The sequence below is a fragment of the Xiphophorus hellerii genome, chromosome 5 (assembly GCF_003331165.1).
Source record: "Xiphophorus hellerii strain 12219 chromosome 5, Xiphophorus_hellerii-4.1, whole genome shotgun sequence".
Lineage (NCBI taxonomy): Eukaryota > Metazoa > Chordata > Actinopteri > Cyprinodontiformes > Poeciliidae > Xiphophorus > Xiphophorus hellerii.
In genome coordinates, this window is record NC_045676.1 from 16,302,365 (window position 1) to 16,446,543 (window position 144,179).

A 144,179-nucleotide genomic window follows, 5' to 3' on the forward strand; every position below is an offset into this window, starting at 1 on the left:
TTAAGTTGAAATATACAAATAAGTGGAAAATCCCACAATGACAAAATGCTTAATGTTTTGCAACACAATTTATGGGCAGATCCTCATTCATTCCATAGTTACAGCATTTGTATTGTAGACATTTTGATAATAGTTTAAAAATAAAAGATGCATTTTTTTAAAGGACATTGAAGAATGCTTTGGGTGGTTGCATGGCTTTTGTGTTATTTTTACCTCGGCCCGTCGAGCAACCATCGTAAGTTTGGTCATGATGTCACAATGACGGCAAAAAGAAAAGCTCATTTTATGCAAGTTTTCACTTCCCTTTTGCTGCCCCAACCTCCAACAGAAAACACAGCAGCAAACTAAGCTGATTAAGAATTATACCAACTCCAGGAAATGGAAAGAGCTCTGGTTCTGCATGCATCTGTCTGCAGATACCACAGTGTGAAATTTAGATCCGGTGCCTCATCGACTAATGACATTTAAGATAAAAATGCTACTGTAAATGAGAGCGTGATGTGCCTCTGGCCTCTGCTGCATTCCCGAAGAGCAAAAAATCAGCATGTTGTTACCAGCAAATGTTCATTAAAAACAAAGACAATATGCTTTTTTCATTTTGACTTGCTTGTTCAGTTGCATCGAACAAATTTGTTTGCATTGTAAAATTTACATTTTCCGATTACAATCTCTCTTGGTGTCTATTGAAGCCCTGCTTTGGCTTTGTATTTTAAAACCTGCAAAGCGACATGTTCTCTATGTCCTGAAATGTCATAAAAAAACTGGTTGAAGTCCCATAATGAAAATCAGCTTCTTTACCTTTGTACAAAAATCAAGGTTAACTGCTGCTACACTTGTTCTATAAGCTTGACAGCTCAGTGTATCTGAAGAGCAACGAAGAGAAATTTTACCACAGTGTTTTTTGATTTTTTTTTTTTTAGCAAACTCCTGAAATAATTTTTAACTAAGGAGGTTTGAAAGTAAAATACTCATTACATGTAATATACTTTTAGCCCCTCAGATCATAAGATCAAACTCTATTTCATCCTTTTCATCTCATGAGGTTTTCAATAAAATTGGTGTCTACTGCTAGAATCCACATAAGACTTCAATGGTTTCACTTGGATAAATTCTCTGTCCACTTACATCAGCAGTACAAGTACAAAAGCAACAAACAACTTGTACATAATGCACATGACATATATTTTTCTAAGGAATGAGATTATGCTGCTGCTGTTAAAAAAAAGGGAATTAATTTTAAAGGATTGCACATCTTTAATGGGGTTGTCATTCATGGTGGGCCGCACTACAGTTTTGCACTTGCAGGCAGGAATACTTTTCATGAAGAAAAGCCCAAGATTCTGTTAGTATCTGCTGGATATGACTCCTGACAGTTAAACCTGGCATCCAGATCCGTCTCATAAACCGCTCAGTGACCACCTGTCCCTGATTAAGACACTTAAAGGCAGTGGATCCGTTTGCCTCTATGAAGCATGTTGGCAGTATGTTAACATAAGCTCTACCAATCAGCTGTCCCTGAGCAAAGATACAGCTGTCAAACAGTGCTGCACGCAAACGGATACCGCACGGTGTTGAAAAAGTTATTCCTCTCGTGTTTACAGAAGGATCAGACTTCTAGCCTGAGTGCAAACATTTATCTTTATGCTTTAAGCTGCAGGTCTTCACCTAAAATATCCCAAAACAAACATGACTGTCAGTGTTTCATAGATACAGATGACAATACATCAAAACTCAAATTTCGATTGCTTGGTTGCAGACATTGCTTTTTGGTTGCAAAAGTGACTCAGTGATACAAGCAACATTTTAATCTCTAATGTGTTTTTTTTTTTCATCTTTTCATAGTTGCTCTTTGGAATATTAGTGAAAGTTTTCTTCTCACTGATAGTGACTCTAGTTGTCTTGCTAGTTTTTTTTCTGCTGGTCCTCTCTTTGACAGTCTCTTTAAAAGTGACAGGCCCCACCCTTCTTCAGAGTGCTCAGAACACACACACACCCACGCAGCCACAGGCCAAACAGAGGCCCGTGACAAGTCCTGGCAAGCTAGATGAATGTAACTGGGACCCCAACTCCTGTAAGTGCATATTATCAAGTGTTATTGTCACGCTGCTGAGTGAGACGTCCAAAACATCACATGAGACGACTTTATTTGATTTTGTCATTGCGCAGCCTTGACTACAGCTAAAAAAAGAACACAACACAAACAGAATGCCTTACGTGTAGTTTGCCTGCAAGTTAAAGATGAGATGACTTACCGTCATCAGAGACACCTGGAGTTTGCTTGACAAGTGTAAAAAAGTGCACACATTTTCATGTGTTTTAGATAGTCTCATTTACAAAATCTGCAGAAGTATCCTTACTCCCTATTATATTACTTTACAACCACAAATTTCAATTTGTCTTACTGGGATTTCAACTGATAGACCAACAGAAAGTAGTGTGTACTTGTGAAGTAGAAAGAAAATAATGACTGATTGCTTTTGGTTTTTGTTGTTGACAAATAACAATCTGAAAAGTGCAGAGTGCATTTGTATTCAAACCCTCTTTACTCTGATAACCAAAATAAAATCGAGTTCAACAAGGGGCCTTCAGAATCTAATTAAGCAGCCCAGGCATGTGCAGTGTAGCCCCCAGTGAAATTACAGATGCTATGTGAAGGCTTCAGGTGGTTTTAGGAAAACATTAATATTTTGGAGAACCTTAATGCAGATTTCAAGGTCAAGAAATGCAAATACTTTTGAAGAGTAAATTAGTTTCAGTGAGATGGTAAGCCTCCCATTTTTAGGTTATTTGGATAGCGTTTTAATACAGTATGTGAATGCTGAGTATAACTGGAAAAAAAGCATGTGAAAAAAGAGAGAAAAAACTCCCAAACTATAAGGGGTCATATTCCAAATGTTTTCCTTTTCCAAATATTTTTTTTAATGAATTACTAGAGTTTCTAAAAAAACAAAAAAAAAGATGAGATTCTGCTTTAGAAACACTTTTTTGTGAGGTTGCAACTGCTGACAAAACATTTTTAATGAGGCCAGGACTAATATAAGAAGATCCTAATAGACTAGAGAGGAACAGAGAAGAACATACAGGACAAGATGGATGGAGATGAGTAAATTGGGTGACCAGCAACAATTCTGGAAGAAAGCCAGGCCGAGGCAAGATTAATATTTAACACAAAGAAAGCTGAAGTAGTTTGCAAAGAAACTGTAAACTAAAGAGAAAAAGACTAACATCGATCTAAGACAAATAAATCCAAATGCAGAATCTGTGTTCTGTGTTAATTCAGAACACAGAATTAAATCAAGAAGCTAAAAAAAGGAATTAACAAATGGCAAAACTATAACAGCAACAACCAACAACTGAATATGTCAAGACCTCTTCTAACAATAGCAAACCCAGATGTAATCATGGAGGAATACGAAAAAAACATAACACAAACATCTGTGGATTGCGACAGTGTCACTACTGACACCAATAACCCTGTTAAAAGTCCTTCACAGGAAGAAAAAACTCTTTCTGCACGCCTGCAATGGCTTTTTAAAATTTGCTGACAGAGGTTGACTAATTCAGTTCCTGGTGCTGCTGCTGCATTTTCCAGCCAGTCCGCTAGATAAAATAATTCCCTTCACCCTCTTTTTGTCTTGCATTTGATGATTAAAGCAACTTTTTTGGTTTAAAAGTTGTTGATTTTAGCATGCACTTTTTACAAACAGCTTTTGAGGCTAGCATTTTCTGTGCCACAGCTGTTTCAACCCCTGCGAGAAATAACGGTCTTGTAAACTCTGCAAAGTCTGTTGCTCTGTAACTGATCCTGCAGCTTGCTTAATGAATTTGTTGCCTGCCTTTGTGCTCATTTTGCTCCATTTTTGTGCACATTTGTTGTTGCAGTTCTTTAAATTCTTAGCTGTCCTGAGTTAACCACTCCCCTAGTTTCTATTTTCTTTCTGTTTTTTTCCCCCTCTTGGAGTCCTGAGACACAGTGACCTACTTCCAGTTCCTTCCTCTCTCTGAAGAAGTGTGTGTAAATGGTAAAGTTAACGGTTTCTGTTTTTTGCAGGGTTTTTTTTTTTGCTCCAGATCATATTCCAAGATCTTATAAAACATGCTTTTCCCTATCAGTGAGTTCAAGGTCTGCATCAACCGGCAAATACTTGTCCTGTTTGAGGTCTGTAGATAGGGAACTTTGCCATGACTCATTTTCAGGGGACCCCTGGCACGACGAAGCCCTCCTCTGCATGCAAGGAATGCAAGCTAGATGCACCCCAGAAACTCCATGAAAAGCCACACTCATTCAGATGCACACAACAGAACTTTTTAATTGTTTGACCGACAGCAGGGTGTAGACAGAAAAAAGGCAAAAGCAAGGATTTTTCCATCAGAAGAAGCCAAAAGCCGATTTTCACCCTTCTAACTGTGCACAGCTGCATGTTGGAGCTAAAGAAACATTCACACGGGTTTAATCTTTCATGCCATTCTGCGACTTATGCTAAATATGACTTGCACAAACTGTTATAAACAAACCAACACAGAATTGTCCTTCTTCATGTGTTTCCTCCCCCCCCCCGCCTTTTTTTTTTCACCAATTTCGACTCCAGCCACTCCTCTCCACCAACTTGTTTTTCTCTCTCTCTACCTTCCCCCATGGCTGAGTCTGGCAGGGCCATGGGTTCAAAGACATGCACGCACCAGAATGTAGGTCAGCCATCGGTGCTGAGTTACCGATTAGAAACAGCTGTATGTTTGTGGGCCATTCTCTCTCTGTCTGTTTCTCTCTCTCTCTCTTTCTCTATTTGTCTGGTGCAGCTAGCAACCACTGCACAACCATACAGAGAAGCATATTCTCCCTGTTGCCCCAGGCTCTCAAGACTTTGCCTTTAGTTCCACTTTATTCCCATAAAACAAATGATAACTAAGGGAATCACAAGAACACACAGTTCTATCGCATAAATATGTAAACAGGCCATACTCATCAATGCTACATTACTGATCTCTGCAGAAACATCATGTGGGAGCATGGTTTGTGTTTTTCTCCTCTTTGTTGTTTGTGCTCTGATGAAAATTTCTACGTGAGTTTCTTTTTGGTCTGTTTCTCAGGGCAGTCTGGAATATCTGTGGTTTTGCCTATTGTTCTTGGATGAAACATTACTCAGCTGTTTCTCTTCTGTTTACACTCTAAAGGTTTTCACATTTTGTCACGGTAAACCACAAACTTCAGTGTATTTAATTGGGATTTCACATGACAGACCAAAACAAAGTAATGGATGATCTTGAAGTGGAAAGAATGTGCTTTTTTTTTAAATATATTTTGAGTATGTAAAAATTTAGATATTTTGTAGAATCACTTATTGCTGCAACTGCAGCTGCAGCTCTTTTGGGGTATGTCTCAACCAGCTTTGATATCTGAAGATCAAATTTATCTAGATATTGAGAATTTCTCAATTTCTCAATTGAGAAATTGAGAAACTTCTCAATTGGGCAAGAATGGGCAAAGAATCTTGCCCATTCTTTGTTGCCAAAAAGCTGAAGACTGTATAAAAATTATCTGTGTGAATACATTTAAAAGTCTTACCACAGACTTGGATTTAGGTCTTGACTTTGACTGGGCCATCCTAACACATGCATATTTTTTGACGTGAAATGTTTCTTTCCACGGTCGATCACATCCATGTTTTTTTAAGTTGCTAACAAAAACTGATCTGGAACAATGAAAAGCAAAACTACAACAACGTTGTTTGAACAAATAGAATTGAAGACATATAATTGTGGCATGAAGTTGGAGGAGTCCAACTATGCGCAGCATGACATGTTTTTCTGCCATTGCTATCATTTAAAATTAGGCTGAATCCTCTTCCTTCCACTTCTTTGTGACACATTGCTGTGGGCTTGAGTAGGCTATTGCATAAAATACCAAATGGAATACAGAGCACTATAACTGATATTTAGCTTAAAAAGTTGGATTGTTGGGCTATTTTAACACTAACAGTGATTGTTTTGTGAGGCATTCATTCCACTGTCGCAGAGAAAAGAAGACAGAAGGAGAATGAAATGTTTATGTCCATATGAAACTCTTGTAAAGATGTTTCAGTTGAATTTTCTTTCCAACTCTTTGACTGGGCCGGCACCTCAGCATCGCATAATACAAAATCAGTACCTTAGAGCTGATCTTGCAGGAGTGCCTGAAGGGCAGAACAATACACAGACAGCCAACAAACACACACACACACACACGCAGCCCCACAGACAGCCTATATATATTACAAACTACGTCTGTGCAGACATGAACAGGACAATAGCTGACACACCGTGAGTCACACAGACAGGTAGTGGTGCGTGTGAGCAGGACCTTGATGAATGGTGGTAATTACAGTGGTGTTTTGTCTCTGACATTTGTGCCCTCCACACCCTTTGACCACTTGAGAGTGAGATGATGAAAAGCTTAACCTTGGCATTTAAACATTGTTGGTATTTACTCACACAAACATACGCACGGCTGATTAGGGGAGTCACACGTGTATCTTTTACAGGGATGAAAGAAAGCTAAAAGACTGCAAGGCAGAGTTTGTTTTGATTGTTTGTTGGACAATTTGTCAATTTTTAATGTTTTGCTTAACATACACTAACCAGAGACATACATTTTATTTTTGTTTTTGACTTTTTCAACGTGGAATGCTTATACAACCAAAAATAGCAATGGGTTGTGTGCAAATGTTAGAATATATTTTGTTTTGTCTTTGCTCATGCGATCAATAGTGTACATATAGTCTCAAAATGGGCACCCTAAGCAGATCGTCACTATGGAAGTGGCACCATCATGCTGTGGAGATTTTTCAGTTTTATTCAGTTTAATTACAGTTTATGAAAGTGTACAAAGGTTTTATGGGAACTGCGGTAATTGGAGCATTTTAAGGTGAACTTATAGTTCTCTCTTGCAGCAGGTATCTATTTGATCTGCTGGTCATGTGTCCCATATTATCATTGCATGAAATTAACAATTTACAATGAATGTCAAACAAATGTTTTGAGTGAAGGTCCCACCAGCCTCCAAACACAGGAGGCCACTCCAATATCATGACGTGCTTCATTTTTGGCATCTGGAAAAACTAGACATTTGAAGCAACCTTTTCGACTTAAAGAAGGTGATCCTCAAGAATGTATCTTGGGTGAAGGGCCCCTGCAAACTCAATACAAGGAAATGCACCGTCCCAAGTTACCACAACTCCAAAGATCAGAGGCTGGGGCACAACAGGGATTTGTAAACTCAGACATCCTGACAGGGATTCTCAGCAGGATGTCGGACAAATCCAGACCCACAAAACGCAGACTTCACTATGTTCTTTTGCTACTGTGATGGATATCCATACACCCCAATAGCAGAACCACATCCATTAGTGGATGGTCTGTCACCATCCAACCAAATGGCTGGTTTGCATATTTAAAGGGCAGGATGTTTGTTGTTGGAGACCCGCTGTTTGAGTGTATGAATTAGCTTGAGTTCACCAGTTGCCATGGTCACGGATATGGTTGTTTTATTTGAACCCATTCAAACTCACATTCACACCAACCCAGCTGCCCCACCCCACCATTTCAGCCAGGGGGGGATTTGTTTTTCTCGATATTTAGCTACAAACAAAACAAAACCAAACAGTGCAGAAAACATAGTTTTCACTTACACATTTCCTGAGACACAAGCAGATTTGTGTGCAGAGGCCTGAACCACTCATGCTTCAGCACTCCATGAGACATATGCAGCAGCAACATGATTCTCACAGTCATGCGGCTCTGAGCTTCTGAGGTGAGGGAGCATGTGACAGTTGTTCTGTCAGATGGCAACATGCAGGGAAAGGCCAGGAAACCAGGGGGGTTTCAAGTGCAGAAAATAGTTCAGGTTTTGATGCACAAATATACAAAGCTGAAAGACTCAAGGACACTTGAATAGCTTAAGCAGCCATGAGCTCAATGTGAAGGTCCAGGCTGATGGATATGGACATATGAGAGGGGCAGGAAGAAAGAGTGAGATTGGTTATATCTTTTAGCACCACTGCTAGCAAAGACCACAAATCCAACAAAACGCAGAAGAACATGACCCTTAAAATTTTCCAAAAATGTAGTCTCAGAGCATATGAAATTTGTATCTTGAAACATATAAACATATCATCCCAAACTGCCTAAAACATGTAATGTAGAATTTTTGGTAACACTTAATTTGAAGGGGTGTGCATAAGTCTGACATGACAGTGTCATAAACATGACATAACACCTGTTATGAGCATGAAGGAGTCTTCATGAATGACTGTTGTCGTAAAGTGTCATTCGGTAAATAATGACACTTTTAGTGCAAAGTTGACACTTTTAATTGACTTTGTATGCAAATTTTCATAGAACTTTGCATTAAAAGGGCCGTTATTGACAGAATAATGCAAAGTTAACACTATTAATGGACTTTCTATTCAACTTTTAGTGCAACTTCACATTAAAAGTGTCATTATTTACCGAATGACACTTCATGACAACAGTGTAAGCATTCATAAGGACTCATTCATGTTTATGACACTGTCATGTCAGTCATATGTACACCCCTTCAAATAAAGTGTTGCCAAAAAATTTTTGACAACTTTTATAATTAGCTCTGTGAGTCACTGAAACCTCCCAAACCAATAACACATCATATGTGTGAACATAAATCTTACTTAATTTGATTTCTCTTCAAATTAATTAGAAAATGATTTTCTAATCCCAAAAGCAAATTAAACAACCATATTTGAGTTAGAAAGACATTAACTACTTTATGAGGTGAACTTCAGTTTCAGTTTCACCCCTTGCCTTGTTGTTAGCTCTTACGCTAAAGTTATAAGGGATAGAAATGGGCTACGTTCATTTACTGTAAATGGATTTTGAATGGTTGGAACATTACAGCCTTTGAAAGACTTCAAGCAGAGACTTTTGAGGGGTGCAGTGGAAAACAAAGTAGGAGAAGCTGCACTGGCAGTTTCAGTCACAAACGTAAAATAAACAAATACTGTAATGGAAAAAACTGAACATGTTTATGTCTGTTTTTAACTGTTTAAAAATATTTTTGTTTTACTGCTAGCTATTCTTAGTAAGAAAAGAAAAGGAGAAAAACCATTACATCAGAAATAAAATGCTACTTTAAAATATACTGATATAGTTTCATTTAAAATAGAGGAAAATAGCAAAAACATAGTCAAAAAAATTTACAAAAGAGAAAAATAAAGTTTTGCTATAAAATGTGTATTCTTCTCAAACAGCAGTTGGAAATTTCACACTCTACCTGAATTAAGTGGTAAGCTTTAGGGAGAGACATCAATACAGGATTAAATAAATGTCTGGGTAACTTTAAGGAGAGTCAACTATGTCCTGTTTCTCCATTGTTCACAGTTTTCTCACATCTCTGACATCATTTTCTTGCAAAAGAATTCACATACATGAAAACTTTTACAAAGCTGAGGTTGTGAAGGATAGAAATGAACCATGTTCATTTATTGTAAGTGGAGTTTATAATAAACTCCACTTATTATTGTAATGTAACTACAATAAATAGAAAGACTGTAAATATTTTTGCAAGATTCTGTGTGTGTAGAGTATTCGTTTCTCTTGATTTGTTTGCATTTTGTTAAGTTACAAACACAAACTTCATCGTGTGTTTGTAACTTAACACGACAGGGATTAGAGGAAAATCACTGTTAAAAGTTTGTTGTTGTAATGTGATTGCCTCTGGTGTTTATGTTCTTGTTTATTTTGTGGTTTTTTCCTGATATTTCTGGCTTTTTATAGTCAATAAAGATTTTGCCTTGTTAATTTCTTTCTGCTGTTCATTATTGTTGTTATGCTTTCACCATGTACGATTATTCCCCTTGTGTTTATCTCATCACGTCTTTCCTTTTACACCTTTCTTTTGTTCTTCCATATGTTCATTTTGGTTTGTTCTATTATCAGTCTTTTGCCCTTTATTTTCTTTCTTTCCCTCAGTGTTCCCGCTCACTCCTTTTCCACAGCTCTTCAACATTCCCCTGGTTAGACTCACCTGCTTCCAATTTCACAACATGCCCTCCATATTTAAGCTCCCTGCTTTCCTTTGTTCACTACTCACTTCTTTAATTTCCTGTTCCTGATGTATTCAAGAATTTATCCTTAACAATATATCCCATTTTTGAAAAGACTCAACAAAAAAGCTAAACAAGTATAGCATTAAGTTAATGTCTGCTTGAGTTATGATACAGTTGGATCTTGGACTTGTGTGGACACACTTAGTCTTACAGTTTCAAGCCAGATCCTTGGTACTTCTCTGGTACGTCACTAATTCTGACTCACAGGACTCTTCCCTGGGAGGGATCATGGAACATGTCACATGATTTAAGCGACTGAGACTTGTTGATGTGGCAATGTGGCATATTGCATTAAGCTAATTTTAGATTCCACTCATCCATTACTTTTATAGGTACAACTTGTTAGTCCCTTCAGAACTGTCTTAATTCTTTGTGGTGTAGATTCAATAAGGCTTCAGAAACATTTCGCAGAGATTTTGGTTCACGCTGAAACGACGGCATCGTACACTTGGTGCAGATTTGCTGACTGCACATCCATGATATGAAGCTCCAGTTTTTTTCTCAAAAGTGATATATTGGATTGAGATCTGATGAATGGGTAGACCACTGCAGTACAGAAACCAGCTTCAGATTATTTGAGTTTTACGATAGGATGCACTATTCTGGGAGATGTTGCCATTAGAAAATAGAAACAATGTGATCATAAAGTGATATGATCCATGCTTTCTTGATGATTTCCCAAATTCTGTTCCAACCATCTGAATGTCACAGTTCAGTTTGAACTCATACAACCAGATGACATTTTTCCAGTCTCGTTGGTGAGCCTGTGCGAACTGTAGTTTCAGTTTCCTGCTCTTAGCTGACACGAGTGACACCTGATGGGATTTCGCCTCTATGTTTGAAAGTACAGGTGTGGTATGTTATTCCACATACTATGGAGTACTGTTACTTTTTAATAATTTTTAAGCATTCAGCGCATTCTCCTCTGCATTCTGAAATCAACAAAAAGAATTTCTCCACACAACTGTCACACATTTTTTGACCATTCTCTGAAAACCTGGTAGTTGTTTGTGAAAATGCCAATAGATAACCGGTTCTGAAGCTCTTATACCAGCCACCTGTAGAAACAATCATGTTAAAAATAATCCAAATCCCCTTTTACGATGGCTGTTTGAACTTAAGTCATATTTACCACCTTTAGACGTCCAAATGCACTGAGTTTTCGCCTTGTGATGTGCTGATTTTCTGTTTATGTTGGCAACAAAACAAGCAGTTATATTTAATAAAGTAGCAGATGACTGGACTGTCTGAACTGTACTTATGGCCATATAAGAAGAATCATGCAGATCTGTTTATTGCTGTCAAAACTGTTTGCCACTCATCAGCTCAAACACATATGAGATCTTGCTTTCAGTTTTCGCATTCATCATCTTATCTCATCATATCTTTTGTTTGGATCACACACACTTGGAGCGTAAACGTTTTAATTTCTGATCTTTTTATTGCAATCAGTTTGTAGACGTTTCATCTTCTTGCCTCAGTTTAGTTGGGTCGTGACATATAAACTGTAAATAAGAAAAGTATTTTTCTAATCTTGATTCTGTAGACAGAAAATATAAAAGCTGTTTATGGACTTTTGACCCATGTGTGGAGTTACACGGGAAGTAACTGGATAAATCTTGATAACACGTGGAACAAAAACATTGGAGAGACTGCAGCAAGGAACTTTGACCCAAAAGGCATCTGGAACATGGTGTTGGGTGCTTTTTGACAGTGAGCTTGTCAGTGATCAATCAGTGTCAACAAGAAAAACACCTTCTCGAGGCTGCAGTTCAAGTAATAGCTTAAGCGGCAACAACTAGTGTCATTCTTCACCAATAAATTCCAATAAAGTATCAACCTTCATTTGGTTTTTTTGCTCCTTTAACCCAAATGTAGATGCAACTATTTATGTCTCTACAAGCTTCGCCTATTCTTCTTTGCTAAATAACTCAAGCTCAGTCAGATTGATGGAGAGCCTCTACATAGAATAATTTGTAGGTCCTGCCACAAATTCAGAGATGCATTTATGCCTGAACTTTGGTTAATTTTAACAAATGAACATGCCTTGATCTAAAACATTAGACCATAGCTCTGGCTGTATGCTTAGGGTTATTGTCCTGCTGGAAGGTGTGCCTCAATCACAGCATCAAATCTTTGGCAGGATCTTATAGGTCTTCTTCCAAGGTTGTCCTACATTTTCCTCACATCAATTCCCCAAACTATGATACTGCCACCACCACGTTTCACAATGTCAGTTGCATCTTCAGGGAGTTTTGCAGAGGTAATTTTCATAGAAAAAACAGTTTGCATATAGTCTAAACCTATCCAGTTTCTCAGCTGACCAGGTCACCATTGTCCCCAAGGTTACTGTGTCCCCTACATGGTGGTGGCAAACTGCAAACAGGATTTCTTATTACTTCAGTAATAGTTTTTTTGTCTCGTGACACTCCATGTGGCCAGATTTGCATAGTGCCCAATAGCAGTAGAGAGATTGTTCTACCTGATAGGTGGATCCCTGCAGCTCCTTCAAAGTTGCTATAAGCGTCTTGGTGGTTCAAACCAAACAAAAAAAAGACATTGTAACATGACAAAACGTGAAACAGTTTAATAAGTATGAATACTCTTATAATGCACTGTAAGATTAAAAAGGAGAAACAACTCAGGATAGAGCACTTTCAACAAGTAGGTCTGTTTTATCTTGGACAACCTCTGGCGAAGACACTCATTGAATCACAAACCACTCTGCTAAGTGACTACATTTACAGAAATGTTGGACGATTAAAAGTAAAGAATAACCAACCATTTTGGCATCTTTCCTCTCCTTGAACCACCACTGCCAACTTATAGCTGTTGAAACCTCTTTATGAACCATTTGTTAAACCACCACCAAAGTGACAGAGAAGCAACACACTGGAAGGCTTTGCTTCATTTCCTGAGAGAACTTGACATTTTGAAATGAACTCCATAGAAGTGCAGTTAATGAAAGTGAAGAAAACATATGTTGCTGATATCGTTTGCTTGTTGTTTTGCGCCACACCCCCATCTTCATTGGGCCACATCAGGTCTTTATGAGCTCCACTAAACTTTTCAGTTCTATGCTCCTACGGTAATTACAGTAGAAGGTTTACAGCAATCAAACTTCATTGTAGTTTGATGACGTTTGATGAAATTTGATTTGTATTATGAAGTTTGATTTTGAATTGAGTGGAAACAACAAATGTTTTTATTTTCACTGTTGACTTTTTGAGTTATTTTTACCACACTTTATATTACTACAAGAAAGCTTTTATGTAAATCAAACATAAAATATATCTAAAAATATAAACTGCTTATTTATCGGTTTCTAAAAAATGTGATTGCATTTGATTTAATAGCCTTAATAGCTTCTCTTTCGCTATAATCTTTTTTTTTTTTTTTAAATGGATGTAATACTCTTATCATTCTAACAGATTTGGCCATGGCTGATCTGTGACATGAACGTCATTTGTCAAAAGAAAAATGCTGCCAGTGTGTCAAGATGTTTGGCCAAGATGGACGTTGGACAAAGGAAAAGGAAGAGACAGCGAGGAGAGAGTAGTCATTTGGCTGCACAGGCCTGGGGCATTTGTGTAGTACAAGGCCTGAGCCACTGTGATCACAGAGCATGCAGATGATAAGTCTATAAATAGAAAGAATGGAAGCAGGAGGGACAAAAGCTATTTCCTTTGTAAAGCAATGCAAAAGAATAGCTAGTACTGGAATGGATAAGTAAGAACCACTTGAACGAGTTGTGACTGTAACGAAATAAAACACCCTGCATTTCAAAAGTATTCACTCATCTTTTAAACCTTTTTTTCATTTTATCAGGCCTTTTTGTGAAACACTACTGTAAATTCCCAGCTGGATTTAGGTTTGAACTTTAACTGGACCATTCTGATACATGAATATCCTTTGATTTACGCCATTGCTTTGTAGCTCAATGTTTTGAGTTGCTGTCCTGTTGGAAGGTGAACCCTACCACCCCCCCTCGACTCTCCCAACCCCTCATGATTGCCAGGGTTGACAAGAGCTCACTCCAGTCCCATCAACTCTGAACAGCTTCTCTGTCCCTGCTGAAAATTGCATCCCCACGGCATCAGACTGCCACGTCATGCTTCGCAGTGAGGATGATGTGTTCAGGATGATGTTTTCTGCCAGATAAAGAGTTTTGCATGTAGGTCAACAAATTTAATTGTAGATTCCTCTGAGTCTTCTACATGGGTGCTGCATGTCTTACTCAGCCTGTGTCAAACTTTCAATATGTTTAATATGTTTTTCTTTTATCTGCATGACAATCTCTCAAGTCTTCCAAAGAAGTCAGACATGTGGAGTTGACAGGTAATACCCATCCTGCTGACAGACTCTCCCAACTGAGCTGTAGGTCTTTGCAGCTCCTCCAAAGCTGGTCACTTGGTCACTTGGTTGCTTCTCTGAGTAACACTTTCTGTTGCCTAATTCTTCTCTGCAGCTGTTTCCCTGGCCTGTCTGCTATATTCATTGGTCTCCATGGTGCTGTTTGCTCTAAAAAGTACTAAAGTACTAAAAACCCCTGGGGATTTCATAGAACAACTTCATTTATACCAACACTGAAGTACACACTCTACTTAGTACTTAGTTTACCGTGAAGGCAACTGGTTTGAGGTGGATTTTATATAGGGGTAGTGGAGTAAAGCAGGGTGGATAAACCGCACGCCATATTTTGAAATTTTTTATTTGTAAATTATACTCAGTTATGAAGATGAAACTCCTGCAATAAAATTGGCTTACAATCTTTTGATCAGTCCAGGGAAAACAATGCAAAAGTAACATGCAAATGCCATCATGAAAGTAAAATCTAGGTCATGGATCCAAAATTTGGATAATCATGCAACTGCCATTTATCACAAGGTTTTTGCTGATTCTTACATCTTTGTTGCTTTTCAAGTATGGTGTCACTGAACAATTACTGTAAACACAGCAGTAGAAAGCCACATATTTCTTCTGAAATTCACATCAGTGACTAGTCAGAGGAAACAGAACTTCCAAAACAGAAGTGACTATGCGCTCATTATGATAAATGCTCGCTTGCAGAAAAGATCCTCTCCAGGTTCAGGTTAACGCACATGCACGTATATGCATAGAGATGGCAATGGGTTCTTACAAGGTCAAACAAGTGTTACACTGGTTAAGTGCATGCTTCATGTGCCTCAGTGAACTTGTGGCTTCCTTCTATCAGACTGTAGTTGTAAAGAGTGTCCTTGCGCATGTGAGCACATGATAAGAGCGGTTCTACTGTCACGACTTTCTCATATTTTACCCTTAAGGACAGTTGTGATATACAGGCAAAAACGCAGCATGAGGTTCAACAGAAGAAAATTCATTAGTTCATTTGTTGTGAAGCAAGTGAGTTTTACACCATGTCTGATTTAATTCTTAATATGATTCCTCAATTATGGAGAGTCATTTCAGCCAAAATTAAATTTGGCTGAAATGGCTCTCCATATTCGACATGATGCAAATAGAGCTAGAGAGACAGAAACTTAAATATAGCTTGATCAGCAGTTGAATGTGGTTTCTGCATGGCCTGAGCTTGGTGAACCAAATACTAGTTTAGTTTTGATAAAGGCCAAGCAACTCAAAACACCTGCATCCTGGACATCACTGCAGAAAGGGTGAATTTCAGAAATTCTCTAAACAAAAAAATGTGAAACATTCTCCACAAATTAAAACATTATCTTCTACTCAGAAATTAACTGTTAGATAACCCAATGCAAAAGTACTAATAGCTCTTGAACATTTTAACTGCGCAAATTTTGAATTGTACTTAATTTTTTTTTCTTGTGCTAGATTAGCACAGATTAAGACATTATAAAATAAAGAGTACTATACATTTTTACACTTAAAGATCTGAAAAGTGTGCATTTGTATTCAGAGGCCTCCTGATTCAATGTTCTATCTACCCATTCACTAAAATTACAGGTAATCTTTTGTAGTTTGTCACTACCTGCTTTGCATGTCGAGAAACTGAAATGTGTGCCAGTTCTTGTTTGCAAAATGGATGAATAGTTTCTGTGAACATCATTTTTAAGTTCTGCCATAGATTTCTAAATTAATTTAGGTCCAGGTAATTTTCAAACAGGACATTTAGCTAAGCCTTTTCGTTGTAGCTCTGTTTGTTTGTCCTGCAGGAAGTCAAAACTCTGCCAACATCTCAAATCTTTCACACCCTTGGCATGTTTCTATTCTGTTTTAGAGGTTAATCCATCTTCAGCACAGTTCTCCCCTGTCCCTTCTGAAGAAAAGTTTGTTCGCTAATGTTCTCTAACAAACCTCTGAGGCCTCCAGAGAACAGCTGTTATAAAATTATACACAGGCGGATTAGATTAGCAATTGGTTACACCTGATTTTAATGAGGGGTAAAAGGGTAAAAGAGGGCTAAATACAAACTCATATCACACTTTTCAGAGTCCCAGCAGTAAAAACATCTTATTATCATGCATCATTTCCTTCCAATTTGTAATTCCACTTTCTGCTGGACTATTAAAAATAAATAAATAAATAAATATAAATCTATTGATCTTTGTGCTAGCAGAGTAGAGAAAAAAGAGCTCTTCATGAGATCATTTATGCAAATGAAAGTGTTGCAAACTTATCATCTAGACATACAGTATCATCTGTCTTGGTGTGGCAGATAACAGCTGTGAACAGCTTCACATATTTTAGGTGGTTCTTCAGTTTGCACATCACTCTTGTTAAACTTGCTGACATCAGCAGAACTCCAAAGCCACACACTAACTTACAACATAACTCCATATTCTATCTTGCTGTATGGGCCCCATGAGGATCTCATGTGTCGCACAACACCAAGAGCATACAACATAAACAGTGTTTGTGGTCCTTGGGGACTTCATAATTCAAGCTGAGAGTCACTTCCTCATTCTGATGTGTTAGTGTTTTCTTCAGAATGCAGTCCAACACATATCTCACTTCTAGGATTAGAAACTGCCTGCCATGCGCATAAAAAAACTGACATTTGCAAACCTCTTGAAATTTATAACTCCTCTATTTCTGCAAAACCTCTGACACTTTTCTCTCATGCTTAGCTGGTGATGGATGGGGTAGAATTTTCGACTATCAAATTCAATTTCAAGAGCTGATCTCTGCCACATGATCTCGATTGACACATGGGTCATGAATCATGACTGCAGACCTAAGACCTAAAAAAAAAAGTAGCTAGGGTAGTAGTAAAAATTTGACTGTTATGAAAGGTTTTTTTTTGTTGTTATTTTTTTGTTTCGTTTTTTTACAGTTTTGTGTACAATTAAAAAGAACATGTGACTAAAGCATCAAATTATGATGAAATTTGAATATAGTCATAGACTGTTTGCCTTCAGTAGCAAAGAGAAATGGCTGTCATGTCATTTTCCCCCTTTGGGAATATGAACAGGCATCATGATCTATTTTAAATTAATGTCAAGTGGCTTCTGACTATGTATCTGTGAGTTTTCAATTGGATAATGTTAAAAAATATATATGGCTACATCAACACCCTGTGAAATGTTTTAGAAGATAGTCCTGCTCTGTTGGCAAAGAGGTCCTAAAAAATATGACAAGGTGGTTAGCAATACTGTTACTCCCCCCCATGACCCAATTTTTAAAAAAATGCTTAAATGAAGGTTGAGTCTTAATTTTTCAGGGTACAATTTGCTGTTGTAATAAAAAAAAAAACGTATTTATATTGAGGCTTTTTAAATACCTGAATTTGTGCATAAAAAAAAGTTCTTATAGTGCATTCATGCTATCGCATTTATTAAAAGACGAGGCATGAACAAACATATTTAAAAAGAACTGTGTGTTGCAATGGTGCTTTATCTTCAACTTGGTGTAACGGGCCCAGCTGAAGACTTTCAGGATGACTTGTACAGGAAATAAAGACAAAACATCATCCGTGTGACTGATATCGTGCGTCATGCCACACGATATATGACTGAAGTATAATTGAGCCTTGCTGACTGAACAAATGCCGTTTATTCCTCGGCCAAAACGCAGAAACCGTACTTCGAGAAGTTGTCTCACTTTGGAAAACCAAAACAACATCCAAGTTCAACTATCTGAAAAACACCCTCTTTCTCATTAGCCAATCAGACGCTTCCACACAGAGTAGAAAGCCAATGAGCAGCGAAAAAGGCGGGCACTAGCGGCTGTTGCTAGGGCATATCGCCAATGACTTCACTCAGTTAAGCCAATGACATCTCACAGAGGACTTTCATTGGCGTAGACGCGCCTCAGGGAGGTTTTCTGATTGGATGGCGGTGTAATCAGTTGGTTTCCTGAGTTTAGGTGCTGCTGTTACTGTAGTTTGGAGTCGTCAGGACTCAGAAGTGAACGTAGCAGCGTTTGGGCTCCGCTGAAGAACAGCTTTTATTTTTAAACCTCATTCCATTATTTTATGAATTGTACATTTGTGTAGATAGATATATTTTTTTTTCTATTTTTTTAAAGAACACCAAGACCCGGAGAAGATGGAACTGAATTCTCTTTTAATTTTGCTGGAGGCTGCAGAATATTTGGAGAGACGAGACAGAGGTATTTAAAGCTGAAGTGACAGGCATTTATTTAAAGGAGTTGTTTTGTGACATGTTAAATTAGGTTCGATGCTTCTGGGTTTTAACACATACCCTGCCTTCAGTGCAGGTATGATGTCACTTGTTTCTCAATGGGACACAGACAAGGCGATGGGTACAAAGTGGACCCAGAAACATGATGTGCTACAGAAAGAATGATGTAATCTAATTTTATAGATACGACTTGTTTATGTCTTGTTTAAATATATGAAAACGGGGTTTAAAGCAGTTATATTAAAAATATGGGTTATTGTGCACTCTACCTTGATATAAAAATGTTTGTACTAATGGATTATTTCTTGAAAGGATTTAGCCGTAATATCAATTTCACGTTTTCCTGTATTGACTGGCTAACAGTAAACTAACATTTCATTATTTATTGTTTTATGTGTGTCCACAGAGGCAGAACATGGTTATGCGTCTGTTTTACCCTACAGTGACTTTTCCCGAAAGAAATCGAAAGCCACACCAATTTCCAGAAAAGCTCAGAACAATAGGTAAATATGTACCAATATGTCTTGCCTTCACGTGCCATGCCATTGTCAACTCTAGCGGTGCATAAGCAGCCCTTCTGGTATCTAGGTGTGGGTTGGGATCGGTGTGTTTTGGTCTCTCCAATCAACAGTGCCACGCGTACACTGTCAACTCTGCTGCCTCTGTCTGTTTCTGTGTTGCCCTCCCCATGCTGAGAGAACCGGAGAGAGAGAAAAACACACGCACACCCGACACGCATTTAACCTTTCGTTTCTGCAGCATGTCTCACACAGCTTGTCCTGCTTTCACCTGGGTTAAAATGTTATGTTTTTCATGCGGCTAGGGTGTTTTGTGTGGTGTGTCTGGTTGCAAAATGAAAGTCCTGCAAAAGAAAAACAGAGAGAGTGACAGAGGGTCGCATTTCAGGAACTGCAGTCCTGCACTTTCTTCCCACACTCACCCAGAACACAAGAAGGTTGTTGTTGTCCTCATGTTTTTTGATTGAACCGTCAGTATTTAAATGTTTTTTTTTTTGGTCAGTTCTCCGCTGAATGACCTCTCCTGCTTAGAAAACACATCCTCAACATGTTCTACTGAACTCAACACAAAGAAAATTGCAGGTTTCAGTTTTGATTCAATTTTACTTTATGATTTCTAACTTGTTAGATAAATGACTGAAGGTTAATACCTAACCTTTCTCAGAATAGCTCTGCGTTCCCCACTTTGTGCCAACTTTGCATTGTAGTTTCATGCCTTCCTATTTATTCCCATGTGGGTTTGCATATCACTTTATTTATCTTAGTACTTTTTATAGGCTTATTCTAATTATATATTAAATTATATTTTTTATTATATCATTAAAAATATCATATTGTTAATGCTATAATTAAAAATATTATTTTTTTATTAAAAATAATATTTTTAATTACACATGACAAATTACAATTGTCATGTGTAATTCTGACCCCTAGAGACCCCAAGATAATTCTGAGTGACTTCCTGCCAGAGGTGTGACCAAGTCACTGTGTTGCAAGTCTCAAGTAAGTCTCAAGTCTCTGTCCTCAAGTCCGAGTCAAGTCTCAAGTAAAGAAGGCAAAAGTCGAGTCAAGTCTCAAGTCAGGAACCTTTAATTTCAAGTCATTTCGAGTCGTTTTTTTTTTTCTAATAATTTGCAATTATACATAAAATTCAAATATTAGACCATTTGTTCTTTTTAAAATATGTATTTGAGGTTCATTTGTGATCCTCTTATTCATCTGGTATTCTTCAAATCTGTCAGAAATAAACAGATGTCAGAAAATAAATTACAGCCATTCATGAATTACATTTGACTTCAGTTTACTCCTTCTATTCATAAATAAACATCAACACTACAACAATCATAGTTTTCATAAAATGAAATAAGTATAAATGAAGTTATCACAAGTAAACTCAGGAAGGTCTTTGCATTTATTTTTCTGCTTTTATTTCTAAGTATGTTAGTTTCAGTCCTCCGTAAATATGGGACAGATATTCTAAACACAAAATTTATTTGGGACAGTCACTGTATTTGGTCTTTTTTTTTTTTTTTCCCAGCAAAGCTATACTACTTGGAAATGGGTTCTGTGCGACATGTGACAGTCACGCCGGTCAGTGCATTAAGTCAAAAACAGTTGACTTAATGCACTGACTGCAGTAAACAATATATTGTCAATATAATTTCCCAACGTAGATGTCTTCAAATACACCAACCATCCTTAGATGATACTAGACCCGGCTCATCATCATGATGGGACAGAGAGACTCTGTTCCCTGTGTTCAGGTCCAGAATCTGCTTTCTGTTCCGGAGCCCCGCTCACTATCCACCGGCTTCCTGAGCTAACACGGTGCACATTATTTGTGGAGGCATTTGAAGGACCGGATTTATGGTAAATCATCACCAATTTAACCCGGAGTACACATGCTAACACGAAGTTAGCTAAAGTCAACTATCTTACAGCAAAAGAAAAGTGCCACCTACCGATCTTTGTGAAGCTTCAAATGCCGGACAAAGTTGGACGTCGTGGCATCTCCATCCGATATTCTCTTCTTGCATGTTTTACAAGTTGCAGTTCGTTTTTTAGTCGAAAGTTCATAACCTACGTAGCCAAAAGAAATTACTCGCGGAAGCATATTGAGCGGTTATTTCGTATTTCGTTCCCTGAGCTCTGTAGCTTTGCCGCGTTTTTTTAAACGTCCAAATCCTGTTAATTTGATTGGTTGTGCTGCAGCTACGTACACATACATACATAAGGAGAGAGGAAAAACATAGTGACGGTCTGCGCATATTGATACGGAATGAGTGAAATTAATTAATGACGCCACTTTATAAATAATGTGTTTTAAATTTTAAGACTTTGAGCAAAAAATATCAAGTCTTTTCAAGTAAACAGCTTCAAGTCGAGTCAAGTCCCAAGTCAATGGCATGAAAGTCAAAGTCAAGTCCGAGTCTTTGAGCATTTTTTCAAGTCAAGTCTCAAGTCGTGATTTTAACGACTCGAGTCTGACTCGAGTCCAAGTCATGTGACTCGAGTCCCCACCTCTGCTTCCTGCTAGTAAATATTACCCTGTTGGAGTCATACAGCCACATTTCCTTATAGCGGAGCATGAGTAGATTATAGAAGATTATTTTAAACCGATGTTTGTCAGTGTGCACAAATCTCCCAGTAGTAATTCATAGTCGGTACAAAATGTCCTGCTGAGATCAGCACTATTTAGTGCATAAAAAAGTTGTGTATCAAGTGACCTAACCTACAGAGATACGAAAGGGCAAAATCATGAGCACTCACCCAAAATAACCCTGTTTTATTTGGAATATTTCCTGATGGTAGCAGAATTTAGAAACCTACTTTAAATCATTGGTCATCAGAGTGGGTACTCATTATTTCCAAGGAGGAAACGAATTGGATCGTGATTGGCAAAAAAGATCCCGTGGACGTTAATTCCACTTATTAGAAAATATTTAAATCTGCAAAGTTTTTGAAATGGTGATGGTGTAATGTGACAATCAACCCCTGAGGTCTGAGTCAGTTTACCTTTGCCAATTCTTTCCCAATAATTTGTACCATTTCATTCCCACATACTCCCATTTATACCTATCAACAACCATTACAAACCCAAATATTTACCAGTTAGATGAATGTATTTCTCTTGGTAGTATTACTGATTGTCGTTCTGATCACCGCATGGATTACTCGACTCTTATGAAATGTAAGAGATTCCGTCCTCTGATCAAACTTGCGTTTTGCAACTCTGAGTGACGTCCAGATGACTTCAAGTAAACTAGTGTTTTTAAATGATCGGTGTGGGTACAAAACATCCCTGATATGGGTTCGAATTGACACAAGACTGCAAAAGTACAACATGGTATCGGTGCAAATTAATCTGAATCCACCTTAAATTATAGGTCATGTACAGTTGCAGGTGCCTGCAACCATAACATCTTTAAAATCTTTGTTTAGCTTGACACTGGAAACATACTTATGACTAATTATAAGCAGGTAATATTTTACCAGCAGGATATAACACTCTGAACATTTCACTAAACTTTAAACCATCACCACATTTGTATTAGATAGCTATTTACAGAGAAGCTTATAACCATTTACACAGGAAATGAAGGACGGAGGCAGTGTGCTACTGATGGTCATCCAGTGTGAAACTCATACTGATAGCAGAACATGTTAAACTTTTTTGGTCAAAGTAAAGAAAAAATGAGGCAGTGTAGTTTTTTTTTTAATAGTTTTTTTTTTTACCAATTTTTTTATTTCCCAACTTTGTTGTAACTGGGTTGGAAATTCTTTACATGTCGGAGTGTCATTAGTGGTGCGCAATCTCCCATCTCCATTTTTAGATATAAATAATTTGTTTCTCACTAAACAATCATCCAGTGAAAATGTAAGAATGACTTAAAGGTTTGTAAAATAGTGCTTGCATCAACGTTTGACATTTTTGACATACAATTTGTCGAAAAGCCTCCTGGCCCCACTAGGTTTGGTTCTCGGGTTAATCAAATCTGGATTAATAATTTTAAAAAAAAGTTTATTACTGCTGGATAAATGCTGGATAAAGTTTTACATGCTGACAAACGAATCTTTACATGTGACAAACCACAGCCTACTTGAAATGAAACTTGAGTCATTGATCGGGTAATAAATCCTGTAAGCTCATGTTGCTAAAAACATAGTTGTCACAACAGATTGGGCTTCCCTTCATTTATGTCTGCAAAATGTATTGCATCATGTGGATACACACCCTCAGTAGGAGACTAATCTGGATTTTCTTTGTAACTATATGCATTTTTCGAAACTTATTTGAACCTGGTGTGTAATAGTGTATTTATTTGGTCATTAACTATACCTTTTAGTCTGGATAAGTTGTCACTATCTAAGGGAATTTGTATAATTAATATTTTTGTTTGTACAATTAAATGCTGATTAAGATTTTTTTTTAAAGTTGATATGTTAAATAGTTGGTAAGTAATTTCACAGTAGCAAACTACGCAGCGGGTGATTGGTTGAGGTTAAGAGTTAATATTTGGTTTTAAGTTTTGTAAAATTAAAATGATACTTCAAGTTCACCCAGTTCCTACCACATTCTGTTGATCTTACTAGGAAATGCATCCTTTCAATAAACGGGTGAATGATGAAAAGGGAGTGCGGATGTGTGTGCTGGGTGTGGTGGCCCACACACATACCTGTGGAACAAACCCACGCCCACTGAGTTTGAGGACTAATTTTCACTCCATCTTAATGTGACTGCTCTTAATTAAAACTCTCCTCCATTGTTTTTATGCATGGGCAGGACCTTCAAGTTAGAGTGTGGACCTGAAGAAAATGTAACATTAATCAGGTTTAAAAGAATTTAAAAAGATGGTCGTTTTGGCAGAAGTACGGGTGACATGTCTCTAAGTCTGTTCTCGGAGAATAAGCAAAATAATATTTCACATGTACATATAGCAAGAGGCAGTCCCCACTGAGTGTCTTTTAAATTAACGCTGTGTTTTGGCTTTTACTAGTTTCTGTTTCACTGAGACTCCTCTGTATTACACTGACATATAAATAGTCACATAAAAAAAGAGCTTTATTTTCAGCCTTGAATTCCTTCCTGTGAGTAGGGAAATGTTCAGGGGATGGCCATTGCTGTGTTACTTCCTTCTAAAAACTGACATAGGACATCATTGGTTTTGCATGCCAGACACCGTGCTTTTACATAACATGTAAAAATGTGTGGTTTAACCTGTGGGTGGGAGCATTCCCTTTCTCCTCGCGATTTCCTGCTTGGGCCTCATGCTTTGACTGGGACATTTTCCTCCAATTTGTACATCTTTCAATAACACAACTTCCTCCGTGCTGGGAGCGAAGCTCTTTGTCTGCTTTCTTAGATCTGCAGCAGTGTGACATCCTGTGCTCCTTCTGGGATGATATTGTGCAGACTGGTCAGCCGTAACCCTTTCAACACGTCTTGTTGTTGCGGTACAGCTGTGGGAACCACTGCTTTCGTGAGCTTGGCAGGGGGTGGGGGGGAGCTCTAGGGTGGTGGAAAGTCTGAAAAGGGCTTGTTGTCAGTCTGGCCCCTTTTGTTGTTGCTGTTTTTGTTTTTGTTGCCTTGGTATCCATGACGCCCTCATGAACGGAGGGCCTGTTTCGGTTGCCCTCCCGGCTGCCTGCGTGTCATAACGGGGGGAGTCTCTCCTCGGAATAGCCCATACGCTGAGGAATTCTGCACCGTCTGAAGCCTCCAGACGTCTGAGAGGGTTTTTTATTCCGTGTCCTTCGGCGCTGATCGGCCATCATGCAGAAACTGCAGCAGTGCGTGCAGCAGTGCATGCGGTGTCACAGATCCCTCGCTCTGTGAGGAACAGCTCAGCTGAGCTCTCCCTGCATTTTATCTTTGCAGCTATTCTCCATAATTGAAAAACACATTTTAAATTTGAAGCTCTGCTTTTAGAATTATACTTAAAAGTTTAGAACTTTACATATTTCTGTCATGAAGCTTTGTAGAAAGCTCTCCAGCTACACTAAATTGTTCCAGCTTCGTAAAGCGGTAGCAGTAAAAAATTGGTGAGAATTTGCAGTCAGCAGGGGTGTGACCCTCTGCTGCAGCTGGACGTCTCTCCTTGTAAGTGTCGATCAGTTTTCCACTTCAGCTGCAAGGCAAACAGAACAGCTTTGATTGTAGTGTGAGCTGTTTACTGCATGTCCTTAAAACATTTTACTTACTTCATTACTTACTTAGCAACAATTCCCTCATCCGATTTAAGATTTGTTGTCAAAAACCATGTCGTTTGCTTAGGCTCATGTTCCTCTTATATGACCCACTTTCTGTTGATATTCTGCTCAGGGCCAGATGTGCTGCCTTTTTCCTGCCCAGTTTGTTCTCATCGTTTGATGTAGCAAATCAGAGCCACAGCATCACATTTTGGCTGCTACGTTGTAATTTAGAGCCTTTCTGATGATGGAACGTGTTTATGACTCCAGATCAATTTGCAGCTTTGCCAATTCGTACCCATATTTCATAAATTCACGTGTTTTCCATTTGTTGTCTCTATACAAAATATGTCATATCCATTTTTCTAACCATCACATATCAGTTTATTTTTCTGGATAACATGATAACGATAAACAGCCATAAAATGCATAAATCTAAATCCTAATCTCACAGTATATTTACCCACTCGATTTTATTTTACACCTTAATTGTATTGACAATGGTTGTGATGTCAGCTTAAGTTAGTGTACTCTTATGATATCAGATAGCTAATCACAACTCTCCCCCCCCCCCCCCCCCCCCAAAAAAAAAAAAAACTAGGAGATATTATTTAATGGACTCATAACCATTTTTCCTTACAGTCGACTATGGGAAAATTCTAGAATGTTTTAAAATTATTGGCTGTAAAATCTTGTACAAAATCTTCCCAAGGCAAATACAAGTTGGCTCATGGTTTGTCAGGAAATTTCCTATGGCAAGCAGCTCCTTTCTTTGCTGGAAAACATAGATTTTCAAATGAATAATAATTCATTGCACTATAGCTGCCTTGTGAAAAATTTTGTGTGAATGTTTCTATTTGTTCTAGATTAGTACAGGTCATTTTGCCCCTTCCATTTCATACCTAGTTCTACATAGGGGGATACGTATGCTATGGACAAGAACATATTCATATATTTTGTTTCATTTACATTTGCAGTGTTTGAGCCTAAGAAAAACTGTATTTTAGTTCTTCATTTTTAATAAGTACAGCTACTGAAACAGTGCGAAATAATTAATTCCAGTCTTGTTTTGATGCGCTTATGAAACATCAAACAAGTATTTTTAATGTTATTGTGTTATTGTTTTCATCATAATTTGACAAATTCTTATTAGATTATATATTTTTAACAATACACTATAACGTAATTGTCAACTTAATTCTATTTTGTACAGATTTAAGTAATAATTGCATATTAGTTAATTGGTAGTTTCATATTTTGATGAAATATGGGCTTAGATAATCGTATAAAATCCAAATCTCATATCATTTAATACAGACATATGGTTATATTCAAAACTATTTCTATTGATTTTGGTTTTGTTTCCAGTTTGGACCAGGAGATGGTAGCTTATGGGACTAATATAGCCACATTTAATTTAATTCAGTTGAAAATTTTAATTGAATTCAGTTGAAAAATGAGCAGATTAGTGAAAATGACTTTAAATCAATGGTTTTCAAAGAGAATATGAAACATGTTCAAGGCAGGACATTTGGCAGTACACATTGTCCAGTTGGATAAGGCTATTTTTCATTCCTGAAAACTGTTGGTACAAAATGACCAAAATAGCAAAAGCATGATATGGTAAAGGTTTAAAAAAAATTATGGAGACAAATATTTTTCTGAAGTGCTCAGATTTCTCTTGTATTTAAATTGAATTGTGACTTTTAAAAAAAAAATTAAATGACACCCTATTTCTATTGATTGCGGTTCTAATATTCATTACAAAAGACAAAAGCAGAGTAACTGTGAGTGATTTAATGAGTGCATGTAATAGTCACTTGAGTCACATATTTCCGTAGGTGTAGAAATCACTATGAAAAGCCGTTTGTCCCCTTGAAAATGTTTTTTCAGTAGAAATTGACACGTACAAAGCAAAAAACATCAAGACAACATTGTATTGTATTTTTCAAAGCACAAAATGAAACCAGAAAGTTTTGTTTTTCTTTTTTTGTTTCTTAAATAAAGACAGACATATTTTCAAAGCGCTCTGTGTAGTGTTCCCCTAATAGCGGATTTGGTATTATTAACATTAGCCACTGTGAAAGAGGCCTTAAGATGCTTAGAGGCAAGCATGAGTTCCTTTGTGAGGATCCTGAGCGTAACAGCTTATTACACACCTTTCTCCAGGGGTTATCTTTGTTGGCTGACCCCTCCCCGGCAGGTTAACAATGGTCTTGAATTTCCACCATCTGTACAGAATGTTCCTCACCGAGGATTTGTGTAATACAAACTCCTCATTAACCTTTAACCTTTCCGCCCTGATGATCATCAACAGCGCTGGAAAGCTCAGGCTTAGATCGACATGTGCTCTTGGAATAATATCTGGTTGACTCTTTACTACCTGCCTCAGCTGAATAAAATATACATTTTTCTCATCATCTTATTAAATATTAATACTAAATGAAAATCTGATGATGCTGTAGGGTCATGCAGAAAGGCTGCCGATGGTTAAAAAGAACCTGTTGCCATGCCTGAGCATGTTTCTGCTCCTTATTTGTCAAATCTCTTACAATATACTACAGATTTGTTCACTTTAGAGCCTTTTTTGTTGCATCACGTCACGATGCAATGTAACCTCTCTGATCTTTTTGCATGCGTTTATTTGACTCGTCGCTCCCACATTTAGATCAAAAAACATTTAGTCTTTTATTATTACACAGAATCTCATGCTATGTGATGATCTTGGGGTGTTATGATCCTGGTCCTGATACTCGTCTTTTCCTCTTTCAGATCATCACACAATGAGCTTGAAAAACACAGGTAAGTTGATATCTGACACTCTGCAACACTATGCATTTTCTTTAAGTCTGTTTGATTGGCGATTGTGTTTCCGAGCTGCAGGTAGAAATCAGATTTATTCCTCTTAGTGAAAATCAACCTGTAATGCCAGTCAGATGTAGAGACTTCCTCCAAGAGTCCATTGTGTCTGAAATTAGATAATGAGATGATTTCAAAGTGAAGCTCGACGTGCATTAGATCTTTCTCCATTTCACAGCTGAAATCCGCAGGCAGACGGGGGGGAATCCTGTCAGAAATGAGATAATCCTGCGTAAAATAATGCTGTGAATGGAGGCGGGGAGAATCTGGACCCTTTTTTGTCATTTCTCCAGACTCAGAAGTCCACAGATGGCACGCACACTCTCTGATCTGGCATTTTCCCAGCATGCAACACTCTCAAGCACAAAATTGTTTTTCTTCAGCTTATTTTTGGGAACGACTCTCACGATTCATGGTGTGGGCACGAGAGACACAGATGACTGTTTTTGCTCTGTTTAGACTTCCATCTTGCTAGGAAGCAAACTCCTTCGTGTTAGAAAAACAAAATAGTGTTTTCCCAGAATTATAGACTTCCTTGCAAAAATGTTCACACATACACATTAAAAATTTTATTTTTCATTTTACAACTACAAACTTGAAAGTATTTTGGTGGGATTTAATTTGATAGACTAACAATGAGAACTGTATAATTATTAAGCTCAAGGGAAAGGATAAATGGTTGTCAATATTTTTAAGCAATAAAAACTGGTTTTGTGGCATCCATTTTTATTCAACTTCCCTGAATAAATACTTAGATCTTCACACGAGCTTTGCACATTATTTTTCTGCAAAATAGCTCAAACTCAGTCAGATTGGGTGGAGAGAATCTTTGAACATCAGTTTTGTCCAAGTCTTGCCAGTGATTATTCATAGAATATAGTTCTTGACTTCGACTGGCCCATTCTAGCACCTGCTCCACAGCAGCTCCGACTATATACTGTATGTCTGGAGTTGTTTTTTCTGCTGCAAGGGGAATCTCTGCCCCAGTCTCAAGTCTTTTGAAGCCCCCAGCAGTTTTTTTTCTGATATCACTCTGTATTTAGTTCCATCCACCTTCCAATCAACTCTGACCAACTCTGACCCCACTGGAGAAAAAAAAAAATTCCCACATCATGATGCAGCCACCACCAAGTTTGACCATGACAAGTGTGTGTTTAGGATGATGTGTTGTGTTATTTTTCAGACACAAATAGATCTTTGCATGTAGGTCAAAAAGTTAAATGTTGGTCTCCCCAGGCCTCCTTCCACATTTTTGCTGTGTCACAAGTCTCTTGGCAAACTTTAAATTTGACTATTTGTGCTTTTAATTCCAACAATGGCTTTCTTCTTCCACTCGTCTATAAAGGCCCCATTTGTGAACTCATAGTTGCCCTATCAGCAGACGTTCAGCAGGTATGAATACTTTTGCAAGGCATGATAAGAAGATGTAAATTCTTTGGGCCCTTTGATTTCCTGTAAATGCAGCTGGCCTTCTCCTGTGGCTTTCAAGAAACAGCTGATGTGACTGACAGCGTGTGAGCAGTGGCTGAAATAGGCGTGTTTAAGTGCTGACACACACTGTCAGGGCTTGGGGTTTGCCAGTCACATGTCTGGCAGTGAGTAATAGTGTATGTGTGTTGCATGAAGTGAAACAAGTAAGGACATATTCTTCCGTGACCTGCGAGACATAGACGTAGGACCTGGATGATTACGCTGCAGGGGTTGAGACACAGAAGTTTCCTCATGTCCAATGATGGGTGTGGTTGGTTGTTACCAACAAAGTGATGACCAGCCAAATTGACAAATGCACATACCAGCAAAGACTTCTACAATCAGCTTACACACTTCCCTTATCATAAGCTTGTTTTTCCCTCTACAAAAGGTAGATAGCCGTAACTATATTTAGTAAACACCTGAGTTCTCTTGCAGTTTATCAACATCATGACCTTTATTGGGTACAATATTCTCCAGTTCTATAACACTGACAAATTACCCCGTCAATATGTCATCATGTGTTTGGTTTTTGCTAGACTTGTGACTGTTTACATGGAAATTTCCAGTCTCTGTTTGTAATAATAGAGCCCCATACACTCATCGATGTAATTTTCATTAATTGCAAAGCTATGAGGCGAATCTATGTCTGAACATGTGCCCTCAAATTACAAGGTCCGTTGCACACGTCAGGACCTTGTGACGGTGCAGGTCCTGCACAACATACTTTACCTGTCACATCTGGGTATACGTGGAAATAATGGTAACTATTGATGTAATTTGTTTCTTTCCCGGCAAATCTTTACGGCACACAAGCTAGATCCTTGTGAAAGCAGCCAGTTGAATATTTACCAGGTTTTCATTCTATATTTTTACCTTAAAATCAAAAGACTAAATTAACACTTTTGGTTACATTATATTTTAATTCATATTGCTTACTATTTATATTATTTAATATATAAAAATGATTTGTCAGTGGTAGGAATAATTATTTTTAATTTTAATTAATGATTCATTATTTTAATCGCGTTATAGATTTTTTTTTTGTTGTTGTTATTTTTTGTTTAAAATATTAATATGATTCATGATGGCTTGAAAGTGCACAACTGTGCAACTCTCATGCCAGCCCATGACGACATCCACATGTATTGTATTAAAATCCACAACAATAATATATTAGCTAGGGTAACTATTTAAAACCCTTCAAACTAAATGTAAAGCAGGAATAATTGATAGCATTTGCACACATGAGCTGGCAGACTCCTCCTCTTGTTTTTTATCTGCGGTGAACAAAAACGTCATGCCTCTAGTGATACTGCTTTATCAGTGGGGGACTAGTGGTGGATATGTGACAAGCAGTGTATATATATAATCTCACACTTTGCTGTGCCTGAAAATGTCTGCAAATACAGTGAATAATTTAAGTCTGCTATAATTTGTTCTCTCAGTTAGAGTGCCCTTGCTAGCAACATCAATCTATTTTTGAGAGGGTTATTATTTGGTCCACTGGTTTAGTAAAGGAACCTACCATTTAACCTCTGTTTATATGTTGTTGTGGCTCTGAACGTGACTTGAACCCTTACCTAGTATGCACAAATCAACTTATTTATACTGCTAAACTCCCAATAGCAGAAATATTAGCTACAGTAGCTGAAGTTGGACATTTCTATTTCAGTTCAGCTGGTCTGCATTTACAAGTTATGACTTAATATTTAAAATATCACACCCAACGCTAGCATAAATATTCAACAATGTTTGTGTTATAACAAGTATGGCAAATGTCTATGGATAATTAACCCTCTAGAATATGGCTAAAACTGATAAACACTAAAGCATATTTTTTCTTTTTAGTTTAGGGTTTCAGTGTCAATACATGATATGGGTTTGTTCTAGTAGTCAGACTGTTGTGTTAAAATAAGAGCAAGTTTCTAGTCAGTGGTTGCCTTGGTCCTTTCCTGTTTTATTCTCACTTCCAACAACTTAAATGAAGATATTGAAAAATTCTTGGTCTGCTGATTAATTTTGAAACCAAAACTCTTCTGATTGTCTTGTTCAACCAGTTTGAAACATCTTTTTAGATATGCAGACATGTTAAATCCCCAGCAATCCCAGTGTCATAGTCATCACCTTTCTCTTCCATCGCGCCATCAGACGCCTCTGTAGGGAGGGGCTGTTGTTTGAGCCCTGACTCAGTGTTGTTTTGTGGTCAAAGGTTGGGATGTTTTGGTTCACCCTAAAAAGAACATAGAGCCATCCTTTAACGTTCACAAGGGAGTCTAATGGGCAAATAAATGTCCAGCTTAGATGCCGCAAAGCATATTTTATAGGTGTGGTCTAGTTAGACATGCTACTGGAATTTATTATACCTGATTGGAAGGAAAAAAATGTACTACAGTTTTGTTTCCATGAAAGTATTTATGCAAAATCCACAATGCATGCCAAGTTTAACACTGTCCTTCAGAGAAATTCTCCTGGTAGATTTAAATGTATTATGTTTTCAACCAAGAAGTTGGCTTTTGAAATGAGACACAAAGCTCTAAGAATCAAACAATGTAAAAGGCGTTTCACTGTAGAAAAGCTTAGTTTATCTGGTTTTAATGCCTCCTTGCCATCACCCTAATTGTTAGCTTCCTGCACAGGTTCAAGTCAGACCACTCCAAAATGTTAACATTATTTCCAGTTAAAAGATAAATGTTGGTAAAATTAAGAGTCTTTAGATCTAAATCTTACAGAGGTATGAACAACTTAACTTAAGTGAATTATTCAGATTTATTTAATACAAAAGAATTTATTAAAGTGTATTAAATCTTAATCAGTCCTAATTGTGCAGTTAACATAATTGTGAGTGATGGCTAACATAAGGTACAGTGGCAATTTATCATTTATATCATAAATGAAAGAATTTCTTCCCAAAAATAGACAAGCTTATAGCCATACTACCAATAGATGTGAAAAGAAGTCATGTTGCAGATTTGTTGCAATAGTTTACAAACTAAATAAATGTGCTCAGTTCTACATTTCGCTCCGGCATCGGTTTCTCTCACTGCTATGCTTTGATCTTCTGCTTTTGGGTGCCTGTCGCTGCTGCCTTGGCAGGCATTCAGGAGGCACCCTGCATATATTTGTGTCTCGTTATCAGACGGAGTCGTCTGCTGGGCGGGGGCTGAGGTCCCACTGGGTCATCTGTCCCCGACGTAGCCTGCTTATCTGCAGCAGCCCGACTTTAGCCACGGCAGCTCCATTTAGATGGCCTCTGTTGTGGTTCTGCTTATTCTTATGCTTTCTGCCCCTACCAGAGCTGCAGAACTTCAGCTTGAGTTTATAGAGAAACCAATTGGTCCTGTGTGGTTGGTATCCTCTGGCATTGCTTCCTTCCCCTTTCTTTCTTCAACTGCTCTCGATGATGTCTGTGACAGGCTTATCATGCCACATGTTTCCCTTTCAAGCAACGCTGAGAAGTTACTCAACCTTCCCTTTCTCACATGCCACCTGTTCACAGGAACTCTAAACTCAGTAAAATATTGCTGAGCCTTTGAGCTTCCACTTCTCTTAAACAAGGGAGGGATTTTCTCTCCTATTTTTACCACCACTGCTCCCTTTTTTTTTATCAGGTGCTCTGGATTTTGACATAATTGAGGTCACCAGATTTATTTTTCCCTAAATAGTGTTTTCTTACTTCTCCGTGCTACAGTGCAGACAATGTGCCGGAGTGCCGATTGAATCCTGTTTTAAATTCACACACGCTTCAGGAGCAAGCAGGCCATTTGTCAGCCTAATCTTCTCGCTAATTAAATTTACTCCTCCACTGTCCCCCCTAGCTGAGATGAATGACTTTTTCCCCTCGAAAAACTCCTCTGTGTGCCTATAGGGCAGTCAGCTCCCCGCTGAGCCATTTGAATTATACCCATGTTTGAACGAAAAGGCATCCCATGCAATCCCCTCTTGTTTCTTCACCCCTTTGCTTTCTCCTTCTTTACCCCAGAGACCACATCTGGTTTTTCTGTTATCTTGACTTCCCTTCCCCTCTCCACCTCCTTGGTCTGGCTCTCCGTTTCTGCTTGCTGAAAGTGTTTGAGTCAGCAGAACCCGAGGCAGGGCAAAGTTGTAGGACGACCTGCCTTTCACAGACCACTTTGATCAGTCTCTATTCTGACTTCTTTTGTTTTATTTTAGACCATAAGGTGCAAAACCACTTTAAAAACTGTCTTCTGCTTTGTTGATTAGCAGTTTCAACAGCGAGGAAAGTTTCTTTCCTCCCTCCAGGTTTGTTCAAATGTGATGTGTGCACACTCACGTGATTGCATGTGTAATTTACTTCCCCCTCTGCCACAGTGTCAGTTAAATTCGTCCTGTGCGTGGTGGTCTAGAGTCCTAGATCTTACACAAGCAGCCAATATAACGAATGATGATCATGGACACAGTCACATTCATTACAGTCACAGTGCTCAAAGCTTGAGAAGCAATAACAAGACTGAATGCTGCTGTTATACTGCACTGCATCAAGGCTGTCACACATAAAAACAGAAATATGACCAGATCAATTGCATAAAGACAAATTCTGTTTAGAACAAAAGACGTGTGTTTATCTGTATCAGTATGTAAAAGATACTCTATATGCAATTTCTAATCTCAAAATTAAAAACAAATTATTCATTTTAGACTGGAGGATCTCACCGTACATACAATTCTTAATAATGCATAACTTTTGATAATGTTTATTGATGTCTCCATAAGACATCAATAAACTGTTACACAGTGCTCAGATAGAAAGTATTTTATTTTCTATGGGTATGAAATGAAAGTAAATTAGGACAAATTGGTAACATGTAGAAACAAACAGGTGAATTTGAGCCACATAATTGATCCAGAGTGCTACAAATCTTTAGATGTTTTTGAAATTTATCACACATTTTTTTGTTTATGCAGACACTCGCATAGAAACACCTAGAATAGGAGAATACGAGTGCTTCAGACCTACATTTAGTGAAGAATGTTCCTTCTTTGCTTTTCATCTGGTGCTGCAGGGTGTCCGCTAGCAAAACCTGTAATCATTAGCACAACATCTGATGCTTACAAGAGAAACCATGCTGGACGCAGTCTTAATGTCTGTACAGTGAGGTGCACTGGTGCTTGGGTCTATGTTGGAGTCTAAACATACTCCAAGGAGGAAGCTTACAAATTTTAATGAAGCAGCTTTAACTTGGTTTCCCTAATTAAGTGCTATGTTTAGATTTTTCTTAAACAAAGCAAGATTTTGTTTGGTTGGTTTAAAAAGGGTAAGATGAGAAAGGTTTGCTGCTCCAACCTTTCATATTTTGATCCAAACCGCATGCACCTGAAAAGGAAACTGTTCATCGAGACGTTCTCGAGTACGGCAGAAGGAGTGGAATGAGAAGCACACACACACACACGCACACACCCCGGCTGGCTGCTACAGTATGTGTGTGTCAACCAGGCAGCCTGAAATTCAGGTCAGCGGAGCATGCAACGCATATGCTGGAATGTGGAGTTAAGTAACAGAGGCTGAATTTATGGGGGAGACTCGACGGATGGCTTGGGGAGCTCAAAACTCCACAGTGTTTTGCAGCTGCATTCACTGCAGCCCGTTTCAATTCTTCTGGCAGAAAAGCAGTCTCACGTGACTACACACTACACTACCTACATGGAGGGTTATTTTACTATTATTTTACAAATAGTTTCTGCTAAGTTTTAGTGAGTCAATGTGAGACTTTTTAAAAACACCTTTAAATGAGCCTCATGATTTAAACTTAAAAGCTACATAAAACAATATCCATAGCTAGTTAAATTGATAACCTAACTAATTAATATCTAAAATGTAGCATTAGGGAATGTAACAAGAATATTTGTATAGAAATCTGTTAAGCAAACCTAAAGTACGTAGAGCAGGATCAGGAGGTGAAGGCCTGTGCTTTGTAATTTTGCCAGAGCGTAAAATAGCATCCAATCTCCTCAGCCAGAACTACAACAAATATGTTCATTTTCCAATAACATAAATAAATTAATAAAAGAGATTACTTACAAATCCATAAGAAGATAAATAAATGAAAAAAAAAAAAACTAATTGTAATACAGCCTAAATCTGGACTTGTTTACGTCTTCTAAAGGCCTGAAAGTGAGATTTTTAATTTAAATGCTTTGATGACTTTTTAAGTTCGTGCAGTAATCGTGTTTCAAAGTTTCAGTTCTGCATAAACCATAATGAGCTAAAGCATTCAAACTTTATAGAAAAAAAAAAATGTACTCGTGAAGCACTAAATTGGCCCGACTCTGGTTAACTATCTAACTTTCCCAGACAACAAGGAGTCAGAAATCTAATGTCATGCCACTGCTATCTTGTTTGTTAAATATTGACTGAGATCACTATAAAAGCTCGCTATAATAAGGGTTTGATGTGTTTATTGCACATCAAACCGGGAACTTGTCTCTGCTGGTCCATGCAAACTGTGCAGATGTGCTTTTCGGCACACGCAGCAGAAGACGGGTAACGTTCAGGTCTGTCGTTTGGCGTCGCCCTGAAAGGGCTGCGAGACGCACAAGGGGTAAACCGCGCCTCCACGTTCGCTCTCTCACGCGCTCACCTCTTTAAAATCCAGTTCACATGTGTTTTTCTGTTAACACCACTATAAGCTGGCTGCTCTGTGGAAGGGATTTTGCAATGATCCGTACACACACAAGGGGATCGTTTCAGTACACTACAACAATCAAATGAATCCAATTACTCGGCATTCCCGAGCACGCCCTGTGGAAATTCCTGTTTGTTGCGTGGTAGTTTTACTACGATGTGTCAGCCACACACAAATACTACTATTTCCTGAACTTTAATCGCACTTAAAGCATGCTGAAGCCTTTCTGAAGAGTTTTGCTATAAAAACAGAGACCATGTTCAGGTTTCTGTTCACTGAATATGTGTGAGAGTTGGGTCATGTGAGGGTGAGTGAGAGCCATGTTCCGGCAGATACGATCTGGGTTGAGGGGGAACCTGGAGCTGTCTGCCTCACCTTGGTAGCTGTCACTGCTCTCAATGGGCGTGGCGTCTTCGATGACAGAAAACAAACACGGCTCGTCCCAGACGACTGACATTTCATATCGTGGTGATAAAAGCCTCTCGTGTCTCGAGGTGTGTGCGCCTTCCGTATCGCTGACGTGGGCAGCGTGGTGAACCAACCCTCCGGTTTCATATGAACTGCCGCAGTAACTTCTGTTAGGTCTCGCCTCCCCGAGACGGCGCTCCGGCTTTGTGTTGATTGTAAACATGTCTTTGGCGGGCCCGGAGGGTGACAGGCAGACTAATGAAGGGCTGCTGAAGGATTGCGTGTCATTTTCTCGGCAGGACCCCTGGGCAGGGTCCCTCGCCGACCCTCCAACCTTCTCTCCCATCTGCCTCGTTCTCCTCAGGAACCTGCCAGCCAGATGTAGAGGCGCTCTGCTGGCAGCTTTACATTCCAGGGTGTCTCACTATGGCGCTCCAAACTCACGCAACGTCTCTCGCTGGGGAGACACGCTGTAAAAGGAACAGGCACAAAATGTTTACAGAGGGTTGTTTCTCTTTACTTTTAATTTTGCTCTTTTGGTTGCATTAAAGTGAGTAAAACTACTGTTTTAGAAAGCAGAAAACTCTCTCCTAAAATTATAACATAACTCCCAGGTTCAGCTAAGTAATGTCATTAGGAGCTCAGAGAGGGAACATTTAATTTTCTACCTGTGAGACAAAGATAAACAGTGTTTTGTTGTGACCTTTAAAAATAGGACTTGAATGCTTATTTTAAAATTGAAATGTCAGATGCAAGCATACACTGCTTACAGGTACTATGTTTTCAAAACTAAATTTTTCATCTAATTGCTCCTAAATGTCACAGAGAACCTAAGTAGAATCTAAATAATCTACAAGCAGTTAGAAAAAGTTACATCATGTTGTGCTTTTTGTTTAAATGCTGATCATTTTACGGGAAGTTTCACTGTGAGAATCTCATACCGACTCTTCCTTCCCACTACACTGCAATTGAAGTTTTGTTGTTGGGTCCTTTTGAGACCCAGTCAAGGCATCATCTCGTATGCTGATGTCTTACAGGCTTTGGCAAAAACAACCCCTGAGCTGGACGTTCTAATGTATCATCCTCTTTAACTTTAGTGGAGATCATAGCGTGCCAGCTCTAGCAGTTGCAAGAAAAACCGCAGCGGAGATTCTGACGACATCTGACCTCCGTTCTGCAGACTTGGCTCTGTGCCAGATGTGCCACTCTGTCGTGCATGCATGGGAAAAGGAATGCATGGCTTTAAGTTCATTAAACAGCTCAGTGAGTGACGGGTGAAGACTTGTTGTTTGCACTAGGTTGCCTTCTAAGGCCCTATAGCTCTTTGTGGGGGGACACAAAGGCATCCTGGGACACTCTACATCCAGGAGGGGGTGTGTTGGGGTGTGTGTGTGTGTGTGCGTGTGTGTGTGTGTGTGAGCAGCAGCTACTTCTTTTCTAACTAGCTCTATAAGTGCATCTATATAAATTGGCAAGTTGCTGCAAGTTCTCTTTAGCAACAAAACAAGTTGTTTGTGCGAGCAGTCTTAGATAAAAAAAACAAAAAAAAACAAGATCTGAACTCAGCAAAACTGAAGTGTGCATCAGCAGTTTAAATAACTTTTTTCACTTTAAGCAGTGTGTCATTTTTGAGTTCCTTTTTTCCTCCCTAAAGTCTTGGCTTTGTTTTGGCACCCAGTCCCCTGATGGAGAGGGGGAGTGAAGGCCAGAGGTTAAACACAAATCCTCCCGTGGTACTCAGCTCGTGAAAACAGTCAGGTGGTGATTTCTCTGCAAGCGCCCTAACTTCTCACTGTTACCATGCTGCTGTTACACTTCTTTTCTGTTAACCCTTTGGGACCCCGACAGTCTGTGCTCCATTTGGGTCCCTTAGACATAAACAAATACTCATTTAAACATTGTCGTAGAAACATGCAGCGGCATGTTTCTTCCAAATATCTTTTTATTAGTGTGATTATTCACTTCTGTTCTCACCATGCATGACATCATATAAAAATCAATATATTTTTTAACAGTTGTGTGCTAAATGTGGTGATTAAATTCCACATGTAGTAGTTTTTTTCTTATTTGCCTATATTTGCCAATTGATCAAGCCAGAAAATTCTACTCAGTTTGTTGTATTTATTTTTGTGCTGTAAAAGTTGCTCAAGCCCATACATGCAATTAGTAAGTCCACGATACGTGAAAAAAATATCACTCTGTAGGACAGAATAAATTGTTAAATTTTAACTTCGCAATTTCCATGAAATCGTGTTCAGAATAATCGTTATTTTCCAAGTTTGTGCACATAATCAAGGGATTTGACTTCAATTTCACTTTGTGAATTACACCTTATATAAACCAGGGTATAACATTATGAAATAAGTCTACTGTATTTTCTAAACAAAGGAGTTGTACTTGTGAAAATAGGACTATTTGGTTGTTTAATGATTGTATTGACACCCAGCAAATAAGTAAACATGGAAATCAAATTCGAATGATTCAGTCAACAACTCAAATAATGCCAGAAAGATGCAGGTTGCTCGATTTAGTTTAACGGACATTTGAACAACTTGAAGAAAATGTAATTCCCTTTGCATCGGCACAGCTTTAGGTATGCTCAAACACAATAAACGCAACATTTCCCAGGAGGGTCAGATTGAAAACGGGGTGAGTTTTGTGTATTGTCTCTGTCACACAATAAAACTCTTTGAGTTTTAACTTCTCTGAACCCTAACTAACTGCCGCAAACTGCCTCATGCTGTGTTTTTATCAAAGAGCATCCTGATCTGAACCCAAATTGGAAAATTTGTTGTGACTCAAAACGACACAGGTCAAACGGTGAAAACTCTCAGGGACACGGCGATCAGATGCTACTCCTGGCACGGCTGTTTCTGATGATCTGATAAACATTGCGTGACTTCGGCTCAGGAATAACAAACAACGAGTGAGTGAGGGTCCCGGTCCCCACCGCAAATCAGTGCTGCGCTCTTGAGGAAAAACACGGCGCGTCTCGTGACAGGGGAGCGCATGTTGCTGCGAAGGGAGCTGACAGAGACACAATGCTGGGTTGAACGAGATCCTGTCCTGTTGATATGCATCAGGAACACAACGCTCTCCTTAAACAAAGATGTTCCCAACACTGACTGGAGTGCGTTTGTCAGCGTGCAACGCTGGAAACATTGGGGAAAACTGTAGCTGTTTTCTATCATTCCCAACCTCAAAGATTACAGCAATCTTCTCAACTCATTGGGTTTAAAGGAATTATAACAGATACCTAATTTGCTGTATTATAATAATTTGGGGAATTTATCTCAAACCAGAGATTAAAGAATTCCCTTTTTTTTTTTTGCTTATCGCATGCAGACATATAAAAAGTCTTCTTCAATGTAGCACATGCCAGTCCCTAGTTACTTTACATCTTCCTTAAATTTAGCTTTTAATAAGCCTGTAAGGTAATAAATCAGAGAATACAAGTGGGTTAGGATGCAAACTATGAGCAGATTATGTAGAGGGTTTAAAAGAGAGGATTACACATGTTATAACAGTGATACAGACCTTTGCAGAAATACTTTTACTTCCCTAACATTTCCACTAGGGGTGCACCAATTGCAGATTTTGAGTTTGGCCACCAATTATTTTGTTATTAACTACCACTGTCAGGAATTATAAGGTCACACTACACCTTCAGTGTCCCAGTCTTTCAGACTCATGGAAGCACTCACTGCTCGCTGTAACTGCAGTACGATTGCTGCTTTTACGTGTTGTCGCCAAAGTCTTCAAATAACAGAGAAAGTTACTGTATTTTCAGCAATAGTCGCTTTTTTCCCCAGGGGTTTGAAAAATCACTAAAAATATTGACAAATTTACTAATTTAGCAAGAGTGGTGTGATTATTGTTAACTGTGTACGTGCAGACGTGACCTGGTGGGCGGGTCTGTTGGTCATCTGGGAGGAGGAAGCTGGTCATGCTGAGAACATTTAGATTTAGTCAGCCTTACACCTCAACTTCTGTATGTCTGTGCTTGTTCCCAACACTTGATTGTAGGGATAGTAGAAAAACATGAACATGATCGGCTTCTATGTTTTGTGATATTTAGCATTAGGTTGTCTCTAGTGAACGTCATATCAAATGTGCATATCAGACAAAATCAAGAAAGATCAGATTTGAATATTTATGTGAAACAGCTTTGGAATGAACATCCTGTTGCGAAAAAAAAAAAATCTGATCACAGAATATTGCAGTTAAAAAGGCAGAGAAAAGCATAATTGCTTTAACAAGGTGATTGTTTCCCAAAAAGGAATTACCTGAATAATTATCATGTCTCATCATGGTGTTCAGTGAAAAACAGAAATATGTGTCTGATTTATGATACCTTAGCTCTTAAGAGTACTGTTCTGTTACAAAATAGCATAAAAGCACATAAATGAGTTAGGATGGCCTAACCAAAGCCCAGTTCTCAGTCCTGTGCTACAAATTGCTGCCTATCAAATTGAGTGGAGCGTTAGTTATTTTTGGGGATAAATTCCAGTCTGCAGATGTGTAAAGCTGGTAGAGACGAACCCCCAAAGGTGGATTGTGGGGAGAAGCCCCACAAGGAAAAAACTTACATGCTAATTCAATACAGAAAGTCTCCAGGCCAGGACCTTCCAGCTGCAGCACACCACGCTTTTCAGATTTTTATTTGTGAAAACTTTTGAGAAGGTATGATTTTCCTTTCACTTCACAATTCTGCACTACGTTTCTCGGTCACAATTAAATCCACTAAAGTTTGTTGTGATGTGACGAAATCTGAAAATATTTGCGAGGTTTTGAGGCTTTTTCAAGTATGGAAAGCAAATCGTTGGAGCAGGAATGAAAAGCAAAGTTTTCTACACGGGGAGTTGGATCGCCAGGCGCACTATTTGGGGGGAAACGCCTTGTTTTTGTTATTTTATCACAAGAGAAGCTGAGACTGAGGTGGGGGTCCATGACGGTTGGCTCAAATTACCCTTTGGAGGATGCTTGGTGCAGCTGAGCACACTGCGCTGAAAGAGCCCTTCTTTTCAACCCCAGAAAAAGTCGTCCACCAACTCAGACCCCGCTCCTGTTCCCAAAAAAAAAAAAAAAACACCCTTCTGCTGCAGACCCCCTGCTCCTTCCTGCCTGCTTCCCCTGGCTGCAGACCAAGCGCTTCATGTGGCTGGACTGGAGCGGGATGGCCCCCCGCCCCTAACCTCAGAGGACACTTGTTTTCCAGTGGGATTAAGGGCGTGTTGGTATTGGCAGGGTGGAGCAGGGAGTTGAAGGGGTTCGGTCCGAGTTTTTTTTTTTTTTCTTTTTCCCAAGAGCGAGGGTTTGTGGGGATTAAAAGAGCTGGAGCACTTTCACATGCCCTCTTTCGTGGAACACCTCCATACACCTGCAGAGAGAAAGGATTCGTTCATATTTCCGACACATTAAAGCTCTAACCAGATCCCTCAGAAATAAACACGTCCCTCTCATTCAGGAAGTTTATTATGTTGCGGGTCCTGTGGAAAATGCAGGTGACGCCCTTCCTGAAAGGAAGAGAAGACGTTCTGCAGCGGCAACGCGGCTGTAATTGCTGAAGCTTCGTGCTTCAACTCGCCCCAGCGAGCTTTGTTGCTCTGATTAGGTTTATTGTGATGGTCAGAGCAGATCTCACATTGTTAGGAGTTTGTTTACCGTTCAGTTTGAGTTAGCCAAAGGAGTTGGAGAGAAAGAAGGGGACGGAGAGCCCAGAACAAAGAAACTGTTCACGGACCTGCTTGACTAACGGAGGGTTGAAAGGCTTTAATGAACAAATCTGAATGAACCCAGAACAGAGAAAGGGGGCACGCCAGCTCAGTCGACGTTGTGAATCATATACAGTGTCAAGAGAAAAAGAGCTCCTCTTGCACACACAGATTAACTCTGATTTGTCCTCGCTATCACCTAAATAAACATCCCGATGGTGCAGCCAGAGAGCCGTTTACCCAGGGGTATGGGGTTGTTGGCCTGCAGGACTTTGGGCTGGATGCTGAGTTTTCTAGGGTCACAATCTGCATCTTGGATCAGCATTAAACTCACTAGAACAGATGTTCATCATATCATTGACGCCATTTTGGTCAACAGTTTTTTTTCCCACATTTTCCCTGCGACTTTGCTAGCTGTTATTCGAGCACATTTGACATTTCGGTGTGTTTTGAAGATGGGTGAGACCACCGTGAGGAAAACCGAAAGACTCGGTAATAAGTTGAATGAAACAGAAAATAAAAGCCCTCATACTGAGGCTGTGTGGGTGTTGACGAGAATCTTGCATCCTGATCCACCTGTTCCTCGTTGATACTATCAGCCACAAGAAACAATAAATTCATTTTATCTGTCAGTTTTGTCATACTCGCATTGTTATTTAAATGTTAACCGATCGTTTTTCTGAGAGTAGGTGGGTGGGGTGAGTGCTGCTCATAGTTTTGACTGTAGGTGGTTTTGTGGTTTTGCTGGTTTGTCTGTTTATGAGACATTTAAGGATCGCTAGCATACATTAGTCGCATTCCTCCATCACTGCTAGGCCACCTCTTCTGTCTGTAGGCGGCCTAGCAGGGACTCTGCCCTCAGTGGTTATGTTTAACTAACAGACTGGAAGATTTACCCTTATTTAGAGAAAAAGGGAGCAGGAATTAATTGCTGTCTGTTTTAGGAAAACAAAGTAAATACAAATGTTTTCTTTCTTTCTAAAAAAAAGGTACCTCGATAGTTTACATGAAAAAAGCTAAAGAAAATCATGCAAGTAGTTGTACGATATTCTTATGATGTGGGAACCTTGACTAAAAATATCAGTATGACTAAAGGTTGTTTGTAACCTTGATTTTCTCTATCATTATTGGCAAAAATATCAAATAAACATGTGGTACATTTAACTCCTTTGATGTGTTCAGCAATAGCACAGTTGCAATATTATTGTTCAATATCAGATTTCAATGCTAATCACGACTGAACCCACATCTTTATCCGTCTTCACTGCTTCCATGTCATCACAGTGTCCACACCTTTCTGTTAGCATTAGCATCTACGTTTTCCATCAGGAGTGAGCATCAAGTGCAGCCATAGTCCCATCGGACTGACTGGATCAGTTTTGCTGTGCGGAGCTTCATCAGTCACGTATAACGGCCCATCACATATTGTGTCCAAGCAGTGTTTTGTGTTTGCGATATAGCACACATTAATATTGCAGTGACAATTGCTATTCAATATATTTATCGAGTCATTTATTTCAGGATAAGTTAATTCTGGAAACCATCTCAAGCTAAAATGCAAGACACTGAAAATAAAAAGAAATAGTTATTATGTAAATATAGAATATTTTCCAACTGGACACAAATCCAAATCTGCTTATTGCTGTTCTTAAGAAAAACTCCAATCCACCTGAGGCATTGAAAAGATCTCGCCTTCCAACTCAAAGCGTTCTCCATCGCTGCTCGCGTTTTCCAGCACAAGATCAGGCCGTGACGGTCAGAGCACACATGGAGCAACGTTTGCTTCTGCAGTTTTAAGGACGATCCTCTCCACCTGCGTGTGTCTGCGTGGGTTTGTGTTTGCTCGTTTGTGTGTGGGTGCGCTCATGGTTCTTGACAGGTGCTGACTCATTTTGTTCTTGTGTGCTTGCAGACGTGCCAAGCTACGACTCTATTTGGAGCAGTTGAAGAAGCTGGTGCCTTTGGGTCCAGACAGCACGAGACACACCACCCTGAGCCTGCTGAAAAGGGCCAAAATGCACATTAAGGTACTTAAAGAGCACACCACCACAAAGAAAAGAAAAAATATATATATATAAAATGTCTGTGGTTGAAGGCTGGTTGCTACTGTTCCGAACCACAGCTTATGCAGTTTATTTTTATCTCACAAAACTGCCAAATGTGCTTTTTTGGACAGGTATATTGATAAAATCAGCCCTTGTGGGTTTTACCAGTTAAATGTTGCACCTTGTCCTGGCTTTTTATATGATTGACCATCAAAGAAGCAGAACTTAATTGTGTGGTAGGAAAATAAAATGCTTTATGCTTTAAAGAAATACATTTAAAAATGAAAAACATTGATGGGTATTCAGCTCCATTTATATTCTGATAACCCCAAATGAAATCCAGCTAAACAACAAACTGTTCTTGTGTTTATTAACTCTGCTCAGGATGCAGTTAGTTTCTGAATGAACACTTTATTTTTAGATACTTGTTTCTTAAAATCATGTAAAAACCATGTGTCTATTTAATTTCAGCTCACAATTAATGCCCTGTTTTGTGCTGATCCATTACGTAAAATCCCAAGTTTGGGGTTTAACAGTATACGCGACATACTTTTGCAAGACACTGTTGGCTATCACAAAATGGCGTGTGCATTTTGTACAAGCACATTTGATTTAAACAAATATGCCCTTCAAAAATCAAGAAAATCCTTGTTCTGCTTGTCTGTTTGCTTGTTTGTTTGCTTTTTTTTTGCCATTGTTTTTGCAATCTTCCAATCAGAATCAGAAAAAAAAACTGAATTCAACAGTGAAAGGAAGATAAACAAGTTCAACAAATGAGTCAACAAAGTGGACTTTACAAAGAATTGGGTGGCTGATCTGTAGATAAGAAGATGATATAATTTTTGGAAGCCGCTCCTCTATGGTTCTTGGCGAGATTAGCTCACCGATACGAGGAGCCGCTAGATGCACGAGCAGAAATACAGAAATGATTAAGAAGTGTTGCTGGTGCATGGACTGTGAGGCTGCAGAAGGCGACCTGTGGGTACAGTTTAGGTCATGCTGCACTGATCATGCTGTTTACAGGCAGCAACACTGTGGTTGGGTGGAAAATTCAAACGTCAAGAGTTTTAACCCCTTATTTCCTGTTTTTCGAGCTCAGACGATGCACGCTGATTCTCGTCACTGTGTTGAGTCTTCTCATCTCATAGGAGGCCTCGGGACTCATGGTGGCTTTGATTCACCACCGAAAACTTTCAGATGCAAACGAGTGCAAAATATAACCTCACACAGAGTCTGAATATGACTGTGAAGCTCATGTTTATTTTTTGCCTTTTTGACCTGGAAATCTTTCTGCTTTAGTAGCTACACTCATTAAAGTTGCTCGTGTGGAGCTTTAGTAGTTTGATCGAGGTATGGATGTTTGCAGATACGAAGCAAAACCTGCTTTTCAAAAGCCTTCTGCAGCTACAATGATGACTAAATGATTGCAGCCACCTCACTTGATGGTAACTTTGGCAAAGATGTGTTAAAAGTAGTAAAAGAAAATCATCTTCTGTTGCAGAGGAATAGTTCCTGTCTAAAAATGTTAAAATCCAACCTTTAGTGTGAAATTAATATATATTTTTGCAGTCGGATAATATATATTTTTGCAAAATCATTGATTCCATTCATGACTTCCTGTTTTGTCCTTTGGCATACATATGAAGCAGAGGCAGATTTCTCTTAGCTGCTCTCCAAAAACTATTTATATGAAGGTTTTTGTTCACAATTTCGCAGCGGCACTAATAATTTTGAGACACAATAAAAAACAAAAAGCATAAAAAGAAACTTCCATATCCACAGCAGGACCATGCACTAATTTCATGTACCTCTTCTATACTAATTTGCATTTTCGCTTCCTTCAATTCACTTTCACAACATAATTTTATTGATGATCATGCATCCAGTTGAAAGAAGATCTGACGGGGAGGGGGTGTTTAGGCCAAGATGAAATTCTCCGCTCACTCTTTGTCGTTTTTTCATGTTTTGTCTGCAGAAGCTGGAGGAACAGGACAGGAAGGCTTTAAATGTGAAGGAGCAGCTTCAGAGAGAGCACCGCTACCTCAAACGCCGCCTCGAGCAGCTCTCCGTGTCGGGGTCCGTGGAACGCATTCGCACTGACAGCATGGGCTCCACCATCTCCACCGACTCAGAACAAGGTACGCTGACACTTCAGAGGAAATCAGAGAAACTAAAGCAAAGTTCGAGCATTTAAACAGCAGATTCTGCAAGACAGAGGACATTTCATTTTATCTGTGCCACTATGAACCTCTATCTATTTCATTTGGATTTTAGGTGATAGACTAACACAAAGTAGTTTTTAGTTTGTAAATATGTGCTAAGAAAACATGGGATTTATTCATTTTAAATGAATATATTTTTTTGAGTAAATGACTATAATAGCAGATCTGCAGATCTAACTAGACATTACATCTAAACTGACCTCCTGAACTACGGAAGCTAGGTTAATCATTTCTAATCAAATCTCCAAACTTTTATAAACATTGCAGAGGTGATGTGATAATATTCATCTATTAATGTTACTTTTCATGAAAATTATTTAGAAACCACCAGAAGTCCCATTTTTAGGTTGTTGAATGTTCATGTAAAACTCGACACATGGAAGAAAACTAACAGTGCACATCGACCTGAATTCACCATCAGCATCACTATGAAACGTGGTGATAGCAGCACCATGCTGCGGGGCTGCTAAGACACTCCTGAAGAAAAGAAAATTAATTTGCAAGTTTATCTGTGGAAAAGTTTAAACACCATGTATTATATCCCCTTTTTGTTGGTTAATCACATATAATCTGTATAAAACAAACTGAGGTTTGTGGCTGTAACATGACAAAATGCAAAACAATTCAGAGGGGATGAATACTTTTGTCCTCCACATGTGATGAAGTGAAGCGGCCTCATAGCTACTACACCCAGTCGCGCTCTAAAATGTCCAGCCTGATCAGGCAATTATCCCCAACCCTGTCAGCAGGTTAGTCCCCCAGGGGTTAAAGGTTAACACCTCAGATTACAGATAAAGAGGCATTTTAGCTACTGCGTCATGTGGCCCGCTGCGTGTTGGAGCAAGTTGTGGTGTCCGCTGCAGAAATAACAAACAGTCTGAGGTCAGACTGGTTTTATATGTGAAAACCATTTCAAATCTCAAGAGAAGTCAGAAGAACCAGTTGCATCGGTGGACTGGTGTTCAGAGATAAGAAGGTTGTCAGTGTTGGATCTTCACGCCGCTTTATAGCTTCAGTCCAGAATGGGAAGCTATAGGATGTCTGCTAATAAGAGTCTGGTGTCACAGAGTTTCCTGAAAGTCTTGGCTTTGGGCGGTTTTAGTATGTTTACTAATCCTGTGTTAAGATAAACACGTTTGCAGTTGTTTATCCATGCATGGGGGATTACCTGCTGGAACACAAAGATCTCCTTGTTTGCTCCGAATTAAAGGCAGCCCAAATCCAGGTTTAATCAGCAGGCGCAGCCCGCTCCCTCACAGGTGTGCCATATGTCACAGTCGGGTGGAAATCAACATTTTTGCTTGTTGTCTCCTTTTGTTTGTACAAACAGAGGTGGACATTGAGGGCATGGAGTTCACCCCGGGCGAGGTGGACAGCGTAGACAGCATCAGCGACGGCGAGGAGGAGGATGAGGAGGAAGAGGAGGACCACTACGGCGTCCAGAGCAGCTCCAGCGATACCAGCTACACAGCCGCACATTCCCACAGACTGCAACCGCACCACTGTTAGGCACCTTCCGTCGCTCAACCAACCAGTTCCTCCCAGCCTTTTGCTTTTCCTTCCTGATTCCCTCCCGCCCTCGACGCCGCCTGTTACCTGCGTCAGACCGGTCCACGACGGCGGTACGGCTTCCACCTGTTCCAGGCCACGCCTCTGCAGGCTGACATGCTAGCCGAGCCCTTCCTGGCACCCATCGACCCCCAACGCATCCTGCCCCCCACAACCCCTTCTAACCTAGTGTTGCTGCAGGCTCAGACAGCGCAGAGGAGAATTTGTGGCTTTTCTTTCTGATAATTAGAAAGATAATTACTTAGTCAGGCAGTAAAGAAGAACAGCTTTGACCTGTTAATCCCTTAATGCAAAAGCAAGTTTCATTTATTTTCCTGAGGCAAAAGTATTCAAACAAGGCTTTGCACTAAAAAAAAAAAGAAAAGCACTTCTGTTTGTCAACCATTACATAGAGAAATGACTGTTGCTAGAGATTTATAGCCATCTTGAAGCTTTCTGCTGACAAATGCTACGAAATTTCCAACAAACTACATTGAAGATTATAAATGTAACGTGAAAAATGTGAAAAACTTCATGGGGTGTGAATACTTTTCCGAGGCCCTTAAAAGGTCACATTAAGAGCACGATCACAGTCCAAATGCATCGACCCTTTATTGTTCATCTTCATCACATCCTGAATGCACAGCCAGTTTGCCGTAAGAATGCAACACACAATGTGACTTTTTTTAATTTTTTTTTATCCACAACCTTTTTTTATGGTCAGTTCATCTTTCAGTGAAGACGACAGGAGAAACATCAGAGCTGCAGGAGCAGAAACAGTGTAAATAGATAATCCAGTTACTGTCCACGTCTCCCTCTGGTTGGGTCGCCTAACCACTAACTCCACACTACTGACCACTACACTATACCACCAGATGGTGTGGATGGACTACTAATTCAGAAAGAAAAACAGGAAGGAATGAGTTGCCCTACAACTATAAAAACCCAAACATTGTGTTTTGTTTTGTTTTTTCCTTCTCAGTAGCTAATTGATGTAGCATATAAGAGGCTTCCTCTTAAGTTTTGAAGTGATCCTGGCGGACCACGAGCTATTGTTATTGGGAGATGTTTATGTTGTGTTTTGTTTCTTTAACCTGTAGATGGTAAGCTGACCTTTGCGTCAGATTCACTAACTGACCTCTGCCCGTCTGCACACCGCCACCTAACGATAAGAATTGGAAATTTCTCCGCAGCTCTGTCGCTTCGCCTGAATTTACAGCGTCCGATTAACAGGTCAAAGCTGACAACTCAGTGGGAAACTGTTCTTGTTCTGTTAAGAGATAGAGAACTTAGCAAACTAATCCTTCAGTTTTTCCAGCAGAAGTAATACTCTTCTCTTTGCTTTCTCCTACCTTTTTTATTGTTATTATTATTATTGCTCCTCTCGGCTTTTCTGGGTGAATTTCCCCCAGGCTTTGACTGTAACTGATGCACAATAGTGGTTATGGACAGACGAGGCGCTCCTGTTGCTCTCTGACGGTGTTAGTAATCAATAAGTCCCTCCGACCTCCACCTCACTCAACCCCACCCAGCCACCCACCCACCCCCCGGTCTTTTTGCAGTCTGTAGAGCTTGGCACTTTAAAAAGAACAAAAACAAAACAGCAGCTCGTCCACTACGGCGGGTGGGTCTGACCAAAAAAATACAAAACTGCTAAAAATAGAAGAAGAAAAAAAAAACCTGGAAAGAAAAGAAGCTACTCATCACTTAAAGTGAAACCAGCTAGTGTAGTCTATATTTCTTGTACTGAGTTTTGTATTATATTTTCCTAAATGTTCTTTAAAGCTGAAAAAAAAGTCAAAAAAAGAGTGAGTATATCTATCTATATCTATAAATATATATCTATATAAAAGAGACAGACAGACAGGAGGCCAGGCTTGTTGAAGGGAGAGTGGGGGCAGGGGAGCTCATACACTGGCCCCCCCTCTCTTGGGTGACTCTCCTGCTGTCATTCTGTGCCTTGGTGAGCCTTCCTCCTCCTCCTCCTCCTCTTCCTCCTCGTTACCTCCCCAACTCAGGTCACACTCCCCCCCTCCTCCTCCTTGTTTTCTCTACACTTCCACAAGCAGAGGGGTATTGTGACGAACATCAGTGTCCCCCCCCCCGCCGCCCCTTGGCTTCTGCTTGGAGCCACCGCCGCACCCTGTCCAGGAGCCCCCGCTGCCCCAGCCACCTCTGTCATGGAAATAAACAAAAAACAAAAAAACACACACACTGGTGAACTCCCATGGCAGCTTCTATTCGCTCCACAGCCCCACCGAACGGACACCAGCGGGGGGGCTCTAAACGTCTGGGCTTGAAGCTTCTTCATCTTCTTTAATATTTTTTTTTTTTTTTTTTTTACAATTATTGTATTTTGACTAAATGTTTGTTCTGCGGGAGCCGCCTGGGAGAGGAGTGATAAAAGAATAATCCAATCAATGGCAGCTTAAGGTGTTATCCTCCGAGCTCCCAGGTGGTCCGACCCAAACTGAAAAAGAAAGAAAAAAAACTAGTGTTACCCATCGATCAGGAGGACTTCTTGACTAACAGCAATATGACCATCTTGTGCTTTCAGACAAGGGAGGGTGGGCAGGGCAGGGATTTTTAAAGACAAGCAGGTGGTTTATTTTGCTCTTACTCTGTGGTGCATTTATGGTGACCAACACTTTTTTTTTTTTTTTTTTTTTTTACCTCCTATCTGCACTCTCTCCATACACTGCAGGAGGGCACAAAAAAAGAAGAAACCCAACCCCAGGTTAAAAATTTATTTTTTTTTTTGGTCATAAACAGTTTACATTCATGTCAGAGCATTTGTACATGACTGTTTGTTGCAAAAACTAAACAAACAAATGAAAAAAAAAAAGGCATCCATGTTGGTCAAAATGAACAACTGAGTATACTATTATTGAAGGCATGGGATGATTCTCTTGCACAGAACCTCCTGTATGAGACGTAACAGGGATTGGGGCGAGTTGAGAGTCGGATGTGAGATTATGATGTTTCAGTTCCGTCATTGGGAAAAAAAAAAAAATAGCACACACAGTCATGCTGAGTGGTTGCTGAGCAGCCGACCGGACGTTAGTCAACATTCTGGTTAAGGTTTAAAAGGGGGAAGGCGTGTATGGAGGTTCCTGTAAAGATGTGCCTTTTCTAAGCAGAGATTGTATGAGTTGAATAAATATAAATATATATGTATAAATGTACATATATAAACACACATGCAAGCAAAGATGAGTTTTGATGTCGGCTTCTGCGTAGGCATGGGCCAGTTGCTGGTATTGAGGCTTTAAAAGGTTCAGATTTCAAAACCACAAAAAACTGAAAGTAGGATTAAAGTAGAAATGCACCAATTAGGCTTTTTCTGACCAGGTATCAGGAATCGCCTCCCAATTTAATAAAAATAAAAGAATACATTTTAGGACTGCAACATAAAGGACAAAAATCTGTGAGTGGTGGAGGTTGTAGTTCTGTATCCAAAAGAACATTAGGAAATGTTATCCTAATGCTATCCTGAATGGGTAGTTCCGAGGCTCTGGATGATTGATTTTTAAAAGTCCTTTTAACAATATTGATATTGGGTGGAAATTGGTCGATTCCAATGTCTTAATGATTTATCAGTGCATCTGTAATTGAAAGGCACTTTAAATGAAATGCCAAAATAAGGCTCTGGAGTGACCAGAGTTTTTTCTTCAGCTAGATGGAGCCACAGTAACACGATGCTAGCTGCCCCACCTGCTAGTCAGGTGGTTGGAAACAGACTTTCTGTGCTACTTTTCTCATGAGATGGGCAGCTCTGGTTGCTTTGAGACAAACACAATTAGATGTTTTATATTTTTCTGTTATCACCATGGTAATTTTTTTTTTTTTTTGCTCAACATTTTATCGTGAGAATATCTTTACTGGCCCATGCCTACTTTGGCGTTACTGTTGCTCAGAGATTAGCGTTGGTATAGTGCACTTTCTGCAAAGCATGTAGGTTTGGAACCATCAACAGGCTCGGAGAAAATAACATCAGCACACCTTGAACGGAGATCAGAATCTTTTGCTGCTTTTAAAATCCACACAATGACTTCCATTAGAAATATTATTCCTGCCAAATGGTCACTTTTATTCCTTCCATGATTAATTAAGAATTTGTGTCTTGTAATACAACGTGGATAGCTTTAAGTACCCTTTAGGCTTTAGGTCAGCTTTCCGCCCTTTTTCAGCCTTCATCACATCTTCACACGTAGAGGTAGAACCCTCCAGAGCCGCATCAGCAGGAGGATCTCTGGCTGGGGGTTTAGTACAGAGGATTATGGAGAAACAGTTGGGGACCAGCGTGCTGAGCAGGGGAGGGAGAGTTCTGTGCCAGAGACCTGTGAAATATGTTCCTTTATAGAGGATGTGTAATTGCATACAGAAGATGTTATTAAGTTCCTTTTTTTTTTGGTTTTGTTTTTGTTTTGTGCGTATGAGCGCGTCTACACGAGTACCTGGTGCTGGCTACATTTTAGCAAACACTTGAAGGTATTGTGTGTTGTCTCATTGTAATATAATTAAAATGTTTTATACATAAACACGTTGCTGTGACTTATTCATGCACGCAGCTGAGCAAAGCAGCAGGAAAAGGCAGATAAAAGAGCTGAAATGTTAGGGGGCTTCCTGTTTGGTTTGTGCAGCTGTGAAGCTGAAGTCTGGAATATTAACTTTTAAAGGTCAAAGTGGAGCTTCTTGCTGCAGCAGCAGAAAGACATTAGCTGATCCCATAAACAATAAGCATCTGTCAATCATGTAACCTTTTTTTTTTTAAGTTCTATTGAAGCTCGTTTAACAAAAGAGCTTTCTAAAATTGGATGTGCTGAAGATTTTTCTATTTTATAAAGATCTTGTCTGTTTAAAATGACCAGAAAAAAAATAAAATCAGGAATACATCTGTCATATTGTATCTTTTATCCAAGGCTTAGACAACAAATAAAAATCCAGTCAAATTCAAACTTGAAAGGAATGCAGTCGCTGAAATCAGAATGATCTTAAGAACAAGCTTTAAAATAAAAGTCGATTCAGTTTCATTATTGCACCTCAGAAGCAGTCATTCAGTTACAGCCTGATCACGTTACAGTAAATCAGTGAAAATGTTGCTCATTCTGATAGAGCCAGTCTGTTGTGATCGTCAGTGTCAGCATAGGCATTTTATGCTTTCTAATGATCATGTCACAAATTACTGATGCATATATTAGCTCTATATATTAGCTCTAAAAAGTAAAAATAAAATCAACATCGTCTCTACTGGGAGAACTTAAAATGTGAAGTTATCTGGACTCAGTATTAACACCTGGCTGACTGACATTTTCTAGCACTGAAAGGCAGACGGCTTTCATACAAACACCTGAGATTTAACAGAACTGAGACAGAAAAAAAAAAAAACACACATGATGAAAAGAACCAAGTCAGTCGCAGTTAGCCCTCATCTTAGGCCCTGAGCCTCCCGCTCCCGGCCGTCAGACGTACTGCTGGGATTTCTGAGGAGCGGTGGCAGCTGAAGCCAGAGTCTTGGCCGCCTCCTTGGCCTTCTCTGACGGGGGTCTCACTGAGTCCCGGAGTAGCCGTTGCGGCGCCTCTCCTACCAGAACCAGAGCGGGATCAGACAGAAAGAAGATCAACTTTCCTTAAATCAATAACCAAGGCATGAATATTCAACATCTGCATGACTCGTTGCAAAAGTATTCATACATCTTGATCTTTTTTTCCATTTTGCCTTGTTGCAACTACAAACCTGAATACAGTATAATTAATTGGGATTTTAAGTCGTAGACCAACAGTAGTGTGTAAATGTGAAGTCTTTAGGATTCTGCTTTGAACATTATTCTTTGAAAAATAGTTCAAGCTCAACCACAAAGATTAAGCTTGAACATCAATTTTCAAATCTTGGCAAAGATGGTCTGTTCAGAACAGACAATCAGCAGAACACGCTTTATCTACAGACTGTTTGACCACGCTGCTGGAAGCCTGAAATCTTTGTCCGATATTTAGCGGCACTAACCTTCCCATCAAATGACCGGCTTCCCTTTCCCTGCATCCCTGAAAAACATCCCCACAGCATGATGCTGCCACGTTCTGCATGTAGGCCAGAAGGTTCAGTTTGGTCTCATCTGACCAGATCGCCTTCTCCCACATGTCCACTGTAACACGAAGGCAGGATTTTCCTCAGTAATGGCTTTCTTACCCAGTCTGTCCGTTCAGGTGGGCAGCTGTGTAGGTTTGATTTGTGCAACACATTTATCTCTGATCTGTCTGCTGTGTTTCATGACTAATGACCATGAGAATAGAAAGAACTTTATGTGTCCTAAGGCATTTCACACAACCACCCAACAACCCTTTGTTGTGGTTGTCACATAAAAAAAAATGTGAACATGTTAAAGGGACAGAATTACTTTTGCAAGGCGGGGTTTCAGGTGACTTTCTTGTAATATTTTTGTGTTTTTAAGAAAATCTGAGGAGGCATCAAAGGCACCGTTGTCTAAGCATGTCGACAGATTTACCGATGCTGCAGGCATCAAGTTAGGAGTGCAAGGCTCAACTGCAATTACTACCATGGCTTTAACTCTCACTTATTGGCTTACCTGAGATCATTTCCAAAGAAATAAGAGTTTAAAACGAGAATGAGTCTCTGTATCCTTACTCTAAACAGGCAATATCTCAAAGGCTTTAATTTAATCTGAGTTCATTTGAGAGCTGTCTGAGTTCCAGACAGCCAGTCATCTGTTTTCCATATTATGGACTCGAGGATGTCAGATGAATAGGTGACATAAAAACAAGCACAGAGGACCTTGGAGATCCTACAAGTAAACAGAACACCCTCATTTTTATGCTGGTTTGAACTGGCTCAGAATGGATTCACTGCCGTGGGCTATGGAGTGCAAGTGCCTGAGTGCGTGTGTGTGTGTCTGTCCTGACGGTGAACCTTCGAACCTCAAGGGAGATCAATAAGCACAATAAAGACAGAATGGACAGCAGGGATGAACCGGTCTCTTCAAACGTTGCAGCGGATTTCAGCAAAGTGAAAAAGCAGGTAGAAAAGTTCTGAGGTCGCCTCAGTGTATCGCAGCTACTGTGAAAAGTTTACTCCAATATTCTTAAAGTACTTATGCTAAGAAGGCTTTGCTTATTTTGTAAAAGAACAAAAAAAAAGGAGATGTACCAATGAGGCTTCTGGAGGCTGACAAAGTTTTGGTTTGCTTTGAGATTTGACTTGCCGATTCAAATCTTTTACCAATTCTGGTTTTTTTCCTTCTTCAAAATTAAAAATTCAAATGTGGTAAACATATAACACAATATCCCAGCTGTCACCTGATTTTTAGTAAGCTCAAAACATCCAAGCACCTGAGAACGTGCAGTTTGATGACTTGCTAAGAGACAGAAAGCAGAGTGGGAGTAGAACAGAATACAAGTTTGGTTTTCTAAGGCGCCTCAGGAAATCGTCATCTTCTTGACCCTTTTCACATTTAGTCACACTACAACCACAGACGACAACGTGTTTTGTAACACACCAACACAAATTTGTGCATACTTATGAGCTGGAAGGAAAATGACATTTTTCTTGTTTTTGCTGTAAAAAAATCTGAAAAGTGTGGTGTGCCTTCAGGATGGGGTTTTAGTTTTGCACCATGCATGCTGAATGCAGGAGAGAGGGTTCAGTTTAGCTTTCAGAGTAAAGCACCTTCTCTCACACGTTTGCCATATTCTCTACAGGAGCTGTGGGACTCTGCAGCTCGTCCAGACCTACAATGATCAAAACCGATGGTTGCTTCTCAGATTAGCGCGCTCACTGTCTAATGTTGCTAAGAGTGCAGTTGTGCAGTGATCTTCCAATTACTGGATGACGTTGAGATATTTGTATAACCTAACTTTGCTTCAACCTTCTTTACAACTTGGAGAAAATGTGAAAAAGTTCAAGGGTTAAAACTTCTGCATATGGAAATAAATTCCTCCAGGCTTCTCGAACAACTGCTGCTGGCAGCAGTGACAGTTTGTCAACAGCAAAACAGAAATGCAACATGCAGCTACATGCTTAAGGCAGAAAATTAAAAGCAGTCTGTTTTTATGTGGAGCTAATGACAGCAGAAAAACAGACCTAGGAAAACCGCATGCCAATTTTTCTGAAATCCTTTGCACACATAACACTTCACCACTTTCCCTCAAATTTGGCTCTGAATCAAAATCCCTACAAACAACCAAATGACTACAATATATAAGAAGGACCATAACTTGGTGTGTTTCTAGGCTATGTGACTTACTGACAGTCTACAGTAACAGAAAAACTACAAAAACAAACCACAAGCCTCAAATCAAAATGTACTAAATAACAAGGACTTTATTTGGGCCTTTTAATCTGAGATATGGAAGCAATGCACATGCTCTGATTATATCATGCATTTTCATCTTATTTTAATATTTAGATGCCACTAGAGTTTTTGCTTGCGACAAACAAAAATGAATTATAAATAATAATGCATGCAGGCAATTTTTCACAAATTGCAACTGCTGGAAGTAATGCTAGGTTATCCATGCTGCATCAAAACAGATATTTTATTGGTGTTTTGAGGACCACATAAAGACATTGTTGCTCTAACTGGTAATATTTTCACAGAAGAATGGGGGTGTCAGTACCTCCACTACTCTATCTATTGCTGCAGGCTCATGTGACAACCATGGGCAGAGGCCAAGAGTGTCAAATTGATGCCACCCCGCCACCCACCCAACATACTCACCCCAACGCTCAGCCTGATGCCCAGTCCTGCAGAGCCATCAACAATGGGGCAATAAAACAGAATCACAACAATGGGAGAACGCCCTTTTAGACAACAGTACGCTGCTGCATCAGCACAACGCAGTTTGGAGCACAGGACTACCAGACCGCGCAAGAAGCTACACTGTGACTAGGCCTGTCGCGATAAACGATAAATCAATTAATCGTTCGATAAATTAAAACTATCGGCGTCATTTTAATTATCGGCTTTAATCGTCTCTTCCGGCCTTTTTCTCTTTCTGTTGATGACACTGAATGAAAAAAGGCTCAACTCCGGTGCTCTCCACTGACCCTCCCTTCCTCATTTCCTTAGTGTAAAGCCCAGCGCACACGACGTCGGCCGATTGTCGGCCCATTTTCAAAACCTGACAGACCACACATTAGCCGACAGAAATCCTAGGTATAAAGGTTCTATCGGGTTCGATCCTGCCGTGTGGTGTCCAACAATGGGCACAAAATAATGGCTACAAGTTCAGTGAACTAATTTTAAAACCAGGCATTAATCAATGCTTTACTACAATCTACCTGCAATGCAAGTGGCTAGTGTCAGCGTAAAGTCCTGACTGAATGAAAATTATTATAACCTATTTATGTCACGTTAAAGAACAGCTGAAAAGTTACCGGGTTTATCAACTGCAGTAGCAGTTTCGCTCCAACTCCTCCCCTTGTCATTTCTATATTCTTTTCATGTTGAATAAACATTAATGTTGTTTCCACATATCATCTCCAATGTCCACTGGACTTCGGGTTGCGCTGTGTCAGCTGTTTGGGATTCCCCTCTGTAATTTCCCCTCAGAAAGCCAGGAGGGAATCTGTGCTTTCTGATTGACTACCTGTTACATTCAACAGGCTGCATTAGCTCCCAGTCTGGGAAAACCCCTGATTTAGATCCCGTAACACACCACACACTACAGGATGACGAAATCCCAAGCGACAATCTTAGAATGACCAATGTTCTAAGATTGTCATAAGGGGAAAAATAGGAGCAAAAAATCATGTAGTGTGAACTATTGCATCAGGTAGTCGATGTGCCCATTTTCTCTATTTAAATCTAATTATTACTGAAGGGCAATATAGTATATAGACTTCATAATCTGCACTCTTTTGGTTGAATGCAGTATTTATTTCCACTTTGGCTTTATGTTGTTTAGTTTTTATTCAAGTAAATTTTTTATCAATGGAGACTGAGAATCCATTTGGTTTTTGGTTGTTTTGTTTATTTTGTTTATCAGTTCCAGTGTTAAATGGTCTTTTGAAAATAAAGTGTATCTATCTTTGGCAAGAAATCGCATGCATTATTACGTCATTTCCATTACATCAGTGTAAAAAGGTCTTCAGACAATATTATCGTTTATCGCAATAATTTTTGAGACAATGAATCGCTCAGCAAAACTTGTTATCGTGACAGGCCTAACTGTGACAGATCAAAACAAGCAGCTATCTGTTAATAGCAGATTACATTTGTTTCTAACTGAACGGTTTATGGTTTTCTTTCTCAAAAGTGACTTTGTCTTCTTTTATGTCAGACCTCCAAACTTTATACTTTTGTCGGAGCAGGAACAACAGGAGAAGTTTCTCGAATCTTTTGTTATTTAAACATATTACATATTAATAAGACGTTACACTTCGCCTTGCCCTCATCTGAAGCTCAAACGTAGCATACATACCCTGCAGATTGGACAGAGCGTATTCCAGCCCCTTCATGGCCTTCGCCTGGTTGCTCTTGAAGCGGGCCAATCCAAACTCCTGGGAAAGTACACAACAGGAAATGGTAATTTAATGACAACAGAAGTACACTCCTATGTGTCTCTGTCTGACTGGAGATGTTTAATAAAGTCTGGAATATTATGATTTTAATTACAGTTAATGGTTTTAGTACTGCTTAGATTGAAGGTCTAATATCCCAACAAAATCTTGCATTTATCTTTAGTAGGATTACTGCAACAGTGTCCTCAAAGGTCTATCTGAAGTGTCATCCAACTGCAGCTGATCCAGAGCGCTGCTGCTGCTCGCGTTCTCACTAAAACCAGGAACATAAAGCACATCACCCAGTCCTAACGTTATTTCACTGGCTCCTTGTGACCCAGAGAACAGACATGAAGATATTTGGTTTAGCGATCACTGAATGGCTTAGCACCAAAATACATTGAAGCCATGTTGTTGTCACATCAACGTTCCAGATCTATGATTTTAAAATACTCTGCAATATGGAGAAGAAGCATTCAGTTTTTATGCTGCACTAATCTGGAAAAAACATCCAGAAAACTGAAAAACTGCTGGAACACTGACTTCCTTTAGATCGAAGCTAAAACCCCATCTGCTCATTAACGTTGCCTTTGACTCTTCCACTTATTATACCAATACAAACATCATTAATTTCAGTCTTTAGACTTTTCATCACTTTCCTTCATGTCAGTGCAGTATATTTCTGTTTTATGTTTTCATCCTGCAAAGTACTTTGAATTGAAATGTTCTCTACAACACCCTTAAAGTAATAGATCAAATGATTAAGCATTTGAAAATGAATAAACTCCCCTTGACAGGTGAACTAAATTACAAACAGTGACTAGGAATGGTACTCGTGCCCCCTTAAACGTTTTAATACCTTCTCATGTTACAAACTCATACTGCAAATGAGATTTCCAGACTTCCATTCAACAATGGCTTCTCTTTATAAAATTCTATTTGCTTAACAGCTGTCCTGTCTACTGATTCTCCCCCCTAAGTAGTGGAGTTCTGCAGCTTCTCCAAACATACAATCGGCCACTTGGCTACTTCTAAACACCTTGGCAGAACTCAAAATAGCCTGTCTGCACGTCACAAGAAACGAGCGTTAAAAGGGACGTCTATAAAGCAATCCAAAGGTTTGCACAGGTGAGCTTATTGAAGTAAACTGCAAGTAAATGTACCTGAATGGGTTTGGAGAAGCCAAAAATGCTTGAAGATATCCATGCTTCCCGTTTTAGCTGTGTGGTTGATGGCTGCTCTGCTGAATCTAAGAAAACACAACGCTCCTCCACAGACTGAACCAGGAGAGAGAAAAGTGTGCCCACTCATTAGAACAAAAATTCGCTAATACTAGATTCTAAGCTAAAATGTTTTACATGTAACAGGATATTTTTCTGTTTTCCTTTTGCTTTTTCACAGAGAATGAGGCCTCACCATGAGAGTCGTGTGATTTAGGTTCCACGTGTAGGTGGTCAAGCTTCTGTTGACCGGGTCCAGAATGGAGTCCTCAAGGATGTAGACGTAGCGAGACATGCCGGAAGGGAAGAACCGCTCTGCCCAGCGAGGCAGCCGATTGGTCTTCATCAGCAGGCGTCTGGAGAGGAGCCGGTGGTCCGTGGTCACCTCCCGGTACACAACGTCCTCAGTGAGAACATGGGTGCTGGGAGACATAGAGTCACTTTAGCACTGGGTGCTCAGTATTTTTACACCTTTGAGACTTTGTATTGTGTATAAACAGTGGTGGTGAAGGATTTCATGAAGGCTTTGTTATCACGTTAAGCTAATCCCTTTACTGATAAAACGAAGTCAGAAAACAGAGACTACAGTTCTGTTTCTTTGTCAAAGCATTTCACTAACATATAAAAAAGAATATTCTTGACAGAATCATCTTTGTGATATTTGAGATACTAAACAACATGATCCATGTGTATTTTTTATTTTTTTGGAACTAAAAAAAAAACATCTGACATTGCTGTGGAGAAAATAGACTTCTATATGCTAAAATTTTCATCCGAGGGTCTCCTAAGGCTCAGTGATAGGACCAATGTTTCTTTTAAAGATAATTGCAAAGTTCCCAAATGGCCACAACAAATGACACAAATGTATTTTATCTTATTGATTGAAATTAACTTTTGCAGTTTTGGCTGAGAGCTAAATGAGTCAAGAGAGTGGCTTTGACATTGATTGACTTCGTATTTACGTTAATTTATTTGTTTATGTTTGGTCTTCATTTAACCAACTCAACAACTAGACTTTTAATAAATGTTCCTGAGTCTGACATCAAATAATTTTGTTAATTCAGGTTGAAAACTTTTTGTCTAGATTGTGTGTGTGTGTGTTTTTACAGTCATCACTGAGCTCATTTCACTGTTCTTATATTAATTTTATTTCTAGTCTCAAGATCGCAGATCAGTGTTTGCAACGTGTTGCAAAACTCTTAATGTTTTCACTGTAAAAAGAACGGGCCGGGGCAGCCGGAGGTAAGAAGCAGATTACCCTCCAGAGAACTTGAACAGACTGAGCCTAGTTTTACTTCCCTGGTGACGTTTTTCAGTTCTCTGTTCTAATCATGACTGAGGTCGTCTTGCTCTTTCAGAGCAATGCACATTCAGTGTCATGTGTCACATATTAAAAATGGTCTTTGGAAGGTGTTTTTATTGATTCATTAAGAATTTGCCTCATCATTTATTATAAACGCCAGACACCTTTTGCGCATTTTAATGATATTTAAAAAAATGCTGTGCATTTATTTTAGACACAAAGGCGCCACCTGTTGCAAATTCTCTAAAGGCTGTTTATTATAATAAAACAGTTACCCAGAGTGGATATTTTAGTCTGACCTAAATGCATTCTAACAAGTTAGCAGTAACAAAGCTTTATTTTTATGTAAAACATAACATTTGGGTCACATTACCACTCATCACAAAATCCCTTTTTCACTTTTCATATCCTCCAAATATGTTTCAACAATATGGCTTGATATAATAGAGACAATGAAAAGAGTTTCACTACCTGAAAGGATTAGGGTATCTCTGCCAAAAGGCAGAGACAACATGGTCCCATGTGCTCTTTATGTCTGTGGAGCTACAAAAATATTTGACCATTCTTCTGCAACTTTGTTGCACTATGACCTGAATCCTGAAACCTGAGGACCCTTTGTATGATTATAGAAAATAGCGAGAAGCTGGAAAATGACTCCATCCAAAGACTGGGATTGTCCTGAAAAAGAAAAAAAAAAAATCCAAAATAAAAACCTTTAAGTAAGTCTTGGCATAATGCTCATTAAGCCCATATTTATGTCTAATAAATGGTGTTCATTGTTCTGATGTAATCTTCTAATCTTAAATGGTATGTTTTCATTAGGTGTACGCAGAAAATCATCATAGTTAACAGGAATATTTATTTAAATAACAGACTAATTTATTGAGATGCACCTGTATGCCATCGTCTGTGTTGTGACTATTAGTTTTAATACACCTATTTGACTTCTTTATATATTCTAAGAAAACTATGGGAACCGTTTTAATGGTATTAACGTGCTATTATTTTCCTCATTGTTACCACATGTAACTCGAAATTCAAGCTTATACAATACAGGTCAAGACAGATTTTCACTTGTTATCGCTTAGCTCACATGACAGCGCTAGCTACTTCTAAAAACAAAATTATTTAATTGACCAGAAATTAAGCTTAGACCTATAACTAACATTCACAGTAATTTAAAAGTTCTGTTGTCATCTAACGTTTTACTTGCAGCTGTTTAATGATAATTAAACCATCCTAACAAAACCGGACCAAGGTTAATTACACAGAATGGCTAGCCTTAACATCGACCCGACGAAAACATGCGTTTTAAACGTCTCTTACCTTTATAAAGTGTTAAAATCTAAGTCGAGAAACATTTGCAAATTGTGTGGTGTTTTTTTTTTATTGAGCTTCAATCCCAAAAATAAAGAAGCGTTAGCTAATTAAAGACATGATGCTAAAAGTAACGGCGAGGACAGACGTCATATGACTATTTCCGACTACTTTCAAAGTAAAAGAATCCCTCTTTATGTATGTTTATTTTTATTTTATTTTTACCAATTATGGCTGGTGGAAAGCTATGGGTCCCTTTTAACCTAACTATTTATAAAATTACGAACAGAATATTGTAGTAAACTACTGGGAGAAGCTTATGGAACGATGCCTAAAACGAAGTCATACAGTTCAAATGGAAGATCTACCAAATACTGAAAACGTGTAATTTTCTGGATGTGGAGAAAATGAAGAAAATACTTCTCCAGGCAATTCTCTGTCACATTATTCTCTCATTTAGCAAATATAAAGAATTGTAATCATCTTCACTGATCTAAAAGGGGGAAATGTTCACTATTTCAGCTATTAGCATGTCAATTTGAATTGAATAGAATAGAATAATCCCGTTTATGCAGCAAGTGACAGGCAAATAAAACACACCCAGATACACACACACACACACACACACAAACAAACAATAACAATAAAATGAAAAAAAAAAGAACAAGTAGTGAGGTGTCCTTCACACACATAGAAATTAATGTGTGATGCAGAGAACCGTTTAAAGTCACGTATGTCTCTTGAAAATTAACTTCCTAATAAAATGTTCTACATATTACTTGAAATAAAGCCCGAGTTTTAGGTAGGTTCCGTTAAAATAAGGAATATTATTCTTTGTTTTTGTCAGAATTTTGCTTCTGGCGCCTTCTAGCGGCTAAAATTAATAATATAAAAACAGCAAAGCAGTTCCAAAGACCTTCAGCTAAAGACGAATAATTCATGCAGCATTTACTTGTAAAGTATTGTTAAGATTTTATTTTTTTTTTATTAAATTTTGGTGTATTTAGGAGAAAACCAGGGACATATAGACCCCACCTCGCAAAAGCTTTTCTCTCCCTTTTCCCAGCCTGTATCCCTCAACCGGTTTCCTTCCTATTATTGTCCAGTAGATGTCACTCTCAGATTAGTCAAACTCTTAAATTGTCTTCTTGTAGCATTTCCGGCTACTCTTGTCTGCTAAGGGAAGTGTCCTCCATGGTGTCATTGTAGGTCTGTCGAGGTTGAACGTTCAAGAATAATAATGTCTGGCTACCCACCAGACGAGAAGCTGCGCTTCCAGCAGCTAGTGAAGCTCCGGAGGCAGTGGCTAAAGGACCAGGAGCTCAGTCACAGGGAGCCAGTGCAGCAGCCCAAACCTCTCGGGCCTGTCGCTAAGTTCTGGGCCGGGTTTCTGGAGCCGAAGAGTCTGTGGAGGCTTTATGTGAGTCATGAAAACACAACAACACGTTATATTAAATGTGATCTGAACTGATATTCAGCTGTATTAAGATAAATGTGCGCCTCATTAAACTTACAATGATATTATGGTGCGAAGATTATTTAGTTAGGCTTAAAGTATCTAATTAAAACAGTGGTCTGTATATAGGCCATTGTTTGCGTATTTTACAATGCAATACCAATTGCTACATTTTCTGTAGTTTATCACTTTAATTAAATTTCAGATAACAGTTTGAGCAATTGTAATTACTGTATTTGCAGTACCCAGAAAATGTATTCTTTCATTGAAGTTCACCAGCAAACAGAGTAAAATGTATGTAGAAGTTAATCATCAGACCTGTGTAGATAAAGCTACTCTGACGGTTAAAATGATTTAATCTTCTCTGCTAATTTTGTAAATCTAACTTCTCTGTTAAGTTCGTAAATCAAAATGACACAGGAACATTTTGAATGGTTAAATTAAAAACAATGCTGCAATAAGTTGCAGCACATAATACTTTTAATGATAAGTGCAGTCTTAAACTTTTTCAACCTGTTGAACATAGGAGAATCCGTTGTAGAAGAAAAATTAAGCATAAGCTGAAAATATGCTTATTTTCAGCATTTCAAATATGCAAGTCTCCAAAACCCCATTTTTGTGGTTCTGGAGACTTGAAGCATGTTTATTTACTCAGTAAATCCTGGGACAAAATATCATGGAGTCAGTGGGGAAGTTGAAGTTTGGACGACTCACTTTAAAGTTCCTACACTGGCTCCCTGTAGCTCAAAGAATACACTTTAAAATACTGCTGTTAGTTTATAAATCACTGAACGGCTTAGCACCACAATTCATTAAAGATCTGCTGTTGTTGTATCAACCTTCATTTGATTTTTTTAATTTATATTTCAACTAAAAGTCTTTAAGTCTTCAAAAGGTATTTGTTATGAAGATGCTATTCAATATGTTCCATGTAACCATTTGATGACCGCACTCAAATACCTTTGCAGCCTTACTGGCCAGTTTAATCCTCGAGTTGAGAAAAAATGGTCATTATTTGTTAACTAAAATGTCTTGAAATTATCTACCTTTTTAAAATCTTTTTTTAAATTTATTTATTTAATGCTGATCCATTTCTGTATTTGCAGACCTACCAGGTGTACAAAGGTGGTGTTTTCACATTAACACGGCTGCTGATACCTGCCTGGCTTGCCCACTACTATGTGAAATACCACGCTGCTGTAAGTTCACAGAAATGGTGACATTTTGTGTTTATTTTTGTTGGGTTTTTTTAATTAGACATGCAGTTAGGGAAGAAATACTCATATCAGTATATTGAAACAAACCCATTTTGTTGCAGTCAGACAAAGAAAGAAAATATAGCTTCAAAGTTAAACTTTTCTGATTTTTTTTTTTTTTTTAAATGTAGGTTTTCATAGGAAGAATTCAATTAAAATTTAGGGTCTGACCTGAGTGAAGTAAAGCAATTATTTGTCTAAAACAGTCCAAAGTTACAGAGCTTTCTTTTTTTGTGTCACTGGAAATCTACAAATACCAAAAACTTACTAACAAAAATAATCAAGAGTGGTGCAAATCTCATATTAGTGATGTAAGGCTGTCAGAATGAAGTCTCTGTTGCAAATTAAAGTGCAGAGACAGATTAGGATCAAAGCAGATGCTTCGGAACAGTAATGGTAGTGTACAGGCCAGAGACACAAAAAGAGACAAGCAGATAATTAAATGTAATTGTAACAAAGGAACTGTCAGGTTGTATTTCTTGCCCTTAATATTTAGAAAATAATTGTTACCAATAAGTGAATTATTTGATCGGGAGAGACTAAACAATGGTGTCATTTTTCTTCACAGCAAAGACCTTATGGCATCGTGCACCTAAAACCCAGGCTTTTCCCTGTGAGTGTGATTTTTTTTTTTCTTTTTTATAAATTCTGACTCTGTTACTTTTATTGCTATGTAATGATAAAGGTTTGTACCTTTCTTTAGTCAACTTTAATGTCATAGACCTGCTCTCTAAGTTGTTTTTTTGTTCTCAGGGTGACACCATTGTTGAGACGGGTGAAGTTCTTCCTGGTCTCCCTGAAACACATGGCCATCACTGAACCTGAAATATTTCATTAATTTTCTTGAGTTTCTGTTGTAAAAAAAACCCCTGTATATTACAAAAATAAACTGTGTACTTTATGCACAAGAACATGGCTCTAATGTTTGTAGAGAAATTCTTTTAACCAGAAATATTTGCTGATTTCTGATTTACTGGTTGCTCATCTGCCAAACAGCAGTTGTCTTAATTCATAAAAATCACCAAGATAATGTACGGAAACAATTGGGGATGTGAATTTTGAAAACATGTGTTTGGGGGATTGGGTGTTATTCTCAGTGATGAAGCCATACGGCAACATGAATATCTGCAGCACAAAATTTAGGAAAACAAACTGGTTTATGAACTTCAGATGGAAATGCTCGTGAAATAACGTGTAGATAAAGTCGTAGCTGCTTTTTCTTTGTTGATTAGAAGCAATCTAAATCAGGGCATGTTTGAAGTCATGCTTTGAACATAGTTGAGGACAAAATTTTATTTTCTAATATTTATTTTTTCCCCCAAAAATTTCAAACACCCTTTTAAGCATTCTAGATTTATAAATGAGAGTTGTGTTTTGCTGAAACGAATTAATTTAATAAAACCCTTGACGCTATTAGTCATTTTGTGTTTTTATTTTTGTTGGATAACAGCCTGTAGGCTCAAGCTGCTTCAAATTTGATGGTCTTATGGAATGAACCTTAATCTTCAGCTGACCCTCGCAAGTTTTCAATGGGATTCAAGTCAGGAGAGCAAATCTATCAATAATGTTCATTCTGGAGTTAGCTTTCTACCAGCAGCAATGTCCAATATGACATGGATGTCATGTTGGAAGGCAAAGCAATAATCCAGGTCCAAGTTTGCCACAAACTCCTAAAGGTTTTGTTTAAAATTTTTAACATACCCTCACCCTTTGGTTATGATCCATTCCTCACTTGCGGTATTTTCTTTCATTGAAGGATCCTCACCGCATGTTTTCCTGTAGGTTTAGCGTTCTTTAGGTTATAGACATACATTTTTGTGTGCAAAGTAAAAAATAACGTAAGTGTCCACAAATAGATCTATGGTTTCGGAAAAAGGCTTTGTTCAAAATTCTATGCTCTGCACAACAGAACTTAAAAAAACATTGCGAACGGACTATGTTTTATTTTGAAAGGCGGAAGTTGTGCACAGGTCTTCCCGTTGTCAAGCCTGCCTTATGAAATGTGAGGAAGGAAATGTTTAACGATAAATTTGTCTTGGAATGAGCGAGTTTCTTCAAGGAGAGAAGGTATAGTTAGTTTTCGACCATATACGTGTTCAATAAAGTAACAGGTGCATGCTAAACAACTTTTCCTAAAGCCGACTAACTAACCAGCTCTAGTGCTGCTAGCCTTCGTAGCTAAATTTAGCTAGTCTGCTAACTTTAACCGAGTTGATCCATAAATGACAGTTTCCAGTTAGTTTTTCCTCCCAGTAATATAAATGTGTTTTCAAGAGAAGAGTACACACTAACTCCGGGGTTAGCGATTTTAGTGCCTGTAATTCTTTATGGTTTCTTACACTTAGAAGGAATCATGATTGTCCTTACCACACCTTGTTAAGGTAAAGTGGTTTTAAAATTGTTTGAGTATTAAACGGAATAAATTAATTTTGAGCTACTAAAGTTTTCAGTTAGTTTGCTTTTTTTCTCGTATAAATCCAGTTCCAGTGACATAAGCCTTTCTTTAACAGTGCAGTATCATTTAGGATTTCATGTAAACACTATAAAACGGCACTTGATCGTGTGTGAACCCAATGAGGTTGATCAAAAATATATGTACAGTATTTCTTCCACATCTGAAGGGCTTGCTACAGCTTTAAAAAGCTTTAATATTCGCAACTTATTGTGGATATTTTAAAGGATGCTGGCCGATTTGCTAAAGTTTTAGTCTCAAAAGCTACACGACCCTCTAAAAAAAGAATGTTCTCTTTTTTTATAAATGCCCACTATTTAAATATATATATTAAATGAAAGAACTGCAACTTTATTGGTATTATTAGGTGTCAAAATAAAGAAAAATAACCTTTTATAAACAGTGAATATCTTAATTGGAATGTTACATATTCAGGGAATATCCCATGCACCATAACTTTATTGTCATTCTGTTGTAGATCGTCAGATAATGCATGTAAAGTAACTTTATAAAATCTACTCTAAGTCTATGGTTGGGTGTTGGTGATGTGGCTCCAAAAATACTATCTACTGTACCTACCGGAAGTTTCTCCAACCAGCAATATCTTAGTTGGAGAATGGATCATTACTTTTCACCTTTTCTAAGGTGCCTGAATTGGCGTCAGAACATTCAACAAAAGGAAGTAGTAGTAAATGAAGCATACTAAGATAAAACATCAAATTTAAGTTTTTTTGTTACGGCAACACAATATCATGCTAATGTGATGTACTGAAATTGATCATCCACTCAGGCTTTCTCTGCTGCTAAAATATTTTTGAGTGTTAGTTCAAAGGCCATTAAAGTAAAAAGTCACCCAGAAACACCAACTAAGTTGTCTTCATTTTGTCATGCAAATCTTCAAGAAACTTAAAAAAAAAAATAGGGCTGTGATTTTGTGAAATTGTTTCATGACTGTTTTTTGTTTTTTTTTAAATTGATTAATTTTTCAAAATGGTTAACTTTCCTTTTTCCTCATCAGATCATGTCAGCAATCAAGGTTGCCCTACAGCACAGCCCAAAGGGTGGGAGGCGTAAAACCTCTAAGACGATGTCTGCAGAGGTGTCTCCAGACTCCAAGTGCCCCATCTGTTTGGACGTATTTCATAATATGTCTTACTTGGACCGCTGCCTCCATAAATTCTGCTTCCGCTGTATTCTGGAGTGGTCGAAGAACAAACCTGAGTGCCCACTGTGCAAACAGCCGTTTAGTTCAATCTATCACAGCATAAAATCTGATGAGGACTTTCAAAAATATGAACTGAAACAGCAGGTGGAAAATTCCTCATTTGGTTATTTCGAAGGAGTTCGGTTTCGATACCGAACGACTCTCACTGGAGTTCATCGACAGATGAGAAGAACCTCTCCGCCTCCAGATAACGGGGTAATGTTTGAAGCTTCCTCAAATTTACCCCAGCAGAGACGGGATCGATACATTCGCCGCATGATGATGAGGTTGGCGGCTAAGAGGAGAGCTGCAAATGAAGGCAGAGCCGTGAACAATGTCAGGGAGCAGGAGATGATCAACTTCAGAAGGGAGCTGTACAGAAGGGGGGTGAGGGTGAGGAATGTGAGAGACGGCGGGCGCTCCAGAGACACATCCGCTGAATTTTATAGAAGAAATCCTGCCTGCCTACACAGACTCATCCCCTGGCTAAAAAGAGAACTGATGGTGCTGTACGGGGCCCACGGCTCTTTAGTCAACATAGTTCAGCATATCATCATGTCACGCATTACACGCTACGATATGGAGGAAGGGGCCATCCAGGAAGAGCTCAGACCTTTCCTGCAGGGTCGGACTGAACACTTTCTGCACGAGTTCATCAATTTTGCAAAGTCCCCCTTCAATATGGAGGCCTACGACCAACATGCCCTTTATGATTGCCCTGCACCCTCCTCCAATGAGCACAGCAGCTCTAACTCCTCTGTAATCGCCATTTCAGAGGACGAGGAAAACTCTGCAGAGATGGAACCTCCTGGGAACTCAGCATCTGCTCTGAGTCAGTCTTTGTGGGACGATGAGACTCCGGGGCCTTCGTATTCAACAACAACAGAGCCCAGCAGGCAAGACCTTCAGACAGTCCTGGACTTGGATTCAGAAAGCAGCTCAGAAGACGAACAGCGAACGTTTGGTGCTTCGCCACCACAAATTAGATCTTATAGCCCAACGGATGTTGCTCATGCAGACGGCACCAATGAAGACTGTGCATCTTCTGATGGTGATGACTGTTTTATTGTGGGATATGTTAAGCCTACAACAGAAAGGACTCCAGAGCTGGTTCATCTGTCTTCTGACTCTGATGGTTCTTCTGTTGAGGAGAACCAAGAGGCTCCTCTTCAGTCGCAACACATCCGTTTCACCAGCTGTAGTCCTGCAAATTCACACAGTAGTGATTCCAGTAAGGCTGGAGAAACTAAAAATGGCCAAACAGACCACCATCATCAGTCCTCCTCTAAAGAAAGACTTAGCTCAAACACATACAATACTGGTAGAAGAACAGATAGAAGGTTTGACAGTAGGGAAAGGTCTATTGAGGGGCATAAATCAAAGGAGAGAGACCACAAGAGAAAGAAGAGACACTCAAAGAGCAGAGGGTGCAAGTACTCTAGCAAAAGCCCAGCAGTTTCTCAAAGCACTTTCAGTTCTCATGCTCGTCGTGGAAACTTCTCAAAAAGTGATGGAATGCATGCAAGGAGGGACAGCGACCACAGCTACCAGTCATACACCCATTACAGACGAGAGAGGAATGGTAGCATAACTCACTACACACAGAGACGGTCCTACTATTACAGCAGCCACAAGTACAATCGCTCTAAATCCAGGAGCCGCAGCAGGGACTCACCTCACCGACGAGACAGGAGGCGGTCTCGATCCAGAGCGTTTTCCAGCAACTCCTCCTCTTCGCCGGAAAGGAAATCTCATCATGACAAGCCTGGCGGCAAAAGGAAATATAAAGCTAAACATTTGGCAGAACCATCCAAGAACACCCAAAGTGGCCAAAGTGACTCCATGTCGTTGACAAAACACAAGAAGAAAAGCAAAGAGAAGCACCATAAAAGATCCAAAGAGAGGTCAAGGAAGAGAAGCAGGAGTGGGAGCACAGAGGTCATCGATGAGCGACACAAGCACCACCATAAGAAGAAGAAGAAGCACAAGAAGAAAAGTAAAAAAAGCAAGAGTTCCGAGCGCAAAGCAAAGTCCTCACCGAATGTCATTACAATTGAAAGCGACAACGAGTCTTTTGCCAATCACAGCATCATCCCTGTCGGTAGAACTACTGAAAATACTTTCATCGATTATGCTGCTGATGACGGAGAAAACCCTGACACAGTGGACCAAGCTTCACAATCACATTGATGGATTAAATGTCACAAGAGCTTGCCACAAGTATTTTGCATCAGAACAGTCTTTAAACTATCAGGAGTCCAGCTATTTTATTTTATTTTTTGTTACTCTGTTTTTTCACAGTTAATTCCATATATCACTGATGTATGTCTGACAAACAATGGATGTTTTACAGTTCAAAACAAATTATCTTTAATGACATTTTGTATCAAAACTGTCTGGTATATCCACCATGATGTAAAGTGTAATTAAAGGCTGTTTTACATGACAGTGCAAACAAGGTAGAGGGTAAATATTTTTGAATTGTATATTTTACAAGTGTGAGCTGTTATTTTGTTAAAATATTGCAATGTGCCGAGGTTTCTGTATATTAAGGGATTTTAAGCCTTTCTGTTATAATTATGGCACAGATCTACTTTTAACTGCCAATAATTTAGTTGTTACCATTAAAATGGCACTGTGATTTAAAAAAGGACTTTTTTGTATCAAGTTTAATTTAAGAATTAATTCAAAAGGGTTACCTTGGATGATGTTTACTGGTGATGTTTATAATGAGCAAGTAAGTGCATAATATAGATTCATTATGCACTTACTATTTTTTGCACTATGTTTCAACAAATAGTAAACTCAGGAGACTTTCCCAAAAGATTAACATATTTAAATCATTATGCATCTGTCAGAAACAGGATAAATATACATCTGCCACATCTACTGGCACTTGATTTAAAAAGAGTAAATAAATAAAAGTTGTTTACATTTTTATTCTGAAAAAACAGCATGTCAAAACCTTTTTCTACCCTTCTTAGAAATTTGTCAAGTCAGTTTAATTGATTATTTTGAATTTCAATCAACTAGAGGTAGGAATAACTTCGGTGGAGCCTGCATAAGTTAGAAATTTCAAATCAAGTATTTTCAAAATAGTGAAACAGTGGGTGTTTGTGTCTTTACATGCTTCTGCGGTCAGAAATGTATTAAACAAGACAGTTTTTAAAGGGAAAACATTAGATATTACACGAAGTACTCTTGTTTAACTTGATCTCCCATCCAGAAGGGGGCAATCTAGTAACAATGATTTCTCTCAAAAACGGACAAGACCTACACAGATTACGCATGCACTGAGATTACGGCGACATCTAGTGGATGGGATAATGATTTAAAAAATTGGAAAACATGTATATCTAAATTAGTATCTTAGTAGTATCTAAATTACTACGATATTTTTAAGACAATCGCTTGTTTATACGTACAAACGACATGACCTTTTAGAGGTCTTAAAGAAAAAAAAACATGTGGTGTTGAAACCAATTTACATGAAGTTGACACAATTAACAGTGAGCTCCAGCCCTTTCTGCTTTTAAAGGTTGGATGTCATTCAACTGTGAATCATCAGTCATTTGTTAAATATATTTATGATGCCTTTCATTTATTTTGGTGCATCCGGCAATTCTTCATTTGATATTCAACGATCTAATCGCCTAATAAATACATACAACAACCCATAAATATATTACAACAAATTTCGCATATTTATTTATATTACAGATAGTTAGATTTAAGTTGCAGACGTGTGCTGAGTTTCTGCGTTCATTCATTTTCCAGACTCTTCTTCACCTCTTACCTTTTTTAAGCGATATATAACCAAAGTTTGGCTTGTAAAGGAAATAATTGACATTCGGAGGTGGTATATTTTTTCGAGGTGCTTTTATTTTTCAAATCACCGAGCAGGAAGAGACATACTGGCGCTTCATAGTCCGGACGGATGTTAATGGTGAAGCTCCTTCTTCTATTTGACCACTTTTACTTGCAAGAAGATAACTGTAATGGCGTCCTCCGTGCCCGTAAAGGTATTAACTATTGTTTCATGCTACATTGCGAGCATTGTTAGCTGAACGTTACGTGGCTGAGCTCGCTGAAAGGAGGGGGACGAAGCCATATAATCTTAATTATATATCAAACCTGGAAGTGAAGGAACAAACATTGTCTTGACGTTAGCATTGTAACTAAGCTACTTCACAGAGTACCTTGACTTTAACACTTAGCTAAGCACATCTGTGGGAACTCGTGGGCTTTCATTCTGGCAATAAAATGTGTGATTTTCATCAGAATTTTAACCATACCTAAACACGTGGCTGCCTGAGCGCACCCTGCTGTTTTGTCACCACGCATACTGACTGGCAGGGTTTGTGTGTCCTAGTCAAACACTGCAACGAACAATGGATCAATCCTCCTTTAACTTGAAGACGATGGCCCACCTTAATAGTTTGTCTAGTGCCTAAATTGTAGGAATTCATAATTAACATTTTTAAAGCTGCTTTTCAGGCCATTCTGTGAAGTGTTTTAAACTCATGATTTCAACTGCAACACTTTTATTTCAAAATGCTGTGATTTACCTTTTGGTTGTAAACTCAAGATAAATCCTTCCAAACCAAGCTTCCTCTGCTGACATTAATGTGACATAGCCGTCGGAAGTTTAGTTTGGATAAGGAAATATGAACTCTGGCTACATGCCATTCCACTTTCCTGGTAAACTACGGTACTCCTAAACTGTGATTCAATCGAAACAGAACTTTTGGATTTCTGGTTTCTGTATCTATCTACTAAACAGGAACATAAACCAATTTGTACCAGTAAAAGTTCTGAATATGTTTCCAGTCATTGTCACTGTTTGCTTCCACTTTAGCATCAACAGCAGCATCCTCAGGTTGCATCTAAAGCAACCTGATTATCAGGTTGCTTTAGATGTCTGATGTCTGACAACCTGATTATCAGGTTGCTGCCTGATATGACTGAAACCCTGTCTCAGACACATCAGGTTAAGTCCATTGCATGACATATACAACTCAACATTTGTACTACTAATGCAACCTGATAACATCAAACATTGTCTCTGTTTATTTTACTAACCAAAATTAGTCTTAACAGAGAGCTAGCAAGGCTTTTTCTGTCTGTTTGCTTTTTAAAAATACATTTTTTGACAATGTGCTGTGGAAATCAGTACTTCATTACCTCTCTGTGTCATAATTGTCACTGTACATATATTGCCACCTTCCTAAAATAATGGCCCAAGTCATTTTTTGCCCACACAAGGGGCATCAGGATCTATTTGGTCAAACCTATTCATATGAGATCCATATGGTCAACCATATGGATCTCATACAGAAATCAGACCTGCTTAAGTATCTGTTCAGCCTGAGCATAATCCATACGGGCTTGATGTTGAACTCTTTGTTACTATCCAGTCAACATTCAGATATGGGGCCCAGAACATTAAATAGAATGTGTAAATATGCTGAAAAGTGGGCGTTGATGGAAATGTCAGCAACTTGGATGATGTTAATTTGCATATACAGTTTTTTTTTTTTACAGGTTAACATTGAATCTAAAGTGTGGCCTTTATTGCATGATATATAGGCTGAAACCAGGTGATACAACCTGGTTTTGTTTCTATAGGACTCATTTGGGGTCCCATATAGGCCTATAACCACTTAGGCTGAGCATAAAACAGAGGCCAAGGTGGACATGTTTTTTCTGTACTCCAGTTTCAATAATTTCTTTAGTTGCTTTTATTAGTTAAAGAAAAGATAATGTAATTTCAGAGTCAAAATGTACTGTCAAGTGTCTTAGTTTCAGAAAGGAGATACCCAAAGATATACAGTAGATGATATGTTAGGCGCACATACACTGTGTTCCAAATTATTATGCAAATTGGATTTAAGTGTCATAAAGATTAATTTTTTTGTTGTGCTATTAAATTTATAGATTGTATTGTGTGTCAGGGCTCTTTGAATCACTATAAGTAATTTCAGAGAGCTGGGTTGATTAGTTTGTCTGGTGAGCTCAATTAAAGGAAATCTACTTAAGAAGGATGTTCCACATTATTAAGCAGGCCACAGGTTTCAAGCAATATGGGAAGGAGAAAGGACGACAAACAGAAATTTGCAAGACAGAGTAGTTGTTGTCAAACTAAGCTTGTATTTGTCAATCATACTGGTGGTTGCATTGCTGCCTCTGATGTGTGTTATCTTTTTCAGTGTACACCACAAATTTGTATTGGCAGGTGGAGTTCTTTGTTTCTTTATGCAAAGTGTATTAAAGTGCAAACAAAGACAAACCATTACAGCTGGATGCAACCACCAAAATGCAGCTCATATCTTTGTGACTTTTTACTTTGTTTTCTTTTTAGATAGGAATCATTGGTGGGTCAGGTCTTGATGATCCAGATATCCTGGAAGGAAGAACAGAGCGTTATGTTGACACACCATATGGAAAGGCAAGTTGTTTATTCCAAAGCACACTCTTTGGTGTAAAGAGTAAGCCTTTCATGTGTCCTGTTTTGACTTCATGGTGTATTCTGAAAGATTTCTCTGTTTTGCTTGAACAGCCCTCAGATGCTTTGATACTGGGAAAGATTAAAAATGTGGAATGTGTGCTCCTTGCAAGGTAAGCTCTCCTGTGCTGACAGTATGCCTTGGGAAAAGGGCTAGTTTTGGGTATTGTGTGCATATCAAATTGTGATTTTTGCCAAACGTAGACATGGGAGACAACACACCATAATGCCGTCGAACGTGAACTACCAGGCCAATATCTGGGCTCTTAGAGAAGAGGGCTGCACTCATCTGGTGGTAACCACGGCTTGTGGCTCCCTGAGGGAAGAGATTCAGCCTGGTGACATCATCATCATAGATCAATTCATTGACAGGTCAGTGACGTGTGCCATGTACAGTATGTGCTTTGATCAACTGATTCCTGACTCCTCGAGACAGTAGCTGCTTACCAATATGAAGTGATGCCAAGATTGGAAAAAGTTTTGGTTTCAAAACAACTAAACTTTCCTGGAGGTTAATATTCATTTTAAGATCCTTCTCGGGAAAAATTTCAGTGTCCATAAGGTTCTATGGGTGAAAAGGCCATAGACTGACTCACCGACTCGCCAACCTGTTGCTTCTTGCAGCTGGGTAAAAGAACCCTTTAAGACTTTCTCTCTTGCATTCTGTTGTCACAATGTGGAAATTCATGTCACTATTGTAAATGTTGGGAAAATGCTTCCCGCATTGTCACGATAAAAACATATTGCAACACAGCTGTTATTCATTTGAAATAACAGTGGTGTTATTTCAAATAAAAAAACAAAATCCACAGACTTTTATACATTAAAATAATGATTTTTATCAAGATTTCTTCCAATAAGAAGCAAAGCTTTTACATAAAAAAAAACAGCAGTAGTTGGAGTAAAGAGCATTTCTAACTATATTTTAGTGAGTTTTGCCCAATTGCCAACTTGTTTCAAGCCCAGTTTGCATTTTAGAAATATTCTTAAGCCATTAAGTTCAATGTATTTCTAACTTCTACAAAATATCAACACTTGTTCATGTTCATTCTTGCCATCTCATGCCTATGAAAATTTTGTCTCATTTTTATGTGCACATTAATGACGGTTATCAGTTTAAAGTCAGCATTGACGTTACCATTATCATTGTTGGCACCAGAAGCTGAGGTCACTAAGAATGTCTTCTGTAAATAATGATGATAAATAATAACTAGGTACAACCTGAACTTACAATGTACCAGCATTTATATCGTTTTTATGAGCAGAGAGGATACTGAAAGCTGTTTTTAATTAGGTTAATGCTATTTAATGTTCAGAGCACTAGAGTTGTTTTGATGCTATAAATAGAGACATAAGCCCTGGTGCTTTTGTTTTGGCTGTTTTGCCGAGTGTTTATCAGACCCTCGGAATCTGACCAGTTGCTAACCAGTCAAACCAGACCATTCTGAAGAGCACAAACATCCAGGAGCTACTAAAGTAAGTCAAAGAAAAAAATACAATTATCAACCATATAACATCAACTTAATGTGCTTTTAAATAAAGTCACTAAAATGCATTAAATCATCTTAAATATTTTAAGCTGCTGCTATAAATGTTAGCATATGATAAAGAAGGATTAAACAATGCTGTTACTTTTAACACTGTGATCCATATCAAGAAATTTAACAATAAAAAAATAATACACAAGGGTTTCCATTTAAAGCTCAGTTTATTGTGTGGCAGAGGGGACAGCTGTCCCAGTAATGCTGATATGAAACAACATTTACAGAGCTGCAAACCATCTGCTACCTCAGCAGATGGCCTGACCAAGCAATTAGGTGAGATGAGCTTGTTTCACAAGTCACTTTATAAAGAGAAGAACAGCACACCTCTATAATATTCTGTGCAATAAGAACACCAGCTTATTTAAAATATAAAACAACAATAAAACATTTCTGGGTATCAAATGTAATAGTCAATATGTTGAATTATTTAAGCCAAATTTGGGATAATTGGGTTATATATTTAAATATTTTCTCCTAACCACCTCATTCTTTTCAAGCACTGTTTTTACACACAAATACGATGTGAAGTAGAACAAATGAAGTGTGACTAGCTAACGGTGTATTTGTTTATGAATGAACCCCTTTGACTTGACATCAGCTGATGTTTTGTCTAGAGACGAGGATCACTTTAGAGCAGAATCTGTGTAAACTTTCAAAGTGTTCGGATATCCGTGTCAGGAAGGAAGAAGGATTTTTTTTAATAATGTTTGATGTGATATGAGAAAAGCAGCGTTTGCCTTTTTCCCTGAAGTGTGGGGAGGAGGAAACTGAAGACTTCTCCAGAGTAATTTTTGTAGCAGTTTGCTGAAGTGAAAGTGAAAAGTTAAAGAAATTGACAGCGTGATATTTCACCGCAGACACTACTAAAATAATTGTCTTAACTTTTGGGACAGAGATACTACTATATATCCTTGTGTTTTGTTTTGTTTTTCCATGAGTCTCTACATTCATTCAGTGAGATTTTGTTCTTCCATGAGAATTTCTGCTGTCGGTTCACTTTGAGTGTTTATACACAATAAGTTGATTAGTAATTTGCCAAACCTGTTTAACGTCTACTTGGTCTGTGTGTTTGGTTTGGCAGTTAGCTAAAAGGAGGGTGAAATGTCTGCGTTTGTTGAACGTCTACGATCAAATGTTTGGGGGTTTTTCAATACTTGGTGTGGACTTTTGCAGTCTTCATATGAGCTTTTTATATTAAATAACTGTTAATAATTGTTGACCGGGATAACTTTTTTTTAAGATGATTTACAAATCTCCAGACTGGAGCTGACATTGAAGAAGCAGAACTTTACTGATGTGGGAGGATTCTTCTGCCCAAGGTCAGGATGAGGTCAAACTGAATCAGCATTTAGTTGGCATGGTAACATAACTGGCTGTGGGTCAAATTAAAGGTAGTTTCAGGAGGTAAAGGTAGTTTCTAACCTGAGAAGAGGTTTTGTGCTACTGCAGTGTTCAGTGTTTTGACATATAATGCTCATTGAAGTGAGAGGAAATTATGTTGGACGTTCAGTTCAGTGCAAAAGTATTCATACCTCTGGAACCTTTAAACATGTTGTCACGTCACAACCACAAATGTCTGTGTTTTATTCAGATTTGAGCACAGACTTTTTTAAGTGGAAGGAAAACAATGAATGGTTGTCTATTTTATAGTTTTTATCAAAAACAAATATCTGAAAAGTGTGGTGCAAATCTTTATTGAGTCCCATATTACTGTGATCACCCTAAATCAACTCCAGTTCAAACTCATTTTCATTTTGGGCCGTATCAAAAATCTGAATGTTCTTAAAGGGCCAAATGTGCCACAATGCATTATTAAAACCAATTAAATTGTTAAAATATCAATAAATAGCTGTTCCTTCAGGATTTTGTGACTGTTTTAGTAATTTTTTTAAAATCAAAATTGCACATACTGTGGTGCCAATTTAGAAATGTTTGTTAGGAATTTTTACGATGTTTGCACTAATGTATGATGCTAAATGTGACTTTTTATTACTCAACGTTTTTAACCAATTTTAAGAAAATTTGTAGTAAAATCAGAAAAAAATGCGGAGATTTGTTGATTTTGTGTGAATTTTGTAGATTTGTGAAAAACTGGAGGGAGTTATTTATGTTATTTGGAGTCTAGGGGGCCACATAAGAAGCTACGGCGGGCCAGATTTGGCCCCCGGACCTTGAGTTTGACACATGTGATTTAGGGGAACCAGTTCCCTTCAGAAGTCCTATGACTAGTAAGTGAAGTCTGTCTGTGTGTAATTTAATCTTGAGATACATTATAGCAGCACAGCAAATTAACGCATAGATGCTAATATTTTTGGCTGACAGTGGTGGGACATTGTGATTAAGTAAAATAGTCTAAATGTGGGTTTTTCTCATTTCATGAAGTCCCGGTATTAACATTTTTGCTTTTAGGAAGGACTCTGAGGTTTTTTAGAAAACATTAATAACAAAATGAGAATAAAGGAAAAACGGTGATGGAATACCCAGGCATTTATTGCTTCTCTCCTTCAGGTGTTTTGTCTCACATGTTCAGATTGCTGCGACTGATGGTAAAAATAAAGATCTTTGTCTTGTTGGTAAGAATTTCTTCCTCAGCTGTTTGTCCCCTTGAGGCGAACACTCTGCTGTTCTTTTTTTCTCCATACATTGAAAAGACAGCCAGTTTAGATGGTAGCATGCCATCTCCAAGACATGGCTGTGCATTTTCCGAGTTCCTATTTGAATCACGACCATTGTGACCCGCGAGTTGGCACAAGGCGAGTCTTAATAACTCTTAATAATAATAAGCTGATCTTAATAACCTGCTCTCCAACATTTCAGCCTGTGGTTTTGTTGCGTGCTTTGAGGAACCAGATGAACTATCCTCACCATGACTTATTCATCCGAAATGAGGAAGTTGAACATTGGGACTTGTTCAGACTTGTCCGACTGCATGTGATTGCATCGCTTTAGCTCAGCCCATCTCATTAACTCATCATGCAGAAGCTGAACATTTAATAAGCAAATGCCTTTGTCTGTTTGTACCTATGTCCTGTGTTCCTTTAAATCTAGATCTCAACTTTGTCTTTGCTTCCATTCTCTCTTTGCAGGTGACAGCCACAGATCTTTGCGGTTGATTAAATAGCTAACGTTCAGCTCCAAACTGGCTGGGCTGCATTTTTAGAAAATTAAATGTACTCGTCGTGCATGTTTAACGGCTGCTGTCTCACAGGAATAATGAGAAGTTTCAGATATTCGCAACATGTCTTCATTCCTTCATTTCAAAGTACCATACGCTTACTGTTAAGGAACATTTGGTAGTTAAGGAACATTTGGTAAATGCCTTCTCACAATTTTGTTTTGAAGCCAACCTGTGTCTGGTTTTTCCTGAATATACCTCAGATTTTTACTTCTTATTAACAAAATCTTAATCAGACAAGTTGAAAAGTGATTGTAGTTCCAGTGAGATAAGTTTACGTACATAAATTGGCATAACTTTTTAAATTTGAGCTTGTGTTTATTTATTTTGAAGTGTTTATTTCCCAGGTGGGATGATCATTCAATAAACAAGTTTGAGTAAAAATAAAACGTAGGTGCAGAAGTTTGATCTTTCTTTAATCCACGCTGAGTCAAAGTCAGTATATACATACAGTACATGCCCCTCAACATGATACTGCCTCTACCATGCTTACCAGTACTTCAGTGTTCTTGAGTTCGAAAGCCACACATTGACTCCTCCAAAAATAAATTGCAAGCATTAGTGGGATGCATTCATATATTTTAGCTTATGAGTATGATTTTGACCCGGTGTGGATTAATTAGAACCCACAATGAATTCAAATATACAGTATGTAACCAATTCTTATTTTTGACTCCTTCATTTGTATCTTGTGTAACCATTCTATTCTGCAAAAAGAGTGGTTCGAATAAGTCATCACAACCCCTAAATAATATTCTTAACATTCAAACACTCAAATGTAAATTTCTGACTTCCTTTCATTAATGTTTGTCTTGTATTGCTAATTCCTTGTGGTTGTATCAGGAATATACACTGCCTGGCCAAAAAAAAAGTCGCCACCAAAAAATGGTCGCACTCTCTAATATTTTGTTGGGCCGCCTTTAGCTTTGATTACAGCCCGCATTCGCTGTGGCATTGTTTCAATAAGCTTCTGCAGTGTCACAAGATTTATTTCCATCCAGTGTTGCATTAATCTTTCACCAAGATCTTGTATTGATGATGGGAGAGTCTGACCACTGCGCAAAGCCTTCTCCAGCACATCCCAAAGATTCTCAATGGGGTTAAGGTCTGGACTCAGTGGTGGCCAATCCATGTGTGAAAAAGATGTCTCATGCTCCCTGAACCACTCTTTCACAATGTGAGCCCGATGAATCCTGGCATTGTCATCTTGGAATATGCCCGTTCCATTTGGGAAGACAAAATCCATTGATGGAATAACCTGGTCATTCAGTATATTCAGGTAGTCAGCTGACCTCATTCTTTGGGCACACAATGTTGCTGAACCTAGACCTGACCAACTGCAGCAACCCCAGATCATAGCACTGCCCCCACAGGCTTGTACAGTAGGCACTAGGCATGATGGGTGCATCATTTCACCTGCCTCCCTTCTTACCCTGATTCGCCCATCACTCTGGAACAGGGTAAATTTGGACTCATCAGACCACATGACCCTCTTCCATTCCTCCAGAGTCCAATCTTTATCCTCCCTAGCAAACTGAAGCCTTTTTTTCTGGTTAGCCTTACTGATTAGAGGTTTTCTTACGGCTACACAGCTGTTCAATCCCAACCCCTTGAGTTCCCTTCGCATTGTGCGTGTGGAAATGCTTTTGCGTTCACAATTAAACATACTCCTGAGTTCTGCTGTTGTTCTTCTTCGATTTGATTTGACCAAACGTTTAAGTAATCGCCGATCACGATCATTCAGGATTTTTTTCCGATCACATTTCTTCCTGGAAGACGATGGTTCCCCACCATCCTTCCAGTTTTTAATGATGCGTTGGACAGTTCTTAACCCAATTCTAGTAGTTTCTGCAATCTCCTTAGATGTTTTCTCTGCTTGATGCATGCCAATGATTTGACCCTTCTTAAACAGACTAACGTCTTTTCCACGACCACAGGATGTGTCTTTTGCCATGGTTGTTTAAGAAATGAGGAGTTACTCATTGCATCAGCTGGGGTTAAATAACTTGTTGCCAGCTGAAAGATAATCGCCTATGCAGTACTTATCCAATAGGAGGCTTGTACCTATTTGCTTAGTTAAATCCAGGTGGCGACTTTTTTTTTGGCCAGGCAGTGTATGAAATATTTAGTAAGTATGCAATGTGGAAAATACACTTTAAATACAAACGAACTGCATGGCCAAGGATAACTCGTTTTTCTTGATACCATCAGGCATTGTTCTTGGCTCATGCTTTGTCCCACATAAATCGTTGCTTTTGACGGTAAGCTTTGCAAAGCTTGCACAAAGTATTTAAAGGCTGACATTAATCATCCAATGCCACGGTTATGAGTAACAGTCGAGGGCAGGGCATCAGAGGTGCTCATACTTTGGATGTCTAAGATAATTATGCTACGACTCTATGATCTCTGAGAAAACACAAGAAAGCAAGAAGAAGGCACTTTCAGTCAGCCCTACCTTTCATTTAGTATTCCTTTCTAGAGGTATCAAACTCATGAAAAAGAATGCCATATAAAAATCTGAACATGTTTTTATGCTCATAGAAGGCTTGAAGAGAACAAAATGTATTCTTCCTTCACCTTCACTGACCCCAAAGCTCATGGGATTCATGACAAAGAACCAAGCTGGAAGGCTTCAGCGAACCACAGAAGGCCTGATGTTCTCGGCTCGCTGGGAGAAGTCAATAAGTTATTTGTGTGCTTGCCACTGTTTGTCTGCATTTCGAGCTCATTGGAGACGGGATGAAGCTACGGCTGACTCAGGTCACTGGCACAGAGGACACTTGTTTTGTTTTGTTTTTTAAAATAATGCTGCTTTTCTGCCACTACACTTTCATTGTCCTGGATAGATGAGAAAAGCAGTGCATCAGTGTTATAACAGACTGTACAAGTGTACAGTATAGAAACCACTCAATGCACATTGTTGATGATGTGTGGATCTTAATGCATTTTGCAGTATTAATTTGTGCAAAAATACATATTGCAAAAAGCTGATTGCACTGGATTAAATAGTAGCTTCTTAAATAAACACCATGCTGTTTTCTCTCTGCAGTAAACCCAAAGAACAGCAACATTCACTTTGTAAAATTAAGCACCTGGTTATTTGTAATATTATCGGAATATTATCACAGTAACCTTCCCCAACATTATCGCATGCATTCCTGATATGCTATTCAGATTAATATTCAAATTGACAATTATTTTTAAGAGATCTTTTGTTCTAATGTAAGATATTCCACTTTGATATGGTTGATCTTGATTTTGGCATGAATTTGCAACAGCATTTGTAAATTGGTTTGAGTCTCTCCTCCCTAGGACGACCAAGAGGCCTCAGACGCTGTATGACGGGCAGCCCACCAGCCCACCGGGGGTCTGTCACATCCCCATGGCTGAGCCTTTTTGTAACAAAACCAGAGAGGTGAGTTGGTTTTTAAAAAAAAAAAAAAAAAGGTACGATGTGCTGGTCACCTTACACAGAAGTGTGATTCTGGGGCCAGGCTAAAATAAAACATCTTGACTGGAGCAGAAAAATACACTTTTTAAAAAAGAATTAGGTGTGAGTGTTTGTGTGTGCGGGGGTGTGCATGTGTGTGTGTGTGCGTGCGTGTGCATGGTTGTTTGTTGTGTGTGTTTGTGATGGACTATTGACCTCTCCAGGATGTACTCTTCCTCTCCCTAGAAGGATAAGCAGGTATATCCAAAGGATTTCTGGATACTATTATTATCATAAATATCATTAGAACCTCTGTGCTGGTGACTTGGACTCCAGCTGCATTACTGCTTAATTCTGAAATAATTTGTGTCTAGAGTTAAGACCAAAATTATTCATACCCCTGGCAGCTTTAATAATGTTCCTTCAACCAAAACGTTCCTATGATAAGGCATCTCAAAAAAAGATAATGAAATTATATAAAAGGAGTGACAAACTTAAAAAACAAAAATTATTCATACCATTCTTAATAATCAATCGAACCTTTCCTATTATTGAATACTATCTTTTTTGCATGTTTCCACTGGTATTTTCAATTATTTCTGATGACGTGCTTCAGGACCTGTAGGCTGGTAGAGCTCTTTGCCACCACCCTAATGTTTAGCTTCCTCCACAGATTTTCTGTCAGAGTCAAGTCAGGACTCTGATAGAAAATCTAGGCCACTTGGCAACATCAGAGACATGTTGGTAAAATTACCTTGATTGGTACAAAGATAAGTGGAAGTCTAAATCTGTCGTGTGTGTGTGGATATTTTTGACATAACTGTAGATGTAAGTTTGGGATTACTGTCAAAGAATATTTGCCATACCAGCAGGTGGCAAAACCATAGAGGAACAGCTGTTACCTATGAACTGTTCTCCTTTCTAGAGGTCAATAATGCTTCATAAACAGCCAGTTTTCTTAGGTGTTCTGTTATCTGTAACAGGTTCTGGTGGAGGTGGCGCGTAGTTTGGGTGTCAAGTGTCACGTACGAGGAACCATGCTGACCATCGAAGGACCCCGCTTCTCCTCGCGGGCAGAGAGCCTGATGTTCAGGCAATGGGGCGCTGACGTCATCAACATGACCACCGTGCCGGAGGTTGTCCTCGCCAAAGAGGCCGGCCTGTGCTACGCCAGCATCGCAATGGCAACAGACTACGATTGTTGGAAGGAACACGAAGAGGCAGTGAGTGGCAAGACAAACCATTGTTCCCACTAATTTGGTTTTCTCTAGTTGTAACTCAGACTCCAACGCGCTGCTGACATGTCCTGCTGGAAGAATTAGTTGCGTCAGACCTGAAACAGCTGAGTACCGCTTCATTGCTAAATTAAATAAGAGGACGATGTTGATCATTCGGTATTTCTGGACAGTTGTGTTGGTGACGACTAAACCATGGAAACCAAAAATATAACAAGGATCAGATTTTCTTTTTTTCATTTTTGTTGTACTGTAATAACCAACTTTACTGTAAACATCTAAGCAGCTATCAGTAAGAATGGAAATTTATAACTTGCAGATGAATATCATTTTGACATATTTGTGAAGTCTTGAATTTTCTCAGTGATGCACAGAGAGATCTTCACTTCTCTTTCCCTTAAAAATTGAACTGGCACATCTTTTCAAATATGCAGTGTCTGCGGGGCAATCTTTAAAAATTTAGTGTTACTGGCCCATTAAGATATTAAGCACTAGTGGTTGTGGTTGTCACACCTTTTTAATGTCCATGAAGGACTGAGACAGCGTCTGTAGGCTGACAGAAGTAGGGTGGTGGACCCTATCTTTCAGCTTCAAAGGTAAAAAATACACAAATTTGAAAAGACTTGCTCTATTAGCTTCGACACTATATCTGCTAGAATTGTTTCCCAACTGCTGAATCCTTTTGTCCTGTAAGCAAGGCAACATTGTGGTAGTATTCTTTCATGCAGCTGAATGGCAGAGTGCAGCAACTTGTGGAGGAGGGGCTGTTTCTCTGGGATCACATTAAACCTTATTTTTCCAAACTTGCTCACAACTTGCTCTACTGTAGTTGCTGCCTCTAACAAAGGAAGAAAGAAACAAAGAAAGAGAACGAGAGAAAAAAACAAGTAAGATAACATGCTTTATGTGGTTAGTCTTTGTCACTTTATGCCAGTGGTAATAAGGAAACTAACCTGAAATATGACATACAGCTGTTCACAGTTCAGCAGATTTCCTCTGATAACTCAGTGTCAGTCAAAAGATTTACTTGGACTCTCCTCTGCCATGTTGTGTAATAAAGCAATTATTCTACAATTATATCCCTGTGTCCCATGATAGCTGTCACATTTAAGGCTGGGATATGACTTTACAGGAGGTGAAGATGATAATCATTGACTGGATGCTCACGTCTGATGTTCTGTTTACAGTTCTTTTTGTTATCAGAGAAAGTTTATATTGCTCAGTGTTTCCTTGTGTAATGCCATTTTCAAAGTGTATCCATTTTGTAATTGCCAAAATGTTGCGGTCTTGCACAGTATGGATCACGTTTTCAATTTTTATTATCATATTGAGCTCTCAGAAGTCTCTCCCCTTGCGCCCCAAGTGATCCACAGTTATTGCCTGCGGCTTCCTATAGCTTCCGAGTGGCGTCTCCTGTGGCAGCCACTCTATATAAACCAGTTGATAGTGGCTATGTGTGTGCGCGCGCGCGCATGTGTTTGTGTGTGGGCGAATTTTGGCTTATTTGTCAGTGATCCAGCTTCACTTCCGAGTTCCTGCAGCTGACCTCTTCCCCCTCCTGTTGCAAAACACTCGCCACATCCTTCCGCTCGTCTCTCCCCCCATTAACTCTGGCCTGCTGCTACCTCTTGGCCTCTCCCTGTTTACTCCCCTCCCTCCTCACGCCACACACCCCCACTCAGCTTGGCCTGCCAGCCTCCGGTGGAAGCCCTGCCAGAGGAGGTTGAGTCACAATGAGTCATGACTTCATGCTATCAAAAACCACAAACACAAACGTATTCATTAAGCATGACATGAAAACAGAGGAAGGCTACAGGAGGTAAAAACAGGACGGATGTACCAGAATGCTTGACTGTAATTTATACTTTATGGCATTTTCAGACTATGTCTGATATGAGCTGTGGATATATAAAATATATTTATACTTAGGGTTAAATATACTTTATAATTTAAGTATGATACTTAAAATGTGCGTGAAATAAAAACAGGGTTTTTGTGCAGTCTCAAACAGTATGAAGAAGTGCTGTAGACATTTGAAATGTAAAAGAAAAATACTAATACACAACAAATATTTTAAAAGCAAACATGTTTATATTGTGTCATTTGCTTTTTTAGATATTTCCAAGTCTGGTTGATGAAATGGCTAATTTCATCAACCAGAGCATTCTTTGTGATTTGATATTTCCTAAGATGCATACAAAATTATATTTAACAGAGATGCATAAATTAGACACATTGTGGCCAAATTCCAGTCACCGTGTTTTGTAAAGCTCAGAACTGCTGGTTTCAGTTTTAACACATACAATTTTTCTTTAAGAAATTAAAGTAAAACACTTTCCCGTCTACTTTCTTAACAGTAAATGGTCATAGCAACAATAACAACAAAAACCCAACAACCAAGAGGACGACTGTTATTTCTTAAAAACAGCCCACTGTTACACAGATGTGTCTCCTCCAGGATCTGGGTTAGACATATCTTTACAGATAAAATAAAAGTAAATAATTTACACCATACTCTGTTTACAATTCAAATTGAAGCTCACTTACTTTTGTTTCTATTTCATGACTCAGAATTTCTGAGTTTGTCAAAATATGTTTTACTTCAAGACGGAAAAAACCCAGTGATTTTCAAGTTAAGGGGGGCTATTATGTAAAATCAACTTTTTTGACCTTTAGTTGTGTTATGTTTTTCCCCTCGTGAAAACAAAAATACTCGGGGGGTGTTACTTTGATTCTTTAATGCATGTTTGAGGAATCCTTTGGTCTCCCTTGGTGCCAACACTCTAACATAGCGACACATATTACAAAGCTCCTCCTTGGAGCTGTAGTCTCCAGCTGACTGAGCACACTTCCTTGTGCCTCCCCCACTCAGCTCCTCCAGACTAGCAACAGCAACAATTACCAAAGACCTTGTGGAACTGCGAGTCTGCTGAGCTTATCATGCAAACTATTTCTCAGTTCAGCACTCCTAAGAACTGTTGCTAATGGCATAATGAGAAGTTTTGTTGTGATGACATGCTGAAGGCTGAGTGTCAGAAGGAGCAGGGTCTTCTTAAAAAGACTGAGGCCCAATTTCAAGGTGTCTTTTTTTGCAAAGTCAGATTTGTTTTATGTCACGGAAGGTAACTATGTTACCTTCCGTTTATAAAAACGGAAGGTAACATAGTTACTTGGATTTGCTATGTTACATTGTTGAAACATTTGTTTGTTTTAGTTATAGATACTCCATATGGAGGTTTTATGAACCATATATAAGAATTTTTATATTAGGACCAAAGAAGATGCCACGCATATGTCAGAACAGTCACCGCCACATAGCTTTGCATTTAATAAACTTATTAGTTAATATTTGAAGTTGGCTTTAGCATTTCATGTGATTATCTGCACTCTGTAGAGCCCTTACCTTTACTGAGAACATGCTCAACATTTCCTAAGCCAGCAATATCTGTGGCAGACAGAATTGGACTTTAGTTTTCATAAAACAAGACAACTTTGATGTAATGTTATGTTTCCCGATATTTGCTATGTAGTCTGAATGAACAGCCAATAGTTCACAGTGGAAAGCAGAGTTAGGTTCAAAATTATTCAAACCTCTTCTTTCATTCAACTGAGAAGTTTCTTGCTGATAGGAAGCGAGTCAAGCGCCTCTCAAAAGATGAAAGTATCACTCAAATAACCTTTTTAAAATTTTATTAAAAATTAATGTTAACAGTTTTTTTTAAACCATTTTCAGTAATCAGTTAAAATATTTGTCATTACAACCCTCCTTGTCACTTTTGACCAAACATTTTTTCCACTAGTAGTTTGATGATTTGCCTCCAGTGATGAGCTTCAAGTCGTTGGAACACCTCTCTGCCATAACCCTAATCTCTGCACAGATTCTCTAACATATTCAAGTCAGGATACTGGCTGTTGTAAATATTACTTCCAGACAGAAAAAAAAAATTAATTAAAAGGAAACTTGAAACCTAAGTCTTCCAAATAATTTTGTCCTTTACATTTTCTGTCATCTCTTTTTATGGTTCTTCAGACTGCCACCTCAGTGACACTGAAAACGATTTGCATTAAGTGTCTCTGCTTGATAACTGTCGCACAGAAGAGAGTTGTCATCAGTGTGACCTGGTATGAATTAATGTGGTGCATTCACTGTTCAGAAATCAGCTCGTATTTGAAAGTTTCCACTCAGCTGATCTATTGGAGGGTAAAAATGAGCAATTCCAGCCTCTAGCAGGTTTTTGGAGAATAAACTATTCCAAAAAGCTGTGTATTTACTAGATTGTCAAGAAAAATTAATTTATTTGTCATGAATATCAACTTGTGGTTAATTTGTCACATTGACTCATGAGTTACATATTTACCCAACCATAAGATTGGTTTTTGACTTACTGACTTAAACCCTGCAGCTACATGAAAACTTGTACAACGTGACGGTTCTGAGAAAATTAGCTACTTGCTTAGTTGGCAGCCTGAATACCCTTAGGCCGATACAATCTTAACCTTACACAAAGCAGCTGTGTGAATGAAAGAAAACGGTGCAAAACATTTTTTTATATCTCACCAAAAACAAGTCAAACTATTTACCACATGATGCATATGCAGTAAGTAACTTGTCCATTAGCCCAGATTTCAAAATGTGAAACTTTACAATTTTACTTAAAATATTGACTAAAACTTAAAAGAAGGAAAATCTAGGAATTAAAATTATTTGTATATCTGAAAAAGTGAAAAGAAGGCTGGAAGGTGTTTGCATAAAGTGTTTTAGTTATATGATTCTTTCCGAACACATTTAAATTGATTTATTAATGTACAAGAATTTGTAAACATCCCATCATAAATATATCTCTATAGCTTGTAATATTGAGCAACAGCTGGTATTTTATTTCCACAAGACAGAATTCTCCTATTTTCATAACACTGTCAAAGCTAAATGAATGGTGATCAAATGTCGTTTATAAAAGAGAAAAAAAAAACATTACAGGAAGAAAACCATATTAAGTCATGCCACAAACAATGTAGGAAGTAAAACAGAGATGTGAAAGAATGTGCTTTTATGAGATAAAACCAAATAGAGCATTTTTCCTGATATGCAAAACTCACATTACCTGCTGCACATTACCCTGACCACACTGTCCAAACAGTGAAACATGATAGTGGCAGTATCATGCTCAAGGGAGGATTTTCTTCAGCAGGAACAGGGAAGCTGTAAGAGTTGAACAGATGGAACTAAAAACAGGGGGATCCTGGAACAAAAGGACAGTGACTCTAAACATGCAGCCTCCAATGTGATGGTTTAGTTCATAATGAGTCCTAGAATGTGTTAAAATGGCACAGTCAAAATCCAGACCTAAGTTAAACTGACGTTAAGCAATTTGGGGGGAAAACACACCAAGATGAAACACAGTACAGCCAGTATTCTGATTTACAATTTAGGCACCAAAACTCTAATAAGATCCAAAGTTTATATTCATATTTATAAGACCTAATTTATATACACTATACATATATATATATATATATATATATATATATATATATATATATATATATATATATATACATATACATATATAAAACCACTTCATATCGTCTAACTTAAATCAATTAAGGTAATTTGTGTATTAAATACCAAAAGGATTTTTCTGAAATTTTTTTTGCTGAAATTCAAATGGTTAGACTTTACTTTTACCATTTCTTTAAAATTGAGACTGGAGAGAAAAATTAAATGGAGAACGGGCTCACAGCACTTCCTCAGGACCTTATTTGGAGTTATGACACAGGCATTCAAACAAGTAACCCTCAAACCAAAAGTGAAAAAAAAAAAAACATTGATCATTTTGTTTGGAATGCAGAAGATCAGTGACATTTAGAGGAAGAGAAATGTTCATTTCTGTAACGCTGCTGCCGTTCTTCCTGTTTTTCAGGTCTGTGTTGATAATGTCCTGAAGACGATGAAGGAGAACGCAAACAAAGCCAGCAGCATCCTCCTGACTGCAATACCGCAGATCAGCCAGATGGACTGGACTCAAACCACCAAGAACTTAAAAGTAAGATTCCAACAAAATTTCATTAACATCTGGCGACAGCGTCTGCTTTTGATTTATAGGGTCACTCTTAAAATTGTCTCCCGCTGCCGTTTGTTGTTTATTTTCACCAGCCAAACCACCAAAGATGTCAATGCACAATCCCCTTAAATCTCTGTAAGACTGCCCTTTGTTTCACCTTAAAATAAAAACAGACTTTATGATGTTATATGTTAGTAACGTCTTGTAGAAGTAATTACAAGTACAGCAACAACAAGGCAAAAACACAGAGGCTAGACATTTTTTTGTGTTTTTTTTACAATGGAAACATTCTTTACATGCATTTTGAGCAAGTTTTCTAAAATTCCAAGAGTCATTCAAAACATGGACAGAATAAGTCCATGTTTTAAATGGACAACAGATATCTGTTTAAATGGCAACAGATATTTTTGTCTTTTTTTACTTTATATACAGTTGCATTTAAAATAAGAGGATGTTTATAGAAAGTGGGAAAATTGTCAAATTCATCCAATAGCTTTTATTTCCATACATGCAAATGCACTGAGAAAACCGTATGCTGTATTCAAAACATCAAGGAACAAAGTCAGAGATATCAAATATGTTGCCACTCTACAGAAAGTGAGGAAACAATTCCTGTATTAAACTGAAAACGGCTTAAGTATGTAGTTTATGTGAGTCACTAAAGAACTTCGAATTTAGGTTAAAAGTCATATTTAAATGTCACAAATATTTTTTTTCCTCTTGCTAAAAGTAATATTAACATTTTCAGTGGCCCTAGTCAGCTTCCCAATTACAACCTGTTAGCCAGTGGGAGCTAAAAATTAAGCTGATACTTGGAACCGTGATGCTGCTCGCTTTCTGATGCATTTGGGTTCCCTGTCCTGCTGAAACAATCAATCCTGGGACATTCCCTCTTCTGCATAAACCAACATCAAGTTAAACTGACTCACATTTCATAGTGTGTGACCCAGCGCCCAACGCTTTAATTAGAAACATTCTTTATTGTGCCTTCAATAGACATAGCTGTCTACTAATTGTTACAGTACTCACAAGTAACTAGAGCTTTGGTCACCGCAGAGCTTATTCTCAGAAAAATGTTTGCCATTCCGGTTATGCTTTGGTTGATTGCGATGGTATTTTTGCATTTTCTTCCCATCTTTCTTGTTACCATTTTGAGGCACTTGACCTCATTTTAGTTAGCCTACAGTTTTCACCACCTGCATATACTTTTACTTTTCCACTCAACTTTTTAATCAATGCCTGGAACAGATTTTCAGAGGACTGTGTGATAACCAGCACATACAACTTCTCCTGAAATAGGAGCCACCTGTTTAAAACCTGTCTATTTGCTGATTGAACTGCATGTTGCAGGTGTTTTAATCTTGTGTAACTGAACAATTCAGTTACACAGAATCAGCAGCATGCACGTCATGATTGTTGGATATGTTGTATTTCTATTTTATTGTCTACTCTATTACACCTACTAAGAAACTATTTGTCAGATAAAATGATCATTTCTAACAACATCAGAAATTAATCTAGCGAGAGACGTTAGAAATCCATTATGTTGAACGCGATAGTATTTTCCTCATTCGTCGCATTTCTACTTGCGAAAGAACTCAAATGCTCCCAAGCAATCACTCAACATCTTCCACAAATCTAGCATAACATGTGAAATGAAAGGATAACGACTTTCTTCTTCTTTTTCTTACAGTCTATGGCGCAGTCTTCGGTAATGCTACCGAAGCATTGAGTGGGCGTAGAAGACATGAAGCAGAAAAGAGGGGGGGAAAAAAAAACAGACACCACGTGCACGTATCCCAGCACAGACGGCGGACTCTGACTCTGTCTGTGGATTCATTATCGGTGAATCACAAGAAAAGTGCCTCACAGGAATAATGCACCTCTGTTTGTTTAGCTGGAGTCTCATTCGGTCAACTCCTCAATTTCAGTGTGCATCCCGAAGCATTTCTTCAAACTGATTCACAGGTCACTTCTTTCCACCTTTTGGTAACTGCATTTGAAAAGTCTTGAAATTATACTTGATATGTTGCAGACTTATATTTTTAGTATTTTATAAACCTTTACACTTTCTATATGTCCTGACTTTCAACTGTCCGTCTTAGTTTCAGCTGCAAGACTAGCATATACTTATCAAAGTCCTTACCAAAATATTCTAAATGCCCACATAATTCTTAATATTTGGAATGTTTTTCTGCTTCTAGAAATTACATTTTATGATCTTTACTCTTATCCTCAGCTCTTACTTTGCGTATAATTGGCAGTAGAATTTGCACCCATATTTGTAACCATGCTCAAACATTTCATGTAGAGATTTGTAATCATTTATTGAACTTGTATGTTTATTCCACATATTTGAGTAGATGTAAAATGCATCATTTATATTCTATCTTTGGCCTTGAATTTTCATTGCACTATATGCTGCACAGTATGTCTGAGTCACTTACATTTCCTGTTTTTAGGCTGAAGTATAAATTCATCATGCATGAGCAAAAATCTGAATAAAGTATAAATCAAAACTTTGAGGTCTTTGCTCAGTTTCTTAACGAAAAATGAACATTTGAATAATTTTTTGTAGTTTTGATTACTTTGATCCAGTTGATGCTGTAAATCAGAATTTTCCATTAATTTCTCTTTTGACATATGAGCTAAACTAAAACGGTTCAACAGATTAGTGCTGTAAAACTTAGTTGAATGGCACCTATTAACTAAGTCAATTAATTTTAGAATTATAAATAAATCAAACTAATATTTTGTCTTTGGGTGACTGTGGCTCTTTGGTAGAGTAGTCGTCGTGCGATCGGAAGGTTGTAGGTTCGATTCCAGCTTCCTCCTGCCACATCAACATGTGGCAGGACATGTGGCAGGAACCCCAAATTGCCTACCGATCTGCGTATTGGTGTATAAATGTGTGTGTGTGTTTGTAAGTGCGACTGGGTAAATGTGACTCTACTGTAGTGTAAAGTGCTTTGAGTGGTCAAAATGACTGGAAAAGCGCTATATAAGTTCAGTCCGTTTACCATTTAAATTGAAAAACTGCAAATGTAATTTAGTCACTTTTTGTATTTTATAAAAAGATATCTATCATAAGATTTTTTTCTCTAACACAAAAAAATCTTATGATAGATAAACATCTTTTTTCTTTTCATTTTTCTATGTATTCACAATTTGGATACCCAGTCTGTTGTTTCATTCTAGTATATGCGTATATACTATCAAAATACAATATAACTCACCATGTTTTAAACATAAGGTCATCACACTGCAGATAGACATGATCATGAGCACAACTGCACTGATTAGACTTTTTCAGGCCAATTCGGATTTCTGACTTTCTCTGAATTCTGACCTGCCGATTCTGATTTCGCCTATTTTGTTCCTGTCATCTGTGACGCATAAAAGGGAAACATGCTGCTGGTTTGGGCAACCGTTTTGAATATGACTGGAAATTAAGAAATTACAAGATTGTCGTTTATCCATCCGAGTATAAGTCTCCGGTTTAAAAATGTCCATCAGACCACATGCTGGTGGATTTAGACTAAAACTGATGACAGCTGATAGTTTCTGCATTTGCTGAATAAGGGGATGAAACAATTTTATTTGACCTGCATATTAAAGGCAAACGGGAAAAAAGCAAATCTCTAGCCACTTTATTGGTTTAGCTCTAGTCCAGAGCATAATTGCTAAGAGGAAACATTTCAGCTGTTATTCACCTGCACGTACAAAAGTAGTTTTAAAAACAATTAGGAGGCATAGTCCATATGTTTCAAATGTTTTACTTGCACTACAATGTTCAAAACTCCCCAGTGTAATGAATATCCTTAAGTCATTTCTTTATTTCATTTGGGTGTAAAGACAATAATTCACCTTTATGACAGCCTGAAGCATGCTTACTTTTGCCTGCAGTGTTTCAAACTCATATAGGCTATCCCCATAACCTTTTTAAATTAAAGTGCAAACAACTATACAAAGACATAATATCTCAGTGTATAAGTTTCATAATAGTGCATAAAACAAATATGTGCAACAAGTTATGGCTTCTAAATTAGCTTTCAAGAAATTCTTCATTAAACAAAAGTTTAAGCAAAATATTCATATTTCAGAAGAACAGTAAAAAAAAAAAAAAAAAAAACATTGTATGAACATTTACCAAACGCGGTTATTTAATAAAATTTATAATCCTAAGCCGAATTCTAAAAGTAGACCATTAAAAGTCCTGTTGTACCCTACTATATTATAAGCATTTCGTTAAATAATAAACAAATAAATATAAATTAGGGCCCTTTCGGGCCTTATTCACGGTTCTCAATCAGAACCAACTGAATTAAATAATGTTTCATATGAAGACAGGCACATAGTTATAGAGTCTCCAGGACAGCAACAACATCCGTGTGACCGTTCTGTCTGGCCAAATCAATCGGGAGACAGTTGTCCTTGTCCCGGGCCTGCGGGTCGGCCCCGGCTTCCACCAGAAGCTGCACCGTGTCCAGGAAGCCCGTTCGGGCCGCGTCATGCAGCGGGGTCGCGCCGGTGCTTTTGTCCGTAACGTTTGGATCCGCTCCGCGCGTCAGCAAGAGCCGAGCCACCTCCGAGCTGCCCATCATCATCACCTTCAGGAAAACCGAGCCAGGCGTTTTTAATGAATGTATTATTTGATACAAAGGCCTATGACACTGAATAAAATGCTCAAACACAAAAACCGGTTCCTCACGAATTATTTAATGCTTAATAGACACATGCGGGAAAATAGAATGATATGTGCATTTATTTATCTAACAAAATAAATCCCATTTTATTAGTGTTACTTTATGTCTCGCTATTGCACTACTACTGTTGGACTTGCGCCTATCAGTCTACCGACTGGCCAATGACTTGTGATACGCTGCAGACATTTTTATATGCCAAACCGGTCGACACTGTTAAGGTAACCGAAAACAACAAAAACCGCCATGTTCTCAATAATTATACACTGCAAAATTTTAATTTGCCACATATATGCCAAAATGGTACAGTGCGCCCAAAACGCTAAAAAAAAAAAAAACCTTTAAATGACAGAAATGAAATACTCACACAAAATTAGCTATTGCTCTTAATTTTATTTTTCATTTATTGGTATTCTTTAATTTGCTTTAAAATCACATTTTCTACATAAATGCACTAGGAACTGAGTTATCTTGCATCGACCGTGTTTTCTAGGTTACATGCTGTTTTACCTCGTCTATTAAACGTCTGTTTGATATTATAACAACTGTTTTACCACAGTTAGTTGTACAGTAGGCAGTGCAGCACTTAACAATAATTTGACAGTCAACACTATAGTACAAAACTCAGTCAGTTAGTACTTTAAAGTGTTTAAAACTTGCCAAACAGGATAAAGCATTGTCTTTGTCAGAGTCTACTTTACAAACACGCTTAATATTAGATTGGGTCTTACATGACTTGGATATATTAGAAATTATTTGCAGTCAGCATACATATTATAAAAAGCACAAGGTGTGCATTCCATTCATTGATTGGTTGATTGATTGTCTTTACGGCTGGTAAATAGGCTACTCCCTTTTTACAGTCCAACCACAATGTTAAGAGTGAAACCAATGCCCGCCTCGGCTTTTAATAAGGTAAACGTTACGATGAAGTCAAAGGTTTCCTGCGGGTTCGTTTCAGCACAGATCGCCGCTGACTTTATCAAACCCAATTATGTATATAGAGAGAGTTTTATTCGCCCCCCTGAATAACCGTCCACTTTGGAGTACAGATTATAGCGCTTTCGCTGCCTTGTCTGCCAGTTATTACCCCGTCTGCTTTTTGAGGTACTATTTGTACATAGAAACCAGACTGAAACAACTAAAAGTACACGAGATGCAGTAGATGCATATAAAATAGCCATCGCTCCTTGTTTTTTTTTGTTGTTGTTGTTGTTTTGTTTTTCCTCGCAGATGCTTCAGGGAGGTACTGACCTGTATTGCTCTTCGTCCAAAACTATTCACCCCGTTAACAGGAGCCCCTTGCAGCAGCAGAGCCTCCACCTCTGCCGTGTGTCCCTTCGCTGCGGCTGTCGTCAGTTCATCCTCCAAAGTCATTGTCGGCGACAATATCCGTCACTGTCCTCCTCTGACAGGTACCCTGACGGCGATGCTTATTTGAGGAACAACCAGCTCACAAACCCGTCCGGGCTCCTTATATTGGCGCCGATAAACTACTCACAGCTTTAAAAATGAGTGTTCTAGGATTTAATCCAAGATCGTCTCTATCTTCGTTTTGCTTTTTCTTTACTCCGCCCCAAGAACCTCTGGGTTCGGTCAAAACAAACTGCGCTCGTCCACCGGCTGTCGGACGGTGTGTGTCCGGGCTTGTCTTGTATTTAATGAATGGGTAGCGTCATCATCTGCTGGGTGGCGTCACCATCTTCTGCTGGGCTGTTGCGGCAACGCGCATGCGCATGAATATGAAACTCATTCCTGCGCAGTAACACTGTAGCGTTAGATTTTAAACCTGTTGTAGTTGTCACCTGAAGAATAAAATAAAGTCACAAAAACAGAAGTAGAGTTGAATAAGAATAAAAATAAATCTTAATAATAAAGAATAAAATCCTTCAAATGTACATTAATACATAAACACCAGACTGAAACACAAGTACAGGTACAAACTAATCACACACACACACACACACACAAAGGACTAACTAAGGACTAACATTTGTCCCCCTGTTCTCTTAAAATAAAAACTAAGTTGGTAGAGGGCTATTTAGTGTAAAGACATCACCCTTCAAAGCTTCGCAAGCTTTCAAATCACAATGGTAATCATATATTACCAGGGTACATTCTGACATATTGGTGGTGTTATAAGCATAATATTTTTGCAGAAAATCTTTACCAAAAAAATCATAAATGGGTTTATTGTTGTTTTTTGTAAGATTTTGTGCTGACTAAAGCATCCACTTAGTTGTTCTGGTTTAATGCTACTGCATTAACATACAGTAGATTGTTATGATATCACTGACCACAATATGGTGCCATGTTGTAGGAGAAAAGTTAGAATGCACTTTTTTTTTTTAGAATTCCGCAACCAATAATCTATATCATAATCTCCAGTCTAATTTACAAATTAAATATTCTTTTCTCGTGATAAACTTAGAATAAGATATTATATATACACACTGCCTGCTTTCATTTACATGTGCAATGATTCATATTAATTTTAGTCAAAGTATTATACTGCAAAATATTACATTATCAGAAAGATTTGCTGAGTTGTTACTGATTAGATTTGTTACCATTTAAATTTTTATCTCTTCCTGCTTTTCTCTTGGATTTACAGTGCTTTGGAGAAGTATTTGCTCCCCTTGCAGATTTACTCCCTGGTTGTTTTTATGCCCCTTTTAAATACTGCAGACCATCAAGCTATATTTTTTATCAGACAAAAATAACATAAGTAAATTCAAGATTTAGTTTCTAAACTGTTTTTGCTGGTAGCACCATCCCCAGTGGCAACAATGGCAGTCAAGAGTTTGAAATAGATGAAATCTGCAAAAATGTTTTTACATCTCTGTGGAGGAACTGTAGCCCCCTTTTCTTTGCCGAGTTGTTTTGTTTTGTTTGTGCCACATTGCAATATTTTTGAGCATAAACGTCTGCCATATAACTTCTGTATCAGGTTTACGCCCTGAATTTGACTGAGTCACTACAAAACCTTCTTACTGACTTGTTTGTTTACTTTGGCTCGTTGTCCTGTTTGTGTGTAACCCATGTGGGCTTGAATTTAAGGTCACAAAGTAATGCTCAGACATTCTTCTTCAGGCTTCTTTTTGCTACTGAGCAGTATTTATGGTTTCCAGCTGCTATGCCAATAGGTCCCACATTACTGAAGTAGCTCCACACCATCACAATACCATCTTTATGTTTGACTGCATGTATGATGAATTAAAGTCTCTGGTATCATTAAGATGTTTTTGGCAAATGTGGGAAAGGCATTTGAGTTGATTTTGGCATTTACTTTGACCTTTTGGAGGTTTTGCCGAGTCTCTTGAACTGAGACAAGTTAGGCCTGCACTGCTTAGCTGTTCATTTAGGTTCTTTTATGGCCTTGTGGATCAGTCATTGGACGGTTAGAGTAACGTAACAATGTGTGGTTACACTGTTTCTTTATTTGTGGGTAATGTCTCTCACTGTGATTCATCCGTTTGTATGAAGTGTAACCATTTCCTGCATAATAGATGTCAGGGATTTTTTTTCTTTCAGTTGTTTTTGAATTCTTTTGGATCGGGGGATGATGTGATGAATTTTGAACTACTTCTAATCTACTTCTTGTTGTTATACAGGTTCTATTATAATGATTTCCACATGTCACACAATTGTTAGTATTAACATTTCTGTACTTTTTGTGACAGTATCATCATCTTTCACGTCTGTTTTCTGTGGATCTATATGATTGCTCTGGGGCATAACCTTAGACATAACTGAAGAAACCAGACTAGCCTTACAAAAAACTGTGTCCCATGTTTCTGTAATACTTTAGCTTACATTCGCTGACTGTTTGTTATTGATTAATGTACATACAGAAACATAATTTGTCCATGAGTGCAAGATTGCTATATAAGACAGCTGCTCCTTGAACAATTTGTTTGGCCCCAAAAGAAAATTCTGCTTGTGGCCCTGCACAACCATGGACCAGCTAACCTTTCATGCAGCTTTCTCAGGGTTGTCTGCTGAATGTGGTGACAGAAACAGATCAGATCAGATTTCTTGAAGAAGATCTGCTTTGTTATTGTGCGTCTCTTTTGGAAGACATAATCTGAACGTGAATCCCAACTGCAGACATGCACAAAATATCTGATGTGGTAAAGACATAGAAGAGCATGCTGGAACACAGTGGATTCTACAACAAAGTAGCTCAATATTCCTGATTTTTTTATTTTTATTTTTTAATTAAATAAAGAGAATGAGATTTTAACAGTATTTAAATAACATAAAGAAGTTACTTTTATGTTTGAGACTGGGTTTTAAGTTAATTACGGTGCGTAGTGATTAAATCCCTTTTTCTAATGTTTTCACAAATTATAACCTACAAACCTAAAAAGCCATGTTAAGAGATGACACCAGACATATTCTCCCTGAATCAATAGTGACTCAGACACACAGCTGTATGCGCATGAAGAAACACACTGCAGCCCTCTGTTTTGGGTTGATTACCGTCTGAGCAGCATGCAGAGACTTGCTTTACATATGTTGGTAAAAGGAGTTGTGGATATTTTCCTTTTTCTTTCCAAAACTAAAGGGGTTGCTGACTCATATCTGAGCCAGATGAAAACACTAACAAAGCAGTGATGTCTGGGACCAAATGAACAGTACTATAGGATAGGAAAAGTTTTCTGCATGTGTACACACAAACTGGGTGACCTATTTCATGAGTCATTGGGCCAGTTTGGCTAGTTTAGCATACAAAGGTAGACTGTCAGTAATTATAGTGCAAATAAATGTCATGTTTGCTTATACCCATTTGGAAAAGATTACTTTGACTCAAAACATTAAGTCAAACAAACAAACAAAAAAAGAATGCAATACTTTTTAGTTTATACAGTTTTCATATTTTTTGAAAAAAAAAAAAAAACTAACTATGAAATGTGAATGGATTTGTCTAAAAAAGTCATAATGTAATAAATCTAATAATCATAAAACATGGTTGATGTCTCAAGGTTTCAGTGCTTTCATCATGTTCTTCAATCAAAGTGCCACCTATTCAAGTGCATTAATCCATCCTGCAAGAAAACAATCACAGAGCATGACCTCAACACTTCCATACTTCAATTCGGGCACGGTGTTAGAGCAGCGACCCATATACAGAGACTTTAGCCCTCAACGTGGATCTCACAGATTTGAGTATTGGCCTGCTGACTGTTATCAGCTGTCTTCCCCCTCTGTCATAACCCACTTTCCTGTCTGACCACTGATAAATAAGGTCACTGGAGCCAGAGAAAATCTAAAAAAACCCTTAAATACTGTATTTGATCTGAACTAAAATTCAAAAAGCAAGGCCTGTGTCCCAGAATGCTTTGTGGAATGTAATTTAGATTTTTGCAATATTTAGGAAGTGTGATGCATTTGTGAGTCTTCCATATTGTCTTATAGTTCCCCTTTTTTATTTCATTCTTAGAATTTCTTGTTAAATGTTATTAAAGACATATGATGGCAACATTTCTGATTACTCAGCTCATGTGTGGGTAGTTGAGTTGTTCCTCATTTTTCTGTCAGACAAAAACTAGAAGTTGTTACAATTTTCTCCTCCCGTTATGCAAACATATCTCATGTCATTGAACTTAATTATGATTAAATAAAAATATATAATTATGTATTAAAACATTTTTTTCTTTGAGACCATTTTCAAAATGTGAAACATTACAGATTAAACAAAATTCATAATTTCATTTTTTAAAACATCTGAGTTTTTAAAGAATGTTTTCTGGTGGCTTTGTTAAGAAATCTACTAGTATTTAGAGAGTAATCCTGCCACTATTAGAATAAAATTATGACAAGGTTTTTCATTACCCAGGTATCTCAAATGAAGCATGCATTTATGGGTAAAATGAAAGAGCTCAAGATCTTTGAATTTTTGTTGAGTGTTCAAGTGATGGGACAAGAATTGGGAAGTGGAAATAACACCAAAGCCACAATCTTGTGATTCTCACAAGATTTCTGACACTGGTGTCAAAAATAATCAGAATTCTTGTCCAAGGACCAAGGATCTCTCAGAGAGAGTTTCAGAAAGACCTTGAATTAGCCGGTTTTGCAAACGGCACACTCACTACACAAGTCTCCACTGCCCGAGGCTTGCTTAAAGATTGCGGATGAGGATCTGGACAAGCCAATGAAATACTAATGGGAAAGTAGTCTGGTCAGATGGGAGCAAAATAAAACTCTTAGACAGCCAATGGACAAACTATGTTGGCAAATGTCACCATACAACAGTGACATTTGGTATTGGGAGAACCAGAACGTGGGTCTGTTTTCTGTATATGGTAGCAGCAAAATACATATAAGTGAAGGAAGGATTCATTGAAAAAAAAGTTCTTTAAAGGAACCTGAAGATGAAACATGGCTGGATTTTCAGCAAAGACAACGATCCCATGAACACACAGCAAAGAAACCTGTCAGTTTCACAGGAAAAAATAAAGCTACAAAACAAACAAACAAAAAAAAAACCAATCCTGTAAATTATCTGCTAAACTGAGCTAAAAAATATGTGGAAATAACTCAATATCAGATTACACAGAAGATGCTTCCAGAACCTTCAAGATCTGAAAATGATTTGTTTTTAATAGGTAAGAACACACAATGCACATGACTACATTTTTCATACAGGACACGTCTTAAAGCTGCATTATTTAAGATTTATATAAGACTGTTCTGCACCTATGAAATAACTCTCCGTAAACATGGTTAATTAGGAACCACTTCGGTGAAAACTAATATCCTACTAAATAAATAAACAAATATATTAACAGAGAAAAAACATTAAAACTTTGCTTTTTCCAGTGTGAGTGATCAAGAAATAACTAGTAGTAGCTCTTTTTGCCATTCTTTTACAATAGTGGCCATTAGTTAAAACTCTTCCAGTAGCATTCTTGGCAATATTGCTGCAATGAATTCAAATGATTGGTCTAAACATTAGACTAGTGGTGTCATTGCTTCACTTGTTTGTTTGATTATGACTTTGAAACTTTGGAGATTCTGTTTCAGAGGCTTCATTGTTATCCCATTGCAGACACTTGTATTTTTATTTTAATATTTTTGCTAAGATGCCGTCGTCTAATATTTGCACAATAAAAATCGTAGGCCAAAATAGTTTATAATTTTTTAAAACATTTACTGTAATTAGTTTAATCGTGTTCTACTGAAAAGTGAGTGATGTTGACAAGCTTCAGAAGAATGTTCCACTTTTCTTCTGCGTCTAACACAATTCAGTTTCCATGGATAAGTGGGCTTTGACACTGAACAGATTTTTTGTAGCCTTTCATTAAATTGGAACTTAGTTTTAATGTTTCTTACTTAATAAGAAACATTTCAAATTTTCTACAAAAATTAAATTTTTAAGAATATGAATTAATTACAAACTGAAAGCGTAATACCAGCCAAAGATTGAAGAAACTCACTTTTGTGGCGTCTGAAAAATTATAGTCATCTGTCATTAGTGCTGATGACTAATGCAGTTCATCAGCAGCACGTTGATATATGTACTGTTGCACTAATCGCCCTATTAAGGTTGTAGCAGAGTAACTGCATACTATATAGTCAACAAATTTCATGTGAGATGGTGCACATCAGTAGATTGTGTCAATAGACCTAATTCTCGGGTTGTTTGTGCAAATGTGAGCAGACGTGCATGGAATGTGATTTTGTCTCGAAGTCCACCCTCTGAGGTTGAGTGCGTAGGTGGGGGTGTGTTGGCCTGGAAGTCCCCTTCGTTTGTGTCTGCTTGTGTTTGTGAGAAAAGAAGACCTACTGTTAGCATTGCAGATGTGATTTCTAGCACCATTAGTTCTATCGCATTGAAAAATAAAGCAATCCGTCTCTCAAACAATAAAATAAGGGGGAAACTAATGGCTACTTTTAAAACTGAATAAAGTAATCACCAAAGGTTTTCTTTGAAGGGTTTGACATTGTGACATCACCATGTGGGAACATTCTTTTGGTCATACAAATGGTTGATCCAGAAAGTCCATTGTTCATTGCCAAATTTAGTAGTTTGGTTGGAGAAATGTAGTCAGTACTGACGCGAGCATCACTGCAATCTGTTGGTTTGATGAAGTTTCCTCAGTGTCTGGTCTGCAGCTTTCAGCTTTACAGTGTTCCTCCTGAAAACACTTACAATAACTTAGTTGTTTTATTTATCTAAAAAAAACCCCCATACATTTGAAATTTGATTCCTACACAATAAAACTCTGCACTAACACTGCTGCGCAACCCAGCATCTGAAAATGGAAATACCTGTTTCTAACTACCAGTGGATTAAGTCACATCCAGCTTACCCTCTTTTGTTGTTTTTCTAAATGTTTGACTCCACCAAACTCACCCGTAACTCAAATATCAACCAATTCAGCTGATTTTTTCTCAATCATTTCCACAAAGGAGAGACAACTAGTGAATTCAGGAAAAAAATAATGCGTTCTTAACTGTACTTTTGAATCTTGAGGTATTACGTGTACTTTTAATTTGAGAGATAAGCTTTCCATTTTTACTTCACCCAGGTAAACACCTACTGATGAGGACCTGGTGACTTGAGTCACCAAGGGGAGTTGGCAGTCTGGAAAAAAACAATGACTGGTGAAAAAGGAAGGGATTTAAGAGAGCAAAGGGGACCAAAAGGAGATGACTCTTCCTCGCGTTGGCTACAAGGTTAGAAAACCAACAGAGAAACGACAGCATCTACATTAATAACAAGCAGTAGCTTTAACAGGAGAAGGAAACACACCAAGAAAGAAGTGGTACCAGCCATGGTTATGGGAGTGAATAAACAAAAGAAAAGGGTAGGATCTTAAACTCTGCTCATGGAGTAAGTACTATGCTCCCTCCCAACCGTTGTTCCCAATCTGTGATGTTCTGGTATTCTCTTCTTTCAGAAGAACAGCACTGAAGGACTGAATCCAGAGAGGAGGTGCAGAATATGTGCTTTGGTGTTTTTTTTACACACTGCCTGGGTTCACATTTCTTATTGCATCTACTGATAAGCTCTCATAGCTACTAAGCACTTCTACAGAGTGTGTGATGTTTCACTGTGCTGTGTTAAGTGGAAACTCAGCCCGACAAGCCTCTCATATTGTTTTAAAGCAGTCACATCTTTCCAGTGTTTCACAGACAACTGATGAAATGCTAAAGCTGTTTTCAGAGCTATGAAATATTGCACATTTCATGCTTTAACTGCACAACATTTCAATAGTCATCTTTGTTATAGCTATCTTTGAGAGGACTGACTGATTCAGAGCTCCCTCTGCTATTTGCAGTGTTCATTATCACAGACCTGCTGGACTTGGGCAAACGTAATGTAGTGCACTGTCTGGCTGATAAAATCGTTGTTTCCCAGCATACAGAATTTACTTTGAAGTCAGAAGTGCATCTTGGGTATTTTTGTCTTGAGGCTACTTTTTAACCAGAGTGGAACTCATCTATTTATCCACTTATGGTAATTAGCATCGCTGTGTGATTTTTCACACAGATATAAATCAATGTAACAATGTCTTGCAAAAAGTATTCATACCCCCTGAACTTTGACAGTTTATTATGTTGCAACCATAGCATGACTTTGCTGACCTTCAATAGGATTTTATGTGACAAACACATAAAATATCCTTGTCTTTTTTATAATACAAAAAGAAAATTATATATATAGATTTCAAGATTTTTAATAACACCTAAAAATTCCCCAAATTTTGGTGTGCATTTACTGTACATTCAGGCCTCTGTGGATAAAAAAAAAATTAAAAAAATCACACTATTTATTGCTGCAAATATGTTTGACGCATGTACAGATTAAAATTTTTGGCACATTCTTTTTGCAAAGCAGCATAAAGCTAAGGTCAGTGGAGCACCTAAAAATATTTTTTTCAGTCGAGCCACAGACACCTAATTCTGCTATTACACTTTGATTGTTTTTGTTGTTTTTGTTTTTTTTAAGTATTTTGGCTTAATCCATTAGTAGCTACAGTATATGTTCAGAATTGTCATCAAACTGGGAGGTGAAACTCCTCCATAGTCTGAGAACTCTTTCAGCTTGTAACTGGTTTTCCTTCAGAATTGCTCTGTGTTCAGCTGCATATTTCTTCCCATCAAGTCTGGTGAGGTTTTCTGTTAAAGAAACGCATTCTCACAGCATGATGTTACCAACAACAACATGTTTTACCGTTGGTATACATTCAGGTTGATGAACAGTGTTGATTTTCCTCTTCTCATAATGTTTTGTTTGTAGGACACAAAGTTGAATTACAAACAGCACATATGATGACTTTCTTTTAGCAATGTGGTTCTTCTCACAACTCTTCCAAAAAGGTTAATTTTATGAAGCGTGTATTTCTATGGCAATCTTTAAAAAAAGCATTTTACTTGTGTTTCCAAGTAAAATGGAGCTTAAAATGTAGAGACTTATAGGTGTATGAAAAGATACTTTACATAAAGCGCTAATAAAAAAAACCAAGAAAACATGTCCCCATCAATCCCACAGCCAGTCCCCAAAGGCAGGTGTTATTCAGGTTCTAGATGTTTTTATGGTTCAACTCTTTGGATTCTGTGAGAGTCAATGACCTGCTGAGGAAGAAATGCAACCATTTGAATCAACTTTGTTTGAACAAGTACACATCTTAAACATGTGTTTAGGTTTCCAAGTACCAGAAATGAATACCTATGACAGATGCAGGCTCACAACATGCTCAAGTTGTGTTTAAATTGAAATGTCTTCAAAAGAGACATGACTGGCTCTTAGCTGTTTTAACCGTTTTAGTGTTTCTACAATAAGCGACACACAGTGGGTTATAGTTTAGCTTAATTGTTAAATAGTTTTGTCAATTAAAATGTATAATAAACTGTGAACATTAGTGTTCATCTAGAAGAGATTATCGTGTATGGTCAGATGTAGAATATTCTTCCTCACTGCAGTTTTTATCTTTGTTCATCTGAGAACAAACAGACATGTTTAAAAGGATGCATAGAAATGCTGAGTCAGAGCTGTTCAACAGGTTTGGCATTTTAGTTAGCTCCTCCACTCTGAGACACATTCATTCTTACTTTGAGTAAGAAAGCTGTGACTGTTGCGTGTGTGATCAACTGAAACTGAAATTAAATGCCTCTAATTCACAAGTTTAGGCACTGTATGAGCAAATAACACATGGCGAGTGTGCTGTATCTACACTTAAGTTTATTTCATCACAGATATAAAAACACAGCAGAAATCAGTTGAGTCACACTCCCGTCCAGCCACAGAGTTTAAGTACTTGGGTGTGGATCTGGGTGACTAAGATGAGGCAATTGTGAGGCGCTGACATATTGTTGGTGTGCCAGTCACATGTATGTGTGAGCTCCAGCTAAAACCCGCATACAAATGAGTGTCTTAAGTCGCTGTGGGATAAACAGTATAAAAGTTTTGCATGGCCAGCCACAATTATTGCTCCACTGGTAAAGATGTATGAAAAGCATTAAAGTAAATGTATCTTTATGTGTTTTTCCAGGACGCTCCCAGCAGTAAAGAAGGAGTTTCAGCTAGCTAATAATTAACAGGGAGGGTTGACATCATGGCTCCTTATAATGACGGTGATTACCATCAATATGATAAGATATGCTAACACAAACGAAACAAGTGGCTTTGGGGAATCCTTGAGCACTGGTCAATATACCTGATGTAACATTGTGCAGCAGTATAAACTATTTTTAACAAGTATTTTACATTTCTTTTTGTCTATAAAAAGAAATGTCCTTTATTTACATTGTATGCTAGTTTGCACTTGTGCTTTGGAGCAATTGTGTGGATATAAGATTCTCATGGTGCTATGGAGGAAGTGCAAGAGACGGCACTGGGATAAAAAAGAGGAAAACAATGTCTCAACGCTTTGCTGTCATCGCCACAACATGTACTGTACATGACACAGTGCTGTACAAAAAGTCATCTACAACTGTAATTTTCTTCTGAGGACGATCAAACATTATTACTGGAACACTTGTCATACAGCATGTTGTGACACAAATGGCTTCACCGAGGTTTAAAATAGGACAGACATGAGAGTGTTGGAGACCCAGACAATGACAAATAACTAAATTTGACCAACATTTCTTGGTTGTTCTTTGACACCAAAGCTTTTTCATTAACAATAGCAGCTTTTTCACTCAGTTTCAGTGCTCGTGATTATTTAGGCTTTGTCTGTCAAGCCATTTAAAACCTTGAGCTTTTCTAAATTTGCATCACTTTACAACTTTCAACATCAAAGGGTTTTATTTGGATTTTATGTGAAAGATCAACTCAAAATAAATCATAACTTAGAAATGTTAGAGAAAATGATTTATATGAACTACCACTGAGTCAGCACTACATATCATTAAATTTTGCTGCAGCTACAATTGCCAGTCTTATTGGGTACAATATGTCTTTGCTTTGCTCATCTAGAGACTGGAGCTTCTGCACATTCTTGCTTGCAAAATTCTTTGAACTCAGTCACATTGGATGGATAGCATTTGTCTTTCCTCAGATTTTAAATTGGATTTACATCTTGAATATGAATGGACCATTCTGACGCATAAAATTGTCAGAATAATTTATTGAAATAAATTATTTTATGCCTTGGCTGTATGTTTAGGGTTGTTGACCTGCTGAACCATCAAATCAGTCTCAGATTTTTTGTAGCTTCTGACAGGTTTTGTTTTTCTTTTTTTTTCTCAGGACTGCCCGTCTCTTACCTCTGTCCAAAAAGTATCCCCACAGCATGATGGTACCAAAATACCATTTCACTGTGTCACATCTACACGTCACACTTTTCAGATTTGTATTTGTAAAACAGTTGTAGACCAGATATTATTTACATTCCATGTCATAATTATAGACTTCTTCGTGTTGACCTATCAGATAAACTCCCATTAAAAACTGTTTTTATGTTTGGAGATAAATTTAACAAGTAAATTAAGTACATTTGCAAATCAGTGTTTGTACTTAACTTCTGGATTTTACAGTCAGTATTTTTTTGTTTCACAAGTTTTACTCTGAGGTTAATTTTGAAAGCTGTTACACAAGATCGGCTCCTCCCCTCAACGAGTTCCTGAAAAATCTGGTAATATCCGACTCCACAGCTGTGTGGGTTGCTGAAAGGCCTTTGGGCTTATATATGAAAAAGTATTGTTTGGTAATGTTTCATTACGTACAGCGATGGCATTTTAAAAAATCACATTAAAAGTAGCAAGGACAAAAGTAGAATTTAGACAATTTAGAAATTGGTCTAACTTCTGCTAATTGAAATATATTTAAAATATTTTTGTCAATTCCCAGTGGTTTTTTATTTATTTATTTTTTTAGTAATTGTATAATGTTTAGCAGTTTTAGAATGTATAAGGAGCAGTTACTTAGCTATCTGCATTTTTGACAGGATGGCGACTTTGATTTTTTGTCAACTGGAAAATTGAAGTCACTAAAGTTTCCTTTCATCTCTGCGTGTATTCGGTCTGAGTAAAGAAGTCCATCGATGATGGATTCTACTCTGCAAGCAAAAGTTTCAGTTGCTCTTCTGAACATGTTAAAAGTAACATTTACCGTCTGTAAAATGTGTACTACATTTTACAGACAAAGGTACGATTGAATGACTTTCGGAAGAGAGTTTCACCAACTCTCTTCCGAAATTAATTTTATACTATAAAACTCATTTATTTTATGAATTCATTGCAAACGAAACAATGTAGTCAAAGTGTTTTTGCTTTAGCCTAGTAGTCTAATGGAAGAATGGAAGAAAATGGTGTGTCCACAATAATGCACATTCTCAGAGATAAGAGGACATTGTGAAACAAAGCCCACTTGAGAGTTTTAAGGGTAATTCAGAAGGCGCGAATGAAGTTAGAGGTAGAGCTTAAAGACCACATACTGATTCATTTGGGAAATGAGTCCTCTTTTCTGAAGAAAGCACAATTTTCCTTTTATTTATAACTCAAAGTCCCAGAGTCTAGCAGGAGAGAGGAAAGGAACAAAGTTCCAAGTTGGTTAACGTCAGTGTGGAGGTTTTACGGTCAGTGAGAATTTGGGAAGTCACATCATCTGCCGGTATTTTCTGAAGTCCATCTAACTTTCAAAAGATGTAGAGTTTAGGCTTCCATCAGCTGTAAACCACAATAATCAAAATTAATAGAAATTAAAAACGTATCGGCCTATGTGTAGTGAAACCATGCAATATATGAGTTTTGCTTTTCAGTTTAAGTTAGTCAAAGGTTTTTGATGATATTTTAATTTCTTTTTCGCTAAATGAAAAGTGAAACTTGTCTCTCTAAGCAGAATACCCAAGAGGTGAAGGTTCAATGACTCATATTTACAGCTTGATAAGAAATTCAAATTTAGATAAGCATGTTGCCTTAACTTCCACAATTTATTTTGTCATCAGGAAGCCTTATTAATCTATACTCTAAATTGTAAAGAGCGCTTTGGTGTATTTTTTCTGTGGCCACTAGGAGGCATAAGAGAGACGATTTTAGGTGTGAGGACTTCAATTTCAATTCAAGTATACTTTCTTTATTCCTTGTGATTTGTCACTTACAGCGAGAGAATTTGCTCTCCCTCATATTCATGAAGTCTAGGAAAAAAGAGAAATTGCAGAAATTTTTTTAATGATGACAATAGTTTGCCTGAGCAGTATTACACATTTTTGAATAAACAGAAAAGTAAAAATATAGCTGGCATTATAGTAAAGTACCTATCAGAACTTCTCCACTGTGTTTACATATGCGACAGGAGATGCAGAACCTCTTAACTTCTTTTTTTTTACCTCAACAAATTGTGCAGGCGTAGACTCTCTGAGTGACTGTGAAAAGAGCAACGTGATGTGTTTTGAGCTAAATGTTTAGCGTCAGAGTCAGCAGCGAGGGGATGGAGAGGCTGCAGCCATGCATGTGGCTTGAGCCTCTCAGAGAGATAATGTGTGTAGTCATCCGCCCTCCACCCCCCGCATCAGCACCATCCCTCAGGACTGCATGAGACGTCTGGGGGAGCAGAGGGGTATAACTGGGGAGATGGCGCAGTCACTGGCCCATGTAATAGAACGATAGAGAGGTGGGGCGGACGCGCACACGCATCCATGCACACGCACACACCCCCACGCCAACACACACACATTTGTACGTTACAAGGTGAATATTTTGAGCAAAGTAACCAGGAGAGCAGAAGTGATTCATTTATTTTTCTTTTCATCTTCTTTAAGTATTTGTGTTTGGCCAAAGTTATGCATTTTTGTTTTGTTTATTTACCAGATTGTGCTATGAGTTTAACTTTCACATGTTTTTTTTTGATTGTTTAGTTTTTAGCAACATAAAATAGGTTGAAAAGACTGTATAACCCTGAATATACTAAAAAAATGGCTAAAAGGAAAGAGTATACTGAGTTTCTAAACAAGAAACATTTGCAATAAAATGAAGATGTTTGTTTTTACTTTAATTATGCAATAAAATAAAATATGCAAAAACATTTTGCCATGCAGATAACTGCATGGCAAAATTCATAATAAAGTCTTGAGTGACTAATTCGTTGATCAAAGTTGAAATATTGAACATGTATAGCACTAGCTTGTGCTAACAACGTAGCAATTCATTTAAGTTTATTTTCATGTCTTCAATTCACAGAAACATCATTTTGAAGCTTCAGTTGGTAATATTTAGAAAAATATGTTTCTTACATGTTTGGTAAAACTGTCACTACACTGTGACCATGTGACATGAGACAGATGACTTGTGAAAAGATCAAGCTCCACTTCCTCCATGTAATCCTACTGCCAGCTACAGAAATACACCGATCTCTCAGAAACAATCAATCAGAGCCAGAAGGAAGATCTTAGTGTTGTCAATCACCCTTGTATATGCGCAGTTCAACATTGCCAGTGAAAACATATGCAGACCTCAGGTTTGAAATTGGACAAATACTCAATAATTCATTGAAGGAAAATCAGTAAATTCACAGGAATACATTTGACTGGTCTAACATATTTATTCATGTTTAACAAATGAACTAAATGTATACAGTGCTTTGCTAGTCAAACTGACCAATATAATCCCTTTACACCAGAGTCACATTGACATGCAGATTAGTAGGCAATTCAGGGTTAAGCATTTTGCCCCTTGGCAGATGACTGTGGAATTTTGGAATTGAACCCACAACTTTCCAACTGGAAGAGAACTCCACTTCCCTCTGAGACCTGATCGCAATTGTCTAGTCCGACACAGGAGTCAAAAACGAAAGCCTGATTGTCTGCCAGTTTATGTGGCAGCAGCACTGCAAGCGTCATGTGAAAAATTCCACTTACAGGCAGTAAAGGCTAAGGCATAAATCATCATTGTTCTCAGATTGGATCCCTGTTCACTCCCCAAACTGTCCACCTGCGGATGAGACGCCCTGCTAACATGTCACCACTAGATGGCACTGTACCAGCAGCAATTTCCCCCTTCTCAGAACACACCGACCTTTTTCCCTATCTATCTAATTACACATTAGACCTGTAATACGCCATTCCACATCCAGAGGCCTCAGATGAATGGCTTCCCCCTCCCTTCCTTCCTCTTTTCATTTCTCTCTCTCCCATCTTTTCCTCCTCTACCATCCCAGTTTTCACACTGTTCTGACCAGCATACCTCAATTACTGTCATGGGCAGACCACAACATTGGGTGGGTGGAGCGGGCTGTGGGGGTAGAGGGTGCATGAAGGGAGGGAGCAAAGAGGGGAAAGAGATGGATGCGATGGGAGGAGGAGACAGTTGGTGACATACCAGCACATGGTATATGTTTACAGGTGTGTTCGTATGTGTGTGGGCATGCGTGCCTGCTTCCCGACTGTGCATTTGTGCGTTTCTTTGACATGCCCATGGGGCAATTGCTTGCCACATGCCAGCGCTGTTGGAGCAACAGTGGTGTGACAACAACGATTTGACATTTGTGAAAGATAAATATATTCCACTTAGAGTGAAGCTGTTGCCACTCACTAGTGGGGCTGAAAATATATATAAAAAAGCTGAAAAATATAATGACACTAGTTGCAACAATCATTCAGACATTTTCAGTCCGCCCCATTAACTCCTAACTGCTAAGTTTTTTTTATTTCAGTGCTTCCCTAATTTTTGTGATGACCCAGATGTTTGTATTAACTACAGTTGCAAAACTTTGAAAGCTCTGTTTAAGTAAATATTGGCAAATGTCAATGAACTGTGCAGATTTTCCAGAATCACTCTTGCATTTGTTTTCATGGTGGAGCAGATGTTTGGATATATTTTAATAGTCTAATAGAAAGTTTATTCTGAACTAAAACTCTGCAAAGTTAGAAGGGGTTCAGAGAACAGAAAGTGAAAATGCACAAACAAACAGAAAGTATGCAGTTTTAATCCAAATCCAAATGCTAACAATAATCTACTGCTGCTCATTCACTCCCAAAACTTTACGCTAACGAGGACCAGAAGTGATGTTCAGCCTCATTAGGGTTGGGCTTTGGCCTGCAATATGACTAATTTACCCTGGAAAGGTCTTAAAACTGTGCAAATACACAAAATCAACATTGCTAACTGTTCAAAAAGTCTACACATTTGTTTTTCTCTGAAAAAGAAAACAAAATGTATTAGGAGAAAACTACAGTATGGTTCTGAATTGTAATTATTATTATTATTCATTGATCAGTTTCATGGATCATCAAGATGCCTTTAGGCAAATGAAGAATTATGGAGTCTCAAAACATTAAAAAATTGCTTTGTAGCCCTTTCCATACTGATATATGTCAACAGGTTTGTTTTTTGACTATTTTGATTTTTAAAAATTGTTTGACCTGATGAAGGTATGGTTAATCACAATTAATTTATTACTTAACATGATTGGCTGTTACTTTTCTATTTAAAAACTACATTTTGTATTTTCGCAGGTTATAATTGTCTTATTTTCACATTTATGTGAGACAGAAATGTACAAACACAAGAAATCGGCAAGAGTTCAAATATTCTTTCCCAGCAGTGTTAATGTGCCACTGAGGAATTTGCTAAAAACAAATATTTCTTAACATGAGATTTTTAATCTACACATAATAAAGTATGAGATTATGTCTCAAGACTTTTTACACATTTTTTCTGGATTAACAAATCTGTCGGTACCTGCACTACAGACAGTAAACCAGTAGTTGCTCAAAATGCTATGTACCTTTTAAAGCCCATTAATTCTACTTCATCTCAGCATTTGTGTTTGGAGATGCTTGCTTCAAGCAGTCATTCTAACAGGTTTGAGTTCACTTCAGTACAACTTAATGTTGAAATTTAGGAGCACTGCATCATTCTTCATTTAGAGTCCTAGTCTGGGTGATGCACTTGCAGAGATCATACAATTATTTTAACAAAAAACAACCTAATCGTAATGACATCTTAAGAATGTGTAGAGATGTCAAAATGGGAACTGGATCCATGTAGCAATGATACAATGGGGAATTTGAACACTTAGAAGTCTGACAGTATTCCAGACATCTGCAGAACCTCTACACAGCAACGATACAATTTGTGCATGTATGTGTGAGTAGTCTGAGGTTCTACTGGGTCAATCACAGTAATTTCCCCATTTTTTAGATAGTATCATTTTGAGCTCAGGCCTGCTTCATTACGAGGCTTGTTCACGCATCCTAGCTGTGAAAAATACTTCATACATAAAATCCCTAATTTCCTGTCTGGGTATGTGTGAGTAATTGAATAATTTCCCGCAGAGGAAAGATAAAGATCAGTCACAGGAAGTGTTTTTTTTCTTGCAAAGTTTTGGCCAATGCGTCCACAGACATTGGTGAAAACATGCTGCACAGTGTGATTCTTGTTTTTGGATAATGTTTGGACAGAACATTCAGAATGCAATTGATCTTATTGTTTATATTGAAACCCACAAATACCATTACAGCTCCTCTGATCATTCTTGATCTAATGCTGATGATTTTTATTTAATGTCTCAAATCACAGGTAAGATCAATGTATCAAGCAAAGATTTCTGATCAATATTTCAGCTTGTAGAAAACAGTTTTATTACCAGCTCCTTCATCACCACAAAGGGTGCCCAAGTAAGAGTCCTAACCTCTTAATACATTTCTGTCGTCTTCAACCAAACAGGTCATGTGATTTAATGAGGTTAAAAATGACATAGAAATTGCTTCAAACCTAAATGCCATGAATGGCATCCAATTTGAACAATGAAAACTGGCTGGCCTAATTGTGATCCAAGCTTTGATTTATAACCAAAAAATATGGTAACATTGGAACAAACAGACTTTGCCTTAAGTGCAAGTATTGTCCTAAAGCTTTCTGAATGTCTCTGTTTTGCTTAGAAGTAGCTAGGTCTTCTTGCATGTGTTGAAGTGATCTTTATCAGAAGCTCTCATGTGTTCTAAAGGTCTTTATATATTATGTATTTGCAGTTTGTAGTTTATAGCTGATTATTTGAGTTGAATGATACATTAGACTGAAGTATTACATACAACAGAAAAGTGAACTGATAGCTGTTTCACCAAACCAGAACTAAACAGAAATTTTCCAGATATCCTGGCTGAATTAAACCTGGATATCTGGTCGCAGTTTCACAAAAGCAGTAGCACATAAGTTACCATGGTGATTTATCCAGTGCAGCTAACTATTCCAGTCCAGGCTTACTTGATCCTGGTGCCTTATTTGTTCAGTCAGTCGCCATGCCGATCAGAAACCAATGAGCTTTGTGAGTGATTCTGTTTTCTTGGCCTTTAAAAATTGCTAAGCTGCCCAAAGTAGGTATTTTTTTCTGGACTGTTGTAATCATTAAATTATTTTCATGGTCATTGAACTCCCATGATTTGTCATATTAGCAGGTGGGTGGTGGTTATTTGGAAATTTAATTTCAGCAATTTAAAAAAAAAATCTCAATCTGAACTTGTTAATTTTGGTGTTTGACACTTGTCACTGTTTTGTTTCAAAAATGTTCTTACTGGTCATTGTCAATGAAAAAGTCTCAATTGCATTAAAAAGTGAATATGCATACTTTGTGATTTTAAACATATAATACAAGTATTGGTTGCAATTTGAGATTATAGTCAAGGTTGCAGTATATCCACTTCCAAAAACTCACAGCAGTAATGCTGTCCCCCAGAGTTATGTGTCCAACCTGGTGACCAGCGTGAGAATCGGGATGTGCCAGGTGTTGTTGTTCCATACAATTCTCCATCGCACTCCTGAGGGCCCAATTTGTTAAATTAATCAGCTGTTTTAAAAAAAATTGTCAAATTGTGTATTCAATTGTAATTGCATAGTGTAGACAAGCAGAATAAGCAGTTTGGCATTGGTAAAGAGAACTTGGCAAGCATTTCATGGTTGAAACCCATTTGCTCAGCTGTGCTGTTGCTCAACTCACAAAGCATTCTCCTTAAGATTGAAGCAATTTTAAGGAACATTGTAAGGTATAAGTTAACTTATATATATTATGCATATTTTATTATAAAAATGTGAGGTTTTTTTTTTAACACATTTCTTAAAACTATCACCATAAGACAGATAATCTATGAAAAAAATGAGCTCCTCTGCCTCCAGTCAGTGCCGTGATTCTACTGCCATCTGCAGAAATACACTGTTCACAGCCAGAAACAACCAATCAGTGCTAAGACCCTTCTCCTGAATCTGATTGGTTGTTTCTGACGTGGAGTGGTGTATTTCTGCAGATGGCAGTAGAACCACTGAGTGAAGGCAGAGGAGCTTGATTTTTTTTCCACATCATATGTCATATGTCAAGACACAGTGACAGTTTTAACAGACTGCAGTTTTAACAATGTGAGACCATTAAGAGAAAATAAACCAACTTTCAAGTGGCGTAAGGTTTATTTCCAAGAAGGATTGTTACAACAACAAAAATGAATAACTTTTTTCTGCCAAGCAGAATAAAACATTCTGGAAGCCGTTGTGTTTCTGATGCCCTTTTGCCAATTCCTCCAGTTTGTCATTTAGATTTACTAAATCATGGCATTACTTGCAACACTAATTCCTCTCCTAACCTTTTTACCTCAGTTTCTTTAATCTGCTTCAGCTGCACAAGAGGCTGAAAAGGCTTTTTAAGGCTCCGGGGAGGAGGTGAAAGGGTGAAGAGCGGGGTGGATCTGCGGCACATTGTGGCTGCACATTAATTGAATGGGCTTGGTCTCTGAATCCCTAATTAGGGACAATGGCTGTGACATGGGCAGTGGAGATGCAGAGAGCTCTTCTGGGAGGTAAGTGGGATGTTGAAGGACAGCCACGGGAAAGCACCTCACACTCTTATACAGCGTCCTCCAAAAGCAGTAAGAGGCTATTGTAAGAGCGCACACACACATATGAATGAAAGAGAGGTGTGCTAGAGTAGGGGCGCAGCGGAGGGGGCTGAAGCAAGATGGAGAATAAGCAGTCCCCTCTTGTGTATTTTTTCTTCCAGCTGATGTCACAGTGAAAAACAGAAGTATGAGGGCCTCATCGGGAAACAATAACAGGACAATATGAGAGTTCAACATACAACAGCTATGAAAAAAAGGAAAAGAACCCCTTTCTTATGCATCAGGGTGGCTACATGTTAGAGGGACAATTCAGCATGAATTTAGTCAATTTCTTTTTATAAACATCACCTGTGATGATAGATATGTGCTTTTGTGATATAGGTCAAAAACTTAAAAAGTGTTGACTGGGAATAAATGTCTGTCGTTTTATGACATTATTTTAAAATCTAACTCATTCATAAACCACCTAGTCTCATAATCTATTATGATTTTTAAAAAATGAAACTCTACGGCCGAATGCTACCGTCTCAGCTTAATTTATTTATAATCTGCTCCCTAATAACAAAAGAAACACCCAAAGAAACATAATGACTAACAAACAAAAACAGTAACTCCAATTGATCTGCAAACCGTTACTAAAGCACCATGACATTAAATATATCATCTAAACTGTTTTATGTCTAAAATAAAAGTCATTAGTCATTAGTGTGACTAATGAGAGTTAGTCACACTGGTTTTCTGATCATCCAACAAATCTTAATCTTGAAACAGGTAACCTAAGTAACCACAAACATCTTCTAAATCATGAAGTGACTGCAACAGACCAATTTTGTTTGGCATGGTGGAATATTAAGTACATTTCCATTAGCCACTCAAAGGCCTGATTACAGCGAGACATCATGAGATTATCTTAATAGAACCTATCTGACAACATGAAGCAGGCTAAGCCATCTCCCAAAAGCAACAGAATCTACCGGGACCTGGAGAAATTTAAGAACAGGTGAAATCAAAGTTATTGATATATTGAAAGCCACATCTAATGCTGTGGGACTCCAATGAACCAGAGCGAGAGCCATTATTCACAAATGGAACAATCACGGAACATAGATAAACCATAACAGGAGTGGCCCTGCTGAAATTATGACATGAACTACTCACACAGCAATTCACAAAGGAACCATAAGAACATCTAAGCTCTGACAGCATCATATTTCTCAAAAAAGGCTCATTTTTCAAAACTCAACAATGAGAAAGAAACTGGACAAAAATGTTACCCATGAAAGAGTTTCAAGATGAAAACCACTGCAAAAGGAACACAATGGCTTGGCTCACGCTTTGTAAAATCATCTTGATGACACCATGGATTGATGAGAGAAAAGCACAACTTTTTTAAAGGTGTGCATCATTCATTTAGAAAAAGAACATCTAACAACAGTCAAACATGGTGGTAGCAGTGTAACGATCCAGTAAAGCTTCACGGCACAAGTGACAAACCATGAACTCTGCTTTCTGACAGAAAATCCCAAAGGAGAATTATCCACCAATCAGTTTGTGAAATAATGCACAAGCACACTTTGAACATATAGGCAAGGTTAGTAATTTTACTTACAGAGCACATTTTCAGCAACAAGACAATTCAAAGTGCTTCATCAGAGTTAGAGGAAATACAAACAAAATAACAAAAGAAAAGCAAAAGAAAAACAAAAAGTACTCCACAATTTATATACTAACAGGAGTTTCTCTGGATAAACCAACAGAAAAGAAAAGTAAAAGTATAAAAAGCTTGATGCTAAATGTTGATCTAAGGTAATGAGTAGTTTCTCTAGATATCAAAGTTTGTTCTAATTCCAGGACGATAATTTGCTGCACAGCACAGAGTGTACTTCTAAATTGCTCAAAAGGAACAAAGAAAACCATAAAAAAAAAAAATTCAAAAATTCAAGACTTTAAAGTGGTCTAGTTAAAGTTTGAACTTGTCAGCTTGAGATGATGGGCCATCACCTTAAACTGACTGTTTATGTCTGAAAAACACTCCATTGCAGCTGAATCGAAGCAACTAAAGTTTTGACCAAAGACACAAGTTCTTTGACAACAACACCCACTGTGTGCTGAAATTAGCAAACGTGAAACAGCGAAGCGCTCCCTTAAACCGATTCATGACTCCCAGCTGCTAGTTAATTTGTGCTTAGCTTGGTTGATCAATACTAGCTCCAGTACTGCCTGATGTCCTCCAGGTGTGTTTACCAAAGTTGCGGAACAACAGCTGCAGAGAGGATTTGGATGTGCTCGAACAAGTTTGTGTCCTACAGTGAGACACAGCTGGATGCTGAAGGCCAGGGGTGTCAGCCAGCCAGCAAACCTTTACCCAGTCGACCCCCCCTTTCCTAATTATTAACAGGAAAACGCTAACAGATACCCTCTCCTCCCCCTAGCTCATGCCGTGTCACGGCCACAGAGATGGAGAGATGCGAACGTGGATTAGTTTCTATGCCAACAGCGCGAGGACGCAGAAACACAGTCAGCCAGCTAGTCAGCCAGGGTCCCTGCAAGACACTTGTTTTTGTCCCCCTTGTTTTCCTCCCCTTGTCGGCGCTCCCCTCCCCTTCTGCTCTCTCTCTATCAGCAGGGGAGATAAGGCTGGGCCCTGGGCTTGGTATTACGCCTTATCTCCCCAGCTGGGGCTAAGGCCTGCTGGATTTGGTGACACAAGTGCAGAGGTTCAACTCAAACAAGCCCAGTTTTAATGGCCACACATTAAATTGTCGTCAACGGCAGGAGACAAAGATATAAATAGAAAATGATTCGCCTCTTGTAGATAATTTTGGTTTGAACTTTGATGGCGCAGAATATCTTAGGTTTGTTGTTGTTTTTTTCTGCTGTGTTCCCATAATCTCTCTCTATTCCTTTGTGTGATATTTCTTCCTGATGGTGCTGCTGTCCTTCTCTCCCTGCCAGGTTTAAGGGTGGGTGGAAGGAAAGAAGGGAATAGAGGAGCGACAGACAGGAACCAAGAGGTAGACAGGGAGAGAGAGACAGAAGCAGAGAGAGATAGAGGAGAAAGGAGGAGAAGGAGACACACTCTGAGGAAAGGAAACAGGCAGGAGCAGGAGAAGGAAGGGGGGGGGGTTAAGGTGAAAACAATAACACGGGAAGCGGGGATCGTGCGTCTGTGTGCGGCTCCCTGGAAGTGTCAGGCGCTCTGTTCATTGACAGTGTCGTGCACCCGCCGCCCCGAGAGCGCCGGCAGCCTCACAAAGACAGACAGCTCGAATTAATCCCACGGGGGGAGTGCGTGACAGTTTGGCAGAGCGGAGAATTGAAAGGGAGGAGGATGCAGAGGATGGGGAAGGCGCGAGCATTTGTCAAATCATAATTAAATGATGAATCACTATTCCGTTATTAAGGATATGCCCACCCAAAACCTCCCTTGTTACATGGAGAAAAAAAAGGGAAATTGCAGAGAATTGAACCACCAGCAGCACTGTGGACACTGGAAAATGGGAGGATTTATCTCCGGCTTATTTGGCAGTCTTGTGGCAGAAGATTGTAGCTGATGGTTTTGAGTTCCAAACAGTACAAAATATTCATAGTTTTAAAAAAATCTGTTGGAAATGGCTTCATTAGGCACAGTGATCACAGTTTAAGATGCCCACAAAGCATGCCGATGTTTTCTTGTTTTGCTTATATTCTACAGTACATGTTCACTTTAATCACATTTATATTTTTGTGGCACTCATGATTATGTTTCTCACAATTGTTTTGTCCTTCATCCAGACGTTCTGATTCAGACATGATTTTAGTGCCTTCATTGAGGTGTAGACCCCACAGGAATATCAAGTTAATAAAAACAATATTTTTAAAGAAAAATATTGGGTTTAAATTATAGCATTTTGCTTTTCAATAAAAGTTTTTCCACATTTCCACCTTGACCTCCTTGATACCATCAATTCAGTGCAGGCAGGATTTGGTATGAGTGTTTGGTCTTTAAACTGTTAACGCAGAGTTAGAAACAATACTGAATAACTATCAGACTGAAAGGTGAGGTTGTCTTAGAAAAAGAGACAAAAACACTCACTCATTGCATATTTCATATTAATGAATAAACGTGATGATTATAGGTTCAGATGATAATTTCAGATTGTTAAAGCCAGGCTTTTAAATCTAAACTTCAGCAACCAATTAATGAACATCTAAAAAGTTTACATACCACTGCTAAAATAGCAACCTAGATAAATTATTTCTGAAGTTTTTCCACCTTTAAAGACGAGCTATGTGCAGTATTTTTCAACTGAAAAACAAAGAGTATCATTATTTGTGTACTTCATGTTGTCCAAACGTTATTACAGTTTTCTAGAAATGGGCCCTGGGCTCGGCCCATCTAGGTGCCTAAAACAAGGAGGATAAATGAGTATGATCCTCCTTGAGGAGGATTAAGGAGGATCATACTTCTTTAATTGCATCTTCCTGCATCTTCCTGGCAGCAGCCAGTAACTGCATGTTGGCATTTTGGATCATTTTGCTCCATTAGTTTCTTTACATTTGGTGCACGACCTTCAATCTCCCCAAATCCAAACCTTTGTTTGTTTGGTTTTTTTCCGAAAACCGTACAGAGCAGATCAACAAAGACAAATAAATAGAAACATAAATACACCATGCTGTGATGGGCCATCAGAGCAGTTTCATGATGAACCCGAACACTGTCGATGTTTCAAAACTGAGATTATATTACTTTACAGTATTTTACATTATATTACATTTGTTTGACAAAAAAGCAAAAGCAGAAATATGTGAGGAAACATACTTTGCCACAGCACCAAATAATCATACTATTTTTAATAAGCTGTAATTATGATTATTAATAAAAAAAATTAAAAAATGAAAGAAAAAGAGTAGAAAGTCTAGTTCCAAATCAGTAGTTTTTATTGATTTAAGAAAAGAAATAAATGTAACTGGGTAGCTTTACAGCCATATGAACCTTTTCATACAAATACATATGCATAAGTTGTTATACGCAGGATGGCATATAATTTTATGTACACATGCATGCTCTTGGTTGGTACTGATTTACAACCGTGGACGGTTTCATTTTTAACATAAATATAAAGGTTGAAGGGCAGTGGGTAACATGTAGGATTACCATATCAGAAATAGGGATGTCAAACACTCTGACTCACATCACGATGAATCCTTTGACATGTCTGATCACTCATTGAGCTTGTTTGCAGCAGCAGGCGTAGTCTCTTGATACCAAGCCACCAGAAAATGATTTCCGATACCTCTTTGAGTAGGAGTCGATATGAGAGGGGAGAATGACTCTCGCATCTAAACTTTCAGGTGAGCAGGTACATTAAAGCTATCTGACTTTTGTGCCTGATATTTGTTTCTTAAATTTAAGTCAAAAGTTAGCAACAGTTAACTTTCACAGCTCTCTGGTTTGTGAAAGCTCTGGATGTCCAAATAAGGTCGACAGAGAAAACCATCAAACTACAGAATTGTTGTTCTTTTTTAGATGTAATCCACCTCCACCTAGATAGCCTCTAAATCAAAGCCCTTGTGTCATCAGAGCACCCTGAAGACAAATAATAAAGTAGACCATACTAAAGAACAGCTGCAGTACCCTGCATCAACCCATTTCACTTGTTACTAATTATCAAACATAAGTAGATATTTAGCAAAAAAAGACCTGTCTAGAAAAGGTCTTTTTCTTCCTTTGCTGTGTAAATTGTCTATTTGCTGCACATTAGGAGGCAGGAGACAAAATCCTGGAAGCTTCTGAGGGAAGTTGAGCAATTAAAGAACCATTAGCAGCACCTCTCTGCAAAGCCATTAATCAAGAAGCAGCGGTGCAGCTCACAATGGCAAGCACAATGTTCACAAAGGAGAATGAGCGACGGATGATTAAATGAAAGATATCTCTATTTGTAAAGCATCTCTAGGCCAGACACGCGTGCAGGACTGCAAGAACAGGTTTGATTTACAAGAAGAAAGACCTCCCAAGAAAAAAAAGAAAAAAAACAGCAGTGCTGCTTCACACTGAAGCAAATTAACTCAAACATCTTTTCTATACGTAAGCAGATTTAAGCATATAAGGTCTACAAAACTGAATAAGATGAGGAGATGAAAACATAGGGTTTTGAGAATTGGAAAATGCTGTACTTTTTAAATAATTTATGTTTATGGTAAAACCCTGAACTAATATATGTTTAAGCTTATATGTATATAATTGTCCTTCAACTGCATTAAAAAAATTAGTGAAATGATAATAATTAAGATTTTTTTTTCTATAGTAAATTACCGTCACCCCAGAAAATACAATGGAAAAATGGCACACAGGTGTTCTGCTGCAGGTTAAAGGGATAATCTTTTTGTGGGGTTTTTAGTGTTTAGATTTAAAACAAAACAGCATATTTTCTTAAAATTTTCATGTCAGTATCTTAAATTGATTCTCGGAAGTCTCAAAATCAATTTTTCTCTCAGTGAATCAAATGAAATACCCTATAAAGTTGGAAACTCTGAGGTCCCTGAGCAGCACTAGAGTTCAGATTCAATATGCTAAATTTTTACACCCCTTACATGTTCAAATCTCTTACTGTCAGTTTCGTACAACTTTTACAACAATTAACAAATGCCACAGGGTTTCCAAAGAGAACAAGCTAAACTCAAGTGTGAAAGGTTTTCCAGATCCAGGTTATAACTTTTGAAGCAAATCCAAATCAGAGTAATATAGTCTCAATGGTGTGGTAAAATTTCAAAGATACACATAAACTACTTTTACTAACTTTGCCAAACTCATTTAAGTATTTTGGAAACATTGTCGTGAATATCTGCTCCTGCTCAATTTGCATCAGATGATCACTTTTTCACTTAAATTTCCCAACCTGGAACCCCATCTGAACTTACTCATGCAAACATTTGCTGAGAGCGAGCTGACTGTGACTTTACAATGAGCAGCTGTTGTGGTGAACTATCAGGTTGAACTAACCACAGCATTGCGAAACATGTCATTGAGTGAAAAAGCAATTGGTTCATTGCAGAGATATTTAAAAACGTAGACCGAGGAAACACAGAGATGTAAGAAGCTCTATTTTCTGCCAATGACTGTCAGGAGTTTATTAAACCTACATCAACAGATAACAACATCTTGTAGGGTACTGATCACTTTGTTGCATCACCATTTTCTCTGTTAGCTGTTTTGGTCATATGAGGAAAAAAAAGGATAGTAAAGGTATGTCATTTGCTCCCACTTTGCAGATTTTGCCAAATGACCCAGATACCCAGATACCAGAAAGATAGAACGTATCAGAGCTGCTCTGTTTTATGTGGTTGCTTTGTAGCTTTGAAGGAAATGTTTGGAATGCTACAACAGCAAATAATGAATCAACTATATTAATGTGGTAAAAAAAAGAGGGTGTAGCTTGCTGATAAGCAAGCTGCACAGCTTGACGAACTCAAGCTGTGGTTTTTGTTTTCACACTGTAAAGAAGATACCTGTAGAACTGATGCACTTGGAACAAGGGTGAGAGAGATAGGGAAAGTCAATAGAAATATTATTGATTGCATAAGTCAGCCATATTGTGCAAATACTGTCAAAAATATGGCAGCTGCTCATTAATTAGAAGCATTGATAAAATGTCAGGGTTTCTGCTGGTTCAGCAGGCTACATGTTATAAAGGAAAGGTTAAGTGCCGTCCGACATTTGATTTCCTTTCTTTGACTCCGTCTCTGTGCTTTTACTCTTTTACATCTCTGGTGCTCCCTTTCTATGCTCATCCTTTCTAGAAATTACCCGCCCTCTTTCTTTTTAATATAAACATGCATCCATGGTACAAGATAAGGTAATTTTATTTATATAGCACATTTTCAGCAACAAGGCAATTCAAAGTGCTTTACATGAATTAAAAGGAAATACAAACAAAATAACAAACCAAAGGAAAGAGCCAAAGAATCCAAAGTATATAATACTTTGGATTATATACTTGATCCAAAGTATATTAACTAGATACTCCTGTTCAGGCTAGATAAGTTTAAGTAAGTATCTTCTGGTCTAATTCCTTTTCAGGGTTGGAAGAACAGGAGTCTAAAAGGTAGTTGCTAAGGTAGTCTTTTTGGATTCCAAGTGTGTTCTAAAACCTGTTCTGCGTTGCTAGATAAGCAAATAAATAAGACAAAATATACCCTCTTTCAACTGTACAGTTTAGCATGTAGGGAATAAATATCATCTGGTCTTTACCAGGTCCAAAAATTATTTAAATTTAACAATGACTGTGAAAAACACATGAGTCCGCTCTTCACTACTACAAGAAAAACAAAAGCAATATGTTAAAGCTATATGTTTGGGAAAAATGTAAATATACCCTCTTTGATTTCATAAGATTTGGGACGAAAAAGCAGCATCCAGGTCCAGTATTTCCCATTGACTGATTTTAGGAGCAACACTGGACAAAAAAAAGTTTCCCATGTTTCCACATAGCCGTCTCATTGAAGTGTACTCACACACATACACACACACACACACACAGCCCTCACTGTCATTTAACAGCATCCTCTTCAGCATCACACTTGCAAGATGGATGTCCTCTCTTGCGCGTTTATCCGCCAGCACTGTGGTGCTTTATTATCTAATTCTGACAGCCTGGTAACACCCATTGTGCTGCTGTATTTCTGCTGATGGTTCCCCCAGAGACAGCTCTGGCAAGGCCTCTGCTGAACCCAATCACAAAGTGCTAAACAAGGTGCACGGCATCGGTGTTAATTTACTGTAACTAATACGCTGAAGGACCTCTTCTAATTTCAGCAGCCGCTTTGGCCCAGCTTGACCATCCACCACTAAAACCAGACCCACTCTCTCGCAGAAACTCTGATTTTTTTATTTTTTTCCCCCTCTTTGGTCCATAAAATTCTGCATCTCAGTGCCGCCTAGGGTCCAAGGTTTAGAGGGATGATAAAAATGGAGATTTTGAGGATAGCTTTCCATGCCCAGGGGAGAGGTGACAAGATTGAAATGTGTATAGAGCTGTCCCAGTCAGCTGTGATGAGGGATGGATGCTCACTCTCGCTGAGGTCTGAGCGGATGAAACATAAAGCCACCTTAGGATTGCTGATGGAGGGCTGATTGATGGTCTAGTTAGCCTCATTGTCATTCATCATGCCAACGGAGAAAAAATGTGATCTATCCAATCCACTGGTTAGTATTCAGTTTAACTTATTCTTCATTCTTTTTCCACATAGTCTGATTTGTTAGGTTGTTAAACAAATGTGCTACCCATATTATGTTTAAGTGATTTAAAATAATACATAACTCTAGGCTATAGAAAGAGTGTAATGAGATCTATATTAAAATAATACAGTATTTAGTTTTGTGAAATCTGCCATGTGTTACGCCATCAAGCTTATGTTTTATTGCAAGTCACTCTAATATAAAGTCAATATAAAGTCTCAGACGAAAAGTACAATATTAACCTTCTGAAGACTATTCTCACACATTTGCTGCAAATCACCTCTGAACCACTGTGGTCTATGTATACCTATAATGCCTGTTGATGCATGTTCTGCACACACCACTTAGCTGCCATTTGACGGCAGGGATGTTCCCAAGTCATTATTTTTCCAAAGTCAAATTAAGTCCAAATTTCACAGGGGTAAATCCAAGTTAGACTCAAGTCTTTCTCAAAATTAGTGTCTAGTACTAAGTTTCTAACATCTGAAATATTTTTTTTAATCAAATCCAAGTAGGAGGGAACAAACCTTCCCTCTCATCTACATAGACGTCAATAGCATAAATCCAACTGTTGCTGTTTAACATTCAGAATACAAAACAGTGCAACATTACCGTCATTCCAACAGATAATGCTTCACAACCAAAGGTTAATGAACGTAACTCAGAGTAATCATCTGCATAAACAAAACCTGCAAGCATCCTATTTGTCAGTCAGTATAACTTAGGAACCTTACACAGCCTCGTGCAAAAAACATTGTTTTAAAGACAATAATAGGGTATTTAAGAAAATAAAAATGCCAATTATTGCATTAAATCAGGAGTGCCCAAAGTCGGTCCTGGAGGGCCGGCATCCTGCATGTTTTAGTTCTCTCCCTGGTTTAACGCACCTGGATCAAATGATGGCTCGTTAGAGGCCTAAGAAGAACACTGACGTGCTGAAAAGGTTGTTGGTACTACCTGGTAGAATACTAAAATGTGCAGGATGCCGGCCCTCGAGGACCGACTTTGGGCACCCTTGCATTAAATACTACAATTCAATACAACACATTACAACATCACCGTGTGTATAGTAAAGATATGACAAGTACTCAGGTTTGAAAGATGTTATTTTCAAAGGGATCATGAACTGGTGTCCACTTTATGTAACTAAGAGAAATCTGGCCAATACTGATTGATCTTATTCCAAGTTCAATTTCCTTCTGTTTAAGTACAATGATGTAGTTCATCCACCAGGCCGAAAGACTGTGACTAGAAAACTTTGTCTTCTTTTATGCCAAGTCTGTGCCTGCAATATAATGCTTGAAGGTAAACCCGGTCCAATCAGACAGAATGATGAAATATACTGTACGAACGATGTATTTACACTGGTATTTCACCAAACTGAGAAGTTCCACTACTTTTCCACTTCCAATCCAATCTGATTGTTGTGCATAGGTGAAACAAATATTTGGGGATTATCAGACACTATTACTTTGTGGACCCACTTTGCACATGGCTTTCTATATTGATCACAGCGAAGCAACTTTTTGTAATTTTTATCCACACCTTTCTCACTTTGTCCTGGTTGCTTCTGTTGAACCTTTGGGCAGTGATTGCTAGTTGGACACCATCATCACTTATATGATTGGCACAAGGAAGCAGAACCTATGATACACTCTGTGTGGAATTCACGTGTGTTTTTTTATTTTCCAGGGCCAAACTAATGTTAAGCTTAGAAATTAATGAACATTTTTATTGCATTCTTTATTTTTAGTTATTGGGATATATTTTAAGGGGTTAAAGACAATAAACATGATGTATGAACACTGAAAATTATCTGTTGGATTTCCTCTTGAAATGAGAAGATGTCATCACCCAGACATTTTTTGGGAGGGTACTCAGTTTTTCCTAATAACTTCACTGCAGTTGTTTGTTCTCTGTCATCATTTATTGATGACAGAGAACTCTGTGTTATCAAGACCAAGCTCTGTGTTATCAAGACACAGGAATCTACCTCTTCTGTATAAAAGATTAGTTTATTTAAAATAGTATAATTCTCAGTGCACTCCTATGGTTTCAGAGCACCATTCAGTGCTTCAGCCCCTGACTTAAAAATGTAATTCCTGTCCTGTTTCCAAGTCTAACCTTGCAGTTCCAACACCCGCCGCCCCCACCTCCCGTTTCCAATCCCAACATGCAGGTCTTGCAGTTGGTCAAATTGCCTAAACCCAGAGTGATTGTAATTTCTGAAGAGGTTGCTGAGTGGTGTTCTGAAGGAGGGGGGAACGGCAGAGCGGTAATGGCACTGAGCAATAAGCAAGAGCTGGAAGCTAGAAGGGACGGGTGAGGAGCACGGGTGCAAAGAGGGTTGATGTTAAGTGCTCCTGCAGAGGGGTTGGACTGTCCCTCCGCACTGGTCACAACAGTGCTCGTTCTGGCCTGATCTCATATAAAACAATTACCCTTTCACCTGTACAGGCTCATTGTAACACCACCACCAAACTACCATCATCTCCACTCACAGTCACAGTTAAAGCAAAAGAGGAATATGTTAGAAGGAGAGGAAGTGTGGACACAAAAAGCGCTTTAGCACACAAAGTCTGGACCTTGACATTGTTGGGAGTTGCCATTTAAAGCTTTCAGCCACACCTTTCAAGTCAAAAATGGAATAAGACTTGAATGTAGCACACTGTGCAAGCTCACCATGATAAACTCCTGATGATAATCCATGTCTCCCACCCAGTGTTGCCACAGTTATCATGAAACATACTGATTCTTTAAAAAAGTAACTTTTACTTACTACTTGATTCCAAAAGTAACTAAGTTAGATTATAAGTTACTTTATTAGTTACATTCATTAACTGTAGACAATAGCTCCCGCCGCTTCAACATAAAAATGGCAGCCAGTCGGGTCAACCATATTAAAGGGCAGAATTTTCTGTACTACACCATGTCTGGGCAGTGGCTTGGAAAGATAACTGTAATCTGTCTACTGGTTTAGAAACAGTAACGTGTTATATTACTTGTTACTGAAAAACGTGGTGATATTGGAGTAATTCTAATCCTGACCCAGAAGACGTCAGACTGCACCGTTTGCTGCTAAATCTGAACACAGGTCTGACAGAGAGCTTGGTCCAATGGTCGTCAGCACCAGAACATCAGCCGTCCCCCAACATATATTGCAGCTGGTATGCCGGATTTGTGCTGATGTGGTTAGTTTGTGTCAATTATGGAGCTCTACAAACATGGCCAAACATCTCTACTTTCACATCATAGGCAGAAGGAAATTGACTTGTCATTCAATCAAGTTCAACTTAATTAATCATTAGTCATTAATGAAGAGCATTTTAAAAGCAGCACCTGTTTTAAATCCTGTGGAAGCATCAAGGGTGTACTTAGTTTTTCACAATTTGATTTTTTTTTAAAAGAGAAAGGTAATAAATGTATGAAATCAGATGTTTATTTTACATTTGAGGTTAAAGTTAAATTCCATATCCTTTTTATTACACTCTTGTATAAAATCCCCAAAATAAGAGACTGTATATATGTTATGTTCATTCTAAGATGACAACTTATAAACTTTTTTTGGTTAAGAAAAGTTGCAGACTTTAGAAGAAGTCATTGTCCTATATGATATAATATTCCTTGAGATCAAAGTAATTTACATACGTGGGGCTCTATGACTTAGTCAATGTGAACTGTAGTTTCTCATTTCCTTCCCAAGGTTAGATCCCTGTTCGGGAAATATTTCAACTAGGACTGCATTACAGTCACGAAAAACGTAGTTCAACAAATCCCATCTGGAGGAACTGCACGGGCTAGTTTATCTGATTCAAACTACACTGAAGGGAACGTGTTTGTCTGGCATTTCTGTGACGGCTTAAAATTGATTTTACTGGAAAACATACTCCCCAAACATTCCCAACCCAAATAAAAACACTGGTTTTAACCTTTAAATATTCATCTGTGTGCACCTGTGGGAACCTGCTGAGTGCTCCATCAAGCTGAAGCTTAGTAGATTAGGCATTGTCTTAACTAATGAGAAAATATGTTTGTTTGTTTGTTTTTTTTATTAAGTTTGAGCATATTTGTCCCTGAATTAGTTGACTCTACATCAATAATTAAATAAAATGCAAGTGGCTTTGAGCAAACAAATTGTAAAAATTTAGCTGTTCCCAGAATTTAAGGAAGAATTTTCTTCTAGCCTCCGTCCCTTTTTTCTGACAACTTAGCTTTTATTCAGACAAGGTTTCTAATGCAGACAAGAAACTTGACTTGAGTAGGGCAATGTCATTTTGGCAATTGTCTGTGAAAACTAAACTAGCTACCACATTGTATCTACTTTTAGCATTTATACATGTGTACTTTAATAAGTTTGCCCACCAACTGATGGTTCTATGATTCTAGATGTTAGTAATGACAAGCGCTGCAGCTTGCAAAGGTGAGGATTTTATGTTGTAGACCAAGACAAATAAGTGGGTAATTGAGAAGTGGGAAGAAAATGTTACATAGTCTCCCATTGTTTTTATATAAAAAGGTCTAAACAATCCCACCTAGAGTAGAATTTGGTTGAATACGAGTCAAAAACCATAACATTGTTGTCTGTCTAAACAATGTGAAATTGAGGTTGAAAAGTTAAAGTGGTAAATAAATATTCATAAAAATAGTCAACAATTCAAAAACAATTTCTTGGCAAAATGAAGACTGGCCAACTTCAAACAACCATAAAAATGATGTCCATTGATATTGAGAGTTGCAACAATTTGCATTTAAACCACAAAGAAAAAAACACAAAACAAAACATAATCTTGGTCTCATCAAGAACAAAATTACATGTAAGAGCATCTTCTTCTACAGGTAGAGGTGGTTTGGGGTGAATAGCAAATGAGACTTCCCTTATCTACATATAGCCTAGTTCATGCTGCAAGATTTTAATGACAATTTCTGTCCCAATTGTCCCCTTCCAACAATCTTATCAGGATGGCTATTAAGATTATCTTAAGAGATATTCGTGATGTGTGCGGTGCTAAGAGTGATATGGTTTTCACTGAAGAACATTGGGACTGCTCCGATCTAAAATATTCAACATTGGATTGTCTTTACCCGATGTTGCAGCCTGTGGACTAGGTAATGCAGCTTGTTGATTGTAGCTAATCCGAAAGCAGACATCTGAACATTGGTGAGTGGAATTGGTTCATGCGTGGTGTGTTGCTCCTGCCATGTGGTTGTACACCACACACCGGACAACCGAACCTGTTATACCTAAGATTCTTTTTATTGTCATGTGTGGGGTCTCTTAGGTTTGGCAAATTGGCTGACAATTTTAAAATCTTTTTGTGTGAACCAGGCATAAGACTTCAAGACTTGTTGACAGATTCCTCACCTGAGCTGTGACTCTCTGAAGCTCCTCCAAAGTTACCATAGCAGCTCTTGGTTGCTTTTCCTGTTAATGCACTCCTTGCGATGCATTAAGGTAATGTAGAAGCTAAATTTCCTTCTTCGTCACAGGTATGTAGAACTCTATGTTTGTCTATCGCATAAAATACATAAAAAATCCACAGTTTAGCTTCTCAAGAAAGCCAACCAAACTGAACAGAACACAACTGAACTTGGGGTGGATTGGTAATCTGGCAGTATTTCCAAAATAATGTACATTTTTGTTCAAATACTCCCCCCAAAAACAGGTTTTTGTGCACTTGCATTTCATCCACACCCGCATGATCATTTTAAAAGCGGACCATCCCCTTGTTTTCGGCTCCAATGTCATAGAGATGCAGAAAATCCTCCACTAGCAACGCCTGTACAGGATACACAGATGCATATATTTGTATGCGGGCGCGTGCACGTCCAGCTGAGTGTGCGCTGGCTCACAATTTGGTGCTCACACATCGTCCTGTCAGGGGGTCTGTGCAGCTAATCTTTATGCACTCTGTGACCTCCTCACTGCAAACCCTGCTAAATATATTATTCCCCTGGGCCTTTCATTGCTGCTTGGTGTCAGAAATCAATATGTATGAGGCGCGTAGATGGGAATTTCTAATAGATCTCTGCGGCCCCGCGCTGCTCTTCAATATCTGCCTTGGACTATTAGTGCCGGCTCAGTGGCGGTGAAATAACCGAGATAATCTTTTAAGGTACCTTCCTTAAGGTGGAACCGCAACTGCGGCTTTGCATCTTCCTCCTAAGTGGAGGTGGGTTATTGTTTTTGGCGGCTGCCTGATGAAAATGTCTAAATGAAACTAAACCGTTTGATCTTAAAGAGTTTTAAAATTATCAGTATTTTTAAAATATTTTTTTTCATTTAAGCATGAAAAATGTATGCCTAAATTTGAAAATATTAAAAGAGAGAGAGAGAAAAAAAAACATGATAGAAATATCCAAGAATAAATAAATAAATAAATGTTTATGCTTCATCCATGAAGGATTCTCAGCGGTTTTGCGGGGATGTGTTGCGTGAGGGGGTGTCTGGAACGACGCGCCACGGTGCTAATTGCCCAGATTCTTAATGCGGGGATGATTTGCTGCAGCACTTAACAGCAGCAACCTGACTCCCCCAACCACCACCACCACCACCTTCACCCTCCCCACCACGCCGAGGAGGAGAAGAGGAGACATCCGGCATCGGCAGGCAGTTAGGAGATTGGTGGGGGAGGCAAAGGTGGGGTGAGGGTGGGGGTTGGCGGTTGGCTCAGACAGCATGTGGTCTCCAGGGAGGGAGAGAGGCTGAAATTATTCTACGGTCACAGCCTGCTCCCCGCTCCACCCCCACGCACCATCATCCACCCTCTCCATCTCTCAGCGAGGACCTCGGTGTATAATCCTTAGCACTCGCCTGGCTCGTATATCTGCCGTCCCCGAGACAAAGGTTATATCTCTTTTCCTGCAGGAGCTTTGACTGGAGACCACATACCTCTGCCCGATTATCAGCACATCATCAGCACCTGTAGTGCAGAATTAATTACGGGGAGATTAATTTACTCCGTCCAGAAGCGAACTATCAAATTGTTGATATATCGTAAAAAGACAAGCCTGCCCGATTTCAACCCACCACCACCACCACCTTCAATGAGATGCATGAAATTCCAGTCATCCACAAATGGCTTTCCTCCCTTCCTCCTTACAGGTGAAGCATTACATGCCCGCCGCTCTGCGCGCTGCCAGAAAACGAGAATAATTATTCCCTCTCTCCCGCTCCGGTCTCTCCTTGGCTCAGTCATTACCTAATCCCCGGTGCAGCCAATTCATTTCAATTGTACGGCTGGAATTATTAAGAGATATTTGGATGTAATGCGGCGCTGCCGCCTTGTGTAAGTCAGAGGTTTGTGGAGGCTTGGGTTTCATTAAACTTTGTTGGTGACCCATTGAGGTGGGTTAAAACAGGAGGATGAATAGAATACGACGTGAAAAACGTCGTATTCTATACGATGGGACAAGATGGGAAATAGACACTGAATTGAAGATCGCAGAAAAGATTTTAAATGTAAAATCTCCTCTTGTTTTGTGGGCAGATTCTCCGATGGACCGTGACTAAGTTTTGGTACGGTGTGGTCATGATATTTTGCCTCCAACATGCAGAAACGCTCTATAACACGCAGCTCTTCCTCAGGCTGCTCGCCTGGATAATTACATCCCTCAGGTACAGCTACACAGGGATACGCCGCACACGCGCTGCCACCGGGGGCACTGCGCCAGAGAGAGCAGACGACAGCCATTCAGGGGGCAGGGAGGGAATAAAAGAGACAGAGGAGGTAGAGGAGTGATGTTGATGACGTGAGTGCGTGCGTGTGGGTGCGTGCGTGCGTGTGGGCTTGTGGTGGTGCAGGAAAATATCAGGAAGGTTGAAGCAGGGGGACGGGAGGTAGGCTTCTAGGAGACAGGCGTCACGGCAGGCTTGCGTTCTAATTACGCAAGGTCTCCCACAGCCATTAGGAGCTGTCAGGAACAAGAAGGGACGCAACCAGCCGATAAAGAACAGGAGTCCACTGCAAGCCACCAAAGACTGAGAGCGAACAAGCTGTGCGAGCCCCCTGCGTGTGGCTTTTAAGCTTTGACTTGTTTGCATGTTTGGTTCAGCGTTTAGAGAGCTATAAGAGAGCCTGGACTAGCGAGAAAAACTTGCCAGTGACAATGAAGATTATTAGAAATGTCATTAACATGCCGAGCTGTGTAACATATTAACCCTATTTAAGGTATTTTATTTAATTTATTTATTTATATATTTTAGAAAATGTATTTTTAAGCTTAGCGAAACGTCTAGATCAGTGGAGCTTAATTTTACGTTTAAGAAAACGAGACCTGAAGATTTCAGGCGATAAACTAAGCATTCCTTTTTTTCCCCTTTGTTCTCACAAATTCATGATGAATATTATTATCAAATCTTTGTTCTATTAGCAAATGTACAAACAAGTCTGATTTTGAAGCGTGGTTTTAATAACGTTTTTAAAAAACACATAAAAGAAAGAAAACACTGCAACTTCTGCTTTGTTTGCATTTTTGTGGATGGCATCCGATTGAATTGGATAACACAAATTATTTTTGACAAATTTACACAGAATCTGGAGCATTAAAGTCCAATTACAGTCTCAAAACTTTTACTGTTGTGAGATTCAATATATTGTGTTCTCAATTTTCCTTAAAAGCAACACTTTGAAGGAGGTATTCATTTAAACGAGGTGAAATTTATCAAAAGGATGAACCAAATCAATTCTAACTGCCTGCCTTATGCTTCATGTGATGTCACTAGAGTCATTTTCATAGGGAACATGGTTTTTGGGTGGGTAGATTTTATTTCTTAAATAATAACATTTTATGACACATCAGTAAAGCAAAAACAGAATGGTCACAACATGTTGTTCTACAGCTAGCAAACTAGCTAAGCTGAGCTTGACTGACTTTACAGAAAGGTTTGAGAAGTGGCTTAACAGATTTCTCAGAACACAAACTCTAAATCCAAGAATCATTGTTAAAAATGCAGAACCAGGTTTAACTGATCCAATTATTAGTTTTTTTTTTCTTGATTAGTTCTTTATTCCAAATCAGCTTCAACAAAGGAAATGTTATAAAACTTATGATCTCTGATACTTTTTTTTCAGCTTTTCCCATTAAACTAGAAGTCCGTCTTAAACAAGGTCAGTCTAATCTGGTGCTGAGGTGAGTGTCCATGTCATGTCTGTCTGCGTTTGGTCCCCTTGTCCCAGTATCTGGCAGAACGAGGCCTGTCAGGTTTTTCCCTCCACTGTCAGACCTTGGACGCGGTGACATTCTGAAATGTGGCAACCTGCCAAGTAAAGGTTTCAAGATTTGCTTAACCAATACTGAACTGGACTCCTCCGTCCATGCAACAGTTTTACAAAATCCAGAATAAAGCTGTCTTAAAGGGACCTTCACATTTGATAGTGATTTACAATCGGGTCTGGACTGTATGTAAAAATCAAGAAAACCAGTCTTACCAATAAAGACATTTAAGGAGTGTGTTCTTGTTAAGTTTTGTCTCTGTCTTGGTGTGATGCATTTGGTTTCAAAAATGATCGTTTTTGACCTCCCAATATAGCGGATCTTTGCCCAGCTTAAATGACAAATACATTTAATCGTGCCTCTGCGTGGACGGGGTCTGAGACCCGAGCTGTGATTTGAACAGAAACGGCTCTTTGTGAATCTGTGTTGAAGTGGTGCAGGAAGAATTAGACTTACGTCACACCTGCTTGTCTTCCAGCCCATCGCAGCTGCTCTGGCAAAAGCCCACCACATGCACACACACTTGCGCAAGCACACACTTCTCTCTGTTTGCCTCTTCCTTGTGCCTTCCCCTTTAAAGAGGCACGCGGATGACTGCGTTCCACTTGACGTGTGCCTGTGTTCTCACCTTAGAGACAGAGGATGGGCACGGTTACAGGCTTTGATGGCTTAATTATTGCTGTGGAAACAGGACTGGTTACAGGGGGAGGCAGAGGGAGCCAGGGTTGTGTGAGAGTGCAAGCAGCTCCGCTAAGCTCGTGAGGATTTTCAGTTTGAAACCGGAATGGCAGTAAGATCACAAAAGGCATCCTAAATCTTTGCTTTTGTGATATGAAATTTAAATACCAATTTTTCATTGCAAAAAAGGGGCGATTTATTACGTGCTTCATTCCTTCTGTACTAAAAATATCAGAACCTACTCTGTAGCAACAGGTGAAGTTAAAAACAATTCCAGATATAACACTTAGCTGCAATATTTATATACTGCATTGTAACTCATGCTATTTGTTTAGGTATGCTTCTTTTATTCACACACATTGGTAAGTTTAAAAATGAGCAAAAGGCTAATTAAATGAGACATAATGTCAATTAAATTTAGGTTACATTCAAAGCGAATAAATATATTAAATAAATCAAAGAATGAAATACAAATACATTCAGTGTGTTTGTGGTCGTCAGGTTTTCAAAATGGCCAAGGTGAAGACCTAAAATAAAGAAATAAGGTTTGAAATTTCACCTTTGGCTCTAAAGCAAATTCTTTCCCTTAAAACCTAGGAGCTCTGTAGGGTGTGAAGTTTGAAAACAGTTCTGATAAATAGATTGGACTAAAACCATTAATCCTGACAAAAAGAAAAAGAAAGAAAAAGCAAAAGAAACAATAACGTGTAGTCTACCAAGCATGTCAAACCCAAAAATGATCAGAATAATTTAAATGGCCTGAATTACATATTTTTCAGACACCTTTTATAGCACAATCAAGTTACCTTACAATTTTTAGAAAAATGCTATATACATCAGTTTAAAGAAATTTGACTTTACAATTTAATGCCTTGAAATTGGTCTCTGTCTCTTAAAAAAGCTCCCAATCTTTCCAACACACTGCCTTCAGCACGTCATTACAACAATGTTCGTCCATTAAGCCGTTTACAACCGTTTTTAGCAGCGCTGGACTGAGACATACTTAATAAGATTAACACAGCAGATTTGTAGTTCCACCAGGTGTTTGCTAATTGCTGCTGCCTCTAGTTTGGAGGAACTGAGTAAAGAAGGCCTTCTGCAAGGAGGCAGAAGACAGGCTGGAGATTTCAGCTCCAAGGAGGAGCTTTGTAGAAATATGCAGCATGTGTGGCGCTCCTGAATGGCTGCCACAGGAGATTCAAGGATTTATCAAACATTTATGAAAGAATCAAAGCAACACTGCAGGTACGTTTTTGATGGGGGAATAACATTACAACATGACATATGATGACAGTTTGTGTGTGTGTGTGCGTGCGGGGGTGCGTGCGTGTGTGTTTTATTTGTCAGGTCATATCTTCTTACACTCTGTGCACACTTTACAGTCGGTGTGCACTGATTAACTTTTACTAATCTCAGCATGCCAAATGCTTGAAGTGGCTTCAACAGGAGGGCAGATGAAATAATTTTCTGATTGATTCAGCTAATTATTTATTAGATGTGGGTATTTATATACTCTACATTTTAACTCCCTCATCCCAGTAGGCACATGCTATTAAAAACATAGGTGCAAAACACTTACTTCAAAGTCTTTGCAGAACTTGATGTTTCATTGAAGGGCTCATTGTCACATACAAGTAATATGTTTCTCTCAGTGTTGTGTTTTCCTGACTTGTTGAACTGCATTTAGCCATACAAATATAGTATCTTATAATAGTTCTGCATCATGTACAGCTTGACTATTTTGGATAAATAACTCTAAATCGTAGGTTGTGGTTATATTTTTATTGATAAGGTGATCTCCATATGAATTCAGTTTTCAGGCAAAATCCACTTTTTAATATCCTGGCAATAAGGCGTGGACCAACACACCTAGAACCGGTTTCTGACATGGTTAATCTCATTTGGGCTTTTAAATCAGTCCATGCATTTATAATACCTTTTTAATTAGAGTCACATGGTTTATTTTGAATTACCGTCAAGCCCCAGACAGCACCTGTGATATGACTTTTGAACGCAGCCAAGATTTATTTATTTATTAAAACGTCTGAAATAGTCAGCACAGCAAGGATCTTCATCATCCATCATTCATTTAATATTTATTAACACTTAAAGATTTTGTCATTATTTGTGCAACTAACAGACTACACATGCCCACAAAAGGGAATCAAAATGAGTTTTCCATTATTGCAATGTACTGTATATATCTAAAAGATGCACTAGTTCATGTTATGAAATTATACTCTGCAGTCTTGAAAAATGTTCATAAGCTTGTTTACGTTCAATTAAAAATAGAAAATTCACTGTATAACACTAAATATTAGACACAAAAACCTATGCTAAATATGCACACTTGAGTTCAGAGGTGACCAATGACCACGATGAAAAGACAAACCTGGAACATGGTAGCCCTCTGGTTGCACTGCAGGGCAACGTAGCATTTATCATGGGAACGAGGAGCCGTGCGCTTCGAGCCCATCTGTCTCGAGTTGGGGGTTGCCGGGTCGAGCTTGGCTTAATTGAAGATTATCTGCTTAATTACTCAAGCACAGCCAGCGTTAAACAGCCGTGGATTAAGGAAACGTCACAGAGGCAGACCTTGGGGTCCAGTGCTGCGTTCAATTAACAGGAGGCCCCAGATATGACTCTCCCCTCCCTTCCCATTACTACATGGGAACTGAGGCTGCATACTAAGAGACGGGCCATGAAGATAATAAACATGCAGCTAAACGACTGCATGAGCACAGAAAGTCAAAGGAGGAATATGACCCCAGCACCACATTGTTCTCTCTTCTGGCGCCCAACCTCCACATTTATGTGTTGATATTGCAACGTTTCCACCCACCATGTTGTTTCTGCTTCCATTCAGCTTTTCAGCAGAAAACATTACCTACGTATCTTACAGGATACACACAGCATTTACAAAGGGTATGTGAGTAATCGAGTTCTTGATTTACCTCAAGCCTTGTGTTTGGTTCTAAAGATTAGTTTTGTTAATAAAGGATTAAAGTTTGAGAAAATTAATAGCAACAGAGCAAAATTGCAGCTTCTTTCACATTGAAATGCATGCTAAATAATTTTCCATTTACCAGAAGCTTTGACATTTGCATAAGGCTGGTCTTATCACACAGGCGATGAAGTAAGCATAGAAGAAACTGATTGCTTTTTTGTTATCCTATCCTATCCTATCTTTAGATAGTTCTTCATCTTCCAGTGAAGAACTTTATTGTTTTGGTGTCACTTTTGCTATGGAAACCATTGACTTTTTCTTTACTAAACATAATTTTGTGTGCTGTTCAGTTATGTTTCTTGTAAGGAAAATTTCTTAATCAGGGAACAGTAATGTCATTTGTGTTTTCTGCCAGGTTTGTTCTGTTGAGTCACTGGGGTATCTTTTGTTATGTGACTTTCTCCTCTCCTCTTGCTCTATGTTGTTTTCTCTACCCCCCCCCCCCATAAAGCTTTAACTTCTGTCAATCCACTCCTGCTTTTAACTTCTGTTTCAGAGACATTTAAGAAACATTCAGACTCCTGAATCAAGACTTTGAGACAACCAATTTAATTAAACTTGCTAAGTAATTATTTACATGCTTTAATAATGTTGCTAATAACATTCATTAGACATCAGACATATGAATAATAAGCATATAAACGAGTTCATTTCCTGCAGTTTTCCTCTGTCCAGATGATGTCCACCATGACTAGCACAAAGCCAGGAATCAAGAAGTGACATTTAGAGGTGAACTATGTGAGTCATCCACTTCAGCTTAATTAACAGCCTCACATGAAGTCTTATTCTCTGGTACCTTTAGCAGCACCAAATGTGCTTCTTAGCATTTTCCACTACAATTTAAAAATCTTTGTCAAGATAACCTATATTTGATCAATACTGAAAGACTTTTCTTCCACATTTGGACATGAATAGACAATTTTATTTAGTAAATATTTCTTCACATTTCACTTTTCAACTTTTAATACAGAAACCAATGTTGTGTTTTCTATAGTTACACAGAGAACTTTCCTGAGGGTTGCATATGAACATAAAGGAACTGAGTTAAATGATGAATACAAAATTTCTAAATATGTTCCTGTAAATTGTGTAAAAATGTATTATTATTGTGTACATCCATTGATGATGTTTTCCAGTATATTTTCAGAGAAAATGAAATTAAATGTTTCCAAAAATCTTTCTTCATTTTGCAAATTGTGATGAAGGGCAGGCAGAGTTATATCTAAGAGCACTAAATGCATCTTAAACTATAATTGTTCTGTCCATTCTGTGAATTTGACTTTCAAGATTGCAATCAAATAAAAAAGACACTTTTGTAATTTGTAAAAAAAAAAAAAAAAAAAAGCTTTTTGCTTTTGCAATGTAGGCATTGCAACGGATACCAGTCAGTCAGTGCAGAATAACTAACGGCGGAAAACAAAAATAAGCAACAGAAGGTAAAATAAAAAACTCTCAAGAGGATCGGATTTATTAAATCTCACTAAATCCATATTTTTTTGCGTAAGTAGCAGTATGGATGTGACTGTTTAATCTATCCTCTGGGGTGAAGTGCCACTGAATTAAAAGTGTGTGTGTAAGAGTTTAATAAATGGGCAATGTAGCTATATAAAGCATCATTCATAGTGGAGCAATGAGGAATTACCAGAACTGATAATCTTTTGAAAAACAATCACATAAACAATGTTACAATTTACAGCAAATTCCTTATGCTGTATACACTGATGTATTTTAGGATTTAAAGTTAACATTTTTGTGTTTGCAGACACACATTTGAAGTCAGCTGTTAACTTACACTACAAAAGAGACACAACCTTTTTCCCTTCACAAATTAAATCAGACTAAACTTTTCCTTACAGTGTTACTGTGTCAGGACACACGAGAAAAAGCAGCAGTGTGTGTATGAACCAGAGCAACAGGAAGATCACCTGCTTGCTGACTAAGCAGAGGGACAGTCCCTAGGCAACCATCTCTTGGGTGGTTTGAGTAAATATGTGTTTAAATAATTTGTCCATGTTTGTGGGAATTTGTGAAGAAAATAGGAGGTAAATTCTTAAGAAATAAAAATAAAATTTTTATGTTCAAGTCCCGTAATTGTTGATGCAAGTAAAAACACTGTAGCTTTGTCTGTAGCTCAGGGTTACACTGTCATTTTCTTTTTGTCTCTTCACAAGACAGTGTCCTTTTCTATATTAGAAAAAAGTTTTTGTTATTCACTGTGAAAGCATACAGTTTCAAAAATTTACAATATCTATAAGGGGACAGCAACGTTGGGCTGTGCCAAAGTTTTTCTTAAATTCTTAACATCTCGTAAAAGACCACACAAAAGACCTTCATAAAGAATAGAGCTGAGGAAAGATATAATCTGGTCTATTTTAGTTATTGTATGTGTTTTACAATTTGGCTTTGCGTTCTTTTTTCATCGTACTATATTAAGCTGTGGTGACCCCTCTTCAGGTAAGGTAATTTTTAACGTGACAGTGATGAGGCCAACAGTAATGGTTGAATATCTGCATTACTCTGCCTGTGTGAGTTTGGAGCAGACTGAATCCTATTCACTAATTTATCTACGTGCTATTTTCTTTGGTGTACGATGTATATTGTAGAGGTCCTAAACTTATTAATACACGTATTAGGGCTTCCAGTACAGGACTGGAGATTACTCTGTTATACGTGTTTGCTGCTGGGAGAGTATGAGCAGATAGGCAAACAAACAGAGTGGAAGGAAAGGTTGTTTGGTGGTGGAAGTGGAGTGCGAGGAAAACAGGTGAAGATCTGGTTCAGGCTGAGTGCTTCACTCATGCAGAGGAAACGCTGAGGAGGTCAATCACCAGCCGTGCCACCTCCCCCCTCCAATCTCCACTCCCTCCATCTCCTCCTGTCATTCAAGCTACTTCTCCTTTTTATCCCTTCTTTTTTTTCTCCTCGGCTCTTATCTGTTCCAGTATTTCCTTTCCTCTCCAGCCATGTGCCGGTTTGACAAACAGATTTATTGGTTACGTCATATTTCTTCCCCATTTTAATCAAACGCCGTGGCGGCGGGGCTGACTTTTGCTCAGATTAATATCGCCATTGATCAGATTGGATGGAGGTGTCCTCGCTGCACGCGCCACACACCCTCCCTCACTAGTCCACTGCTGGGAAAAGGGCTTTGCCTTACAGAATTACAGTAATGTGCTTCACCAATGTGTAGCTAGGATTTGCCTCTCACACACACGACTCACATTATGTTTGTATGTTTTTATAGAGTATTTTTTTTATATACGGTTTTAAGCCGGAATGATACTGGGGCACCTACATATAGTAGAGTATCAGTTCATTTATTTCAGTAATTCAGTTTAAAAAGTAAAAATTATATGTTATGGATTTATTATAGTATACATATAAGAAGCTGGGTGTTCAGAGTGCTATATTCAAGCATACAAATCAAAAATTGATTTGAAGGAGAAAATGTGGTGGAAGAAAGTGGACAAGCAAAAGGGATAACCACGACCTGGAAAGGATTGTGAAGCAAAGCTTATTCTGAAGTTTGATGGAGATTCTCAAGGTGTGGACTGCTGTTGAAACTAGTGCTGCAAGACACACACAGACATACTGTATGTGTCAACATACATGGACTTCAACTGTTGCATTTCTTGTGTTCAAAGAGACAGTATTATGTGTTTTCCAGGCACACAGTGCAATTTTATAGCACAATCAAGTATCTATGTTACCTTCAGATTCTTATATATATATATATATATATATATATATATATATATATATTTGTGTACACTTACATGCTTGCGTTGTGAAGTTGATTTTATCCACCAATTTTGGCACAGGTTGTTGGCTGAGCAAAAGGTTTCCTCTTGCTCTGCCATGAGAGGTTTGACTGACAGACCGGGCCACCAGGACAGATCTATACATTTGTAGTTAGCACCCCAGGGCTGCCAACTTTCTTGCTATATTTAGCAAAATTCCAGACAGCAAAATCAGTTTTGGCCAAAATCAGAATTGGCAGGTCAAGCATTTTTAAGATCAGTAATTGACGATTGGACACAAATCTACAATCATAGCACCCCTAGTCCAAAGTCTATTTTTCAGATGATAGCAAAATTTAATGATTCATTAGCCTGAAAACTCACCTAATGTAAACCTCATTGACAAGCCTTTGGGATATTTTCAAGAATATGAGGGAAAACACATCTATCAATGCAGATGACCTGAATGCTGCTAGCAAAGCAACCTAGATTTCCTTAACACCTCAGCAGAATCACAGACTGATCACCCTGTGCCACATCCTTTCAATCCCTGATCAGTTGCACCAAATTGTCACTCATACTGATTCAGGATTGAAGAGTCTTCCACTGAAAAGGCAACCTTCTCTTAATTCTTTCTGCACCAGCCAAATGTTTTTGTCCTGGCAACCACCAAAACTTGACTTGGCCATTGGATTTCCAGGCAGAGAGGCATGATTTGTGACGCTTATCAATGATATATATCTTCACTCCTCTGGAAGCTCGGCATAAAATTGAGTAATGTAAGGTTTGGATGAAGGTGCTTGGGAATGGAAACCCAATCCAAGCTTCCTTTTCACTGTTCTTAAACTAAACTAAATGCCACAAGAAGTTTAGAGGTCTGTAGCTATTGACTGCAGAAACATGGTGGCCTCTGTGCACCATACGCTTCACTATCTGCTGACTCTACTCTGTGATTCTATCATACCTACATTATGTAGTACTGATAAAAGCAGATTGGTTAATAACAGTAAAGAAATTTCATGACTGACCTTGTGCAAAGGTGGCATCCATTCTCAGTGCCACACTGACACTTATTGAACTCCTATGCGTGATCCATTCTTTCACTAATGTTTCTAGAAGGATTCTGCTTCAGGTACTTGCTTTTGCATGGCTCTGGCCATGGAAATGTTTGGAACAACTAAGTTCAATAATTTGGATTGTTTGGCAATATAGTACGTCTCCGGATATGAATCAGACCTACTCTACTTGTGGAAACTCCCTTGAGGTGGGACTTGTGAATTGGTGCTATAAAGATAATATGAGCAAGCTGAATTATATGCAATTCTATAAAACAAACAAAACG

At 38.3% G+C, this 144,179-nt stretch overlaps 6 protein-coding genes across 9 annotated transcripts; 4 read left to right on the forward strand and 2 right to left on the reverse strand.

Annotated features, from left to right (window-relative positions):
- Nucleotides 1–18,442: 18,442 nt before the first annotated feature.
- On the forward strand, nucleotides 18,443–52,873 carry mxd4 (MAX dimerization protein 4). The gene is made up of 6 exons (XM_032563708.1): nucleotides 18,443–18,683; nucleotides 19,122–19,218; nucleotides 28,195–28,224; nucleotides 44,430–44,544; nucleotides 46,538–46,700; nucleotides 48,115–52,873. Exons 1-6 carry the CDS (start codon nucleotides 18,620–18,622, stop codon nucleotides 48,291–48,293), a joined length of 648 nt encoding a protein of 215 aa, XP_032419599.1. The 5' UTR covers nucleotides 18,443–18,619; the 3' UTR covers nucleotides 48,294–52,873.
- Nucleotides 52,874–53,223: 350 nt separating this feature from the next.
- On the reverse strand, nucleotides 53,224–62,852 carry LOC116720438 (PRELI domain-containing protein 1, mitochondrial-like). Of its 2 annotated transcripts, XM_032563710.1 has the most exons (7): nucleotides 62,698–62,852; nucleotides 61,843–62,049; nucleotides 60,265–60,490; nucleotides 60,012–60,125; nucleotides 58,770–58,848; nucleotides 57,065–57,090; nucleotides 53,224–53,916 (listed from the first exon to the last, which is right to left on the reverse strand). In XM_032563710.1, the coding sequence occupies exons 2-7, from the start codon at nucleotides 61,932–61,934 to the stop codon at nucleotides 53,881–53,883; spliced, it is 573 nt and encodes a 190-aa protein (XP_032419601.1). In that variant the 5' UTR covers nucleotides 61,935–62,049; nucleotides 62,698–62,852; the 3' UTR covers nucleotides 53,224–53,880. The 2 variants fall into 2 exon arrangements, with proteins under 2 accessions (XP_032419601.1, XP_032419600.1); XM_032563709.1 differs by lacking the exon at nucleotides 57,065–57,090 and having other exon boundaries at nucleotides 62,698–62,851.
- Nucleotides 62,853–63,837: 985 nt separating this feature from the next.
- Nucleotides 63,838–66,316, forward strand: ndufb6 (NADH:ubiquinone oxidoreductase subunit B). Its single transcript, XM_032563711.1, has 4 exons — nucleotides 63,838–64,108; nucleotides 65,251–65,343; nucleotides 65,969–66,013; nucleotides 66,154–66,316. The coding sequence occupies exons 1-4, from the start codon at nucleotides 63,929–63,931 to the stop codon at nucleotides 66,217–66,219; spliced, it is 384 nt and encodes a 127-aa protein (XP_032419602.1). The 5' UTR covers nucleotides 63,838–63,928; the 3' UTR covers nucleotides 66,220–66,316.
- Nucleotides 66,317–67,356: 1,040 nt separating this feature from the next.
- On the forward strand, nucleotides 67,357–71,709 carry toporsa (topoisomerase I binding, arginine/serine-rich a). 3 transcript variants are annotated; one of them, XM_032563703.1, is made up of 2 exons: nucleotides 67,357–67,467; nucleotides 68,871–71,709. In XM_032563703.1, the coding sequence occupies exons 1-2, from the start codon at nucleotides 67,441–67,443 to the stop codon at nucleotides 71,244–71,246; spliced, it is 2,403 nt and encodes an 800-aa protein (XP_032419594.1). In that variant the 5' UTR covers nucleotides 67,357–67,440; the 3' UTR covers nucleotides 71,247–71,709. The 3 variants fall into 3 exon arrangements, with proteins under 3 accessions (XP_032419594.1, XP_032419595.1, XP_032419596.1); XM_032563704.1 differs by having other exon boundaries at nucleotides 67,364–67,511; XM_032563705.1 differs by lacking the exon at nucleotides 67,357–67,467 and adding an exon at nucleotides 67,525–67,781.
- Nucleotides 71,710–72,945: 1,236 nt separating this feature from the next.
- mtap (methylthioadenosine phosphorylase) lies at nucleotides 72,946–93,532 on the forward strand. The gene is made up of 8 exons (XM_032563706.1): nucleotides 72,946–73,078; nucleotides 75,418–75,504; nucleotides 75,616–75,674; nucleotides 75,766–75,933; nucleotides 83,593–83,695; nucleotides 84,694–84,933; nucleotides 90,867–90,989; nucleotides 92,701–93,532. Exons 1-8 carry the CDS (start codon nucleotides 73,055–73,057, stop codon nucleotides 92,737–92,739), a joined length of 843 nt encoding a protein of 280 aa, XP_032419597.1. The 5' UTR covers nucleotides 72,946–73,054; the 3' UTR covers nucleotides 92,740–93,532.
- A 1,110-nt stretch (nucleotides 93,533–94,642) lies between these two features.
- On the reverse strand, nucleotides 94,643–97,381 carry cdkn2a/b (cyclin-dependent kinase inhibitor 2A/B (p15, inhibits CDK4)). The gene is made up of 2 exons (XM_032561835.1): nucleotides 96,965–97,381; nucleotides 94,643–95,617 (listed from the first exon to the last, which is right to left on the reverse strand). The coding sequence occupies exons 1-2, from the start codon at nucleotides 97,085–97,087 to the stop codon at nucleotides 95,366–95,368; spliced, it is 375 nt and encodes a 124-aa protein (XP_032417726.1). The 5' UTR covers nucleotides 97,088–97,381; the 3' UTR covers nucleotides 94,643–95,365.
- Between the last annotated feature and the right edge of the window lie 46,798 nt (nucleotides 97,382–144,179).

Excerpts from the sequence above, each read along its gene's own strand:
- mxd4 (XM_032563708.1), top strand. The coding sequence starts at position 18,620 with ATGGAACTGAATTCTCTTTTAATTTTGCTGGAGGCTGCAGAATATTTG. Across the intron at positions 28,225-44,429 it reads AATGAGCTTGAAAAACACAG|ACGTGCCAAGCTACGACTCT; the intron begins GTAAGTTGATAT and ends GTGTGCTTGCAG. Across the intron at positions 46,701-48,114 it reads CTCCACCGACTCAGAACAAG|AGGTGGACATTGAGGGCATG; the intron begins GTACGCTGACAC and ends TTGTACAAACAG.
- LOC116720438 (XM_032563709.1), bottom strand. The coding sequence starts at position 61,934 with ATGGTCAAATATTTTTGTAGCTCCACAGACATAAAGAGCACATGGGAC. Across the intron at positions 58,849-60,011 it reads GCTTCTCCAAACCCATTCAG|GAGTTTGGATTGGCCCGCTT; the intron begins GTACATTTACTT and ends GTACTTTCCCAG. Across the intron at positions 53,917-58,769 it reads CGCTCTGTCCAATCTGCAGG|GAGAGGCGCCGCAACGGCTA; the intron begins GTATGTATGCTA and ends TGGTTCTGGTAG.
- ndufb6 (XM_032563711.1), top strand. The coding sequence starts at position 63,929 with ATGTCTGGCTACCCACCAGACGAGAAGCTGCGCTTCCAGCAGCTAGTG. Across the intron at positions 65,344-65,968 it reads ATGTGAAATACCACGCTGCT|CAAAGACCTTATGGCATCGT; the intron begins GTAAGTTCACAG and ends TTTTCTTCACAG. Across the intron at positions 66,014-66,153 it reads TAAAACCCAGGCTTTTCCCT|GGTGACACCATTGTTGAGAC; the intron begins GTGAGTGTGATT and ends TTTTGTTCTCAG.
- toporsa (XM_032563703.1), top strand. The coding sequence starts at position 67,441 with ATGAGCGAGTTTCTTCAAGGAGAGAAG. Across the intron at positions 67,468-68,870 it reads AGTTTCTTCAAGGAGAGAAG|ATCATGTCAGCAATCAAGGT; the intron begins GTATAGTTAGTT and ends TTTCCTCATCAG.
- mtap (XM_032563706.1), top strand. The coding sequence starts at position 73,055 with ATGGCGTCCTCCGTGCCCGTAAAG. Across the intron at positions 75,505-75,615 it reads TTGACACACCATATGGAAAG|CCCTCAGATGCTTTGATACT; the intron begins GCAAGTTGTTTA and ends TTGCTTGAACAG. Across the intron at positions 84,934-90,866 it reads GGAAGGAACACGAAGAGGCA|GTCTGTGTTGATAATGTCCT; the intron begins GTGAGTGGCAAG and ends CCTGTTTTTCAG.
- cdkn2a/b (XM_032561835.1), bottom strand. The coding sequence starts at position 97,087 with ATGACTTTGGAGGATGAACTGACGACAGCCGCAGCGAAGGGACACACG. Across the intron at positions 95,618-96,964 it reads TTGGACGAAGAGCAATACAG|GTGATGATGATGGGCAGCTC; the intron begins GTCAGTACCTCC and ends GTTTTCCTGAAG.